The sequence below is a fragment of the Bos mutus genome, chromosome 11 (assembly GCF_027580195.1).
Source record: "Bos mutus isolate GX-2022 chromosome 11, NWIPB_WYAK_1.1, whole genome shotgun sequence".
Lineage (NCBI taxonomy): Eukaryota > Metazoa > Chordata > Mammalia > Artiodactyla > Bovidae > Bos > Bos mutus.
Genome location: NC_091627.1, coordinates 58,551,701 through 58,695,879, shown reverse-complemented (window position 1 = coordinate 58,695,879; position 144,179 = coordinate 58,551,701). Strand labels below are relative to the sequence as shown.

Genomic DNA, 144,179 nt, shown 5'->3' with positions numbered 1-144,179 from the left:
ATAAATATTAGTACTGACTTCATCCCCATTCCCTCCTCCAAAACTGCCTAGAGATCATCAGAGCATAAAAATACAAGACCCAACCATATGTTGTCTACAAGAAACCCACTTTAATTGAAAAGACTCAGATGAGTTGTAAAGGGATGGAAAAGCTTTAGCATGCTAACACTAATCGAAAGAAAGCTGCAGTCAGACACAACAGACCTCAGAACAAAGAAAATTAACAGGGTTGAAAAGGGTCATTATATATTATTAAAGGGGTCAATTCTCCAAGAAGACTTCATAATCCTTAACATGAATGTACCTAACAACAGAGCATCAAAAGATTTGAGATAAAAACTGAGAGGGCACAAGGAGGAACAGACAAATCCACAATTACAGTTGGATTTTTTTTAAATTGACCTCTCCACTTAGCATGTGGGATCCTAGATCCCAGACCAAGGATCAAACCCACATCCCCAGCTTTGGAAGCTTGGAGTCTTAACCGCTGGACCACCAGGGGAGTCCCTATAGTTGGATATTTCAATGTCCTTCTCTAAGTAACTGGTAGAGCTAGCAGGCAGAAAACCATCATGAGTTAACTTGCACAGCACTATCAAAGAACTTGATTTAATTGACATTTATAGAATATTCCATCAAACAACAGCAGAATACACATTCTTCCCAAGCTCACATGGAATACACACCAAAGCAGACCTGACTCTGGGCCATAACACATACCTTTACAAAATTAAAAGAATAGAAACCATATAAAGTATGTTCTTAGAAGACAGCGAAATTAAACTAGCATCACTAACAGAAAGATATCTGAATGATATATTCTATTTGGCGATTAAACAACATACATCTAAATATCACATGGGTCAAAGAATAAGTCTTAATAGAAATTAAGAATATTCTGCTTCTTTTTTTTTCCCCTGGCTGGGTCTTCATTTCTGTGTACCAGCTCTTCCTTGCAGCAAGCAAGCTTCTCTAGTGTTGGGGCTTGGGCTTAATTGCCCCATGACATGTGGGATCTTAGTTGCCTGACCAGGGATCGAATTCATGTCCTCTGATTGAAGGTGAATTCTTAACCACTGGACCACCAGGGAAGTCCCCAGAAATTTAAGAATATTTTGAACTAAATGAAAATGAAAACACAATTTATCAAAATGTGTGGGATGCAGCAAGGACAGTGCTTAGAGGCAAATTTATAACATTAAATGCATATATTGAAAAGGAAGGAAGATCTAAAATAAAAAGTCTAAGCTTTCACCTTAGGAAATAAGAGAAAGAAGAACAATTTAAGCCTCGTGCAAGCAGAAGAAAATAAATAAAATTAGAGCAGAAATCAATGAAATTAAAAACAAAAATAATAGAGAAAATCAAGGAAACTAAAAGCTGGTTCCTAGAAAAGATCAATAAAATTGATAAATCTCTAACCAGGCTAACCAAGAAAAAAGAAGAGCAGACACAAATTACTGATAGAGAAATGAAAGCAGGGTCATCTCTACTGAGCACATGGACATTAAAGGGATGCTGAAGGGATACTGTAAACCCATGGAACTACTTGTGTCTGACAAGCCGGGCCATTCCTCTTCTTTCTTAGTCCTGAAAAAAAAAGGACTTCAGCTCCCCACACCTTACCCCACTTCCCCAACAACACTCCCTTTATCTGAGGGCCATTAGAACAGGAATCTGTCAATTCCAGGAAAATCATGTAATCTCCTTGGATTTCACTTTTCCCTGTATTTCAGCTCAACCAATCCTAAAATCTCACTGTCCTGTGTGCATACTAAGTCGCTTCAGTACTGCCTGACTCTTTGCAATCTACTGCACTGTAGCCCACCAGGCTTCTCTGTCCATGGGATTCTCCAGGCAAGAATACTGCAGTGGGTTACCGTGCCCTCCTCCAGCGGATCTTTACCAACCCAGGGATCGAACCCAGGTCTCCTGTGGTTCCTGCATTGCAGGTGGATTCTTTACCACTGAGCCACTGGGGAAGTCCCCTCACTGTTCTTAGTATGAGTTAAAGAAGTCTCTCCCACAGTTGTATAAGCTCTGGGCCCCACAGAACCCCTACCCGCTTTGTGTGCCACCCTGAAATACTTGCTCAGGTGTGGGGGCAGCAAGGAGAGAGGCAGTCAGGGTGGATTCAGGGTATCAGGTTTGAAGGGATGGACTTTTATTTTTCAAAAAGGTGTTTTATGGCACAATAAACATAATTCCTGGGCTTCTCAGGTGGTACTAGTGGCAAAGAACCACCCACCAATGCAGGAGACACCAATGCAGTTTAGATCTCTGGGTTGGAAAAATCTCCTGGAGAAAAAATGGTAACCCACTACAGTATTCTTGCCTGGGAAATCCTATAGGCAGAGGAGCTTGGCAGGTTACAGTCCATGAAGCCTCAGAGTTGGACATGACTGAGCAACTGAACACTTACTACTACTAAACATAATTCTTAGAATGTAAGAGCTGGAAGAGACTAACCTCCACAAATGAAAAGTTAGAAAAAAGAAGCATAAAAGGGCAAGAACAGACAATCCACTCACAAAAAAAGAAAACTGAACTGATTAGACCTACAGGAAAAAAAAAAAAGGTCAACCTCGATAAAAATCAAAGCAAAATTTTTAAAGCATCTGCGATTCTTACTCTTATTTATTCATGTTCTTTTTATAAATTTTGCTGACCATGTGGCAGCCAACAGTGTGCATTTGTCAAATCCTTAAGAGGCCAATTTGGCTTTCAAGGCCATTTCCTTCTGAAAATCCAGACCAAGAAAATAACTCGAAATGTATAAAAAGATACATATACCACTACGCATATTTGTTTATCAGCTCAAGAGCCATGTGGTTTTTACATCCAGAATATTACTTTAAAATAAGGAAGGGTATAAAATAAAGGGTATAAACTTCTAGCTATAAGATGAATAAGTTCTGGGGAAATACTGTACAGCCTGGTGACTATACTTCATAATACTATCTTGGATGTTTGAAAGTGGCTAAGAGAGTAAATCTTAAATGTTCTCAACCCACACACAGAAAGAAATGTAAATATATGAAGTGATAAATGTGTTAACTAACTTTATTATGCTGATTTTGAAATATATATGTATATCAAACCATCATATTGTTTACATCTTAAACTTACACAATGTTGTATGTCAATCATATCTCAATAAAGCTGGAACAAAAAAAATTTTAATTAATTAATTAATATGTAAGGCAGAATCTGCTAGACATGTAAATAGGAAATGGTAAATTCATAAACATATTTTGAAAATTTACAGTTCTTTCAGAAATTAACAAATCAAGTAGATTAAAATCAAGAACATAGCAAATATGGATAATATATATTTACTAACCTTGATCTAATATAGTTTTGTATTCAGTCAGTCAGAACTATGCCTAAAGTTATTTTTAAAATTAACCATCAATCAAAAGTTCAATAAATTCCAAAAGCGTAAATACAAGCCACATCTTCAGATCACCAGACAATAAAATGAAAAGCAAATGGGAAAAAAATCTACAAACTTAAAAAAAACTATAACATTTTCAACAAACATTCAGGATGATTAAAATACAAAAATTTAAATTACACACTATTTGGAAACCTCTGTATCATAATGAACCCAACCTAGATGCCCTACTAACTGGGGACTGATTGGGAAAAACATGAGCAGAATATTATGCAGAGATCAGGTGAGACTCATAAAGAACATGTTAGAAGAGAACTGTGTATGGTAAAAGAATAGTGAACAGCATCCTTTTTACAATAAAATAGAAAATATGACAATGGGAATTTTTTTTTTAATGTATAAATATAGGATTCAAACGAAAGACCACAAATAAATACACCAAAATGTTAAGACAGATTGCTTCCCTGGTGGCTCAGACGGTAAAGAATCTACCTGCAATGAGGGAGGCCAGGGTTTGATCCCTAGATCGGGAAGATCTCCTGGAGAAGAGAATGGCAACCCACTCCAGTATTCTTGCCTGGAGCAGTCCATGGACAGAGAATTCTGGTGGGCTACCGTCCACGGGGCCGCAAAGAGTTCGACGGGACTGAGCGACTCAACAAACACACATAGTTCCATACTGGCACTATGAGCAATTACTTTTTCTTTTGTATTCCTCCCCCTCTGCAAAAGATGTTTTAACCTAGAAAAACAGGCAAACCTTTTGGGGTTAAATATTGATGGCATCCATCTGAGGCAGAGAGTAATTTAGGGATGTGCTAGAGTCACAAGCTCAGTACAGGGGCGGGGATGGGGAGGCACCCGCTGCACCCACACGACCCCGACCCCGACCCCTACTCCATTTCTGGAACCAGAAAAGAAGACTGACATCACCAGAAGAAACAGGCCGGGCCTAGGTACTTGCTAGTTCCTGACATCAGGACATGATTTGACCGAGGGGCTCTGGTTCCAAGCTCCGCCCAGACCAGCGCGGGGCTGGGCCTTCATGTTAACTAAAGCCAAGAGCCGAACGAAATCGTTGAACCGGGCCAAGGAACCTCAGAGAAGCCCTGGCCCCTCTAACCTCCCACCTAGCGCTCTGAGCCTTTCCCTTCTCCCGGACCAGCCGGAGCCCAGCGCTGCCTAGACCCTTCCCTGCACGGCGACTTCGGCGTCCCGCGGGCGCCAGCAACCAGGGACCGGCGCTCCACCTGTCCCCAGGACATCCCGAGCACCCTGCCCCATTGGCTTCCTGCCGTTGCCTCCCTCCTTCCTTCCCCTCGGCCCGATCCCCACCCCCACTCGGGGATACAGGTCCGGATGAGCAGTTGAGAGTACCCCATCCGCGGCCTCTCTGCTCTTTGGTCCCGCTGTCTGTGCCAGGGGTCCAGCAGACAGCAGTCGGGTCAGTCCCGGGGTGGGGGTGGGGGTGGGGGGGGGCGGGGCTCCCGGAGCTGGGCATGACCTAGGATCTCCAGTCAGGTCCCTTTTCATTTTTGACAAGTGAGGGAAGGAGAGTTGGGAGAACTTGCAGCCTAGCACAGAGAAGAAAGAGGTTCTCAATTTGAGGACTCCTTACAATACTTTGGCCACCTCATGTGAAGAGTTGACTCATTGGAAAAGATTCTGATGCTGGGAGGGATTGGGGGCAGGAGGAGAAGGGAACAACAGAGGATGAGATGGCTGGAGGGCATCACCAACTTGATGGACATGAGTTTGAATAAACTCCGGGAGTTGGTGATGGACAGGGAGGCCTAGCGTGCTGCGATTCATGGGGTCGCAAAGAGTCAGACACGACTGAGCGACTGACCTGAACTGAACTGAACTTCCATCCTTAATGGAAAACGGCATGGCAGCCCAGTCCGATGTTCTTGCCTAGAGAATCCCATGAACAGAGGAGCCTGGCGGGCTACACTCCAGAAGGTCACAAAGAGTAGGTAGGATATGACTGAAGCAACTTAGCATGCATGCATGCATTCATTCCACCCTTAAAGCATCAACATTTTATTTCTAAGGACAGGGACTTAGTGGTAGATATTGAGGGAATGGGGAGGTTAGGAGTCTACAGGAAGCATATCCTGGCCCCCCTCTATCTGGAGCCAGAAATTCCATCTTTAACCAGTCTTTTGATCCCCAGTCAAATGCAAGTCTTACCCTCCATCCCATTCCACTCCATCCCCCAGGGGAGGAAGAAAAGAGGAATCCTAGGAGCCTGTAATAGGACTCCTGGGAGTTGGGGTGGGAATCCTGAGAAAGGCGAGGTCCAAAATCACTGATGGGGGACAGCTGGGTGGGGGCATTGACGATGGCTGGTCCCCAGCTGGCTGGGAGGGAACATGAACCAGCTTCAGTTTTGCAGGTGGGCAAGCACAAACAAAATTCAAAATTCTTCTCTCCTTTGTTGTTGTTCAGTTGCTCAGTCGAGTCTAACTCTTTGTGACCTCATGGACTGCAGCATGCCAGCCTTCCCTGTTCTTCAACATCTCCCAGAGTTTGTTCAAACTCGTGTCCAATGAGTCGGTGATGCCATCCAACAATCTCATCCACTGTTGCGCCCTTCTCCTCCTGCCTTCAATCTTTCCCAGCATGAGGGTCTTTTCCAATGAGTCAGCTCTTCACATCAAGTGGCCAAAGTACTGGAGTTTCAGCTTCAGCATCAGTCCTTCCAGTGAATATTCAGGGTTGATTTCTTGTAGAATTGACTGTTTTGATCTCCTTGCAGTCCAAAGGACTCTACAGAGTCTTCTCCAACACCACAGTTCAAAAGCATCAATTCTTTGGCATTCAGCCTTCTTTATGGTCCAACTCTCACCTCCGTAAATGATGACTGGAAAAACCATAGCTTTGACTAAACGGACCTTCATAGGCAAAGTAGTGTCTCTGCTTTTTAATACGCTGTCTACAGAGGATGGGAGAAGGCAATGGCGACCCACTCCAGTACTCTTGCCTGGAAAATCCCATGGACGGAGGAGCCTGGTAGGCTGCAGTCCATGGCGTCGCTGAGTCGGACACGACTGAGCAGCTTCACTTTCACTTTTCACTTTCATGCATTGGAGAAGGAAATGGCAACCCACTCCAGTGTTCTTGCCTGGAGAATCCCAGGGACGGGGAGCCTGGTGGGCTGCCGTCTATGGGGTCGCGCAGAGTCGGACACGACTGAAACGACTCAGCAGCAGCACAGAGGATGAGATGGCTGGATGGCATCACCGACTCGATGGACGTGAGTTTGAGTGAACTCCGGAAGTTGGTGATGGACAGGGAGGCCTGGCGTGCTGCAATTCATGGGGTCGCAAAGAGTAGGACACGACTGAGCGACTGAACTGAACTGATGTTTGTCATAGCTTTTCTTCCAAGGAGTAAGCTCCCTCCTTTCCTCCTCCCCAACTCTCAACCGGGACCAAACTAGAGCAAGGCTGCCCCCTGCAGGACAGAGCAGGGCATCCTGAGTGAGCAATGCTCGGGCTTGGTAGGCAGCGTCATGGATTACTTGGTCCCAGCTCAGTAACTGCCTCCTGAATTAAATTGCTCACCCTCCCTGACCCTCCGATTTTCTTCCTCTATAACATAAAAATGTGTTGGATGGTCTCTTCTCTGAGCTCACTTCCAGGTCCAGATTCTAGATCTTTCCTTTCTCCTGCCCCCACCTCGGCCCCACCCAGGGCCCCTCAGCCCTGCTTCATCTTTCTGACCGCATGGTCCTGCCCACCCACCGCAGCGCCCCAGTTTTCACCCCAGTGCTGTGCGCTGGGCTCTGTGCCCTATGCGTGCAGCCACACAAGGTCAGGACTTGACCCCCGTTTGGGGCCACTGTTTTCCTGGAGTAAGAGCATAAATGTGCTGCCTGCCTCTGATCAGGGTTGTCTGTCTCCAGAAAAAAAAAAAAAAAAAGGAGTTCTTAGGAGAAACGGTGGAGGGGGATCACCGATTGACCTTGGATCCATCGGTGTGGCTCTTTTAGACCTCTGCCAAGTCTGGCCCAGAGAATTGTATAGAACAGAATGACCAAGAAAAGAAGGGAGTGTGAACTGGCCCCGCCTCCTCTCCAGCATCAACTATGCCTCAATAGCCCTGCGGGGTGCTGGCTTCCCCAGACACACTGAGAGGTGTTTTGGCCTCGTGCCTTGGCAACACTGCCTGCCTGCAGCTTGGCTGCCCACCCCCCCACCCCCCAATCCCATCACGCCTGCTTCTTCGCCTCCAGGAAGACTGAGTTCAGGCACAACTGGCTCTAGTCGCCCTGATCGCCCTACCCAGTCCCCACCCCACCTGGCTGGGGGCGGCAGGCGGCTGGGCTCCCAGTGCTCCTGTCCGGGGGCTGCACCCACCACATCCTGGCACCCTCATCGTGGTATCATCACATGTTCTCTTGTCTGTCCCCACACCCACGGCAAACCCCACCCACACCCCAGCTCCCTGTACTTTTCTCCACTGCACAACCGCGGAGGAGCGGGGGCGGGGGTCGCTGGCTCTGCCTTCCCAGTAAGAGCCTGACTGGAGCTCAGGGGAGATCCTAGTTCATACATTGTCCTCTGGACATAAGCAGGGACATTCCCGAAGGGCGCTTTACCCAAGTGTCTTGAGGTGTGGAGCAAGCAGCTCATCTCTCTCCTTCCTGCTAAACTGAGAAGGTGCAAACCACCCTAAGAAATCCTCTAAACCCCATCATCTGAAACCCAACAAAGGCAGGGGACTTGGAGTGGGGGAGAAGCTGGAGGACCAGTAGAGAATGGAGGGGAATGCCTTCAACTTCCCTCACCTTTTCTTTCTTTTCCCAGCTCCGCCCTTTCTTTCTGCCTTTTCCCCCCTCTTTCCAGGTCCACATCTCCTCCTCTTCTTCCCTGGGAAGGTTCTGATAAATGGGTCTCCATGCTGCAGGCGCTGAGGGCCTTTGAGAGGGCCCGCCCTCTGGTTCTGGTGGTTAGCTCTGGAAACAGTTGTCCCCCCTCCTGCAGTGTTTCCACTGCTTTGCCCTCCAGCTTCCACAGCTTACCACACAGGTGACCCAAGAACACAACTCAGATCCCCCCGGAAAGTTGCCCGGGGCGCTGACCACCCGCAAAGTCATAGTTTGTGACCATGTAAAACTTACTGGTTGAGCTGAGGTTGCTTCACGGATGCGCCAAATAAAAGAATTAACCCTCTTGTGTAAAAAGAAAAATTTCCACTGCCTTTTTAAAGTTTCTATTTTGGGTAAACTGTTTCCAGGCAACAAATCATCTCACCAAAAAAAGAAGGAGGAAGAGGAGGTGAAAAAGGAGGAAGTGGGGGGAGGAAGCGGGGGAGAGGACAGAAAGAAAGGAGCCTTTTAATAGTTTATTTTGCCCCACCAAGTTTTTTTCACAGAGCCTGAACTGTGAATACAGCAGGACTCTGGATTCTGTGAACAGACAGAAGAGCTGAAGTCTCATTTGATTGTTGAAATTAGTAGTAAACAACTGATTGAAAAGAAAACAGGTTCTTTAAGCACCAATGATATTTGCATTTTAAGTGATGTGAGTTCGGGAAAGCAGGGACAGCACCTGGTGTGAGGGAGTTACTTAAACATTGTTGACACTCAAAGACAAGGAAAGCAAACGGGCCATTTGGGAAAGAGGCTAAATGGCCAACATCTGACAAAAGGCTCAATCTCAACCATGTTTAAGGAGATACAGATTTAAACAACAATAAGATACCTACTCACACTTATCAGATTGGCTGAATTGAAAAGACTGGCAAAACCAACAATTAGAAAGCATGTGGGCAAACAGAAATTCATCCATAGTTTGGTGTGAGTATAAGCAGGTACCATTACTTTGAAAAGAACTTTGTGAATAAATAGGAAAAGGAGTACATCAAGGCTGTATATTGTCACTCTGCTTATTTAACTTATATGCAGAACACATCATGAGAAATGCTGGGCTGGAAGAAGCACAAGCTAGAATCAAGATTGCCAGGAGAAATATCAATAACCTCAGATATGCAGATGACACCACCCTTATGGCAGAAAGTGAAGAGGAACTAAAAAGCCTCTTGATGAAAGTGAAAGAGGAGAATGAAAAAGTTGGCTTAAAGCTCAACATTCAGAAAACGAAGATCTTGGCATCTGGTCCCATCACTTCATGGGAAATAGATGGGGAAACAGTGGAAACAGTGTCAGACTTTATTTTTGGGGGGCTCCAAAATCACTGCAGACGGTGATTGCAGCCATGAAATTAAAAGACACTTGCTCCTTGGAAGGAAAGTTATGTCCAACCTAGATAGCATATTCAAAAGCAGAGACATTACTTTGCCAACAAAGGTCCGTCTAGTCAAGGCTATGGTTTATCCAGTAGTCATGTATGGATGTGAGAGTTGAACTGTGAAGAAAGCTAAGTGCTGAAGAATTGATGCTTTTGAACTGTGGTGTTGGAGAAGACTCTTGAGAGTCCCTTGGACTGCAAGGAGATCCAACCAGTCCATTCTAAAGAAGATCAGTCCTCTGGGTGTTCTTTGGAAGGAATGATGCTAAAGTTGAAACTCCAATACTTTGGCCACCTCATGCGAAGAGTTGACTCATTGGAAAAGACTCTGATGCTGGGAGGGATTGGGGGCAGGAGGAGAAGGGGACGACAGAGGATGAGATGGCTGGATGGCATCACTGACTCGATGGACATGAGTTTGAATGAACTCCGGGAGTTGGTGATGGACAGGGAGGCCTGGCATGCTGCAATTCATGGGGTCGCAGAGTTGGACACGACTGAGTGACTGAACTGAACTGAACTGAACTGATGGGGGTAAGATGGAGTAGGAAATGGTGCCCTACTCCAGTATTCTTGCCTGGACAGAGGAGCTTCACAGGCTACAAGTCCATAGGACTGCAAAGAGATGGACATGACTGAGCAACTGAGCACACACACGGGGATAACAGAGGGAGATGCTTGAAGTCATCATTTTTCTCAAGGCCAGTGTCTTCCTTAAGTCATTCCTTTCCCAGGTTGATACACTAGAGAAAATTTTGTATATGGACTCCAGGGAGTATATGTAGAAGGATGTTCCCTGCAGTGTTGTTTACAATGGCAAAACCTAAAAACAACCAAAAGTCATCAACAGAGGACTAGAGAAATAAACAGTGGCATTTGTCATCAAATCTTCTCTTCAGTTCAGTTCAGTCTCTCAGTCGTGACTTTTGGACTGCATGGACTGCTGCATGCCAGCCTTCCCTGTCCATCACCAATTCCCAGAACCTACTCAAACTCATGTCCATTGAGTTGGTGATGCCATCCAACCATCTCATCCTAGTCATCCCCTTCTCCTCCTGCCTTCTATCTTTCCCAGCATCAGGATCTTTTCAAATGAGTCAGTTCTTCACATGAGGTGGCCAAACTATTCAAGTTTCAGCTTCAGCATCAGTCCTTCCAATGAATATTCAGGACTGATTTCCTTTAAGATGGACTGGTTGGATCTCCTTGCAGTCCAAGGGACTCTCAAGCGTCTTCTCCAACACCACAGTTCAAAAGCATCAATTTTTTGGTGCTTCACATCCATATATGGCCACTGAAAAACCGTAGCTTTGACTAGACAGACTTTTGTTGGCAAAGTAATGTCTCTGCTTTTTAATATACTGTCTAGGTTGGTTATAACTTTCCTTCCAAGGAGCAACTGTCTTTTAATTTCATGGTTGCAGTCACCATCTGCAGTGATTTTGGAGCCCCCAAAAAATAAAGTCTGACACTGTTTCCACTGTTTCCCCATCTATTTCCCATGAAGTGATGGGACCAGATGCCAAGATCTTCGTTTTCTGAATGTTGAGCTTTAAGCCAACTTTTTCATTCTCCTCTTTCACTTTCATCAAGAGGCTTTTTAGTTCCTCTTCACTTTCTGCCATAAGGGTGGTGTCATCTGCATATCTGAGGTTATTGATATTTCTCCTGGCAATCTTGATTCTAGCTTGTGCTTCTTCCAGCCCAGCATTTCTCATGATGTGTTCTGCATATAAGTTAAATAAGCAGGGTGACAATATACAGCCGTGACATACTCCTTTCCTGATTTGGAACCAGTCTGTTGTTCTGTGTCCAGTTCTAACTGTTGCTTCTTGACCTGCATACAGATTTCTCAGGAGGCAGGTCAGGTGGTCTGGTATTCCCATCTCTTTCAGAATTTTCCACAGTTTGTTGTGATCCACACAGTCAAAGGCTTTGGCATAGTCAATAAAGCAGAAGTAGATGTTTTTCTGGAACTCTCTTGCTTTTTCAATGATCCAGCGGATGTTGGCAATTTGATCTCTGATTCCTCTGCCTTTTCTAAATCCAGCTTGAATATCTGCAAGTTCACAGTTCACCTACTGTTGAAGCCTGGCTTGGAGAATTTTGAGCATTACTTTACTAGTGTGTGAGATGAGTGCAATTGTGCAGTAGTTTGAACATTCTTTGGCATTGCCTTTGATTAGAATTGGAATGAAAACTGACCTTTTCCAGTCCTGTGGCCACTGCTGAGTTTTTCAAATTTGCTGGCATATTGAGTGCAGCACTTTCACAGCATCATCTTTTAGGTTTGGAATAGCTCAACTGGAATTCCATCACCTCCACTAGCTTTGTTTGTAATGATGCTTCCTAAGGCCACTTGACTTCACATCCCAGAATGTCTGGCTCTATGTGAGTGATCACACCATTGTGGTTATCTGGGTCATGAAGATCTTTTTTGTATAGCTCTTCTGTGTATTCTTGCCACCTCTTAATATCTTCTGCTTCTGTTAGGTCTATACGATTTCTGTCCTTTATTGTGCCCATCTTTGCATGAAATGTTCCCTTGGTATCTCTAATTTTCTTGAAGAGATCTCTAGTCTTTCCCATTCTATTGTTTTCCTCTATTTCTTTGCACTGATCACTGAGGAAGGCTTTCTTATCTCTCCTTGCTATTCTTTGGAACTCTGCATTCAAATGGGTATATCTTTCCTTTTCTCCTTTGCCTTTCACTTCTCTTCTTTTCACAGCTATTTGTAAAGCCTCCTCAGACAACCATTTTGCCTTTTTGAATTACTTTTTCTTGGGGATGGTCTTGATCACTGCCTCCTGTACAAAGTCACAAACCTCCATCCATAGTTCTTCAGGCACTCTGTCTATCAGATCTAATCCCTTGAAACTATTTGTCACTTCCACTGTATAATTGTAAGGGATTTGATTTAGGTCACGCCTGAATGGTCTAGTGCTTTTCCCTTTCTTCAATTTAAGTCTGAAATTTGCAATAAGAAGTTCATGATCTGAGCCACAGTCAGCTCCCGGTCTTGTTTTTTCTGACTGTATAGAGCTTCTCCATCTTTGGCTGCAACAAATATAATCAATCTGATTTCAGAATTGACCATCTGGTGATGTCCATGTGTAGAGTCTTTTTCTTGGGGATATCATCACCAACTGGAGTGGCAGCTGTGTAGTGCTGGAGTGACTTTGAGGAGATACCCCATGTCTAAGGGCAGAGAAGCCCCAGAAAGGTGGTAGGAGGGGGGAAATTATGTTTAGAATCAAACCCCATACCCACTTGAGATGCTCAGAGGGCTCAAACAAACCTTGTGCACACCAGGACCCAGAGACCCCACAGAGACTGAGACAGAATGGTGTTTGAGTGTCTCCTGCAGAGGTATGGCTCAGCAGTGGATTGCTACAGGGGCAGGAACTCTGGGTGCAGTAGACCTGGGTATGGCATAAGCCTTATTAGAGGAGGTCGCCATTAACACCACCACAGAGCCACCAGAACTTACACAGGACTGGGGAAACAGACTCTTGGAGGGCACAAACAAAACCTTGTGTGCACCAGGACCCAGGAGAAAGGAGCAGTGACCCCAAAGAGACTGATCCAGACTTGCCAATGAGTGTCCAGGAGTCTCCAGTGGAGGCGTGGGTTGGCAGTGGCCTACTGTAGGGTTGGGGACCCTAAGTGCAGCAGTGCATGCATGGCACCTTTTGAACAAGATCGCCATTATCTTCTTTACCTCCAACCATAGTTTGGCCTCAGGTCAAATAACAGAGAGAACACAGCCCTGCCCATCAACAGAATTAAAGATTCTGTTAACCTTTAATTTAAAGCTTAATTTAAGATTCTAGTGGATTAAAGATTCACTGAGCATGGCCCCACCCATCAGAACAAGACCCAGTTTCCCCCTCAGTCAGTCTTTCCCACCAGGAAGCTTCCATAAGCCTGTTATCCTTCTCCATCAGAGGGCAGACAGAATGAAAACCACAATCACAGAAAACTAACCAGTCTGATCACATGGACCATAGTCTTGTCTAACTCAATGAAACCATGAGCCATGCCGTGTACTGCCAGCCAAGATGGACAGGTCATGGTGGAGAGTTCTGACAAAACGTGGCCCACTGGAGAAGGGAATGGCAAACCACTTCAGTATTCTTGCCTTGAGAACCCCATGAACAGTATGAAAAGGCAAAAGATATGACACTGAAAGATGAATGCCCCAGGTTGGTAGGGGCCCAATATGCTACTGGAGATCAGTGGAGAAATAACTACAGAAAGAATGAAGAGACAGAGCCAAAGCAAAAACAATACCCAGTTGTGGATGTGACTGGTGATGGAAGTAAAGTCCGATGCTGTAAAGAGCAATATTGCATAGGAACCTGGAATGTTAGGTCCATGAATCAAGGCAAATTGGAAGTGGTCAAACAGGAGATGCCAAGAGTGAACACTGACATTTTAGGAATCAGCAAACTAAAATGGACTGGAATGGGTGAATTTAACTCAGATAACCATTATATTTACTATTGTGAGCAAGAATCACTTAGAAGAAATGGAGTAGCCATCATAGTCAACAAAAGAATATGAAATTCAGTACTTGGATGCAATCTCAAAAACGACAGAATGATTTCTGTTCGTTTCCAAGGCAAACCATTCAATATCACAGTAATCCAAGTCTATGTCCCGACCAGTAAAGCTGAAGAAGCTGAAGTTGAACGGTTCTATGAAGACCTACAAGACCTTTTAGAACTAACACCCAAAAAAGATGTCCTTTTCATTATAGGGGACTAGAATGCAAAAGTAGGAAGTCCAGAAACACCTGGAGTAACAGGCAAATTTGGCCTTGGAATACAGAATGAAGCAGGGCAAAGTCTAATAGAGTTTTGCCAAGAGAAGGCACTGGTCGTAGCAAACACCCTCTTCCAACAACACAAGAGAAGACTCTACACATGGAGATCAGCAGATGTTCAATACCAAAATCAGATTGATTACTTCTCTTGTATCCCCTAAATATGAAAGACTGTGCTCCACTCATGAAAAAAACAAATTTTGTAGTAAAATACACAGAACATAGTATCTACCATCCTAACCATTTTTAAGTATACAGTTCAATGTGCAGTGTGAAGTACATTCTTGTGCAACCATCACCACCATCCACCTTCAGAAGTTCTCATTTTGCAAAACTGAAACTCTGTACCCTTTAAACAATAACTCCTCATTCCCCTTCCCCGCCCCCCAGCCCCCAACAACCACCATTCTACTTTCTGTCTCTGATTTTGACTACTCCAGGTACTTTGTGGTCTCCTGCACTGCTGCTGCTGCTGCTAAGTCACTTCAGTCGTGTCCAACTCTGTGCGACCCCATAGACGGCGGCCCACCAGGCTCCCCCGTCCCTGGGATTCTCCAGGCAAGAACACTGGAGTGGGTTGCCATTTCCTTCTCCAATGCATAAAAGTGAAAAGTGAAAGTGAAGTCACTCAGTCGTGTCCGATTCTTCGTGACCCCATGGACTGCAGCCCACCAGGCTGCTCCATCCATGGGATTTTTCAGGTAAGAGTACTGGAGTGGGGTGCCATCACCTTCTCCACTCCTGCACTTCAGGCAGATTCTTTGCCATCTAACCCACCAGGCTAGCCCTAAGTAAAGCATACAGTATTTGTCTTTTTGTGATGGCCTTATTTCACTTAGCATAACATCCTCAAGGTTTATCCATGCTGTAGTATATGTCAAATTTCCTTCCAGTTTAAGGTTGCATAATATCCCATTGTATGTATATGCTACATTTTGCTTATCCATCCACCCATCAGTGGACATCTAGGTCACTTGCACATTTTAGCTATTGTGAATAATATTGCTGTGAATATGGTATACTTCTTCACTCAATTTTAACTTGACATCAAACACTTTCCATCATAAATACTTGTAAAGTACATAATTTCCCATGTGTTGTAAATAATTTTTTTTTTTTTGGCCACACAGACTTTGGAATCTTAGTTCCTCAACAAGGGATTGAACTCTCACCCTTGGCAGTGAAAGCCAGGAGTCATACCCACTGAACTGCCAGGGAATTTCCCATAAATATTTTAAAATAAAACCTTACATCACCCTTTTTGTTCCTAATAGAACAAATTATATATCAACTTTATTTCAGTAATCACCCATTTTGAAAATATAAGAACAAGTTCTTTAACTTTTGGAAATTTTCCATCATTCTTTTTTCCCCTCAAACTTATGAATTCTATCCCACTTCTTCCATAGACATTTATTCTAATATGATATGTTCTTATGCTTGAAGAACTTTTATTGATCATACTTCTCTGCCCCCACAAAAGCAAACAAATTGAAGTTTTAAATTTCTAGAACGATAAATTCCTAAGTACTAAAAATTTAGATTATGCCACCATTGCAACATAGTACACAATTACTCAAAAATAACAAACTACAAATAAAATTAATTATTAATTATAAAAGTTTAAATTATTAAAGAATAATTATTAAACATAAAAGGTAATCTATGGTGATAAAGTACTATAGTTATACAAAATGTTACCAATAGGTGGAGGATACATAGGATCTGTCTATTTTATTTGTTACAATTGCAATGTCAATCTATAATCATCTCAAAATAATAAGCTTTATTTAAAAGTAAATTGGAGGGGAAATTCAGCTCTTAATGAGATGAATGGGGTCCAATTAGTTTATGAACCCATGGGATAATACGACCTATTGTTAGAATGAGACAGGACTCAGCATCAATTATTTTCTGTTTGTTTTGTTTTTTCACACAGTGTAAGCACTGAGAAATTTTGTTCCCAAAAATAAATAGTTGGTTTTGTTACAACAGGCTTCCCTGGTGGCTCAGATGGTAAAGAGTCCACCTACAATGCAGGAGACCCAGGTTTGATCCTTGGATTGGGAAGATCCCCTGGAGAAGGGAATGGCAACCCACTCCAGTATTCTTGCCTGGAGAACTCCATGGACAGAGGAGCCTGGCGGGCTATAGTCCATGGGGTTGCAGTCAGACATGACTGAGTGACTAACACTAACACTTTGTTACAGCAGAGTCATTAAGTTTTTTCACTTTTTCCAAAAAATTTTGGCCAAAGAAAACCAACAATAACCCCATAATAGTGATATATCATCAAAATGTAGTTTTAATGATCTATTAGTTGCTTCGTTAGTTTGCAACTAACAAAGTACCACAAACTAAGTAGCTTAAACAATAGAAATGTGTTATCTCGCAGCTCTGGAAGCTAGAAACGCAGGACTGAGGGGTTGGCTACATTAGTTCCTTCTGAACATTGAAAGGAAGATCTGTTCCATGACTCTTTCATAGTTTCTAGGGGGTTGCCGGCTGTCTTCGGGGTTCCTTAACTTGTAGAAGAGTCATCCCATCTATGTCTTTATTTCCACTTGATGGTCTCCCTGGCTGTGTGCCTGTATCCAAATTTCTCCCTTTTTAAGGACACCAGTTAAACTGGATTAAGACCCCTCCTAATGACCTCATATTAACTTAATTGTGTATGTGCTCAGTCACTCAGTCATTCCCAACTCTTTGCGGCCCCATGGACTATAGCCCGCCAGGCTCCTCTGCCCATGGAATTTTCCAGGTAAGAATACTGTAGCAGGTTGCCATTTCCTACTCCAGGGAATCTTCCCAACGCAGGGATCAAACCCAATCTTGTGTCTCCTGCAGTGGCAGGCAGAGTCCTTACCGCTAGTGCCTCCTGGGAAACCCATTAACTTGATTAGTGCTCATTCGCTCAGTTGTGTCTGACTCTGCGAGCCCACGGATTGTAGCCCACTTAGGCTCCTCTGTCCATGGGATTCTCCAGGCAAGAAAACTGGAGTGGGTTGCCATGCTGTCCTCCAGGGGATCTTCCCAACCCAGGTCTCCCCCATTGCAGGTGGATTCTTTACTGTCTGAGCCGCCAGGGAAGCCCATTAACTTGATTGCTGCTGCTACTGCTAAGTTGCTTCAGTCATGTCTGACTCTGTGTGACGCCATAGATGGCAGCCCACCAGGCTCCACCGTCTCTGGGATTCTCCAGGCAAGACGGGTTGCCATTTCCTTCTCCAATGCATGAAAGTGAAAAGTGAAAGTGAAGTCACTCAGTCGTGTCGGACTCTTAGTGACCCCATGGACTACAGCCTACCAGGCTCCTCCATCCATGGGATTTTCCAGGCAAGAGTTTGGAGTGGGGTGCCATTGCCTTCTCCGATTAACTTGATTACCTCTCTTAAAATCTTATCTCCAAAAAAAGTCAACTTCAGAGGTACTGGGGATTAGGACTTCACTCATATGTAAGTTTTTTGTGGGTGCCCGGAGGGGACAGGGAACATAAGTCAATCTATAACACTTACCAACTCTAGCAGGTCCTCTTTCAATTGTTTTGGAATCAAAGACTCAGGAAGCACTGACCTACATGTGAATTGGTCATATCTTTAGACTTATTCACTTCTCAGTTTCTGGAGTCACTGAAATAGGCTTTATACTATAGCCTCTCAAGTAGCTATTGACAAAGCTACTGTCCCTCTCTCACTGAAAAGCAGTTGCCTACCCTGATGAACTTAGAAACTGTTGGGGAAATATAAATATTTTTTATTACCATGAAAATTTACCAAAAAAATTTTTTATCTTATCAAAGGCTTTCCACCTTGTTTTCACCAAAACTTTGGATCTAAAGGTTTCTCTCATTTGATTCATGGAAAAAACAAAAACAAAAAACTGCCAACTATCCTCATTGGCACAGGCTTCAATGTCAAACCAACTAGCAAATCAGGCTTACCTTCTGTTAAAAAAGAAGACTGATTCCTTTTGCAATTCCAATGAACATGTTTTTAAAGTTAATTAATTAATTTATGTATTTTTGGTTGCACTGTATCTTCACTGCTGCATGGGCTTTCTCTAGTTGCGGTGAGCAGAGGCTACACTTCATTACCGTGCTCAAGCTTCTCATTGTGATGGCTTCTCTTGTTGTGGAGCACAGGCTCTAGATGCACGGGTTTTAGTAGTTGTGGCTCTCAGGCTGTATAGCGTGGGCTCAGTCGTTGTGGTCCCTGGCTTAGTTGCTCTGTGGCATGTGGAATCCTCCCAGATCAGGGATCGAACCTGTGTCCCCTGCATTGGCAGGCAGATTCTTATCCTCAGCATCACCAGGGAAGTTCTCCAATGAACATGTTAATGTGCATCCCGTAATACCTGTCTCTCTCTGAACTCCAGCTCTACAGTAGAGAGGTTGGTAGAGTGATGAGGTTCCGGAGATGGCCATAAAGGAGCTCAGCCTCCAGCATTTCTGCCCAGTGTCCTGTTTTCCAGCATCTCAGAGACTCTTCTCAAAAGAAATGCATTCTTTGTCAATTCCTAAGCAAATAGACATTAAATGAAAAATATTTGAGCGTAGGGGTGCATGTATCTCTTTTCTTTGCACCACAGTAAGATACAGGAGGTTGGGAGGTCTGCTGTTTTGTTTTAAAGCAGGAAAAAAGAGCAATCGTGAAAGGTGGAGTGGAGAAAGAGAATCTGATAAAACTAGACAAAGGCATTTGTTCTTGGGCAGATCCATCTCAGGAAAAAGGAAAATAGGCTTTGAGGATCTGGAAAACAACCCCCTTAAAATTATGTATTTACTCTGTGGGTGAAAAGGAAAACTGGTGCAGCCACTATGGAAACAGTAAGGAGGTTCTCAAAAACTAAAAAACTCAACAGAAAACAGACAGGGGGATACATATACTTACGGTTGGTTCACATTGTACAGCAGAAACCAACACAACACTGTAAAACAATTATCCTCCAATTAAAAATTAAAGACAAAATAAAACAAACCAGAAAAAACAAACAGAAAAAATTCATATGGCTCAGGAATGGCCATGTGAATATCAAACTAGACTTCAAAACAAGGTATCATCGAAGATAAAGAGGGACATTTTGTAACAATAAAAGGGTCAATCTGCCAAGAAAACAGAACAATCCTAAATGAGTGTGTCAGTTCAGTTCAGTCGCTCAGTCATGTCCGACTCTTTGCAACCCCATGAACTGCAGCACGCCAGGCCTCCCTGTCCATCACCAACTCCCGGAGTTCACTCAAACTCACATCCATCGAGTCGGTGATGCCATCCAGCCATCTCATCCTCTGTCGTCCCATTCTCCTCCTACCCCCAATCCCTCCCAGCATCAGAGTCTCTTCCAATGAGTCAATTCTTCGCATGAGGTGGCCAAAGTACTGGAGTTTCAGCTTTAGTATCATTCTTTCCAAAGAAATCCCAGGACTATCTCCTTTAGAATGGACTGGTTGGATCTCCTTGCAGTCCAAGGGACTCTCAAGCATCTTCTCCAACACCACAGTTCAAAAGCATCAATTCTTCAGTGCTCAGCTTTCTTCACAGTACAACTCTCACATCCATACATGACCACAGGAAAAACCATAGCCTTGACTAGACGGACCTTTGTTGGCAAAGTAATGTCTCTGCTTTTGAATATGCTATCTAGGTTGGTCATAACTTTCCTTCCAAGGAGTAAGCGTCTTTTAATTTTTGTACCCAGCAACAAAGCTTCAAAATATGAGAGGCAAAAAATGGACAGAGTTAAAGGGAGAAACAGACAAATCCAGGAACATGACTGGAAATGTAACATCCAAATTTTATAACTGATAGACCCCCAAATGCTGCTTCTGGACAGGAGGCAAGGTATTTGAGGATGTGCAATTTTATCTGTAATGTTCATCTGAAGCAAATGTGACAAAATGATAACACATTAGTTTTGAGGGTGCTTTCTGGGGAGCCTTTGGGTGTTTTTATATTATTTGCTCTATTTTTCTGTGTTCAAATGCTTTCTTTAAAATTAAAGGGTGAATGGAAGAAACATTTAAGTGAATGAACAATAAATGAAATCCAGACATCAACATCACCTCATCCAATATTCCTCTAGCTCCCTACCCTCTCCAGCCCCCCCCTCCTGCCCCCACCTCCCTCTTTACCTGGGAGTCTTCCTCTGACAAACATGTGGGAGTTGATGTCCTTAGTGGGCCAGGTGTTGAACACAGGCTTACAATCTCTTCCTGCCACAGGCTGCATTCAAGTCTTCCCAAGCTTCCATGTCCTCCCAAAGCTCCTTTATAGCCCAAATCCACAGCAGCCACCTCTCCATAAAGGATTGCCACCTCTCAAGCCCCATCCTGAAGTTCCTACACCACCTGAATTACTGCCAATGTTTTCTTCCCTCCTCTTAAAAATGCGCCTTCCCTAAAGGTTCAACATGCTCCTTTGCTTCTCCTTTCTGCTCTACCTGCCTTTGCAATCAGACCCACTCTCACAACTTAGATGAATACAACCTTGCACAGGCTGGGTTCCCAGCCCTGGTCCCTCTCTCAAACTCAAATCCTGCCTCTCCAGTTGCATTCAGGATGCTTCTGTTTGAATGTTCTTGACATTAAAGATTCTTAGCAAGCTGGCCCCCAACTTTACAGCAAGCGCGTGTCTGCACGAAGAGAATGACACAGCATCATTATAAGTTGTCAACCGACATGTGGGTTTTTCCCGTCACAGATCAGTTTCTTACTCTCTTCACTCCATCCAAGCTGTGACTAAGGTTCTCCCAAGGGTATTTTAAATATTATCTCAACTTCTTCTGGCCTCCTGGGCTGCCTTCCTCTCTGTGCTTCTGAAGTCTTCTGGTTCAACTTGGCATGTTCAGAGATGAGCATCTTTTTATTTATCCTGTTTGGCATTCTGGGAGCCCTTTTGATCCGAGCACTTGTGTCTTTTAATCTACACCCAAGATCTCTTCCAGTGTCCCTTCTCCACACTCTCTTTATTCTCTTCTTTCTGAAATTCTATTGAATATTTCACAGTGCTCATCCACATCTTAACAGCTTTTCAAACTGTTTCTGTATCTTCTCGCGTTGCAATGTTAGTTCCTCAGCACCAGTTTCCATTTTACTAATTATTCCTTCAACTCTGTCCAGTGTAGGGTGTATCCTAGTTTATATCTAAACTATATATAGATTTTATTTCCAGTATTCTCAGTATTTATCATATTCAGTTGTGTTTGTTTAATTTCTGTGTTTTCTATACCTTCTTTTTCTCTGTTTTAAACTCTTTTCAGATTGCTCTGTAATTTGTATCTCTTCTGAAGTGAACTCCCATCCCAATTTTAGTAAGTTATCTTTACATGTATTTTGAATTTTCAGTGTGTATATAATCTCACTTTGAATGGGAACTTTAAAAATCTCTCTTTTTGGAGAGGGAGAGAGAGAGAGGAAATGTGAGACTAAAGGATCAGTTAGGAGCCAGGCTGGGTTTCCATCTCATCTCCACCATTTACTAGCTGTGCAACCGTGGGTAAGTTATTCTCACATCTCTGAACCTCAGTTTCTTTCTCTGAAAAAAGGGAGAACGAAACCCACTTCAGAGGGCCCATGAGATTTAAAATAAGTCCTGCCGAGTTCTAAACCACTGAGGGTGCTCAGAAAATGTCAGTTTCTCCTTTTCTCAGCAGATGTAGGCAGAAATGATGACACTGGTAATAAAGTTCAGTGACACAATGAAAGTTAAAAAAAAAAGCAAAAGCTCTCTCTCTTTATACTCCATCCTCCTATTGTTTTCAGGGCAACAGTCAGAACCGGGCCTTATTCTGGTGGCTCTGGGCTCTGTTCAGTGGTGACACTGGAGATCAGGTGACTGCAGTCTCTGGCCTGCCCGGCAATCACTGTAGGGACACAGCCCCATATGAGCCATGACTATGGAGAAATGCACAGCTTTCTCCAGCCTTTCACTGAGGAATCCTGACCCAACCCCCTGTTTCAAATAGAGAGCCTGGCTTCAGCCTCTCTCCATAGATGAAGCACTCTGGGACCCTGTTAGCTGAAGAAGTCAAACCCTCAGTGCCACTGCTTCAAGATGGACCCTCAAGACATGGGCTCAAGAACAGAGTCCCTGGCTCCTGATTTCAGCCCTGCTTCCACCCCTACATTGAGGACATATTCACCGTGCTTTTGAATGAGTCCATCTTCTCCCCTTCCTCCTTCTCCTCCTTCTACCTTCAACCATACCATCACTATGTATTAAAACATGGTATTAGCACCATCTTGATTAGGAGTCAAATGCCTCATTCTTCTTTTTTAATATATATTTATCTAATTTTTGCTTGTGCTGGCTCTCCATTGCTGCATGCAGGCTTTCTCTAGTTGTGGCAAGTTGGTTGCAGTGTGTGGGCTTCTCATTGTGATGACTTCCCTTATTGCAGAGCATGGGTTCTAGACACGCGGGCTTTAGCAGTTGTAGCACATAGACTTAGTTTTTCTAAAGCATGAGGAATCTTCCCAGACCAGGGATCAAACCTGTATCCCCTGCATTGAAATGCCAGCAGATTCTTATCCCCTGTGCCACCAGGGAAATGTGTTAAATGCCTCATTAAAAATAACCTCTCTCCCTATTCTTACTTTATCTACAAGCCAGCCACTTCGTAAAGCCTTTCCTGAGCACTCTTATCTGAAATGAACTATCTCCACATCTTCTTGTCTGCTCTACTCTGCTTTTACCTGATTTAGCTTTTACCAAACAAGGTTCTTGAAGACCAAATGTGTAGCACGTCCTGTTAGGCACCATGATAACAACCATGAACAAGACGAGGTCTCTTCCTCAAGGGACCAAGGTTCTGCTCATCAAGCTGGATGAACAAATAAAGCACTGCTGTGCAGAGTAAGTGCTTCAGTCTAGGAATGCCCAAGGTCCAGCTGACACCAAGAAGCCTATGGCCTATACTTCCTAGGATCAGGGGGAAGGGGTGGGTAAGGGACTGAGCCCCAGAAGGAGGAGATGCTTGGGTTGGAACTTGAGGAAGAGGAGATTACTAAGCAGACAGCAGAGCTGAGAACAATCCAGGCTAAAAGAATAGCATGTTTAATGGCACTGAGGTGGAAAGGAGCAAGGTCTCTTTGAGAAACCAAGAGACACCAAGCTTAGGAGGTGTGAAGAAGGCAAACAGGAGAAGATGAAGATGGTGGGCAGGCCTCCAACAACATTCAGGATCACCCAGTGTTCCCCCTGGGACCATAGGAAGCCCTTATAGGATGGAGCACAGGATTAGCAGGACAAGATTTTCGCTGAAAGGGACCAGGAGCACTGGAAGAGACCAGAGTAGAAATGGGGTGCTCAGTTAGAAGACCACTGCAAAATGTCAAGATAAGAGATGGCAATTGCCGAGCTGAACTTGGGGGGTTGAGGGTAGAGAAAAGTGGGAATGGCAGAAGTGAGGTAGAGTTAACAGGTGTTTGTGATTGAGATAAAGCAAGGCCCTGATAATTCTAGAGTTCAAAGACCTTTCTAGGCCCAAGTAAGCTAACTCCCTTCCAGGAGATGATAATATCTCCTGGACCAGCAAGGGGAGACAACAGCTAACTTCCAACACCATGATTCCAGGTTGGCCCTGGGTCAGCATCTTACGAGCTGGGGCACAGGGCCCTGGCTAATTTCCTGCCACTACCCCACCCAGTTATACATTCTGAATAGGTCTTTAATTAATGTGTGTGTGTATGTGTGTGCATGCTCCATCATGTCCAACTCTTTTGCGATCCCATGGACTGTAGCTCACTAGTCTCCTCTATCCATAGGATTTCCCAGGCAAAAATACTGGAGTGCGTTGCCATTTCCTTCTCCAGGGGATCTTCCTGACCCAGGGATTGAACCTGCGTCTCCTGCTTGGCAAGCGGTTTCTTTACCACTGAGTAGTTCCGTGGTTTAAGAACATATACCTTCGGATTTCCCTGGTGGTCCATTGGGTATCATTTTGCCTTTCAGTGCAGGGAGTGTGGGTTCGATTCCTGGTCAGGGAGTTAAGATTCTACATACCCCATCGCCAAAAAAAACAAATCATAAAACAGAGGCAATATCGTAACAAATTCAATAAAGACTTTTACAATGGGCCACATTAAAAAAAATCTAAAAAAAAAAAACGTATACCTTGAGGAAAACAAAGACCTGCTTAAATTTGGCCTAGAAACTGGTGACCTGTTTAAATCAGCATAAAAAGTGGTGTTTTCTAAGGGACCATGGAAAGCCCTGGCAGGATGGAGCACAGACCAGGTTAGCAGGACAAGATCTTCACTGAAGGGACCAGAAGCACTGGAAGAATGCTAGCCTCTCTGTCATAGAAACTGGTGATTCTGTTACGCTGTCACTCCCTGAATGTGTTTAAAAATAAGGAGTTTGAGAGTGAGGCTGCTCCCATTTCTTCATCCACCCCATGTGAGTGCCGGTGTGGGATGCGGAGCTCACCTGGCAGTCCTCATCCAGCCCTCTGCACACCTGGCCCTACAGCAAACAAGCAGCGCCAGAACGTGCACAGTTGCATCTGTTCTGTCTGCGACAGGGCGGATGTCATTGTGGTTATGCCGAAAATCTACCAGCTCTCTGAAAAATAACATTGGGGTCACAGAGCCTCCTCGGTGGGTTTGACATGTTGCCTTGCCATCCCCCCATCCTCTGTCATGCTCTGCACAAGGGGGCTGCCAGCCCCCTGGTTGACACTTTTCTAAGTAGCAAGGCTAGAAGACCTCCACAGCAGTTACAGCTCACTTCCGGGAGAGTGGGACAGGACAATTCTGTTTTCAAGCTTTGTACCCCAGAATCTGGGCATTGTCATCTTCAGGAACCCGGTCCCCAAGATCCAAATATCTGCAGGTTGACTCTGGCTCCCCTCCAATGCTTCCTCCACCAGCAAGGTGCACCTTCGTGGCCGGCCATCCTCTTCACCTTCCTCCTGATGGCACCCTGGCCAAAAGGGCCATTTTTGCAGTGGGAACAGAGATGAAGTAAAATGGGAAATTATCTAAAATGAGGACTGCCTTGTCAGTGGCCTATCTGGACTTGGCTGTTTCCTTGTGACCCTCACTCATGTGAGTTAAGGCACAGCTCTGTGTCTACGCAGCCAGGGACACAAACACACACACATATTGGTATGCCAGGGGAACCACTGCTGTGTGCCACAGTCATATCCATTATTACAAAGGGTTTTCCTTCCTCAACCTCCCTAGTCTTCCATTTGAAAATGTTCCATGTACATGAGTGATTGCTCAATGATATAGATGCTCTGGATCTACTACAGCCTTACTAGTAATTGGAAAAACTGAGAAACTGCTGGGACTTTCCTGGTGGTCCAGTGGCTAAGATTCCACACTCCCAATCCAGGGAACGCGGGGTTCCATCCCTGGTCAAGGAATTAGATCCCACATGCTGCAACTAAGACCCAGTACAACCAAATAAGTAAAGAAGTGCTTTTTTAAAAATTGAGAAACTCCTTAAATGTCTGATAATAGGGAAACTAAATTATGGAACACTCATATAAAATGCTAGAGAAGAAAATGGCAACCTACTCCAGTATTCCTGCCTGGGAAATCCCATGGACAGAGGAACCTGGTGGGCTACAGTCCTTGGGGTCAAAAAAAAGAGTCAAACACGACTAAGCATATAAAATACGCTCCTTTAGAAGTATGGGTGGATCTACAGGTGCTGACGTGAAAAGCTTTCCTCTTCTACTGTTAGATAAAAAATGCAGGTTGCAAAAAAATACGTGTATAGTACAACCATGTGTCTAAAATGATGTATAAGCATCTGTTTGTGCACAGACTATATATGAGGGGCACACATAAGTGGTTTTCTCTAGAGAATGGACTACGGGAGGAGAGTTGAGACAGGGAAACTTCCCCATACTCCTTTTTTGTATTGTCTGAAGTTTTTCAAAAATATATAACTTTTGTAATTTAAAAGACACTTTTTAAAAAATCTCTAAATATAAGACGTTAAATAGTGTGTGTTAGAGTAAGTACCTCAGACGCCTTGGGTAGAGGGTGAGGGAGAGGGTTGACATCAAAGTAAAAAATAAATAAATAAATCCCATCCAAGACTCAAGCTCAGACTCCATGAAGGGAGTTTTGCAGTTTTGCAAACACAGCTCAGCCTGCTGTGATATGACATGTGACATCTGGGAGTGTGTCTGGGACATAGGCCTAGCCACCCGGCAGACCTCATGGATGGGGCAGCCACATGGAACAGATAACACCAGGTCGTTTGTCTCTAGAAACAGGCGGCAGCAGCATGAGGGGCGTGCACTGTGGCAGGGGTCCCCAACCCCTGGGATCTAACACCTGATGATCTGAAGTGGAGCTGATGTAATAATAATAATAAAGGGCACAATAAATAAAATGTGCTTGAATCATCACCAAACCATCCCCTGCCTCCAGTCGGTGGAAAACTTGTCTTCCACCAAACTGGTCCCTGATGTCAAAAAGTTTGGGGATCGCTGCACTATGGGATGTAAAGTGGGAAGACCCGGAAGAAATGAGAGAGGGGACCCATTATGGGGTGGAAGGTTTCAGGACAGCAGCAGACAAAAAAGGAAGGGGCCAAGGGTGTATCAGGTTCAGACAGGAAGAACCATCTCCACCCAGGCTGACACATGTGCCTGCCAAGCACCCAGAGCCAGAATGAGATTCAGATTCCAAGGCTTGGGAGCTGGCCAGGGGCTGAAACAGACGCGCATTTCAGTATGGGGAGCCCACAGTTCAGATCATCAGTGGCGCTAGTGAAAAAGAATCTGCCTGCCAACACAGGAGACACAAGAGACCCGGGGTTTGATCCCTGGCTTGGGAAGATTCCCCTGCAGTAGGAAATGGCAACCCGCTGGCAGTATTCTTACCTGGAAAATGCCACGGGCAGAGGAGCCTGGCAGGCTACCGTCCATGGGGTCGCAGAGTCAGACACGACTGAGAGCACCATCAGTCGTGCATTATGGGCATGTAGTGGGGGGTGAATAGGAAAGACCAGGGCAGGGGCCTGGGCAGGAGGCTGGGCAGGGGGCTGGGCAGAACCAGCACTCAGAGGCTCCAAGCCAAGGCAGGGCTGAGCTTCCACGCAGACCTGCAGGTCACCAGGAGGCTTCAAGAGTGACACCATCACATTCCCTTTTGGAGAATACTGTTCACAGCAGTGTGGTTGGGGGACTGGCCAGAACAGGGGCTAGTGTGGAGGCTGCTGCAGTGGCCTCGAAGGAATGAGGCTGTGGTGGCCAGGTTTAACTGCTGAGGAAAGAGCACGAGGAGCAGAAAATCACAAGCCCCACACACTGCTTGACCGGCTGACTGGTGGAAGTCTCCTCAATGGAAGGAAGAAGGTCTTTTCCTCTGTGGGCACCCGGATTCCCCTGTCCGAGTTCCCCAGACGTGGGCCAGTCACTAACTCCTCTTAGTCTCAGCCCTCAGGGCCCAATTCGCAGGGATCTAAAGCCCCAAATTGTCGGTGCCAGGGCCACTTTGAATGAGGTCGAAGGAAGTGGACATTTCTCTTGCCTTCCTGCTTGCTCACCCTCCCTTCTAGAAATCTCTCATTTCTATGTTCTGCCTCTGTCACACCCACAAGAGAGCCCTTCCAAGGGCCACGTCCAACCATCCTTGTCCTAGTTCTCCACCCGGCCAGATTGCCTCGACGGCCCCCATTCACGGACCCCCACACGCCCACCCCTCTCTGGGCTGGCGGGTAACAACCGCGAAAAGGAGGGCGACTCTTTTCTCCGCGGGGCTTCAAGTGACATCACATCCTCCGAATGCGAAATTGGGCTCGGCGGCCGGTCGAAGGGCGAAACTTCCCCCGGCCCGGCGGTGATCCACCGGCTCCTGCGCGCCTCGGAGTTTCTGCGGCGGGGAGAGCGCCATGGCCTCACTCTTGACTGCCCTGATCCTGCCGCTGGCCCTGCTGCTGCTCGGTGAGTTGGCGACCCCTGGGGGAAGCGGGGGCGGGGCTGGCATGGGATGGGGGGGTCGGGGGTGGTGCGGCACGGGGCTCCCGGCTCAGTCTCGCTGCCCGTGTCCCGCAGATGCCGCCAAGGTCCTCGGGTCGCTCTCGTTCCGGATGTCGCCGACGCAGAAGGAGACCAGACTGGGCGAGAAGGTGGAGCTGCAATGCGAGTTGCTGCAGTCCGGCATGGCGACAGGGTGCTCCTGGCTCCGCCACATACCCGGGGACGACCCCAGACCCACCTTCCTAATGTACCTCTCCGCCCAACGGGTCAAGCTAGCCGAGGGACTGGACCCCAGACACATTTCCGGCGCCAGGGTCTCCGGCACCAAATTCCAGCTCACCCTGAGCAGCTTCCTCCAGGAGGACCAAGGCTACTATTTTTGCTCGGTCGTGAGCAACTCGATACTGTACTTCAGTAACTTCGTGCCTGTCTTCTTGCCAGGTTCGGGCGCCCCGGGTGGGCTTTGGGTTTCACGTCTGAGTCCGTTTTTCACACGGACACCGCTACGTTCGAGTCGCTTGGGGTTCGAGCCTCTGGGGGCTACTTAGATACTGTTCCCAATTCACAGAGGAGAAAACTGAGGCTAGGGTGTGACTGGGTAGTAATTCAAGGTGACTTTTTAGGTCTGGTTGATCTGGGCTCGAGTTCCGGGCTAGTATGATCCTTGGCAAGTTATTGCACTTCAATTATCTGAGCTTCCCTCTGCTGGTCAGTAGAAGGCGGGTGTCCCACCGTCCCACCCCCGCCTCCTCCAAGCCCTCGAGGTTTCTGGTGGGGCCCTGGAGAGAGGCCGGGCGGAGGGGCACGGGCCTCTGTGTTCATGTCCAAGGCACCCAGTGCACTCAGACGACCAGGCGGTCTTTCAGCATCTCCCTGCGCTGAGCGCCGAGCTCCGCTGAGCCTCTACGGCTCCTCCAGTGGCTAATCCGAAGGGTTCGCGGCCACAGCTTCAACGCGGCCCCTAACCACTTCTCCGTTGCTCCCGTAGCGAAGCCGGCCACCACGCCGGCGATGCGGCCATCCACGCGGGCGCCCACCAGCGCGCCGCAGACTAGGTCGGTCTCTCCGCGATCAGAGGTGTGCCGGACCTCGGCGGGCAGCGCAGGTGAGGCGGGCGCGGCAAAGGCCCTCGCCGGGGCCCCACTGATCTTCCTAGCAGCCCAAGCGGTGGGGAAACGAGAGCCGGAACCGGGAAAGGGATATGCCCGCTTCAGCGGGGTGGGATAGGGTCGCGGGGCGGGGTGGGGGGGGGTAGGTTTCCCAGGGTCGGGGGGGGGATCCCGAGCCTTCTCCTAAATGTCCGCGTCTTCTGTGTCGTCAGTGGAAACGAGCCGGCTGGACTTCGCCTGCAATATCTACATCTGGGCTCCCTTGGTCGGGACCTGCGGCGTCCTTCTCCTGTCATTGGTCATCACAGGCATCTGCTACCGCCGTAAGTCCTGGGGAATCGCTCGGGAAGACAGCCCGATTTTTGCAGCGCTTTGGTCTAGGCCGCCCTTGCGGGCAGTTCAGTTGGGTTCGGATTTCTGGAACTTTGAGCTGCACCGCAGGGCCAGGCACTGCCTATGTCTTTCCTGGAGAGAGTACGCGGGGAAAACCCCTTCTCTTTCCACACCCCGGGAAGTTTTTAGGAAGGCAGAGCCCCATCCCCGGAGCGGCAGCGGCAGGGGTGGGTGTTACACCCGCAAAGCCCGCAGGTCTGGGCTTATTACAAACGCCTGGGATGGAGGCAGGGCGGGGCCCGGCTGTGGCCCGGGGACCAGTGCCCAGGAAGCCCGGGTCAAAACCACTACAGGCAGTGGTTTATCCTTGGCCCCCTTCTTGTGAGCCCCCACCCCAATTTGGATCCTACTGCAGGTGGCCGTACTAACCCACGTTCACCCACGTCTGTATTTGCAATGCTTTTTAAATTGATGTAAAGAGGGGTGGGAAAGAAGACCTCACCTCAGTTCTCAAGAGTTAAATGCTACTTACTGCATAGCACTATATTCAATATCTTGTAATTATCTATAAGGGAAAAGAACCTGAAATATTTATTTACATATATATATATACATTTACATATATATGTATATGTGTTATTCCCTCAGTCACATCCGACTCTTTGGGACCCCATGGATTGTAGCCCACCAGGCTCCTCTGCCCATGGAATTTCCCAGGCAAGAATACTACAGTGGGTTGTCATTTCCTCCTCTAGCAGATCTTCCTGACCCAGGAATCAAACCTGGATCTCCTGCATTGCAGGCAAATTCTTTATCACCTGAGCCACCAGGGAAGCCCCATATATTTACATATATATATATTTACACATATAAAAACTGAATCACTTTACTATACATCTGAATCTAACACAATATTGTAAATCAACTATACTTCAATTTTTTACTTTTAGTAATAATTATTAAAACCATAAAATGTAAATATATTATGCTTTATAGCTTGTGTTTTAGTAACTTAATCTTCTTTTCAGTGTCAATCATTATTATGCACTGTCATTTTACAAGTTTACTTTATTATGATGTATTTTTTCCAAATATTTACTTATTTGGCTGTGCTGGGTTTAGCTGCAGCACGTGGGATCTTTTATTAATAGTTTTAGCATGTAGGATCTAGTTCCCTGATCAAGGATCAAACCCTGACCCTCTGCATTGGCAGTGTGGAGTCCAATACACCTGACCACCAAACACCTATGATGTATTTTTTATAATGTTGATGTAGTTATTGTTTGCTTTGAAAAAAATAGTCATAGCCACACTAGAAAAAACTTATAATCCTAAATAAACAGGAAAAGTGAAGCAGAAATCATGTTTGGAACTGTTGGTCATGGTGAGATAATCATTTTACCCCTTCTTTTTCCTTAACCAGGGAACCGAAGACGTGTCTGCAAATGTCCCAGGTGAGTCTCTTATAATCTCTGGACCTGCTCATCCCAGGGAGCAGATGGTGGGGATCTTTTCCAGACAGATGCCATGGCAGCAGAGTCCTGAGGTCCAGGGAGTTACTATAGTGTCTGAACAGATGCAGGCAGAAAGGTGACACTGGGGAGGACATGGAGGTGAAGCTGGACTAATGGAAAGAGCAGTGTGATTTCAGGAAATGTCCATCTTATTTGACCTAACCTGAAGTATTCCCCCACTTAATCCTATATCCATGAGTGCTCAGTCATGTCTGACTCTTTGCAACCCCGTGGACACCCACCAGACTCCTCTGTCCCTGGGATTCTCCAGGCAAGAACACTGGAGTGGGTTGCCATTTCCTCCTCCAGGGCATCTTCCTGACCCAGGGCTTGAACACACTTCTCTTTCGTCTTCTGCATTGGCAGGCAGATTCTTTACTACTGCACCATCTGGGAAGCCCCCAAAGACCTGAGGTTCTTTTATCTGCATGATTCCGTCTGAATCTTGTTGTCTTCCTTTCTTTCATAAATATTGATTTCTTTCTTTTAAAGTTTTTATTTATTTGGCTGCACTGGGTCTTCATTGTGGCGCACAGGATCTTTAGCAGCGCATGTGAACTCTTAGCTGCAAGCATGTGGGATCTAGTTCCCTGACCAGGGATCAATCCTGGGCTCCCTGCATTGGGAGCACAGAGTCTTAGCCACTGGACTATTAAGGAAGTCTGAGTCTTGTTGTTTTCTTAAGAAAACTTTTTTTATTTTCCCATTGGTTTGGTCTAGCTTTTTGGGGTGGGAGGGGAGAGTCAGTTTTATCACCTGAACCAAATATCACTTGATTAAAAAAAAAATGGCCTTAGTTGCTCATTTCCCTGTGGCAACTCAGGGCCTTGATTTACTGCCAAGGACTGGAGGGGGAAGAAGGGGAAGTCAGGGATAGAGGCAAAGAACTACCTGGCAGTTCAAGTGACTCCCTCATCCAATTCCAGCCCATGATCATTCTGACATGATCAGGAAAAGACATAAGTGAAAAATGGTGTCTGAAAGAGAGGCCTCAGTCTCCTTTCTCCTTCCAGCTTAGTCTGAGGCAGCACTGCCCTAACATCTAGCAAGTGCCCTCGCTAGCCCAGCACAGTGATGGGAGTCACACCCAGGGAATTCCTTATGCTCACAGCAACCCAATAGGGGAACATCACAGTGCCATCTCACAGATTACTGGCTCAGAGATCAGGAAATCTAGTCAAGGTGGCAGAGTCATGCTTACACGTTAGCTATCAACAGTGCTGTTATTTAGTTGCTCAGTTGTGTCCAACTCTTTGCGACCACGTGGACTATAGCCCACCAGACTCCTTTGTCCATGGGATTTCCCAGGCAAGAATACTGGAGTGGGTTGCCTTTTCCTTCTCCGGAGGATCTTCCTGACCCAGAAATTGAACCCGCATCTGCTGTTTGGCTGGTGGATTCTTTACCACTGATCCACCCATCAATAATATTGGGTTGGCCAAAAAGTTCATTTAAGTTTATCCCAAAACCCAAATGAACTTTCTGGCCAACTCAATCATAACAACCTTAAAGTTTACCAGTGCTTTATATATCTGAATATATATAAAGTTTTTAAGTTTCAAGTTTCATAACAACCTTTAAAGTAGTCAGTGTGGTTACCATTTTATAGATGAGGAAACTGAGGCTTAGGACCTTTAGTGACTCGTCTGAGGCCATACTGCTAGCAAGCAGGAGAGTTGCAACTTCTGTTCAAAGCCCAGGCTCCTCTCTGTGGTTGGGGGCCAGGGCAGAGAGGGTTAACGATAACCAACTCTATTCACCAATTCCTTTCAGTAGATGAAAATGTTTCAAGTTTTATACCTGAGGTTTGCATTTCACACTCCTTGATATTTCTCTGCAGAAACCCAAGTTCAGTGTCTTATACATTGTTATTTTTTAACAATGGAAATGTAATGAATTTCCAATGCATATACTAAAGGTGATATACCAATGGATATCCTTTAAGAGCAGAGAAGGATTTTTTAGCAGTTTCAATATTGGAAAGTTTTTGGAGGAGAATCATCTGTTATCTCTATCTTTTCTGAAATTTTGAAATGAGTGAGAATAAAATTCTGTCCCAAAATACAAAACCATGCAGATTAAAACTATGAGAAATTCACACACCTGAGTTAATAAGCTCAGTGATGACCAAGGGCAGCTCAGCTTCAACCCAGATGTTTTGGAGGATGGTGTGTACAGACATGACACTCACGATGAATCAGCCCATTTAGAAGGTGCTAGCCCAGTAGTGAATTAACACATCAAATTTGGGTTATCAAAGGGAATTTTAGGTAAAGTAGCTCTACTTGACTGACAGACGGTGGTTCATTCACATCCTCCCCTATCGCTGTGATCCTCTCAAGGGCTGAGAATCAACTCAGATGATGGCTTGGTTATCAGCTTGCTTCTCACACCTCCATGGGGACCTTGACAAAGTCCCCAAGAAGCTAGACTAACTGGCTTCAGATGCTGCCTCCAACCCCTCCTAGCTACGTGACCTTGGGCACATTCTCCAGCTTCTCATCTCAAGATGGCACAAGGAAAGTTCTTGGCAGGGTTGCTGAGGTCCTTCACCTAGTCCCATGCTGGTGGCCTGAGGACAAGTCCTCAGACCGCCCTGAAGGCTGGGAAGCTGGTGGAGGTGTGTGTGGGTAGACATGAGTGGATGCTGCATCAAATTTCAGGGGCTCTTGCTGCACTGACAGTCACCCACCTCTCTTTCAGGCCTGTGGTCCGACAAGGAGGCAAGCCCAACCTTTCAGAGAAATATGTCTAACATGGCGATGGGCCCCGTGTGACAGCCACTACAAGACTTCGCACTGAGAACTCTCCTGAGATCCTTCCCTTTTGATTTCTCCCTGCTTCCTTCCTTCTCGTTATTATTATTTTTCATGGGGGTGGGGTGGGAAGAGTTACTTTTTCTTTATTATTTACTTTGATACAAAACAAGACACTCGTGTCTAAGGCATACCACAAGGGTTATCATGCTGTTGTGCTCCCATACTCGGGTAGAGGGCGGGCGGGCCAGAGCTACCGCAAGCTCTATTCTCAGAACCTGGCTGTGAGAACTGGTGGGGGCCTCGGCACCCACTCAGCCCCAACTTCTCCTCCACCCATTTTACAAAAGAGGACACTGAGGCCCAGAGATGGGGAACAGCTGGATCAGAGTCCCAGCAGGGCTCCACACAACTGAGATCTTTCTTCTGGAGGCCTCTGTCTCAGCGTGGGGAGCTGGATCTCAAGCCTCAGAGAACTAGTTATTTCTGAAGCATCTGTGATAGACCCATGACTGCACCCAGAGCCTTGATGAGGTAATGAAATAGGACAAGAAAACTTGACAGAGTTCTGTGATACTGCTGAACAGGATCAGATTATTTTTTTATAATCAAGCATGAAATGATACAGATAATAGGAATTCTTCCAATGAAGTGGAAGGAGTGAACTGAATGATGGAAAATGAGCAACCTGACCTCTGAAGAAAATCTCTGGGAAATCCCAGCCTAGAGATGGTTCTCCCAGCCCTTGTGTTGCAGAAGGACCCATGAAAGAGGAGAGGCCACCCTCTGCAAGCATGATTTGAGCGTTAGGAAAGTTGAATGGAGTTCAAGTCTCTCTAAACATTGAGATTCCGTATTCAAACATGCTCCTGGGTTATCGGTGAGTTTTTATAGTTTGTAAAGGGAGAATTGTGACCGAGCAGCTGGCACAGGCCCTGGCCACCCCAGGCTAGCAGCTGAGGGGATGTGCAGACACTGGTGAGGAGGCTACGAGCCCAGCTGCAGCCCTACAAGGCATTTCCTTTCTTACTGTGTTCTGCAAAAAATGCATGCTCACTGGGAGAAAAAATGTAGCTAAGGTAGTAAGAATCATCCGTCATTCTTTACCTCAGGGATAATCCATTGTTAATATTATGGGCTACATTCTTCCTGATTATTTTCTGTGCCTACATATAAAATATGTAATTTTTAAAAATGGGATTGCACTATGCTTTTATAAATGGCTTTAATAAACAAACGTTTATGGCTTACTTAATAGCAAAGTCGTATTTCATTTGTGGTTGTGCCATTATTTAACCATGACTTGATATTTCATTGTTTCCAATCTTCCACTACCTGTAATAACAAATACTACTAAAAAGTTGCAGACATCTTGAGGACAAACACCTGACATTCTTGGGTCACTGCCCACTTTCACCTCAGACTCCCCATTTTCACATCAATCAAAATCAATTCGTCTCTTCTTGTATCATCTTCCTTCATTTTGTTCTTCCTTGGTAACAGATGAGTTGCTACTCCTCTCGTAATAAATCACAAACTCTTCATTTTGTCCTTCAGGTGAAATAGACATACGGAAAAGTGCACAAACTGTAAGCGTACAATTCCAAGTCATTATTCAATGAACTCTCACATAGCCGGCACCACATCGGAAACAGAACTTCCCCTGCCCTCTAGAAATGGCCTTCCACAGCCTTAATTTTAAAAAGCAGTCTACTTTTAGAGAACAAAAATCTAGAGGAAAAAGTATCATCAGTGTGGGAAAGCAGAAGAGAAACTGGGAAGGTTTCTTCAAGACAAAATCTGGCTCTGACCCCTCCTCCCAAACCCATCAAGCTAACCAGAATGGGGATGGAGGGGGCGCACCCCAGGGACAGAGGCCTAGCTTGGAGAGGGTTGCAGGCTCTGGGCTGTCTCTGTGTTTCCTGAAAGAGGTGAGGAGGAGCATTCCTCAAAGGGAGGAACAGTAAAAGGGCCACATTCTTTCTGGGCTACATTCTTCTACATTTTTTTCTCCAACCTGCAGCTCAGGTGTGAGCAACTGGGAGCCATGAGGCTCCAGAAAGGATTAAATACTCCCTGATTTTTTTTTTCATATCCCCCACGAAAGGGCTGGGCTTCCCTGATGACTCAGGCAGTAAGGAATCTGTGCCTGGTGGGCTACAGTGCTTGGGATCGCAAAGGTCAGCACGACTGAGCAACTGACACATACATGAAAGGACTTCTTCACGCAACACAAATAAAATGGTAAAACAACAATTTGGAGATTAAAAATATTAACACAGGAAAAAGCAAGCCTTAGAACTGGCCCTCGAGACCAGGAAGAAAATAGAGCAGCAGTGTACAGAGCAGGAGGCCTAAGGCACGCCAGGGGTGGGCTGTGAATCTAGGCTCAGGGCTCACGGAGACCACAGACATCCAGCCTGCTCGTTCTACACATGCAGGAGGACCGACAGTTCAGAGCCGGAGGCCTCAGTCCCAACAGTCTCTTTTTTTTTTTACTTGCCGATCTGTAGCCTGAAGCACTGGTTTTTACCAATTTTCCTATGTGAAAGATGCCCACAGCACATTTTTGGACCCCGAAAAACAGGAACTTAGAGAAATCACTTATGTACTAGGCAGTAAGCTTGGTTCAGCTGGCCAGAATCCAGTTTCAACATTTAATAAGGATGCATTCTCTTATCAAGACCATAGTCTAATTGTTGAAGAAAAAGAGAAATTGGTTGTTTCTTTTTTCCAGCTTTTAAACTGCTTTAAGAGAGCCCACCCTACGGAAATCCCCTGTGACACTTCAACAAGTGGGTCACAGAGAACTTTCTCTCTCTTTTTTTTTAACCAACAAGAAGCTGCCCCTCCTTTCTGCACTGGGCCTGTGTGCAAATCTTTCCTGCACATGATTTTACAATAGCCAATTTTACGACAGCCATGATTTTACAAGCTATTCCTAAAAGCAGACTTGAACCGTTCTTCTCCACCAAAGGGAACTGCAGGAGGCCTCAATTACCAGAGATTAGGTTAAATGCAGAGGCACTGAAAGCAGTTTCTTGGCTGTGCTAGAAATTAACTGTGCATTCTCCAGCAAATGACAATGCCTCGATACCTGTTTCCTCACTTGTAAAATGGGGGTAACAATAGTCCCTATCTCAAAAGGTTGTTGGAAAGAATATATGTATCTTTTTCAGAGCCTAGAACAGCTTCTGGAATACAGTAACAAACGTGTCCTGAAAAAATGAACGTGTACTAAACTTGTCAAAATTACTGTTGTACCAGTTACACTCTGAACACAGCCACTCGTGTCTGATTCTTCTAATTTCTCTTATATCCATAAAAGGGGTACACAATAGTCATTCCTGAGTGGTCCATGTACTATGCATACACAGGGATCTCTGTCATACACATCTCACGAGAGCTCAGTCTCAGATGGACACGGCCTCGAACTGCGTGATGAGAAGCTCCCTTCAGCCTGGCATCCTGAGAGCCACACCCTTTCTGTGTGGCAAGAGTCTTATCATCCTTGAAACAGTGTAGTTTTCAAGACATTTCCCTCTGCAGTTATAAGCTGTAGTGAACATATGCTTCATTTACTTCCAAAGAAGCAGAAACAGCTGGCTTATAGCACATGCTTTGTTTCATGTGATGACCTACACTCATTTTCAGTTCAGTTCAGTCGCTCAGTCGTGTCCGACTCTTTGAGACCCCATGAATTGCAGCATGCCAGGCCTCCCTGTCCATCACCAACTCCCGGAGTTCACTCAGACTCATGTCCATGGAGTCAGTGATGCCATCCAGCCATCTCACCCTCTGTCGTCCCCTTCTCCTCCTGCCCCCAATCCCTCCCAGCATCAGAGTCTTTTCCAATGAGTCAACTCTTTGTATGAGGTGGCCAAAGTACTGGAGTTTCAGCTTTAGCATCATTCCTTCCAAAGAAATCCCAGGGCTGATTTTCAGAACGGACTGGTTGGATCTCCTTGCAATCCAAGGGACTCTCAAGAGTCTTCTCCAACACCACAGTTCAAAAGCATCAATTCTTCGGCACTCAGCCTTCTTCACAGTCCAACTCTCACATCCATACATGACCACAGGAAAAACCATAGCCTTGACTAGACTTGTTGGCAAAGTAATGTCCCTGCTTTTGAATATGTTATCTACGTTGGACATAACTTTCCTTCCAAGGAGTAAGTGTCTTTTAATTTCATGACTGCAGTCACCATCTGCAGTGATTTTGGAGCCCCCAAAAATAAAGTCTGACACTGTTTCCACTGTTTCCCCATCTATTTCCCATGAAGTGATGGGACCGGATGCCATGATCTTCGTTTTCTGAATGTTGAGCTTTAAGCCAACTTTTTCACTCTCCACTTTCACTTTCATCAAGAGGCTTTTTAGTTCCTCTTCACTTTCTGTCATAAGGGTGGTGTTCTCTGCATATCTGAGGTTATTGATATTTAGCAGTCACTTAATATTCTCCAGCAAGGCATATGTGAACTTGTACAGCAGAAACAGTATGAAAAGCTTGTGCTCAACTGCTGGTCATCTCAGCACCTACTGAAGGCCCTGTCCCTGTGGGCCTAGTTCACCTCTAAGATGCCAGCTACCAGTTCCCCTTTTCTGCTCTCTCTGAGCTATATTTGCATATGTCATGTGTCTCATGTTTTATTGGCTTAATGAAATAAAACCTACCTACCCACTCTTCAGCATTTACCATGGGCCAGGTATCTCATTTGCTGCTGCTGCTAAGTCACTTCAGTCGTGTCCGAGTCTGTGTGACCCCATAGACGGCAGCCCACCAGGCTTCCCCGTCCCTGGGATTCTCCAGGCAAGAACACTGGAGTGGGTTGCCATTTCCTTCTCCAATGCATGAAAGTGAAAAGTGAAAGTGAAGTCACTCAGTCGTGTCCGACTCAGCAACCCCATGGACTGCAGCCTACCAGGCTCCTCCATCCATGGTATTTTCCAGGCAAGAGTACTAGAGTGGGGTGCCATTGCCTTCTCCGAGGTATCTCATTTAGGCCTCATCAAAACCATGAGGTGGGGATTCCCAGGTGGTGTTAGTGGTAAAGAACCTGCCTGCCAATGCAGGAGACATAAGAGATGCAGATTCCATCCCCAGACTGGGAAGATCCCCTGGAGAAGCGAGGGCATGGCAACCTACTCCAGGATTCTGGCCTGGAAAATCCCATGGACAGGGGAGCCTGGCAGGTTATAGTCCATAGGGTCACAAAGAGTAGGACACGACTGAAGCAACTTAGCACGCATGCAAAACCATGAGGTAGAAACTATTATTCTACTTTACAGATGCGTCAACTAAGGCATAGATAGGAAGTTTCTTTCTTATTTTTTTTAAAGGCATAGACTTTATTTATTTATGGCTGTGCTGGGTCTTCACTGCTGTGCAGGCTTTTCTTTAATGGTAGTAGTGAGTGGACCCTAGAGTGTGGGCTCAGTAGCAGTGGCTCATGGGCTTAGTTGCCTCACGCCATGTGGAGTTTTTCTGGACCAGGGATCGGAGGCAGATTCTTAACCATTGGACCACGAGGGAAGTTGGATGGAAGTTTCTATCACTTGCCCAAGATCACACAACCGGAATTTGGTGGAATCAGGATTTGAACTCAGATCTAATCCCATATGCCAAATTCTTAAATGCCCTGCTATATTGATTATTTTATAGTCTGTCTTTAATTTTAAAATTAGGCAAATACAGGAATACTTGAGATATTGTAGATCTGGTTCCAGATCACTGCAATAAAGTGAATATCACAATAAAGTGAATCACAAGAATTTTCTGATTTCCCAGTGCATATAAAAGTAATGTTTATACTATACCATAGTCAATTAAATGTATACTATATGTCTAAAAAAGACACATACCTTAATTTTTAAAACTTTGTGGCTAAAAAATGTTAACCATCATCTGAACCTTCAGCAAGTCACAGCAGTAACATCCAAGATTACTGACCACAGATCACATAACATAATAATGAAAAAGTTTAAAATATTGCTAGAATTACCAAAATGTGACAGAGACACAAGGTGAGCAAATGCTCTTGGAAAAATGGTACCTGTAAATTTGCTAGATGCAGGGTTGCCACAAACCTTCAATTTGTTAAAAAAAAAAAAAAAAAAGCACTGGATCTGTGAAGCACAATAAAGCAAAATACGATAAAATAGGGTCTTCCAGTAGAGCATTTAAAAATGCTTTAAAGCTTTATAAGCATCTCAAAACCAAGATGCACACTTTTTACCTACGCAGATACCAAGATAGAAAACAAAGGTCATCATTGGCTCTGAAATTTGATACATGGCAAGAAGAATGTTCTAGAACAAGGGTAGAATAGGGCTTTTGTCTGTAGTTAGGGTGAGGTTCCTGCTTCTACCATGAATACCACCAGAGGCCAAGAAATGTATGTCAAGGAGATATTCCAGTAATAGCAAACTTGTTTGTCTCACATCTCAGGACAGGTAAGAAGTTGCATTGACTACTGGTATTGATGACTTAATTCCATTCTGTGAACGAAATTTCACCTGTTACCTGGCTGAGATGCACAGTTAAGTGCGTCTTGTGGCAGAGACCACAAGTTACTCTTGTCAACAACCATTCACCCCTTCTTCCTTCCTAACAGAACCTTCCTTTTATTATAGGCAGCAATGTGCCTGGCTCAAAGACTACATTACCCAGACTTTCCTGCAGCCAAGTGTGGCTAGTAAGTCCCTGGGTAGAGCTTCCAGGAAAGACTTCAGAAGGGCTAACCTAGGTGGAAGCTTGTTCTTTCCCCACTTGCTTCCTCCTTGCTGCCTGGAACACAGACACGATCAGAGGTGAAACAGGCCACACGGCAAGACCGTGGGTCCCTTGATGGCATGAAGCCACCACACAGACCTGATGGCCTACTGCATGTGTGCTGCTGATGCTCACCAGCACAGACACAGGCCCTCAGCCCAGATTTCCAGACCACCTCTCAAAGCTTTCATGACAACGTAATAATTTTCTGTGAAGTTCCTCTACAGGGCTGATGCGCTCACTGATCTAAATTAACTAAAAGCAACACAGTCTTGTGCTACGACAGGAAACCTGAAATACATTTTTTTTAAATTGGGCTTTGTTTAGTCACTAAGTCATGTCTGACTCTTTGACTCCATGGACTGCAACACGCCAGGCTTCCCTGACCTTCACAATTTCCCAGAGTGATCTCCCCTCCCTCTTGAGCCTTCCACCTCCACCCCCATCACAGAGCACTGAGTTGAGCTTCCTGTGTTATATAGCAGCTTCCCACTAGCTACCTATTTTACACATGGTGATATACATACGTCATTTCTAATCTGTTCAGAAGGGAAAGCTCCCTAAACAGTCTTGAACGCTAACAAATAACACACTTCTTTTTAAGGCACGTCTTTGCTTCCAACAGGAAATGACATCAAAGTCCTTCATTTGAAAAGCAGCACTTGCTTGGTGGCTGAATGCGGTCTCCAAATGGAGTGAAAAGGTGAATCCCTACAGGAGGCTGGCAGAACATCACTAAGCTCACGGAAGCCAATGAAGTAAGGAGAGTGTGGAGAAGTTAGAAACTCACCCAAAAAGTGAAGACAATAGGAAGAAATGGGAATGATTTTTAGAACAATCAGAGCAAGGAGTTCCAACACTTGAGAGACAAGAACACTTTAATGTTTCACTATATTGAAAGAGACTTCTGAGCATTGTATGTGACAAAAACATCATCTTGCTGTATTTTCATTTAATTTCTCTCAGATTACCCTCATTGAGAGGAGAGACCAAGATTGTCTTATTCACCATGCTGCCCACCAGGACCTACTGTGCTCAACAAAAACTCACACTCACCTTCATTACCTACCAAACAGGCTCTCCCAGGGTCTAACCTCATCCTCTCCCCAACCACCTTTCAGCCCACTGTGGCCAGAGTGGACCTTAAAAACACATAAATAGCTAATGGGAACCTGATATACAGCACGGGAGCTCAGCTCGGTGCTCTCTGACAACCTAGAGGGGTGGGATGGGGGTGGGGGTGAGAGGGAGGCTCAAGAGGCAGCTCAACCTACAGCTGATTCACATTGTTGTACAGCAGCAATGAACACAACATTGTAAAGCAATTATTCTTCCATTAAAGTAAGTTAAAAAGCACAAATCAGGAAATTTCCAGGCGGTCCAGTGGTTAGGACTTCAAGCTCCCACTGCTGAGGTCACCAATTCAATCCCTGGTTGGGGAACTGAAGATTGTGCACTTGCTCCCACCTGCCACCCCGCCTCGCATCGTTACATCTCACCTTTCTCTTCCCTCCCATCATCCTGCAGTAGTTAGGTCACTGGTGGGCATTAACCACACTACGGGACCTTGGTTCTCTTCTACTTTTCTGCACCTACTGGCAGTCCATAAGCTCCTGGAGGCCCAGGACTCTGCTTCTTCCTAATGCCTGGCACTCAAGGAAAAAAAAAAATTCTATGTTGAATGACTGAAGCTGTCATACTATGTTACTTTCTGCATTTCACAGGCACACATCTGCCTAAGTTACTAATGGATTCGGTTGCACAAGCCGATATTTAGCCTGAAGCACTTTGCGCTTTTCTGAGCTTGAGGAAAACATAGCTAAGGAAACAAGAAATTCCCTGACACACAAGCGCCCTTTCTTAAGACAGTGCTTCTAATGTTTACCTATTTTGGAAGACCGGAGAAGGCAATGGCACCCCACTCCAGTACTCTTGCCTGGAAAATCCCATGGAGGGAGGAGCCTGGTAGGCTGCAGTCCATGGGGTCGCTAGGAGTCAGACACGACTGAGCCACTTCACTTTCACTTTTCACTTTCATGCATTGGAGAAGGAAATGGCAACCCACTCCAGTGTTCTTGCCTGGAGAATCCCAGGGACGGGGGAGCCTGGTGGGCTGCCGTCTATGGGGTTGCACAGAGTTGGACACGACTGAAGCGACTTAGCAGCAGCAGTATGGAAGACTCACAGAAGCAGCACATCCCACTGCAAGGAAAAGGTTTTTGGAAAAAGAGAAAAAAATATTATCATACATATTAACAGTGATTTCAATGAAGCTTTGTGAATGGATCATTCCATTATCACCCCTTAGTGCAAGGCTTCCTATTTTGGCTGTGCCTCATAACTTGTGGCCTTTGGCAGTGAAAATGCAGACCGCCAAGGAATTCCCAACGCAAGGCTTTTTGAAATAGTGGATTCTGACCCGTTAGAGTCATGAAATCAATTGTCTTGATAAGCATAAACCAAATAATAAGCACTAGGTAGTTTTTTGCAAAACTTTTGAGAATTATAAATTTTACATGTATACAGGGTTATACTAATTTCTTACTGGTTGTCAGAAAAAAGTAGGAAAGAGTGTCCTCTGGGAAGTGACATTTGCTTACTGGGATACTGTTCATCTTCAAGCTTCTCTGGGGGTAGCGGGGGAGGTGAGGGGCATCAAGCTGTTCATTAGAGGGTGCATTTTTCAGTCTTTATTTTGCCATGACAAAAACCCAGTATTTTACATCTTTGGTGCTCATGCTTCCCTGTTTTGGTGGAAAGGAGTGGAAAATGCATTTTGCCATGCTGCAAATTTCCAATAGTTATGTACAGATGTGAGAGTTGAACCATAAAGAAGGCTGAGTGCCAAAGAATTGATGCTTTGGAACTGTGGTGCTGGAGAAAACTTTTGAAGAGTCTGTTGGACAGCAATGAGATTAAACCAGTCAATCCTAAAGGAAATCAACCCTGAATATACATTGGAAGGATTGATGCTGAAGCTGAAGCTCCATTACTTTGGCCACCTGATGTGAAGAGTCAACTCACTGGAAAAGACCCTGATGTTGGGAAAGATTGAAGGCAGGAGGAGAAGGGGGTGGCAGAAGATAAAATGTTTAGATAGCATCACTGACTCAACGGACATGAGTTTAAGTAAGCTCCAGGAGATAGTGAAGGACAGGGAAGCCTGTTGTGCTGCAGTGTATGGGGTTGCAAAGAGTCAACACAACTTAGTGACTGAACAACAAATACAACAAATAGTCTCTCAGTTACCTGGATGCCTAAAGAAATACACTGATTTTTAAGATAACTGTACTAAGAGTTCTAAGCACACTAAATTTAACTTTTCTCGATGACTCATAACTTAGTCATCAAGGCTAAATTTTGTTCAGTACACGTGACCCTTATCTGCCACGTTTAAGAGGGAGGATACTTAATAATGTCTTTCCTAGTGGCTCAGATGGTAAAGAATCTGCCTGCAACACAGGAGACCCAGGTTTGATCCCTGGGTCGGGAAGATGCCCTGAAGAAGGGAACGGGTACCCATGCCAGTATTCTTGCCTGAAAAACCCCATGGACGAAGGAGCCTGGAGGGCCCCAATCTATGGAGTCGGAAGACTGAGCGACTAACAATCAATCAGTACTTTATAACGGGCTTCCCAGGTGGCACTAGTGGTAAAGACCCCGCCTGTCAATGCAGGAGATGTAAGAGACGCAGTTTTGATCCGAGTTTGGAAGATCCCCTGGTTGAGGGTATAGCAACCCACACAAGTAATCTTGCCTGGAGAATCCCATGGACAGAGAAGCCTGGTGGGTTACAGTCCCTGGGGTCAAAAAGAGCTGGGCATGACTGAAGCAACTTAGCATGCATGCACATACAACAGATTAGTGACCAGAGACATAGTAATACGTCTTTGGTTATTGTTGTTCTGTTGCTAAGTCATGTCCAACTGTTTGTGACCCCATGAACTGCAGCACACCAGGCTTCTGTGTCCATCATTATCTCCCCAAGTTTGCTTTTGTTATCCAAACGTTATTCACTGGAGACATTTCAATATTCACTTACATAGCAAATTGCCGGCCAGTTTGTTAGTTTCTGCAAAAACTCCCAGGTCAATGAGACAAAATAAGGGAGCATCCAGGGAACTCATCGTGAAGAAAGTTTTCTCAGGAGCACACAGATGCGGATTCAGTAGGTCTGGGCTGAGGTCTGAAATTCTGCATTTCTAAAAGCTCTCAGGTGATGCTGCTGCTCTTATTTACTTGCTAAATTGTGTCCGACTCTTTGCCACCCCATGGACTGTAGCCCGCCAGGCTCCGTCCATGGGATTTTGCAAGCAAGAAAACTGGGAGTGGTTGCCATTTCCTCCTGCAGGGGAACTTCCGGATTCAGGGATTGAACTCATGTCTCCTGCACTGGCTCCTTCTTTACCGCTGAGCCAGCAGGGAAAGCTGCACTTTGAATCTAGAGAAACCCCAAATGCTGCAGGGATAGGTGGCAATGCCAGGCTTCATCTGTACCTCCTGGACCTCCTAGCTCCAGATGCCACTGGGTGTGGGATTCATCAGAAAATATCTGATGAGAATGAGTCTTTCTCTCTCAGAAAATACAGAAGCAGCACAAAAGATTCTGGGTCTCTACCACCTCAGGGTGTCATGGAGGAAGACAGACAATGCGTCCTCTGTTCCTCCTTGGCAAAGCTGGGTGTAGACACCCTCCCCCACCAGCAGCTGTTTCTGGATGCATCTTCCCACTGTCTGCTTGGTCAGGGGGTCCCAGGCACCCACAGGATGAGCATGAGGGGCAGGAACCTATAATTATCAACCCAATCCCCCTTCTCTAGAAGTTGGGGATGGTGCCCAGCCAACACCTCCTCTCACACTGCTGGTAGCAACAGGAAAAGGATGAGATGGTGACAAAGATATTTTCTTAAACTGTTTACATGCAGACCCTCAGCAGAGGCAGACAGCAATGCTCTCTCACCTCCATGCTCCCTCCCTCCCTCCTGCCTCTGGCACCTGTCACATTTATACAGACTGGTTCCACAAAACACTTTTCAAATGTGCATTTCTTTAATTTTGAAAAATATACACAGGAGAAGCCATGTGTTTTACATAGGAATACACACATTAACAAAGCATTTCTTATAGTTTCCCAAAACTCTATTATATGTCTGAAATTTATAAATTAAATATATCAGAACCTTTTAAGTTAAAATGAGATCCCTGAAACTACCAGATACGCTCGACTTTTTCTCAAAATCAAATGAACAGAGAATGTGAATATGGTTCGTGTTAAATAAGGTTTATTGTTAGCTTTATTGCCTATAGTCTATAAGATGCAACTTTATTGTGCCTTTGCAAACGGAATACATTTCTTAAAAAAAAAATGATCAAAATTTTCCATACATATAGCTCTATATGATAGATTACAGTGCAACACTATTGTTACATAATTATAGAAATACTATAGAACCCAAGAGCACAGGGTAAGCAAAAGAAATGCAATCCTGAGCCATCTGAAAAAGATGATCTGATGAATCTTTTTAAGTGTAGGTTTAGAAAACATGGAGGAGGGGAAAAAAATACATGCACACTGCAGTCAGGAGCAAAATACATTAAATACCTGTTCAGCGAGACACAGGTGGGGGCAAATGGTGAACTTCAGACACATGCACACTCACTCATTCTCCCGTTTCTTCTCCTGCTACCCTCCCATCCCCGACACATTCACTCCCACCCCTTCCCAAAAGAAAAACATCAGGCACTAAGTCCTAGTGAACCCCACATCTGCCTTGCTGGAGAACATTAAGTGACTGCTAAAATAAGAGTGTAGGTCATCACCCATAACATCAAACAAAGCATGTGCTATAAGCCAATTCCAGCTGTTTCTGCCTCTTTGGAAGTAAATGAAGCATATGCTCACTACAGTTTAAAACTGTAGAGGGAAATGTCTTGAAAACGACACAGTTTTCTCTCCGTATGTCTTGAAGTAAAATCAACAGCAGAAAAACCTGCCCTAAAACTAATTGCCTCATCTGCAATTAAAATACATTTGTCATTCTATTTTTGGTATCTATTCCATTCTCCTTCAATAAGCACAGTTTGTGAAGTTTGTACCTGTTTATGGTAAACACCACTGTGCCGCAAAACGCCTGCCCTCACTGGACGGCCTTACAAAGCACCAAATCTTCTGCGTGTTCTTTGCTAATAACATTCCCTCAAGACCACAGCATTCTAGTGTTCCCAAAGATGATGCAAGTAGAGATAAGTAATGAAAGGTATTTGGTTTGTGTCTTCACCTTACACAGCCTAGCGATGAAGTTAACCAAACATGCCTCCATGCCTTCCCTGAAATTAACCTGAGTCAGCTGACTAAGCAGACTGGCCAGCCTGTCAATCCACTTAATCAGAGATTGAGCTGGAAAACCGGAGGGTTAATGTCTACCAGCAGCTTGCCTTGTGCAGATAAACCAAGAGTTCTTGGTTTTTGCAAAATCTACTGTCCCAGAGGGTGAAATCACTGAGGTGGAAAATAACTCACAGCATACAATATACTGAACTTAAACTGCATAACCCGTGGGACTACTTGGAGAGAAAAAAAAGGATCTTCATTCCCCACATAATGAGATGTGGGTTTTAGTGTGTCCGTATACATCAGCTGCTACAGAAAAATCAGTAAGATTTGCTTCATCACCTTCTTAGGTTCAATCAAATGCTCATACACTCACAAGATACTCATACACCCTATGAATATGAGGTGGCTCTTCTCTTCAAAATTTTAAAAATCAAGAGGCACCAATACCCGTTCATTTATGTATTAGAAGTATCATAAAATCACCACTAAAATGACAGAAATGGCATCAGTGATGACTGCACAAAGGAGAAAAAAGATCAAAAGACAACTTTTGCCACCGCACTTGAGTGTGTACTTGAAAGCACAGTGGCTCTAAATCAGAATGTAAGGATCTGATAAGGTTTTATTGGTTTAGCATAGTTCCATGGCCTCTGTCGGAGCCTGGGAAATGGAAACAGTTTCCAAGAGATTTAAGAAATCACTCAGATTCTGTTTTAAATGCACACTGTTATCATTAATCTGACTGTAAAAACCTTGGCTCTATCACAACCTTTTTCAAGAGAAAGCAGAGTGCAATGACTGCACTGACAGTCTCAGTGACGACCTGGTCCTGACACCATTGGGGAAGGTGTTTCTAGAGTTGAAAGGGCAGCATGCTGCATTTCCGTATCTTTGGTTAAGCTCTGGTCTCTTCAAATCCACCTCTTTCCTTCACATTTAGTCACCAGTGAATTTTAAGTCCGTATGTTTAATTATAGAAGGACACAAGACATCATTTGCATGTTAAATTATCAGATCAACAGTTTCAAATTTTTGGCCCTAACCCTGCCCAGTGGGAACCACAAGGACCCTGCATGGGCAAATGCAAAATCAGATGCTTCCATTAAAGCATATTCTAAAGTTTCACGAGCTGCACAGCAAACTGTCAATGGGGCTGCCAACACTGCGAGAGGGACAAAGCAGAGCTTTTTCTGGCTTCTCTTCTTGAAAGGGGCCTAAGCCAGCTGCTGTGGGGTCTGGCTGTCAAAAACACAAACCACTGGCCTCCAGAGCAATGTCAGTAATGTAGGAACCTTACACAAAGCCTCAATATTGTGTGGGTGTTCGAGGTGGAAAGGTGAGAATAAGTTGTAACTAAAACTAAATCTGGCCTAGTGAGCAAAAGGTAAAAAAATAAAAAAAATAAAAAAGACACTCTGGGTTTAACTGAAAGAAAAAAGATAAATCACTTTTACATCCTCGGCCCAAGTGTTGCCTGGAGTTCTCTACCTTCTCCGGGAGTCCGAGGAGCTACTCTCCGCTCTCTTCCTTCACTGCTTTACCAGACAGAGGGTTCCAACAGGAGAGCTGTGGAGTTGAGCCGGAAGTTGGCCAAAGCAGGAAGTCGGGCAAAGCGAGCACTGAGCAGGCCAATCAAGTCCTGGCTCAGCCCCGCAGCATACAGTAACAACCCTCACCGTCAGCCTGACCACACACAGCAACCAAGCAGTCCCCTTCATTTACAAACAGATCCCAGCTCTCCCTGGTAAACATTTCAGGATGAACCATCCAGGCTGGTATATATGACAGCAAATGCTGCCAGTTTCCAATAACTGAGCACCAAATCCGGTATCACCCTCCTCCCCGCCCACGCAAACGAAGTCAGTCTGCAGTTTAAAATGTGAAGCGTCACGTTTCTCTTTGCTTCCGTGTCGTCTCCTTTCTTCATTTTCTCGTGGAAGTTTTCCTATATTGATAGTCAGTTCTGAGTCAGATGATATAGAGTTGCAAAGTATTTGGTGATTTCCATATGACATTCTCAAAATGAAGTAACTTCATGAGTTTAAGTCAGAATTGCGTCCACAGACGTCTTTTCCTTGTAGTTCATCATACAGAGAAAGATTCTCACGCATGGCTATTTCCGGACAGTGCATTAAATGAAGATACCTCACAAGAGAAACGATCATTATCTGTATCCATCAGAATAATATACAGATTCACAGTCAATGAGATGATACGTTTTGCAGAAGAGAGGCATTGAACAGGATGCTATTCAAATACAAAAAAAACAGCAATAAACATTCTGTGCTACAGAAAATTTGCTAACTTCTAACTTTAAGGACTGAAAGTGATGAGTCTGATAACTGCATCTGAGGACTGGAACATGCTTCTTCCCTTCCAGATACACAATGTTTGATGCTGGTGCACATGTATATATATATGTACACACACATGCACAACACTGTGTCTGCAATGATATACAAATGCAATATACACAGCCAAGTCCTGAAGGCAGATTTCGGAGAAGAGGGCTACCAAGACCAAGAGAGCAAATGTCAACTTAACACTTCTAACATTAAAATTCTGTTTTATTGAACACACTCTTAAAACAAGCATCTCTTGGCAATAAAAGCAAAGAAACAATAGTACTGCTTCCACTGTGTTCTAGTGGAAGACTGGTCACGCCGACCTGCTAATAAATTCATTATGGAATTTTGCAACAGGCAGCCTGCTGGGGCCACCAGCAGAGCTCAGGTGCAGGTCTGCTGACTTCTCAGTGAGAGCTGGAGCAGAGGAAAATATCAGAAAGCAAATTCGCAATTTATCACAGCTTTCTTCCTTAAGCAAAACAAAAACAAAACCCTGCAGATGAGTTTCATAACCACAATTCAGTTTACCAAACTTTTTTTCTGAAGGATTTTCATTGAATTATGTTACATAACAGGAAATAAAACTTCTTCACAAACATTCTCAAGGCTTACAGTTATCAGGAGAATGACAAAAGTAAAAGCAGGAGAACTATTAAACACATGGCAGGAAGGTAAATTTCTGTTTCTGCTCTTAAAAAGTAAAAAAATCACCATATAATTAAGTACAAAAACCTGCATTGAATGACAACTGCTGGTGTATTTACTTGATCAGAAATGAAGACCAAGAATATAATAAAGCCCTATGATAATATCCAACTGGAGCACTCCCCACTGTGTGTACACACTAAGATGTTGGCAAAGTTTCTGGAGCGTTAGCTTATAGAAACATGGGAGTCCTTGGTTAGCTGCATTAAATGGAACGTTCTCTTCTGAAATGCACCCTCGATTCAGTTTCACTTACAAATTGCAAACTAACGTTATTTCTTCAGAAAAATATTTGTTTGGCATCTCCTGGACTTTGTTCCATTGGACAATATGGACATTTTAATCTAAAGACAAGAAAGAAAACATTGAATCAAGAAACAGGATCAGCACTGAGCATTCAATTTTTATCTAGTTACAGAGTATCTTGTAACAATCACACTCACAGATATGCTTGTTTGTGCACATAACTGTGCTCTCCCTGAATAGAACAGCCATGCTTTGAAGAGTTAAAAATAAACACCATCCAAACCAGACCCTAAATTGCAAGGCTCTTCTTCAGTGGCAATCAGTGAAACGTATTTTGAAAACAAAGACAACTGTTGTGAAAATTGCTTTTGGGGTTTCAGAAGCAAATTCAATTTTTTTTTTCCTCCAAGGTTTAGCTTGCACCTATCTCAGAATGACTTTCAGATGTACTGGTGTCACAATCCACACTCGTGCAGCAAAACTGATGCCAGCTGCTAGGCCTACACGGCACGCAGCCAACCCAGAGTGGCCTACATGCACGTGGTGGCACACGACATGCTGTGGTGGCATCAGAAACCAGCATGGTCTGAACCAAGTTGCCATCCACCTGCACTCGGCTGCTGAGAAGAACACAAACAGCTTCAGGGCCTTTTCTTCAAAGAAAAGGCTTCACTGTAAAGGGTCTGAAATGAACTCCAATGAGAAATTCTTTAGCTGCCTATGCTAGAAATAGAGTTTCGAAACTGTTTTTTTAAATCTAATTAATAAATTCTTGAACAAATTTTTCAGTCTTTAGATTGAGAAAAGATCACATACCACGCACTAAATAAGTAAATCTATATATTTCTAAACTCTAGCTATGTTTACTTATCCTTATTATTTATTGTCCCAACAAGTTCCACATATATATATTACTAACATTTAAAAAGTCAAGACACTTACTTGCTACCATTAAACATTTTATTCAGGGCATCTCTTGATATAATATGACCACAGACCAATTTCATGGGTGGATTGTTATCTGTTGTTTGCTGACGAAGAATAGGACAGGCAAATATTGAGTGATACCAGCACTTTTTACCAAGGTCCACTTCAATCTGTTTTTAAAAAGGTAAAGGACTCAAGTTATATTTCAGGAAACCATCCACATGCCAGTATGCACTCTGCGGCAAAGAACATTCATCAAACCTGCTCATACGAAGGTAACTTTTTACAGCACCCTTCTAAACTAACTCAAAGATGGACAGTCTTAGGGACTCAAAGTATTACCTCATCATTCTAAATCAACCTTCAAAATTATTTATAACACGATATAGCAAACCAAATTCTAATGCCTGAAAGCAAAGGTCAAAGGCAAGGCAATACTCTGGAAGTCAAACACTCTTAACACTCTGAAACGTTTCCTTGGAAAGCCCCTTCCAGACCTGGATCACCCTGGAGAGCCAGGGCAGAAAGTACACACTTCTCAGATTTACAAGTGCTGGCAGTCAACTTTCTGCTGAGTCCAGTCAACTCTCTGCTGAGTCCCTCTTCAAGACTGCCCTCACCTGAAGGACTCATCAAGATGTACGAAAGAGACACCAAGGGACTTCCCTGGCATTCCAGTGTTTAGAGCTCATGCCTCCACTGCCAGGGCAGGGGTTTGATCCTTGGTCAGTGAACTAAGATCCCACACGCTGCATGGCATGGCCAAATAAATAAACTCACCAGAAATGCTGATGGTTTTCACAACACACTGATACAATTCAGTGTGCTAATTCTTAAAAGGCAGACTAAATATTGCTTATTGCTGTGTGGGCTTTAGATCTGGGTTTCCCATGTTTTGTATGCAACTTCCAGAGAAACCACCTGAAACAAGGGCTTCAAACTAAATTTCAGCCGGAGAGTTCACACCCCATCCATCTGCGCCCACAGCACTCTACCGGCTCGCTCTCTCTGCAGTGAGCAGAACAAAAGCTATGAGATCACCGTAGCATAGTGGTTAGCATGGGACAGAGGCTTCATAAACAGCAGTTCTTTCTGTTTTCTCTTCTTCTAAATCTCAAATGGCTATCAACAGAAAAGTCTATATTGCCCAGATTCTTCCAAGAAAGTTAGCAGAGTGTAACAATGATCCCGAGATAAAATAACCAGATCATTCTCCCCAACCCCCAACTGCTTTATTTTGACACACAGGCGCCGGGTGAATTCAGATTTCGGTGCGCTCTGTTCTAGGGTGCAAGCGCCAGACACTGACAATACAACTGGGAAAGTGCCAGGTTCTCGGAGGCACCTGCCTCAGCAAAGCGAGGGGAGGCTCGAGTTCTTCTCACTCGTTTCAACGAGCAGCTGCCACGCGGGGCACTGCTTGTGTCCTGACCACACTCAGGACTGGGCGTGCACCTGTGCCTTTCATCAGAACTGGTCTCTGAGAAGTGGGGCAACCAACTGACAGTTATCAGCTGGAATTACAAGGGAACTGCAGATAAACCTGCACACAGAGGTGGTAGGAGAAAAGCGAAAAGCTAAATACATATTTTTGGCCTTTGGGATCCGTGACCAGGTCAGGCAGGAATGAGAATTCCTGTCAAAGATCCAGTGCCTACTGTCAGAGGCCTGGTGGAAAAACACAAACACACAAACACACACACACACACACACACACACACACACGATGACCTATGTTATGCTTCCATGTCATAACTCCTATGGCAACAAAACCTAACTACCTACTGTGTGTTCCATATTATTCTAAGCATTCCTCTGTTATCTCTATCTAGCCTTTAACAGCCCCATAAAGAGAAGGATGGTCCCATTTTAGAGATGGACAAACTACCACTCTGAGGAGAGAGAGAGCTGGCAAGTGACTAGAGTAGATGCTGACCTTCCAGACACCCTGAAAGGTAGTACAGGGTGGAGCACAGGAGTGAGGCACTCTGTGCTCCAGGAAAACTGGTGCAACACGTCTTCAGATAGTCAAGTATTTTCAGAAACTGATATTCTGAGCCCAATCCTTGCATCTCCTCATATCTATCTAAGGTGCTGTCTCCTAGGCTGTGGTCCTCATTCTGTCTCCAATAAAACTTAACTCACAACTCTCATACATTTTTTTTGAAGTCGACAGCACTTAGAACACCACTCATGCCTCAGTATATCCACCCTTCCCCCTTCTGACCTATTCCTTCACTAGCTGTCGCTGCTGCTATAAATCAAAATGGTAAGAAAACTCCAATGCCTCCAAAATGTACCTATGGCTCAGATAGTAAAGAATCTGCCTGCAATACAGGAGACTAGGATTCGAACTCTGGGTGGGGAAGATCCCCCAGAGAAGGGAATGGCAACCCTCTCCAGTATTCTTGCCTGGAGAATTCCATAGACAGAGGAGCTTGGCAGGCTACAGTCCACGGAGTCACAAAGAGTCAGACACGACTGAGTGGCTAACACTACTACCTACCCTGCTTTTACTGTTTAATCATGTCTCCGTACAGATAAAAGAATCCCTGTCAAATGGCTACAATAAAATTTCCTGATTAAAAGGCAAAATAAGCATTTAAAATCCATCGCATCCACGTTCTCTTGATGGGAGAGGTAATAACCAATAGGAAATGGCACTCACAGGTAATTCATCTTTCTGGTTCCAAACGCCAGTACACTGCCTCTGTTCGATCACAGCTTTGATGTTAATTAAAGCTGGCAGCGCCACACAACCTGCTGAGAAACTGGAGGGCAGAAAAGGAAATGTTAAAGCCAGACCAGGTGGCAGAAAGCTTGGTCCCAGGCAACACCAATTCCTCCAGCCTGCATGCTGTGTGCAGAGGGTCCCATTGGATTCTAGGTATGATAAAGCCATCTGTTTTGCTGAAGTAGTGTGTGCGCACATACATGTGTGCACATGTCCACACATGCACATTCTTTTTTTTCTTTCAAGCGTAGGAGAAGGAGAGTGGATTTCTTTGCCAGGCAAAGGGGAAACAGCAGGCTAGTGCCTCAGGAACTGTGGCCCCCCACACAGAATTCTTAGCATTAATGACACTCTGAAACGTTTCCTTGCACAGCCCCTTCCAGACCTGGATCACCCTGGAGAGCCAGGGCAGAAAGTACACACTTCTCAGATTTACAAGTGCTGGCGGTCAACTTTCTGCTGAGTCCAGTCAACTCTCTGCTGAGTCCCTCTTCAAGACTGCCCTCACCTGAAGGAAGCGACCTGACCAGGGTCACATTCTAAGACAGCTCCGCCTGATCACACAGAAGTTGTCCCAACTGGGATGACCCTACCAGCCACTGCAGCTCCAGAGTGCCGCAGGGGTGGGCTGAGGCCTCTGGTGACAGAGTTCAGAGTTCAGCCTGATCCTGCTGCTCTCGCTCCCTGCAGCCGGTGATCCCAGTAAACCTCCTGCACGTCTGTCTCCCCCCACTTCAAGTCTGTCCCAGGGAACCCGACCCTGCAGCCCCACAGCATGTTAAAGTGAACTGCACTGTCTCCTACGTAGGACTCTGACCCCTGTGAACACAGGCTGCCCCGATTCATCTCTGTGTCCCACACAATGCCTGGACAGAGCAGGGATTCAAAACACTAGAGGAATCAAACGAATTGAAGAGCTGCAAGAGTCAGTTCTTGAAACAGGTTCTTAAACCTTTTGATCTCAGGAATGCTTTACAGGCTGAAACATTAAGGATCTCAAAGGGTGTTTGGTTTTGTGGGTTCCATCATTATTTATTGTATTACAAAGTAAAATTGGGAAATGTTTAAAATTTAAATGTTGAAAATAATAAATATATTACATGTGATAGATAACACTCTCACAAAAAATAACTATATTTTCCAAGCCAAAAATAACCTTGTGAGAAGAGCAGCACTGTTCTCTGTTTTTGCATATCTTTCTAACCTCCAGTTTAACAGAAGACAACTGGATTCTTATACCCTCCTCTGCATTGTCTGTTGCAATGTATTCTTCCCGTTGAAATGGAAAAAAAATCCAGTCTCACACAGATATGTAGCACTTTAATTGCCTTTTCATATAATTGTGGATCTTCTTCTTTAATGTCTCACTGAAACACCACAAAGTAGCAGTCTGTTAAAAAGGTGAGCTGCAAAGTGGAATCTGAATCCTTGCTGTTACGTCGAGTATTTTTTGTACTCTGCTCTACTAAAACCCAGTGGTCTGGAACTCTGAATGAATCCTTGACTCATGCGTGATTTTGTAAGATCATACTGCTCTTCTAAGAGCTAGCACGTTTTATTATACATCGAAAAATTAAAATTATTATCACCACCAATTTCATCAGAAATGTCTTTAAGCACTGGGAAGCTGTCAAGCTCACAGTGCTGGGTTCAAGTTTCCCCAAATTTCTATTTTAGCTTAAAAATTCCATCACTGTGGCAAAAGACACCACCAGTTGCTTTCCCTGACATGAGAGGCCTACTTCATTCATCTGAATAGATGTCTGCCAAAAGGCTGAGTGTGAGTAACTGTAGTGTTTCAGTGGATTTTCAAGTAAAAACTGTGTTCCAGGAAAAAGCAACTAGTCCTTTAGCTCATAATTCAAACATGGAGTTTACTGAACCCACCATGTGAACAAAGTGGGAAAGGCTCTCAGAGACCCCCAAAGGATCACAGACTCAAAGGATCACACTCTGCTAACTGCTCCTCTAAAACTGTCGCCAAGTGTGATGATCTCCTGAAATACCATCTATACTCTTCTTGAGAAAGACAAACGTTCTCTCAGCTTTAAACATCAAGAACCAGACCACAAATTAAGCAGAACTGATCAATGTGATGAACGTTTCAAAAAGAGACAGGACACGTATATACAATAGAATAGTACTCAGCTATTAAAAAGCACAAAATTGTGCTATCTGCAGAGACACGGATGGACCTAAAGACTGTCACACAGAGTGAATTAAGTAAGTCAGAAAAACAAATATTGTATATATAATGTATGATATATATAATGTATATTATTTATATGTATTATATATAATTTATAACATATATTATATATGTAATTATATATAATATATACTATGTATATAACGTACACATGTGGAATCTAGAAAAATGGTAGAGATGAGCTTATCTGCAAAGTATTTCCAAATAAGAGTCACAGGTGTAGAGACCAAACTTATGGATAAGGGGGATAAGGGGGGAAGGGGGGGATGGGATGGACTGGGATCAACATATACATGCTACTACGTAAAAATAGTTAACAAACGAGAACCAACTATAGCGCACAGTGAACCCTCAAAAATAAACAAAAACTAGACCGGACAGTGTGCATACCTGACACTGAGTGGGGACTCCACGGAGAGCCCCAGGAGGGCACAGGCATCCCGGGTGAAGATGTCACAGATGTCAGCCCACTGGTTTGCGTCAAGCAGGTGAACATACGGTGAGTTCTCAATCCCTTGTCTCAGGTACACGAGGCTCCCCATCAAGACCTGAATGTCTAAACAGAAGCAGCAGCAATTTGGAGGTGTGGATGCTCACACTTGAAACAAGGGTTTGCAAGTTATACACTGAAAAAGGCAAGAATTTCCCCAGTGGACACAGCATAAAAATAACTTATTAACAATGTCTTTTAAAATTCTGGTCCTTAAGCTTGCTGTCTTTTAAAGAAGCAGCGCAGAGGAAAACAAGAAAAGGAAAGCACTAAATATTGAATGTATAATTATTTTATTCTTACAGCACAGTGTGATTACCATTATCTGGAGGAGTAACCACTGTGTCGTAAGTGGGGCCATTACCATCTTTGGCTGTGAAACCAGCCAGCCCCACACTGATCCCTGGGGCTCAGTGCTGCCACCCTGGTGCGCCTTCAGACGTCTGGCTGTGTGACAACAGCAGCACAGGAGGTGGCGGGGCGAGTGGTGGAACAAGAACACACCTTATTTCCTCTTAGTTTAACAGCATCCTCCAAAATGTAAGGTTTCTTTCTGGCTTTTCAATTAAGAGACTTTCTGTTTTTAAGCCTTGCCGCATGGCTTGTAGAATCTTAGTTTCCCAACTAGGATTGAACCTGGGGCCCTTGGCAGTGAGAGCACAGAGTCCTAACCACTGGACTTTCGGGGAATTCCCTCAATCAAGAGGCTTTAGTATTTCACTTCTGTTCTAGAGCCAGTCAAGAGCTTTTTAATTAAGTGATTATCATCTACAATTGTTTCAGTTTCTTAGCAAATACATGTTACATCTACTTAAGACAAACAAATTCCAGTGGCAGCTTTAGCCCTGTTTCAACCATTAAAACCCTCAGACTCTAGACTCACCTTTTTGATGATTTAGAGCAAATGGCTGAAAATTTTTAGCATACTGCAATGCCTCTCGCTGATTTGTAGTTCCACCCATTAACAAGCTAATAAAATACAGTCTGTGTAGCTTAAATTCCAAGGAGCTGTTTTGGGCTATGAGCATTTCTCGGTTTGATACTGCCCATCTGAAGAAAAAGCAAAAAATGATTCAACAGTAATAAAAAGCACAGGCATGTATGTTAAAAGTGGTTTGAAACCTAACAACAGAAGTGTGTTTAGTCTGCCATCTTGTGGAAGTTGGTGGTAACATCAACCCTTAGGACCAGAGGCTTTGTAAAGAAAATAAACTATACCAAAAGATGCTCTGCAGCCAGTGAAAGAAAGAAAAACATTAAATTAGATGACAATTACTATTTAATAAGGTTTTACATCAAGACAAGATCGATTCTGACATATTTGGAACTGTACAAGGCCACACGTTGAAGCCGACGTCACTCATGAGATTCACTACCGGCTGCCTAGATCCACTACTCGTCCTGTTAAAACTGTTATGTTTATAAATGTATCAGAAGATTCTGAAGGAGAATCATCTATGTTTAAATTTTCAATGAAAAGGAAACCCAAAAAAGAGGGGATATGTGTATACATATAGTTGGTTCACTTTGCTGAACAGCAGAAACTAACACGACACTGCACTGCTGCAAGATTCTGTGCTACTTGCTTTTAGATTAAAAATAGTAAACATAGGTATTTACCCTCAAGATGCTTTTGATCTAATCAGGCAGATAAAGCTATAAAAATACCATGTAGTGTGTTCAGTGCCAGAAAGGTCTGTACCAACACTGCTAATAAGAGAAGGAACGATATAGCAGTTCCGAATGATCCCAAGTTCAGTGACATCAGCCTCTGTAGTACAAAAAGTTGGAATCACTATCTTGAGCCGGGACTACCAGTTAAAGGTGAGCGCTAAAGCAGAAAAGTCTATCAGCCAGCTGTTAAAATCAAATTTGCAAGCAAGTGGTAAGAAACACTGCTTTATTTCTCTAAACATATTGACATGTAGAAGATGTCAAGTATCACATTCTTCTCTAATCTGATCTTCAGTTAGACATTCCCCATTTAACCCAATTCACCAAGGACCCTCAGAATCTAAACTGAGCTACTCTACTATTGAGTTGGCCAATATGTTTGTTCGGGTGTTTCCATTAAGATGCTACGGAAATCTCAAATGAACTTATGGGTCAACCCAATACGAAAGTAAAGTGTTTCAAGTTACTTGTAATGAATCAGTTGACTGGCATTAGACTTCACAGACAGCACTTTCACTGGATCCTGTATGTGTGCTTGTTGCTCAGTCACGTCCGACTCTCTTCGACCTACTGGACTATAGCCCTCCAGACTCCTCTGTCCATGGGATTTCCCAGGTAAGAATACTGGAGTGAGTAGCCATCCCTTTCTCCAGAGCATCTTCCCCACCCAGGGATGGAACCCAGGTCTCCTGCATTGCAGGAAGATTCTTTACGTCTGAGCCACCAGAGAAGCCCTCACTGAATCCTATCCTTCCCCAAAGGACTGCAAATCCATATATCAATACTCTAATCAATCTGCTGATGCAGCCGCATCTTAGAGTCTAATCATGAAGCTCCTCTGACCTCAAAATCAAAGTAATTTTTAAAAATAGTAATCACTTGGATCTTGGAAATATTTACTTAAATTTAAGTAAGCCTTGGATCCTTAACTGGCACTAAGGTTAATGCAGTCCAATTGTAACACCAAGGCAGATTCTTAACCACTAGACCACCAGGGAAGTCCCCAGAATGGCAAGGTTTTATGGGTTTTTGTTTGTTTGTTTTTACAGTCTTCAATCCAAAGTAGAAGTAAATGCTCCATCATTTAAACCACAAGCAGCTTTCTGTTCCTAGTGCAACTTACATTAAAAGGTGTTGAAGCAACTTCAACTTGGTTTTTACATTCATAGGACTTTAATATTTATTTATTTGGCTGTACCGGATCTTAGTTGTGGCATGCAGGATCTTTAGTTGCTGGATGTGGGATCAAGTGCCCTGACCAGGGATTGAACCCAGGTCCCTTGCACTGGAAGCATGGAATATTAGCCACTGCACCACCAGGGAAGTCCCCATAGGACTTTTCAATATGCCTCATACCACAGCTTCCTGTAAGTCTAGCTCTCATCCCAGCTTTCCCTTGCTGTCATCATTTTCAAATCATCCTCAATGCATTCAATTTCACCTCTAGTAATTCATCTTTGTTGTCCAAGCCTGTCTTTCAATGATCCCTTTCTGTAATATGTCACGTGGGCTTATTACCAGGAGGTGAGGAGGCAATAGAGCCACACACTTGCTGTCTGAGGGTGAACTGAGTAACAGATATGCTGTGACCAAGCACCAAGAGACTAAAGAGCAGTGACGTGACTGGCCGTGACCATGCTGCACATCTGTTATTTATGTTGTGATCCACGACTGAAAAGCTGGCAGAGAAGTTTGTATTTTATGTACCTACTCGCAATATACCATGGTGACTGAAATCTGAACTGTGTTGCTGAGGAACTGGTGTTATCTCACTAAACTGTGAAATTTGGGCATACTGGGAATTGTGCAGTGAGAATTGCCCATAGGTTCGGTAGAGAAAAGAAACAGGAGAGGAAAAAAAATAAGGATTTCGGAGGCAAGAGGTTACTTTATAAAGACAAAGATGGCCCGGAGTGGTACAAAGAACAAAGAAGTTTGAGGAACCGGGTCTACCACCACTGAGGTCTCTGCCCCATCCATTCTTCTTTCTGGGAGGAGGGGAGGCTGAAAACCCAGAGGGCAGGTTATGCAACATAGGGAAGGAGAAAACACAGTGGCGGGCCAATAGGGTGAGCTGGAGGCATTTGTGATGTGGTGTGAAGAATCAAAGGAGGAAATTAAGAGGGCTGCTGAGAACAGAATGGAGGTGGAGAGAAGTGCACGCCAAGAAAAACATGCAAACATATTCAGACAACCTGATGCAGCAACCTGCATCACCATCAGCAGCACCGTGTTTAGGTGGAGCAGAGCTGGTCTGGCAAGAACGCTTGTTCCTTCCATGAAATGAGGAGCCACGGTCCCTTCTCCCAGTGTAGGGAGCAGTTGTATTTTTACAAAAGTACAATGGAACAAACTGAGTAGCTGAGAACAGAACTGAAAAATTCAAGGCCCAGGCTCAATTACTACATTTTCTGTAAGTTTCCTAATAATCTCTTCATCCACTGAACTCTAGATGTTTTTTATTCGAACCTCTCACAATCCACTTAGGAGGATGGTCTCTTAAGGCGGGAGTTCTGCCTTGCTCAGCTTGGCACCCCCCTACTTTGAAGGGGCACAAGATAGAGCAGGTCAGTAGAGCCATATGTCGTTGTTAGTTGCTAAGTCATGTCCGGCTCTTTGCGACCCATGGACTATAGCCTGCCAGGCTCCTCTGTCCATGGGATTTCCCAGGCAAGACTACTGGAGTGGGTTGCCATTTCCTTCTCCAAACATGCATGGATTTAAATGCTGGCTCCGTGGTGTGAATCGTGGTGATCTGTTACTTAATGCACTCACATCCGTTTCCTTACTATAAAATGGGGGCAACTCATAGTGTTATGAGCATTAAATGACAGGGCAGGTTAAAGCAGTGAGCCCAGAGACTGGCACAAATCGACAATCATCAGCTACTTAATATGTGTTTACTGAATAGATAAGCATAATATTCTCTAAAATCATTAATTAAAAAGTGACAATCTAAAAGTTACTTGGGCACTTCTATATAATACTCAGTGTTACTTTGATTTTTCTAAAAACAACTCTCTGGGAATCAGCATGTATCAGCTAACTCCCTTCAAAAATTTTTGAAGTTTTCTCCACTAGAAGTTCACACTGAATATGTGGGTGTTTGATTCACTGAGCAGGAGTAAGGGGTAGAAGGGAGTCACCACCTTAATTAACCTGAAAATCATCAAATCCAAAAACAATGAAGCACATGAAACTACAAGAGCACAAAACTACAATTGGCACCAAAAACTACTTGTCCACACAGCTCCGGAGACACACGACGAAAGACAAAAAAACAGTTAATAAAGGAATGGGGTGCTGTATTCTGGTTCATGGCACTTCTGGCAGAAGATTTCTGATCTTTCATTTTTTAAAACACTAACACCCACTACACTATAACCAGTTCCCTGGTGGCTCAGATGGTAAAGAATCTGCCTGCAACGCAGGAGACTGGGGTTTGATCCCTGGGTCAGGAAGACCCCCGGGAAAAGGGAATGGCTACCCACTCCGGTATTCTTTCCAGGAGAATTCTATGGACAGAGGAGCGCAAAGAGTCGGACACGACTGAGCGACTAACGTTAACACACAAATACACACACGCACACACACTATGAGCAGCAAGGTAAATGTCAACATTCAGGTAAATTATTAGCTTTACTGTAGTTTCTTAAAAAAAAATCTGCTTCCAAATCTCCCAGTGTTCACCACAAGAGCACCGCCCGCTGTGGAACCATTCCGGGTTTAGAGAAACACTGCAAACCAAACAAAATGACACCCAGTAAGGTCACCTATGTCACAGTTCTGGTTCACTGTAGCGCTAATAAGACCTTCTGGGCCTCGTTCATAAAAAGACCCCAAAACAACACCACTTACTTAGGTGATGAAGTCAGAGGCAACCCACGTCCACACAATTATCATACAGAAATGGGAAGTGTTTGTTATCTTCACTGTCAGGCCTCCAAAGGGACTTGGCCCATTATTCGTTCCATGTTTAGCATTTCCTTATTATTCCAAAAATAATTAAAACAAGATTCCACCTTCAGGCTAGCTGTTCTTTTCCAGGACTAACTGACAGCACTGGTCTGCTTCCCTCTCTCCTCCCACCATCCTGCCGGCCTGGGTTGGTTTCTGTTTCTGGTTGGTGTTGTTCAGCTGCTAAGTTGTTTCTGACTCTTTCCAACTCCATGGGCTGCAGCATGCCAGGCTTCCTTGTCCCTCACCATCTCCCCGAGTTTGCTCACACTCATGTCCACTGAGCCAGTGATGCCATCCAACCATCTCATCCTCCTGCCCTCAATCTTTCCCAGCATCAGAGTCTTTTCCAATGAAAAATGCCTCTTGCCAGTTCCTACGGCACATTCCACTACGATCTTTCACAGCATTTTTTTTTTCCTTTTGAGCTTTTTATTTTGTACTGGGGTAGAGCTGATTAACAATGCTGTGATAGTTTCAGATGAACAGTGAAAGGAATCAGCCATACATACACATGTATCCATTCTCCCCCAAATCTCCTCCCATCCAGGCTGCCACATAACATTGAGCAGAGTTCCATGTGCTGTACAAGAGGTCGTTGTTGGTTATCCATTTTAAATATAGCAGTGCGTACACGTCCATCCCAAACTCGCTAACTATCCCTCCCCTTCAGCAACCGTAAGTTCATTCTCTAAGTCTCACAGCATTTTTTAAAAGGTTCAAAAATATCTTCTTTTTCTATCTATGTTGGGGCTATCTTCCTGGGGGTAAAAGCAGAAGGTCAGGGAAATGAGTGGCAGGCATTACTCCACAGGGGTAGACTTGGCTGAATGTTACTGGTGACCAAAATCAAGGGCTTAAAAAATTCAGAGATTGGAAAAAACCAAAGTTCAGCCCAAAACAGTGAGGAACCCTATCATTTTGCTTTAGGATAGCTAAACATTTCATTTCTGAGGTTACCGGCAAATGGTGACTCCTCAGATATGAGTTGAATCCATCGCTGGAACTACTAACATTTCACTCATCTCAGAGCTGGTGTGAATCTCTGTCCTTCTTATATGCTATTTAAGAAACCACACAAAGGGCAGTGATTCACATTTGAACCTCTTTAAACCACCACATTCACACTTAACTTTTACATGAGGGTCTTAGTCACGCAGAGTGTGGTGGGCATGCCTAACAGATGTCATGTGTGGCCAGCATGTTGGACAGTACAGTTCTACAGACGGGTGATTTTTTTAATAAAGTACATATTTAAGTATGTACTTTATTTATTTAAGTATTTATTTATGACATTGCCTTATTTAATGCTAATTTCCCACCACAAAACCAAGTGTTTGATAAGCCTAAATTAATAACACATCAGCATTGTATAAGAACAAATTCCAGAGTCTCCCTTAGCTCCCCTCCTGGCCTAGTTCAGCTCCTTATCCTTTTTAAACACTTCCTCTCAGGGATATTTTATTTCAATTTTCCCTTCTTTTGAAAAGAAAATTCTCAGTTTCTCTGTAGTCATGGTTTGCCCACTTGTTTCCAATAATCCTCAAGTCTTTGGTGACGATGCATCCAGATAAGAGATGGCCATGTCTCTTCTTCCTCCTGAGAAGCACTGACTGTCCTTGCAACTTCATGCAAACTTTGGCCAGACAACAGAAAATGATGTCCTCACACCAGATGTTTTTTTTTTCCCCTTTTGGCCTTTACATTCCATTGACCTTTCTTCTGTCCTATCTTCTTTCCACTGGGCACCTCTTTCCATTTTCAATTATCTTCTTTTTAACAGAGTTGCTCTTTTTCCACTGGATTCAATGCATGGACACAGTGAGTTAAAACTGTATCCCATTCCTCAACTTACCTCTTTGGCCCATTCAGAATTAAAAAGAGCCAGCACTCAGACGATAAAGAATCCACCTGCAACGAAGGGACCCGGGTTCCATCTCTGGATTGGGAAGATCCCCTGGAGAAGGGAATGGCTACCTACTCTAGGATTCCTGCCTGAGAACTCCCATGGACAGAGCAGTCTGGCAGGCTGCAGTCCATGAGGGTGGAAAGAGTCGGAGGTGACTGAGCAACTAAGCATGCACACACCACTCAACAAAACCAAAAACGAAGAAAACAAAACCAAAAACACTCAAACTGAGGGGAGACAAACCCAACTTGTTGAAACCTTGATCCCTTTTCTCCAATGGTACAGGCGACACCTATGAGAGCCTTTATTCTGTGGGTCTATGTGGCTATTAAAAGTACCCGAGTCAGCAAGACTGCCACCTGCAGGAAGACGAAACTAATAACAAAACAGACACCAGAAACAGCTTAATCACGGTCACTCTCTTTTCTAGTAGTAATCAAGGCTCCGTGACCAGACATCCTTGCTGGCTTTTCTAAAACTTTTCTAAAACCTCCATTTTCTAAAACTTTTCTCTGCTTATAAACAGTGTTTTAGTCACTGATACCACAATTTCTCTAACTCCAGCAAGTAATTTCTTCACTTCAAAACCACTGTTCACACACACCTCCAAGAAACCACAATGGCAAGCTTACCTCATACCCGCTGTGGCTTTTACTTCCAGCCTCACCTAATTACTAAGCTTAGAGATGGAGTCCTCTCATATTTCAGAGCTTGCCTGTACTGTTCATGACCTGTTCAATCTAAAACTCTGCAGTGGTCTAGACTAATGAAATACTCTTTCTTCTGTGAAAAAATTCTAGAACATCCCTCTGTATTATAATCATTCAATTAGTTTTTGTTTCCTTATGGCATTCCCCTGAAGCTTAGCAAACAGAACTTCAAATTCCTCTAAACAAGTGCTATGAGGCCCCTGGGCCTGCTTTGGGTGTTCGAGGAAAAAGAAAATGAGTTTCCAAGTATGCAAGGTTGAAAGTCAAATTCTAGACCGTGGCAAATCCACCAAGGCAATATTTAGGAAGGCAACCATCTGGCTTCCTCTCAAGATAGCACTTTCAAAATGTCAGCAACTGGTACATGTCTACAAGGACAGTTTCTATTTTTCTAATTTTCTCCATCTCGTCATATTAAGTTACTGTTATTCTCCCATTGACTCTAGTTATTTTTGACTTTGCTTCTATCTGCCACATGAAGGAGGAGGTCATGTTTGTTCAAAGTTCTTCTTCAAATTATTCCATCATTTATTGAATGCCTACAATGAAATAAGCACTCTGCGAGGTGCCAAGAGGAACTCAAAAAATAGGGTGATCTGAGTGAGGAGAAAAATCTGCACACAAACTCAGAAATACAGGGGCAGGAACAAAAGAGTATGCAGGATCCTGACTGTATGTATAATTAGTTGTTCTTCTGTCGCTTCTCTCTGCCATATCATCCTTCTTTACCACCTTCTTTCCACTGTCTTTTACTGGTTGCAATTAATAGCTGACAACACTCACCAGACTTCCTTCTCATCTAGTCCTCCCATCTAGTCAACTCCAGCCATATTAACCTTTCTTGCTGGCCTCTGTCTCAACTGCCAGGCTGCCTGAAGGAACTGTTGCAGTCTCTCACCCTCTTCTTCCTCTCCTGGGTGCTTCCACGATGCTTCCGGGTACAAAGAGAAGATGCCACACGTGAAATATGAAAGATTCTCTCCAGTGTTTCTGAACCAGAATCTTGGAAATTCATGTCCCACATTTTTAAATTTTTGATTCAAGCTGAGTACGTGGGTCCTTGCCCACGTGGGAGCTATGTGCTTAGTGGCTCAGTTGTGTCTGACTCTTTGCAGTCCTATGGACTATAACCCACCAGGCTCCTCTGTCCATGGGATTTTCCAGGCAAGAATACCGGAGTGGGTTGCCATTTCCTCCTCCAGGGATCTTCTTGGCCCATGGATCGAACCTGTGTCTCATGCGTCTCCTGCCCTGGCAGGCTGATTCTTTACCACTGAGCCACCTGGGCAGTCCCAACCTTGCCCATAAAAGATGTTGAGTAAATACCTGCTTTGCATCCACCAATAACTGGCAAGAACTGGAAAAGTTTGAGTTTCTGTAACGGATATTTGTATTAAACTAACACTTTCCAAACTTATCGGTCTCCCACATTTGGAGGCTGATTCTTTACCATCTGAGCCACCAAGGAAACCCCTATAATTCCACAGATCTCCAATTTTGTGAGTTTTATTTAGTAGGTGTTATTGGGGGTGAAAGGAGAGAAGGATTCTTTGGTTAATTATGCACGGGAAACACGGATTTCACAGAGTTAAATGAGTTTCTTTATCGTAGAACTGCAGATGGCCTATCTAGTATGCGAAAGTAAATCTTTTAGAGGAGAGTACTAGAGACTACCACATGAAGCTTTCCTCAATTAACCTTCTGACTCCATATCCTTTTTTTCCCATGGAGCACCTTCCAGGCTTAATTCCTCCTCGGTAAACTGAGTACTTACTTCATAGGGTTATTATGAGGACTGATAAGTTAATACATACAAACCGCTTAGAACAACGTGAGGCATATATTAATAGTAAGCACTCCAAGAGAGATAACTGTAATTATCACTACATCCCACATGCAGATACTTAACGTGGCACTATTCCCAGAAAAATGTAACAAGAACATTTTTATTGTATAGTTGGCCCTCAGCACCAAGGTTGCAGAACCTCAAATACAAAGGGCCAAAAGTAACAAGCCATTTTACATAAAGGACTTGAGTATCTGTGAGTTTTGGTATCCACAGAGGTTTCTGGAACCAATGTCCCATGGATACTAAGAGACAACTGCAGAGAAATTTCCACTGTTACTGCCAGGCAGATGGAATGAGTCCTTCCTTTGCCTGAGAGGCACTGCTTAAGGCTACAAATAACAAAAGACATTTACAGAAATAACTGATATATATAATATCGTTATCAGTAAGAAACTTGAGATCTTACAGGAAAAATACACAGTTAAAAGAGTCTTATGAATTTTCTTCAGTTTAAAAGGAAAAAACCTTGAGTAGTTTGAGGGCTAAGGCAGTCCAAATACTTAGTATAGTCTCTGATACATAGTAATAAGCACTCAATAAAAGTCTGATGAAAAATCTGAGAAATTAATAGATAAATGAATATTACCTCAATTAACAACTTACATATCATTTCTAAATCACTATAGAACAACTGAGAAACCCATCACACTTTTATATTTAGGCTCCCTCACTCTCCTTTAGAGTTTAATCATTTAGGTGGAATATGAAAGTAGAGACAAGAGTGACTGCCATATTTAAGAGGGTGTTTGAGGCATTTGATTAAATTTCATCTTATAAGGGTGTGTCACAATGAAACCTGCTAAAAAATCCATTATAAAAATAAACTAAAAAGTGATATGCATAGTACACAGTGGTGCTGGGTGACATTTATATCTTTAAAGAATGAAAATAAATGAGCTACCTGATATTTATAAATTATACAGAAATTTGTAATTTATAAATTTACATAGGGCTCTATCTCTGTCAGGGCTTCCCTAATAGCTCAGGGAAAGTTGATAAAGAATCCATCTGCAACGCAGGAGACCTCAGTTCGATTCCTAGGTCGGGAAGATCTGCTGGAGAAGGGATCCACTACCCACTCCAGTATTCTTGGGCTTTCCTTGTGGCTCAGCTGGTAAAGAATCTGCCTGCAATGAGGGAGACCTGGGTTCGATCCCTGGGTTGGGAAGATCCCCTGGAGAAGGGAAAGGCTACCCACTCCAGTATTTTGGCCTGGAGAATTTCATGAACAGTATAGTCCATGGGTTCGCAAAGAGTTGGACACGACTGAGTGACTTTTACTATCTCTGCCTGTTCATCTAGGCTGGTTTTAGAACTTTCAGAATTTGCTAAGAACTGAGAAATGATGAGAAACAGAAAAAACTAAGCTATGAAGATTTAAATGGGTTAATAGAAGGGAAAAAGGTGTAATTTATAAAACTCATCAAGGATCTTCCCAACTATATTTCCGCCCAGAAACAATGAGCTCGGAGAAGGCAATGGCAACCCACTCCAGTACTCTTGCCTGGAAAATCCCATGGAGGGAGGAGCCTGGTAGGCTGCAGTCCATGGGGTCGCTACGAGTAGGGCACAACTGAGCGACTTCACTTTCACTTTTCACTTTCATGCATTGGAGGAGGAAATGGCAACCCACTCCAGTGTTCTTGCCTGGAGGATCCCAGGGACGGGGGTAACCCTAGTGGGCTGCCATCTATGGGGTCACACAGAGTCAGACACGACTGAAGTGACTTAGCAGCAACAATGCACTCATGTATTTCCGGTTTTAAAATCCTACGATTCTAAGGCTGTGCCCTCACAACAATATCACTGCTTCTATTACCCAGATTCTTTCTGTTACTTTGTAGCTTTCCTTTCTTCCTTTTTAAGACAAATAATGTGATTATTATCACATTAAAAAATTCTAGGACAGGGGTCAGCAAACCATGGCCACGGGCCAAACAGGACTTGCTGTCTATTTCATATGCCACATGGCCAAGGTGGGTTTTGTTGTTTGTTTTTTTTTTTACCTTTTTAAAAGGTTATAAAATGAAATAAAGAAAAACATGCAACAGAGACCATACATGGCTTGCAAAGCCTAAAATACTTATCTGGCTCTTTATGAAAAACTTTCCTTGACCCTGTTCTAGTATAATACTTAACACAGCTAACCCAGTAATTTCATAGAATTCACATCAATGACAAGTTCACAATGAACTATTTTATGATGGTAATTAGAGTAAAACTCCACAACATTTGTTCTCTTCATGTATACCAAACCCCACACATTCTGCAAGTTCAAATATCAAATTCAGATGCCCTGAACAACAGTACTTCAGTTATAAAGCTAGTCTGGCTACAAGAAACCCTCTTCTCTCATGGGAATTCAGACCAACTGATAAGTGAAATGAGTGTTAACCATTTTCTCAAATTGCATATCCCCCAAATGCACTCGACTAAAAGAAATAAAATAATTCTCCCTTGATTACTCTGAAGTCTACCCCACATGAGATTAAGAGAGAGAGATCTCAAAATCTTCAACGTGTTTTCTAATTCCGTTTTCTTACAGAGTTCTCACAAAGTATTCAAAGGAAAACAAACTCAGTAACTCACTCCAGAGCAGGTCTCAAAACTCGGACTTTCAATGCTTCTAATATTCGATTTAACTCCACAAATGGTTCTTTCTGGCTTGGGTCTACAGAAAGACCAGATTCCTGAAAAAAAATCAGAAGAACTTTTGTTAGCAAAAGTCAGAGTAAAGAGATACGGTAAAAGCATATTCTACATTATAAAATGTGAGGTAAATAATTAAAGATAGTTTCTTTTTAACATATACTTCTCTGGCAGAGACTGAGGACTAAGCCCCAGTATCCCTCTTCCTCCTCCTATGATAGTAGTAAACCCCATATTTTAGCTGGGCACGTAAGCATATGGAATAAAGCTGGGCTTTGCAAAATGTAAGTTCTGGCCAATGAAACACAAACATATGTCTTTGTCCCTTCCTGGAATACAAAAAGGTCAAGCTGGGGTTCTGGCTTCCCTGGACCATGAGGACAGGGGTCACCTTAGAAACAGCAGAGCTAAACGGAGCTGAGATCCCTAAGAGTTTCATGGTATGTGGCTACCACATAAGTCATGGATGGCTTACTATTTCCTATTCTTGTGTAAGAGAAATAAACTTCATTTTTGTTTAAGCCATTGGTATTTTGGGTCTCTGATACTTGTAAACAAACAATCTTAAATGACACAATTTATTTTAGGAAATTTATATGGACACAGAATCCTGTAATGTATAGAGAAAGACTTGAGTTACTACTTATCTAAATTGTTTAAAATAGCAAAGTCTTAGATCAGAGGTCTGGTTTACAGACTACCTTTAGATTATTTAAACCTTATGGTCCTTCACTCTTCTAAATGAAAAATACAACAGCACAAAATCTAAGCCACAGAAGAGAGTTTGAAGACACATGAAATGGAACTGAATCCAAGATCCTCCACTAAGAACCTGTACGGTGGCGGGAGCCAGCGTGAGGAACTCCGCCCATGGCAAAGGTCATGAGGAAGGAGGCTCGACACTCGCAAAGGCGGGATCGAGCCTCAGGAGTCCCCCTGGAAATTCTCGAGCATCTACCCCCAAAACCAGAGTTTGCCTACTTTACTGCTTTGTGCTGTCACCTACACCTCTGACTTTATGGGGGGCTGTCCCCCACCACCACCATCTCTCTCTCTCTGAAAAAAGAGTTAACTTATAGCTCCAGTTAATAAAGTTCCTGGGCGTGACAAGAGTGTTTTAGTTCACAAACCCCTCAGATGGCTCTCTAACTTGCCTGACAGGTTTACCTGGACTCCTATAGCTATGCATACAATTGTTTACAGTCTCCCAACTGGAAGAGGCAGGGGAAGCTTAAGATATTCAAATAGTATAGAGCCTCTCGGAGAGTTAGAAATTGTCAGAATAGAACTAGTAGAAGATTTCATTGTTGAGCCAACGCTTGCTGCCAAGTTTCCACATCCCCTGTATTGTATCCTTGGAAGTGTATTAATTAATATAGTTGGTATGTAGAAAAAATAAGTAGTGGCCTTGGTGTTAACAAGTTTAGACCCTTAAGGTAATAAATTCTTTTCTTTGTTGTAAACCCACTGCACCTTTGCCCTATAGGAATGCAACTTTGTCTAACACCTTCGGAGGATGGTGCCAAACTTTAAAATAATTACTCCTAGAGAAAGTAAGTCTTATGGCTGACAAACCTTTATCAGAGTCATAAAATGTTAACAGGCCTTCTGGCCAGAAGATGATGTAAATCACCTAAACCATTTGTATACGATAAATTTGCAGAAAAGAAAGCCTGGTCTCAATAAGGATCAAAAACTGCTGACTTTGCATGATTTCACACCCCCTATTATCCTCTATGTGCAACTTAGGGTATAAAAGCCCCTGTTGAAAATAAAGCTACAGGCCTTGCTCACCAAAGCTTGGTCTCCCCATGTTGTTCTTTCTCTCACCTTCTGGCTGAATTCCCATCTGGAGCGTGGAGGCTCATCAAGCCTACTAATTTTGCCTGGGCTTCTAAAATCTGACCGGGGAGGCCTTAGTGTCTTCTCTCCTTGGGGAGAACGGGAGGACGCCTGCAGCCTACGTAGGTGATGCAAACTCCTTGTCTTGGAGTTTTATTGGTTTTCCACATAAACCAAGTTATTCGGCCTCTTTTCTCTACTGAATTTTCTCACTGAGCTATCCCTATTTAACCACTCTTTATATCTCTAATACCTAGTTAAGCTATCGCTATTCTAATCGCCGATGCCGTCATCCTGAGGGAATCCCTGGATCCCACTGGGGCTGGACCCCGGCAGTACGGTCTTGGGCAGGTTATTTCTCTAGACCTCAGATTCCTCATCTGTAGAATGGGGGAAATAATTTCTTCTTCACAGGGTTACAGTAAGGAATAAACTCAGGGCTTGGCTGGCAGTAAATACTTAATTAATATTGCTGGTATTATGACTATGTGGTATTGGTAAACTGTTCTAAGTTCATGTCTATTTTAGCTTGAAATTCGTTTGATAAAGTTCTTTAAGCTGGGCCAGATTAGAAGAGCAAATATAATCCTCTTTGTCCTCTTCTCTGCTATACTAACCTTCCCGTCAAAGAGATGTTTTATGGCACTAGTGGTAAAAAACCCACTGACCAATGCAGGAGACGTAAGAGAAAAGGATTCAATCCCCTGGGTCGGGAAGATCCTCTGGAGGAAGAAATGGTAACCCACTCCAGTATTCTTGGAGAATCCCCATGGACAGAGGAGCCTGGTGGGCTACAGTCCACAGGGTCAGAAAGAGTCAGACATGACTAAATGACTGAGCATACACAGTACTATATGTAAGAGGTAACAAGTTAAGAACCTACTGTATACCACAAGGAACTCTATTTGGTGCTCTGTAATGACCTATATGGAAATGGAGTCCAGAAAAGAGTGGAGAGATATATATATATATGGCTGATTTACTTTGCTGTACAGCTGAAGCTAACACAACACTGTAAATCAACTGTAAAATAATAATAATAAAAAACTGTTTTAAAAATTAAGTAAAATGCACTGGCTCCCTCCCAAAAAACAAAAGAGGAGATGTTTGGAAAAGTAGCACCACTTCTGACCCTTGACCAACATTCTGGGGCAAGAATAAGGAAATAATTTGAATAGCAAGTTCTAGGACTATAATTTTTAACCAAGTTTAAAAAAAAAAAAAAAGGAGAGAGACTTTCTAGTAAACTGAGGTCAGCACTGGTGATTAAAACGTAACAATCTACTTACAGCTAGAAGACTTAAAAACCCCAAGGATCTCCCTTGTTTTCATTTCATCCTCACCTGGCAGAGCTCCTCAGCAACATCTAGCATTCCTTGTCTGAAGAAGTGCTCCACCATCACCTCATTGAGAAGCCTCTGGCTGTCTGCCTGCCAGCAGCCGTCTATCCCCACACTGCTGATGTCGGAATCGAAATTCTGAAAGGCAAGATACCAAGTCATGAATTGACCAGGAGGCATCACTTGATACGTTTTCACCCCACCTACCTTGACAGAAACCACCACCTTTGTTTAACTCTGTGACACCTCCAATAAGTCCCCAATTCCAATTTGTCTGCAGCCTATGACAGGAAGCAGTCTTTTCCACTGTTCTTTTCTGAAACCCCCACTCTCATTCATTATTGCTGCAAGGGTAAATGTTTTCATTTTTAAGGGTATTTTGGAAAAATAAACTTTATAATGATTCTGTAAATAAATTGATTTCTAGGCATTATATGACAGCAATATTTTCACAGGTGTGCAGTGACAATTGCAAAAGCATGTTCAATGCAGCGTTGTCTAATAGGAAAAAAAAGGAAGAGCCATTATATCGAACATAGGATTATTCAATAATCCTTGGCCTATCCCAAGAATTGCAGTGCCAAGGTGGGGGTTGGGGAAAAAGAGCCTGGACAGATGGCTCAGACAGCAGGCTCTGGAGCCAATCCACCAGGGTCTGGACCCTGGTTCCATCTAACTAGCTGTGTGGTGGTGGTGGTGGTTTAGTCACTAAGTCATGTCCGACTCTTTGCGACCCCATGGACTATAGCCTGCCAGGCTCCTCTGTCCATGGGATTCTCCAGGCAAGAATACTGGCTGGAGTAGGTTGCCATTCTTGGCCAAATCACTCAAGATATTTGAGCCTCAGCTTAAGTAGAGAAAATACTTTTATGGACTTAACTGTATCCTCTCCCAGCGCCTTATAAAGTTAAAAGGAGACCATTTTGAGCCCTAATCCAATACAAATGATGTCTCAGGTGGCACTAGCGGGTAAAGAACCCACCTGCCAATGCAGGAGACTTAAGAGACACAGGTTTGATCCCTGGATAGGGAAGATCCCCTGGAAAAGGAAATGGCAAACTCGCTCCAGTATCTTTGCCTGGAGAATCCCGCGGACAGGCGGGCTACAGTTTACAAGAGTTGCAAAGAGTCAAATATGACTGAAGCGACTGAGCATGCACGCACGCAGGACACATACAGGTGCAGAAGGAAGACCACCTGTTATACACCAGATGTCTGTGTCCCTCCCAAATTCCTACATCAAAGCCCTAGAAACCAGTGTGACTGGCTTTGGAGACAGAGTCTGGGAGAAGGTAATAAAGGTTAAATGAAGTCATAAGGGTGGGGCCCTCATCCAGTAGGGCCGGTGTTTATGAGACAAGGAACAAACACCAGGGCTCATTTGTTCTCTCTCCACCACATGAGGACCCAGGGAGAAGGTGCTCATCTGCCAGCCAGGAAGAAGGCTGCCTGCCCTCAACAGGCAGTGAATTGCCCAGCACCTTGATTTTGGATTTCCCAGTCTCTACAACCAGAAGAAAATAAACTTTTGTTGTTTAAATGGAATTTTGGAATTTTGTCATGGCAGCCCAAGCAGATAAAAACACTGCGTGATGACATGAAGAAAAGATGCCTGTCTACACATCAGGGAGAAAGGCCCCAGAAGAAACCAACCCTGCCTGCCACACCTTGATCAGGAACTTACAGTTTCCAAAACAGTGGGGAAAAGAATGTCTGTGTAAGCCACCCAGTCTGTGGTACTTTGTCATAGCAGCTCTTGGAAATTAAATGCTCCCTTATTGGTGCAATGAAATGGTAGTTACTACTCTGTTAATCTTACTATTCACAATTAAAAAGTAAGGTTCATTGCTCTATATCTACTAACATGGAAAAATGTTCTTACCCTTAAATGAAAAAAAAAAGCAACTTCTACAGAAATTATGATGCCATTTCTTTTTTTAATGACACCATTTCTGTTTTTAAAAAAGCTTACACAAATGCTCACAGAACAAATGTGAAAAGAATATATAAAGTACTAGCAGAGATTATCACTGGAGATAACCACTCTTACACAAAGAGCAAACATTCCTTTTATAGCAAGCTAAAGGATTTCGTCAAAATCTATTACAAAAAAAAAAAAATCTATTACAAAAAGAGAGGGTGTTGAAGGTTCTGGTTCTGGGTAAGATCAAGCAAGTACACCTCACCCTGACTCTCTGAATGCATTTCCAAAACCAGGACTGAAGGGAGTGGCTACTCGAGGCAACTCTGAAGAGCAGTAACTGGATCGGGGAGGAAGGCAAAGAACTGAAGGTGAGCTTACTACTTTCCTCCCTCCAACATCTATCTCTCAGTCTGGAGGTAGTACAACCAAAACCCACAACAGGACAGGCACCTCCAGGAGAAGCCCTCCAGGGCTGGCATGAGGAACAGGAGTGGGTTTTCCTATCATGTAGAAGGGGGTGGAAATAAATCACATGCTTTTTTCCTTCCATTTTCTTGCACCCCTAGCTCAAGGCAGTCTGAAGTTAAGCTTCTGTTGTGAATAAGAAGCATTTGTAAGCTTTTTTTTTTTTTTCCCCAAACAGAAACGGTGTCATTAAAAAAAGAAAGAAATGGTGTCGTAATTTTCACAGCAGTACCTAGATTATGTTTGATTGAATAAGCAGGAAACAAGACTCGGCAGATCTTCAGAACTCTGCACGTGTTAAGTCAGTCATGTCCGACTCTTTGCAATCCCATGGACAGTAGCCCACCAGGCTTTTCTGTCCATGGGGATTCTCCAGGTAAGAATACTGGAGTTGCCACGCCCTCCTCCAGCGGATCTTCCCAATCCAGGGATCGAACACACTTCTCTTATGTCTTCTGCACCTGCAGGCAGATTCTTTACCACTAGCACCACCTAGGAAATCCACCACAGTAGGCAAGTTAAAACTCTGAGGGAAGGGATCTTTTCTCTCCAATCAGAGGAGTGATGGTCCCAAGAAGGAGGGGCCAAAACTCCTCTTGCATCTTTTCTCTCTGTCCTTCTACCTGGTAGCCCCAGATACAGGCAGAATTATGATAAAATACAGGGGATCGGGGTACATCACCTGATGCAAAGAACTGACTCATTGGAAAAGACCCTGATGCTGGGAAAGATTGAAGGCAGAAGAAGGGGACAACAGAGGATGAGATGGTTGGATGGCATCACCAACTCGACGGACATGAGTTTGAGTTAAGATCCAGGAGTTGGTGATGGACAGGGAAGCCTGGTGTGCTGCAGTCCATGGGGTCGCAAAAAGTCGGACACGACTGAGCAACTGAACTGAACTGATCAGGGTATATAAAGCCCAGTTCTCTGGCTGGATGACTAAACAGGAAGCTCCAGAGAACTCTAAAGTAGCAGGGAGATCAGAGAGAGGAAGAAACTCAGAAAAGTAACACTCTCATCCAGAGTTGTTTATGAACCCCTGGGCTTGCCCTCAAGTGGCAAAGGCATGGGTCTGACCCTCAGCGGCACAGCACAGACTTTGAAAGAGGAACTAGGGGTCAGACCTAGCTTCCAGGTCCTAGAATGGCCACTAACAAGACATATCTGAACAGCTCTGTAACGGCTTTGGAAATAAGCTGACATTGAAACTACAACTCAGAGAAGACTGGTCAGAACTTGTAGTCTGAGTCCAACAAGGTAGTGACCACTAAAACAAAACTTGGAACTAAGGTCTCCCATGCTGCAACTAAGACACAACACAGCCAAATAAATAAACATTTAAAAAAAAAAAACCTCACAGGATGTAATTAACAGCAGAATAGAGGTGAATAGCACAAGTCAGTGGAGATCCATAGAAATGATCTAATCTGAACAACCAAATAAAAATTGAAAAAAAAAAAACAATGAATAGCATCTCAGGGACCTGTAAGACAATAACAAAAGATCTAACATTATGTCAATGGATTGCTAGAGGGAGAAGAGTGTAGTGTAGGAAAAAAATTTTTTTAACATTTCCCAATTTTGTCAAAAGACATAAACCTACAGATTCAAGAAGCTCAGCAAACTCCTAAAAGGATAAGTTCAAAGAAATCCAAACTCAAGACATCACAGAATCCAACTGGTAAAAATTAAAGACCAAGAAAAATTTTGAAAGTAGCTAGGGAAAAGTGATACACTGCTTATAGGGAAACTATAATTCAAATGACTACAGATTTCTCAACTAAAAATCCTAATTTATATACTTTAAAAATAATTGTAATATATAGTGGAACCATATGCAACTTTGTTCTGTATTTTCCAAGTCTCCTGTAAATGTGTTATCATACATTCATATTTTAAAAAAGAAAAAAGGACTACAGATTTCTCAACAGAAACCATGCAGAGACCAGAAAGAAGTGACACATTTTTCAAGTACTAAAAGAAAAGAACTGAATCCCAGAATTTTATATCAAGTGAAAATATCCTTCAGGAATGAAGATGAAATAAAGACATTCTCAGATGAAGGGAAGCTGAATTTGCTGAAAGAAGACCTGCTCTAAAAGAACTGCTAAAGTTCTTCTGACAAAGGGGAAATTACCCCAGTAGAAGGCAACTCGAAACATCAAGAGTCAAGAAACTGGCCAATCTACCTCTGAAAGCTTTCTGTGTTCAATTTTACTTCCACTCCCTTATCTTTCATAGGTGTTAACCTATGTTAACCTGATAAGCCTCTTGAATTGTTTTTTAAGCACATAAATGTAATTAGTTTCTGTTTAGATTAAACTGAAATTATTAATTCAATCCTTAGTTAATCATTGCTTAAGCATGGTACAGCGCACAAAAGAACAGGTGGTAAGTAATCCACAATAGAACTGCAAACCACATACTATTTACAATCACCATAACACAGCACAGCTCTCCTCTTCAAAATTCAGCCCACTTTTCTTTAAAGATCTATCTATTCTTAGATGTCAAGTCAGTAGCCTAAAACTAAATATACAAATTTAACATTTGGAATTACTCAACACAAAAACAAAAAAGCAAAATTACTCTCAGAATCTTAAATTTTTATTCCTTTTCTTTTTATAGACCTCTTTCTTGGCCTGGTACTTAATCTAAAGAATGAGATAATACAAAGTACCTAGATGCTAAGGCAATAGCATCCATGCCCATACTGAAGAGACTGTATTTAGCACTGAAAAAATCAGAATTGCTTGGTGTGGCTCTCTACTTTCCTCATCCAATCTGCTTACCAGATTCTGCCTGTTGAGAGATGACTTTATAGCAGTCTATCAGTACCTTTAAGCTAATCATCACATCTTTATGCTGTCTATGACAATCAGAACACTGGAAGTAAAGATGCCGCTACCTTGTTCCTCCTCTGGCCTGGGTGGGATACAGGCCTTACGAGGGTGACTGATGGTGAAAAGGAGCAGGGCCCAAGGGCCTCACTCCCCATGTCCTCAGCCTGCCTTTTGCCTGTGGAAAAACTTTAGCCAAAGAATTAAGTTTAATCAGAGAAGCAAGAAAATGCAGAAACAAAGGAAAACAGTCAAAGGAGACCAAATAATAATAGTTTAGTCATTAAGCATAGTCAGGGACCCTTAGTTTCTTTTCAAAGGCTATACATAATATTCTGAGCCATATCCTGTGAGCTGCCCTTGTAGATCCTGAAACCACCAGCAGGTAGAGAAGTTAACTACATGACGACCAGACTGTAACCACGACACAGCTGCACAATTCCAAGAACTGGCCTCAAGGAAACGGGAACCAACCAATCCTGGAATGGAAGACTAACTGTTCTTAAAACAATGAAGATGACGCCGATTAGACCACTGATGACCAAGATGACTGTCAGAGCTGATTGCGCTGTTTCTGCATGGAGCCCCTCCCTCTGTCTATAAAAGCTCTTGCCCCTGATTGGGGGTGCGGAGTCAGCCTTTGGACAAGCATTCTCCACCTCCCACTGCCAGCATCCAAAATAAAGCAAACTTTCCTTCTCACCAACCTCTTTATTGGGACACAGTCAGACCTGGGTTCAGTAACAATATCACAGATTTCTCCCGTATTTTATTCCCCCAGATAAAAGGCTAATCAAATGAATAAAGGAATGGTATCAGAGGATGACAGAATTTATTACCAACTCTTGCCTGGAAAATCCCATGGACAGAGGAGCCTGGAAGGCTGCAGTCCACGGGGTCGCTGAGGGTCAGACATGACTGAGCGACTTCACTTTCACTTTTCATTTTCATGCATTGGAGAAGGAAATGGCAACCCACTCCAGTGTTCTTGCCTGGAGAATCCCAGGGACGGGGAGCCTGGTGGGCTGCTGTCTATGGGGTCGCACAGAGTCGGACACAACTGAAGTGACTTAGCAGCAGCAGCAGGAATCTGTCTATAACTCTCTAAATGTCTGCATGCACTCCATAGGCAAGAATCATTGAGACTAAGATTTCTCACTGATCTATCAACCTCATTCAATCCAAACACAACCTTCAGATTTCTACTGATTCATTTACTGATTATTCCCCAATCGCATTAACCCCCAACAAATCAAGTGTCTATTATTCAGCAGGAAAGAAAGAGATAACTTTGGAAGACCCAATGGTCAACTCCAAAGCACAGACCATATGAAAATAGTTTTTTCCAGCAGTATACGTTTACATTTAGTCATAATTCTAATAGCTACCACCAGGCAGGAACTGCTCAAACAAAACAATTCCTCCAAATCTTTCCTTCATGTACTTAAACCAAAAGTAAATTTTGATCATCTAGAAAAATTTAAAACAGTCTAACATTTAAACAGATGTAAACACTTCTTTTACAAGGATGCTCTTCATGTAATTTTATTTCACTACTATACTGGTGGTAAGAAAAATCGAAAACCCTTACACTCAAGACATCTGTACGACATTTAAGTTCTAGAACTTATCTGCTAGTCTTGGAAAACACAACTAAGCATGACTAAGCAAAGCATTAGATGAAAATTTCTGAGCTCCCTTCTATCATTTAGATCTTGCAGTTTAAACCACTAAAGTGGATGAGTAAATTTTTTTCATAGCTTATTTCCTGCTCACATGTAGTAAAAATTAAAGCTAAAACTGTAAAAAGAGGTCAAGGAAATGCAATATAGTATGAGAACTCCTTTTGTTATAAGTGCATGTTCTTACTATTGCATCAGAGCAAGGATCAGTTCCAGGCCCTGTTGCTAGGTGGCCAAAGTCATCTGCATGGCTGCCCAGGAAATCAGCAGCATCGCAAACCAGCCAAGAAGTAGATAGTGAAGAGAAACACCTGTCTATTAGCACTTCTGTTTTACTCCATTTTTTCTTTTATAAAGGAAAAGAAAAGAAAAAGCATGGAAGGATGTTCTTAAATGTGAAGGCACATTTTCAAAAGATAAAAAGCACATATTCAAGGGTGTGTCTGTCTAGAGAAGATATTACAGCTTAGAGAAATTCAGGACACACAAATCTGTATACCATCTCATGTACTTTTAGTATCATTCACGTTTTTAATGGATTAAAGGTTTTAAAGTCTGGAGGCTAGACAGAGGAGAAGTAAATAACTTAGACGATCCTTACAAGACTATGAAATCTAAACAAACCACCCTACCTGTTTGCTTAAACATGCTTATGAACTGATTAGACTTAAGGACTGGTTTTCACTGCTCATCATCCAAAACCAATCCCTTTCTGAAATACATTTTATGAAATTATAATTATTGAGTAAGCAGTGACAAAAGAAGTACATGATAAAACTCAGTATTTGATTTAACGCCTAAGTGCCAATTCTTTTCTGTTTTAATATTTATTTATCTGGCTACATCAGGTCTTAGTTGCAGCATGAGAACTATTAAGTTGTGGCATGTGGGATCCAGTTCCCTGACCAGGGATGGAACCCGGCCCCCCTGCATTAGGAGCAAGAAGTCTTACCCACTAGACCATCAGGGAAGTCCCTGCCAATTCTTTAATACTGCTAATTTTTAAAAAACTTCTCCATCGACTTTGGTAGAAAAACTGGGATGTGACCCTAACAACGTGCTCTTGTTGCACCTATGAGGAATCAATTTCCCTTCCAAGCACCTAGTTAAACATCTGGTTTACTTAGCAGCAGTAGCAGCAGTGAAAGGGGTACTGCAGAGAACATTTAACTGAGAAGAAGACCTGGACTCTGGCTCCATGCAGCTTGGGAAAAGTTATCTACTACTTAACACACAACAGAAAAAAAAGATACTATGCAAACACTGGACAGCAACAAGTAAAAGAATGAAATTAGAACACTCTCTAACATCATACACAAAAATAAACTCAAAACGCATTAAAGACCTGAATGCAACAAGGCCAGATACTATAAAACTTAAGAGGAAAACACAGGCAAAACACTCTTGACATAAATCACAGAAAGATGTTTTTCAATCTACTGCCTAAAGTAATGAAAATGAAAACAAATGGGACCTAATTAAGCTCAAAAGCTTTTGCAGAGCAAAGGAAACCAAAAACAAAGGGACAACAGAATGGGAGAAAATATGAGATTTTTACTAAATGTCTTACTAGTAGTGTGGTTAGTCTGATGTTTTATTTTATTTTTAGGGAATTTGTTCCTAGCTTCTAATCACTGTGATCTTTTTACAGCTTTGTTAGCCATTTCTTTTCAGTAATTCTGAAAATTCTACCCAATACATGTATCAAATTATCTGCCTATATTTCAGAACTCAGTTCTTTTTCGCCTTGCTCAGAGTAAGTTTTCTAGCCTTTTTCATTTCCCTCCTTGATGAACAGTACCATCTCTCTACTACATAAGGATTTATCCGTTATACAATAATAGTACTTCAGAGCTAGCTGACCTCACCCATTCTAATTATTGTTTAAGGCTAAATGCAAAACATTTTCTCCTGCCATTACTTTTTTCTCCTCTTACACCCCAGGAAGACCTATATAAAAGGCTCACTCAGAACTATTTTACAATGTTCTCTATTTCATTTTGTATAGCCTTACGCCATTTTTTTTTTTAACAGTCATCATTTTGCCTCACCAATGCATATGCTCCATCTAGTGGCAGAAGATCAGTTTAGGAAAAGTGGTGTACAAAAAGGGTTTTTTTTTAAAACCATTATTTGCCCCCTTTATAAAACATTACCAGCCCTGCAATGGCCTGATTTCCTAGTACAGCACAGTGTTTAAGAACAAATGCTTGAGTGAAACCTTTTCCCAAACCTTCATCTACCACTTGCATACCTTGGGGTACGTTACTTAATATTTCTGAATCTTAGTTTCCTCACATGTGAAAAGGGAATAATGTGCTTGTATCATGGGCTATTGGAGGAGGAAATGGCAACCCACTCCAGTATTCTTACCTGGAGAATTCCATGGACAGAGGAGCCTGGCAAACTAGTCCATGCGGCTGGAAAGAGTCGGACACAACTGAGCGACTGACACACATCATGGGCTATGCGTGTATGTGCGTGCTAAGTCGCTTCAGTCATGTCCGACTCCTTGCGACCCTGTGGCCTACAGCCCATCAGGCTCCTCTGTCCATTGGATTTCCCAGGCAAGAATACTGAAGTGGGTTGCCATGCCTTCCTCCAGGGGATCTTACCAATCCAGGGATCGAACTGGAGTTTCTTACGTCTTCTGCATTAGCAGGTGGATTCTTTTAACACTCCAGTGTTCTTGCCTGGAGAATCCCAGGGACAGGGGAGCCTGGTGGGCTGCCGTCTATGGGGTTGCACAGAGTTGGACACAACTGAAGCGACTTAGCAGCAGCAGCGTCACCAGGGAAGCCGTCTAAATGTATGTAATGCTCTCAGCTCAGCATGTGGAACATGGTCAATTCTCCGTAAGTGAGAGCCATATTTTCTGCCTTCTCCTTAGTCTATTTTCATCCTTAAATTTTAAGGAGGGTAGGCAAATCCTCAAATGTTTTTATCATTCCCTCCCTTTTTCCCCTAATTTCCTTGGATCAAATCTTTAGGCCTTCCATCACTGCCTTTTCCCCAGCCTGACCTTGCCTGACAGGGGCAGCCACTCTCGTCAAGTCAGTTCCTGAGAGTCTTTAACAGGAGTCAAGCATTTTCTCAGCTGTTCAGTTCCTTGCCTGGCCCCACAGAAGACCACACCTCACTGCTCTCCTGTGCTAAATCTTACCCACTCTCACAAGTCAAATGTAAAAATATCAACTCCAGGGACTTCCCCAGTGGTCCAGTGGTTAAGACCCTGCCTTCCAATGCAGGGGGGCGAAGGTTCAATCCCTGATAAGGGAACTAAGATCCCATATGCCTTGTGGAGTGGCCAAAAAAATAAACAATTTAAAAAAATTAAAAACAACTAAAAGGAACTTCCCTGGTGGCACAGTGGATAGGAATCTGCCTGCCAATGCAGGGGACACAGGTTCAATCCCTGGTCTGGGAAAATTCCACATACCTCAGAGCAACTAAGCCCATGTGCCACAACCACCGAGCCTGCATGCTGCAACTACCGAAGCCCGTGTGCCTAGAGTCCATGCTTTGAAACCAGAGAAACCACCACAGCGAGAAGTCCTCACACCACAACGAAGAGCAGCCCCCGCTTGCTGCGACTGGAGAAAGCCACTCACAGCAACGAAGACCCAAGGCAGCCAAAAATAAATGAATGAATAAATAAAATAAAATATCAACTCCACAACCTTAATCAAGAACTCAATGATCATCTCTTTTCTTTTTATTAGTAAGCAGAGTCTGTCCTAAGCAAACTTACTTTATGTTGCCTCAGAATCTTTCTAGTTCTTTGACATGTACAAAAAGCACCCTTACACGAATACACTACACCACAATTTTCTAAAGAACAGGTACTGTTTTTCACTGTCAACTGTCCCACAGCAAATGTTAGATACTTGAATCTTAGCATGATTTCATCCACCCACACACAGAAGTCTAAAGCAGTAATTATGTTTACTGACTTTTCTTACTTAGGAATTAAACTTAAAAAAAGTCAAAAGACTAATAAGTAAAGCACTAAATAAAATATCCTAAACAGGAAAGAGTTCTAGATTTTCTTAAAAATAGAGAAGGAAATAAAAAACACATTCGTTTTTACTTAAAAACAAAAACAAAAACACACACACATTTTTTTGGCTACAAAACCCAGCGGTTGATATTTATTTTAAATTGTGATTATACTGCTGCTGCTTCTGCTAAATCACATCAGTCATGTCTGACTCTGTGTGACCCCATAGACAGCAGCCCACCAGGCTCCCGTCCCTGGGATTCTCCAGGCAAACATACTGAAGTGGGTTGCCATACAGGCATCTAAAAACTCTCAACACATTAAAGCAGAAATCTTCAATAATTTTTTATGTTGGCAATGATTAAAAGCCAGAAAGTGTCTTGCCTAACATCATGAACTTTTTTGCATAAGTTTTCAAGGAAGTGATGACTAAAAAAGTTTAAAGGACGCATTAAAACATTAAAGGAAAAAATAAATTTTTTTAAGCATGTCAAAATTTACTCAAGTTCCTCACTCAACCACCAGCCTGCTCATATATGAGTCACCAGCTTCCTTACTGTCCTCCTCTCGGCAGGGTGGGAACATGTGCCCATAACATGGTGCTCACATGCTGCCGGACAACATTCCAGTTTATTACTCAAGGCTGTTTACTGTGATACGTAAAGGCTTAAGCCACAGTGGCTTCAGCTTCATCCTGTTTGTTCGCCAACCCACGAGTCCACCCAGCCTTTATGACAGGTGGCTCCAGAAGCTTGCACAAATTTACGAGGTGCAAGCTAGAAGGGCAGGAAGACTTTACAAACCAATGGAATCTTGGACAACATCAGTCAACACAGAATTCCTCAGGTGCGCGAGAAGCTCGTGTACAAGGTCTAGGCAGTTCTAGTGGGGTCACAGCCTCCTTTACAGCTAATGCTAAGTAGATGCCGCCCCTTAACCCCCCCAAAAGGGAAGAGAATACACTGAAAAATATTAGAGAACTTCACTAAGACATCCAAGCTTTCGGCTGTGCCTCAGGACTATAATTCAACAAATTACCCCAGGATCAACTTAATGGTGTCATTTCATGATAGATCAGAAGAATCTAGAAGCCAGGTCACCTAGAACCTAAACTACTTTCACAGGAACATATAAAACTACCCCCTCCCCTCCAAAAGAACCTGTAAAAGCCCTTATAACTTCCAAGTACATGAAAAATATACCCAAAAGATAAATGAATAAATTAAAATATTTAATCAGCAATATTCACCTCAAATATCTCCCCACTAAAAAGGTCAGAATGTAGGTTACTCCCTATGTGGATCTCTTGTTGTCCACTTTCAAAAAGATACTTCCATTTCTAGCACCAAATACATTTAAATGCTTTGTCTCAAAAATTAGCCAAAACATGACAACCCTTATGAATATGTATAAAGACTTGCCAAATCCCAAAGAAGACATGTTTAGCAAGTCGCCAGTAGCTGGGGGACAAGAGTAAAAGAGGGCTCTGATGATAACTGGCTTCCCTGGGGGCTCAGACAGTAAAGAATCCACCTCCAATGCAGGAGACCTGGGTTCAATCTCTGGGTCAGGAAGATCCCCTGGAGAAGGGAATGGAAACTCACACCAGTATTCTTGCCTGGCGAATTCCATGGACAGAGGAGCCCGGCGGGCTACAGTCCATGGGGTTGCAAAGAGTCGGACAAGATGGAGGGACTAACACTGATGGTAATTAGGATTAGACAAGACATAAGCTAGGAAATGAAGGCACAATGGCCCCCTTAGCAGCGGCACCAGGCAAAGCCCTGAATCCCAGATCTTGGTAGCCAGGAGACCACACACGAGGTATGACTGTGAGGCCATCCCCACCTATTCCGGAACCTGGGATCTTTTCTCTGACTGGCTGCTTCGGAGGCTTCAGCTACTCTCACTGTCCTGACATCTTCTGGTCCTGCCTGTCCCCATACCATCATAACTGCGGGTAGCCCAGTGGTCACTGCCAGGAACCTCTTGGGGTCTGAACCATCACTAGAATGCCTTGGTCACTGGCAGCTGCCAATATCTGAAGCTTCCTAAACATCACCAGTAGTTACTTCACCCTAAGGAACCCTAAAGAGAGTTCCTCATTCACAGTGATTTAAGATCATCCCTAAAGCACCCCCAACCCCACTCTTCCAGAAGGTCCTTGAATCAGTATACACCAATAATCACTTCAGGCATCAACTGAAGACATACGACGCCACAGTCTCCAAAAAGTCTGAAGCCAAAGCCACTTCCAAAGCCCTGTTTACATCCTCAGTTAACAGACAGGCCCCACAACCTCAGAGCTATTTCAGAGAACACTCACTACCTTCCAGCCTCTGCTGGCAACCGCCATCACAGATCCAAAAATGGGACCGCTGCAGCCAACACCACTTCTCTGGCCTCTTTCACTGAGTCAAAACCCTCAGCACACTGGGAGTGGTGAGACCTCTCCCAAAGGTCATTAACACTTCTGAAGGCCCAGCTACCCAAACGATCTGCAGAGCCCCAGCCATTCAGTCCTGTCATACCGAACCTACAAGTTAGCAATACTTCCTTAAAAGCATCCGTGTTAGATGTATAGATCAGTCTTTTGGACTCTGTGGGAGAGGGAGAGGGTGGGATGATTTGGGAGAATGGCACTGAAACATGTATAATATTACATAAGAAACGAATCGCCAGTCCAGGTTCGATGCAGGATACAGGATGCTTGGAGCTGGTGCACTGGGATGACCCAGAGGGATGGTACAGGGAGGGAGGTGGGAGGGGGATTCAGGATGGGGAACACGTGTACACCTGTGGCGGATTCATGTTAAAGTACGGCAAAACCAATACAATATTGTAAAGTAAAAAAAAAAAAAAAAAAAAAGCATCTGTGTTATAGTTCTCACTTGGGCTGCCTTGACTTTAGCCAGCCAATACTACCACTTTGTCAGATTATTTCTAACAGTTAGGCTTGCACATGAGTTAAGAGCCATTCTCTGGATTCCACAAGTTTCCATGTTACAGCTACTGTCCTCATGCATACAGATGGAGCAGCTCATAAGACATGTTTTGCTACAAAAAGTTCTCTCCAAAATTTTTTTCTACTCTCCCAGAAGTTTACAACATGTGAACAAAAATGTCTACAACCAGTCACACACTCCCCAATAGCTGAAACACTCCAAGGTATCACACAGTAACCTTAAGCCACTTCTCTTGGGCTCTACTAAGACTAAGAATTCCAAGGGCAAAACTGGCCCAGTGCTAAAAATGGTAACTGCTTATAAGCAAACCTCCAAGTCAAAGATTTAAGAGATGTCACAAGAAAATCACTCAACTCAAGTGACCGGCTCTGCTGGCTAGCAACCAACCCACTCACACAGCAAACAACACTGGAGCAAAGTGACCAGTAAGCTCACAGGAAGACAAGGAGACTAGGATGATGCAGGGCAGACAGATGCAAGCTTTGTTACCCCAATCATCCTGTAACAGAGGCCGAGTCACACCCCAGGAGTCACTCAGGAAGTAGGAAAAGTTATTTCTATAAACAAACTCCCTCAGAGTAAGTTAAAAATTTGGAAACTGACTCACCTTGACACTAGGAGTGGTCATCATACAAGAAAATGGGTTTTTAAAAAAAAGGCTATAAAAAGAGGTTTCTGGTTTGCTTTTATTCGTATTTTTTGAAATAACAGCAACACGGAACTTTAAGAGTACCACAGTAAAACCACATAACTAAAAGCAAGGATGGAAGAAATAGTACAAACAGTGAGAAAGCTAATGTGATGAAAGCAGCCATGGGAAATGGTGGATGATGCTAGAACACACCAAACACTCCAGACAACTCCATACCTTATCAATGGCTTTTCCAACCCGAGAAACGCTGCTGTGGATGTCTTTGTGGTCAGAGGCCAACTTCTGAACAGTATCCTTTATTCTCTTACAGCACTGTGTCAAGACAAGTGAAAGTGTCCCTGATAACTCAGCATCTTGACCTATAAAAAAAGAAAGAAAGAAGACTGGCTATTCACAAAAGCAAACCCAAAGATGGCAAGTTATCACACTGGCCCTCTAGAAGATGAAAAGGTAGATGTGAAGAAAAATCAGTAACAGCCAGAGGGGATATTTTTCAAATGAACAGTAAGAAAGCTAGCTTAATTTTTGCATCATTTGGAATACATTTTAAAATTTTACTATGACATAAATCACTTATGTAATAACTAAATTGAATAATACTGCCAAGGTATTTTTAAGAAAATACGTCTAAGTGAATAAACTCACTTATTCAATTCACTTAAAGTGTCCAAATCATTCTCACAACATTCTATTACTAAATTTCATAAGGAGAGAAGTCTAATTGCTTTATGTTCTACATAAAGAAGAAAAACAAACTTTTTTGGATAATATGAAGAAACGGTGAACATGGCAGAAAACAGTTTACATATCCCCACCTGTAAGCCTCAGTGAGCCATCCCTACCAGTCAGGGTGGGAGGAACTCTCTGGAACTTCGAGTTCCCAGATGCCAGCCAAGGGCCCACCCTGCAAGCAGGTCTTTCTAAGCATTAGCAGCCTCAGGCTGGCTTGCAAGGTTGGTCTCTGGTGGGCATCTGGGAATCTGGACTTCAAGAGGGTTCCTACCACTCTAACTGGTTAAGAATGGCTTGCTGTGCCTAAACTGTAAAATGTGGTTTGTGCTGAACTGCTTTTCTTCTGGGAGTCTGGATTTTGGTATCTGCTAGACAGAGGGTGCCTACATGACCGTACCCAGTAAACACCAGAAGACTATGTCTCCAAACGAGCTTCCCTCGGAGATAAACACTTCACGCTGTTGTTGTTTAGTCACTGTATCCGACTCTTTGCGACCCCATGGGCTGTATCTGGCCAGGCTCCTCTGTCCACAGGATTTCCCAGGCAAGAATACTGGAGTGAGTTGCCACTTCCTTCTCCAGGGGATCTTCCTGACCCTGAGACTGAACTTGTGTCTTCTGTATTGGCATGTGGATTCTCTACCACTGAGTCGGGGAATACCATAACACTTCATACTTGTTAGTGTTTGATGCCAGAGGAATTAAGTATGCCCTGTGTGACTCCACTGGGAGAGAACTCTCTGCAGCTTTCTCTTGGTTTCCTCTAGACAATGCCCCGTGTGCTTTTCTCCCTGGCTGTTTGTCTTGTACCTTTTTGCTGTAACAAATGTTAGCCACGAGTATGAGCGTGACTCCCTGTTGAGTCCAGTGCCTCCTCCTGTATTACTGGAATCTACAGTAGTCTTGGACTGCAAGGAGATCAAACCAGTCCATCCTAAAGGAAATCAACCCTGAATATTCATTGGAAGGACTGATACTGAAGCTGAAGCTGAAGCTCCAATACTTCAGCCACCTGATGCAAAGAGCCAACTCACTGGAAAAGACCCTGATACTGAGAAAGACTGAGGCCAGGAGAAGGGGGCATGACATGGTCAGAGGATGACATGGTCGGATGGCATCACTGACTCAATGGACATGAGTTTAAGCAAGCTCTAGGAGATGGTGAAGGACAGAGAAGTGGGGTGTGCAGGAGTCCATGGGGGTCACAAAGAGTCGGACTTAGGGACTGAACAACAACAAAGTAGTCTTGGGGACACTTTTTCCTTGATAAATCAACAGAAAGTTACTACAGCTGATATCCTCTTCCCTTGGGCTACCTCCTCAGAAAAAGGCAGCAGGAGGAAGAGAAAGAGAAGTCCGAAAAGAGATTGTTCTCTTTATTTGTATTCTCTTTGTCTCTCTGAATTTGTATTCAGTAATACTTGTCAGTTACCTCAAGTATAGATCTACACATCCACACCTGTAAGCAACAGACCTAGCTCCTGAAATCTTACTGAGTGGTTCTTAAAAGTATAATTTACATCAGAGTGATCTGGAGGTCTAGTTAAGACAAAGTAGATGGATCTACATCCCCAGAGTTTCTGATTTAAGAGGTCTGGGATAGGACCCAAGAATTTGAAAGACAGTAGCCCAAAAGTAAAAGCAGTCTTAGGATCTTCATTCATCGAACAGCTATTTGTTGAGCATTCAATTACGTGACAGGTACAGCTGTGTCCAGGCAAAAAATCCCAGCAAACCATAACTTCTGGTGAGCAAGATAAATACGACGTCAGTCAATTACACAATATTGCAAAAGAGGATACGTGCTCCTGGCAGGGGTGGGGGACCAGAGTAAAACAAATGGAGAGTGAGCCATTATAGGGTTGAGCCACTGTAATCTTAAACAGGTGGACGTGGTAAGCCTCACTGAGGAAGTGACATCTGGGCAAAACCTTGAAAGAAGAGGGGGAAGGGTAGCAGAATATGCCACCCCAAAATAGCCTTTTGGTGTAAGGATGATCTTGAGCTGATTATTTCTGAGAAACAACAAACACAGGAGAAGCTCTGAAAACAGAGTAGAAGTTACCCTTTTATAAGGGAAATTTAAATGTATAAAATTAACCTCCATTTTTAAGGGTATCTCTGTATGAGGAAGAGAAGAATGACTGCTGCTGCTAAGTCACTTCAGTCACGTCAGACTCTGGGCGACCCCACAGACGGCAGCCCACCAGGCTCCTCTGGGAGCCTGAGATTCTCCAGGCAAGAATACTGGAGTGGGTTGCCATTACCTTCTCCTAAATCACAAGAACTTTTTATGAAAGCTCAGACTTAGATTTACATAAAAAACCTAACCCGTTTACTGTGCTTTTCCTGCTAACCTCCCCATTACTGGCCCACCCACACCTACCTTTCTTGTGTCTTTAGCCGAAGCTGGTCTGTAAGCCTGAGTTCTAAGCCACCTCTGTGAGTTACTCACGACTCCCTGGAATACTGAGTGCACCTCCCACATGCACATGAGGTATACGTGTAAACAGACTGCTTTTCTCTAATTAGTCTGTTTTTTATTATAGGAGTTGTCTCAGCCAAGAACTTGCAAGGGTAGATGTAAAATTACTTTTTCCTTCCCTACAGAGGAATGCATTCCAGCATTTATGACAACCACTGAGAGAAGTAAAAAAATAAGTAAACAGAAGATGTATCCATAAGGTACCCAATTCAATACGGGGTGGCCAAAACAGAAATTGCCCTTATTTCTAAACACAACTGCACAAAGTATGTATCAGGTGCTTCCAATTTCTAGTGACGCAGTTTAGGCTAAGGGAAGACCTGGTAATCCAGGAAAAAAATTTAGATCTGTCTAAAACATGTCCTATACATACTTTGGGCCAAAAGAACCTAATTGCTTCAGTAAGCTCTGTCCTGGCCATTTCTGCTCTTTCTGTATCTAACCTTTATCTAACCTCAATGACTTTATCTTCTCTTTGAACTTCTTTGCCCACAGACTTACTCAGTCTTCTCAATTCCTAATGAATTCTGTTTTCTCCACCACTCCCCTGGCACAGAATCAAACACCATTTAACAATTTCAGATATATACACCATCATTAGTCTCAACTAGATGTAAGAACCAAAGGGAAGACAAATTCTTAAACTGTATACTCCACAGTCTTACGTACCCTACACATTTGCAGGTGCTATTAATGTAAGTATACAGATTGATGGTAAATAAAGTAAGGGGGAGAAAACAGTTAAAAAGAAAGTGATACTCAACAAATGGTGCTGGAATAACTAGCTACTCATTTGCAAAAAAAATCATATTACAGACAGAAATTAACTCAAAATGGAATGAAGACAGAAATTAAAAGCTGAAACTATCAAACACTTGTAAGAAAATGGTTTTATTCTTGATCTTGGATTGGGTGATGGTTTCTTAGATATGACACCAAAAGCAACCAGACAAAAAGATAATTAAATTGGACTTCATTAAAACAAGGGCTTCCTTTGTGGCTCAGCTGGTAAAGCATCTGCCTGCAATGTGGGAGACCTGGGTTCGATCCCTGGGTTGGGAAAATCCCCTGGAGAAGGGAAAGGCTACCCACTCTGGTATTCTTGCCTGGAGAATTCCATGAACTATACAGTCCATGGGGTCACAAAGAGTTGGACACAACTGAGAGATTTTCACTTCATCAAATCTTAAAAACTCTTGTGCTTCAAACACTACCAAGAAAATGAAAAGAGAACCCACAGAATGGAAGAAAAATACTTGCAAATCATGCATCAGATAAGGGTCTAGTATCTAGTATACAAGAATTCTTACAAGTCATCAATATCAGAATGTTCTGTCAGTCGCTCAGTTGTTTCCAACTCTTTGCGACCCCATCAACGGCAGCATGCCAGGCCTCCCTGTCCATCACAAACTCCCAGAGTCCACCCACACCCATGTCCATCGAGTTGATGATGCCATCCAACCATCTCATCCTCTGTCGTCCCCTTCTCCTCCTGCCCTCAATCTTTCCCAGCATCAGGGTCTTTTCCAATGAGTCAGCTCTTCGCATCCGGTGGCCAAAGTATTGGAGTTTCAGCCTCAACATCAGTCCTTCCAATGAACACCCAGGACTGATCTCCTTTAGGATGGACTGGTTGGATCTCCTTGTAGTCCAAGGGACTCTCAAGAGTCTTCTCCAACACCACAGTTCAAAAGCATCAATTCTTCAGCGCTCAGCTTTCTTTATAGTCCAATTCTCACATCCACACATGACCACTGGAAAAACCACAGCCTTGACTAGACGGACCTTTGTGGGCAAAGTAATGCCTCTGCTTTTTAATATGCTATCTAGGTTGGTCATAACTTTCCTTCCAAGGAGCAAGTGTCTTTTAATTTCATTGCTGCAATCGCCATCTGCGGTGATTTTGGAGCCCAGAAAAATAAAGTCAGTCACTGTTTCCACTGTTTCCCCATCTATCTGCCATGAAGTGATGGGACCGGATGCCATGATCTTAGTTTTCTGAATGTTGAGCTTTAAGCCAACTTCTTCACTCTCCTCTTTCACTTTTATCATGAGGCTCTTTAGTTCTTCTTTCTTTTCTGCCGTAAGGGTGGTGTCATCTGCATATCTGAGGTTATTGATTCTTCTCCCAGCAATCTTGATTTCAGCTTGTGCTTCCTCCAGCCCAGCGTTTCTCATGATGTACTCTGCATAGAAGTTAAATAAGCAGGGTGACAATATACAGCCTTGATGTACTCCTTTTCCTATTTGGAACCAGTCTGTTGTTCCATGATGAACAATCCAGTTAAAAATAGGCAAAGAATTTGAAGAGATTTTTTTTCCCAAATAAGATATAGTGGGAACTCCTTGGTGGTCCAATGGTTAGGTCTTGGTGCTTTCACTGCCATGGCCAGGTTCAATTCCTGATCATGGAACTAAGATTCCACAAGTCGTGTGGCATGGCCAAAACAAAAGATATACAAATAACCAATAAGCACAGGAAAAGGTACTCAGCATCATTAATCAATAGGGAAATGCAAACCAAAACTACAGTCAGAAACTACTTCACACCCACTGGGATAGCTACAATGAAAAAAGGTAGACGACAATAATAAGTGTTGGCAAGAATGTGGACCCACATATATTGCTGAGGGATGGTGCAAAAGCTGTAGAAAACATTCCTCAGAAAGTTAAACAAAGTTACCGTATGAGCCAAGAATTCCACATGTAGGTACATCAGTTCAGTTGCTCAGTCGTGTCCGACTCTTTGCAACCCCATGAATCGCAGCAAGCCAGGCCCAAGAGAAATGAAAACATACATCCATACACAAACTTGTACATGTTCACAGCAGCATTTAATAGCCCCAAAATAGAAACAATTCAAATACGCAAATGATGAATGGATAAACAAAATGTGGCAAGTCCATACAACAGAGTATTATTCAGCTATAAAAAGGAAGGAAGCACTAATATATGCTACAACATGGATGAACCTTGAAAATAGTAAGCTGAAATACGCCACGCAAAAGGCCACAGATTGCTTGATTCTACTTATGTGAAATGTCCAGAACAGGCGAGGAGATTCATAGTTGCCAGAGCTGGAGAAGTGTGGAATGGAGAATGACTGTGAATGAGAGGAGGTTTCTTCCTGGAGTGAAGAAAATGTTCTCAAATTAGATAACGGTTATGACTACACAAGTCTGAATGTACTAAAAGTTAGTGAATTTCACACTTTCAAAGGGTGATTTTGTGATATGTGAACTTTAACTTAATTTTTTAAAAAGCCTAAAAATGCAAACCATAACATCTGGATATGTTTATTTCTACAATTAGGAGACAACAAACAAAAGGTTAAGGAACACAAAAGCAAAGCTCAAGCTGGAGAGAAGTCATTTGGGGTTTGCCAGTTGAACTTCTATGCCCCAACCTCAAAATCCATTGATATTTTCAAATTTTAGTGACTCAGTTTGCTATGTTTATAAATCATAGATGTGAGGAATAATATAAGGTCAATTAACTAACACTGAGTTTTCAGTATGCCCCAAGGAGAATAATTTCTACAAAGTATTTGGAAGCACAAGAAAAGTGTAATGGCATAATCTGAAAGAGAACCCCAGGAAAGCCCTGTTCAGAGAGAAGGATTCCACTAATGCATTTTCAAATGGATTCGGTGGAAAGCAGCCAAAGGTAAAAACAGGTTTGGAAATCACTGTAATCACCAAACCGACTGAGACCAATCTTCTAAGTCCTAAAGGGAGAGGCCTAATGTTCTTTCCATTTACTTGTCTGAAAACAAAACCTGCTTCTAAGAGAAACAGAAACCTGCTTCTCTATGAAAGAAAACTAACTGGATTCAGTTCCTAGAAGTTAAACTGGGCAGTTCCTGTGACAGCCATCTTTACCATAACAACCAGAGCTGAAGGTGAACGCTGGGATCCATGTTGGCCACTAGGAGAGTGGTCACTTTTTACCCAGGATAAAGTCCTGTGCAAGTGTGTCTGGCAATGCGATAAACCTCCCTGGACTCAGGACCCATACACAAGTATGAAAAGAAATCACTCACCTTTTACTGTCACCACAAATACTTTTTTTTCAAAGACTATTTTTCAAGATCAGTTTTATACTTACAACAAAATTGAGAGGGAGGCAGTGAGACTTCCCAGTATACCCTGCCTCCACACATGTACAGCCTGAAAGTTCTTTTCTTTTTATTTAGCCCACTGTCTGTGTATAACCACACTTTAGCCATTCATCTACTGAAGGACATCTTGGCTGTCTTCAAGCTTTGGCAATTATGAATAAACCTGCCATAAACATCCAGGTACAGGTTTTTGTGTGAAGTTAAGTTTCAACTCCTTTAGGTAAATACCAAGGAACACTGATTGTTGCCTTTTATTGCAAGAATAATGTTTAGTTTTGTAAGAAAACACCAAACCATCTTCCAAAGTGGCTGTAACACAGAAGTACTATTTTTAAGGTCACTTTTATTATTTGACTTGATTCAACAAGCAAAACAATTAGTATGGCAATAATCAATCCTAAATCCAAGCAAAGAATCCACATACACAGTTGGTCTAAGTTAAAGATACTTTTCCTTTTAGTGCAATAGAACAGTACCTTTTATAAACAAAATTTAAGCATGATATTCTCTAAAATTAGAATAGACATGGTCTCCTCCAAAATCAGACATCTGCCAAACTAAATTACACATATGTGAGTTAACTCCTAAATTGATTTTACCTTGCTTCCCAGGCGGTACAGTGGTAAAGAATCTGCCTACAATGCAGAAGACACAAGAGACATGGGTTTGATCCCTGGGTCAGGAAGATTACTTGGAGAAGGAAATAACAACCCACTCCAGTATTCTTGCCTGGACAACCCCATGGACAGAGGAATCTGACAGGCTACAGTCCATGGGGTCACAAAGAGTCAGACACGACTGAGCAACTAAGCACACAACATTAAGTTGTTTTTATAGAACCCAGTTAAGGCTTCAAGTTCTGCCCTTAGCTTCACTGCCTATCCATTTCAGGATTTATGTCCATTAGTTACCTGGAAACAGTAAATTAGAAAAATATTTGCTTGCATAGCTTCTTGTACTTCTCTACCAGGGTTCCACACTACACTGTAAATATTTATTTATCACTCCCATGAAATTACTTGAAGGTAGAAAACGTAAGTATTTAATTTCCCATGTTCAGCATGGAAATCAGCACATATTAGGCATTCAATAACTATTTACTGAATGAATAGAAACATAATAGATTGTGTACTACACCGTCTCAATTTCAAGGATAAGACTGATTCTAAAGGTCACTGACAACATGTAAAATAGGTAGCTAACTGGAAGCTTCTGTGTAACACAGGGAGCTCAGCCTGGTACTCTGGCTCCATCATGACCCAGAGGAGTAGGATGGAGGGCAGGGTTGGAAGGTAGGTTCAAGAGGGATGGGATATATGTATACTTATGGCTGGTTTGTGTTGCTGTACGGCTGAAACCAACACAACACTGTAAAGCAATTATCCTCCAATTAAAAATTTTTTTAAAAAGTCATTGACAAGTAAACATGGATATGCTTGCAAGATATTAAAACAGAAAAACTTGAAACTCTAAAAAGGTTGGTATTAAAAATTATAATAAAGGGCTATTTCATACTGTATGTAGCAAACCATAGTTAGCGTCAGTCACTCAGCTGTGTCTGACTCTGCAACCTCAAGGACTGTTGCCCAACAGGCTCCTCTGTCCATGGAATTCTCCAGGCAAGAATACTGAAGTAGGTAGCCATTCCCTTCTCCAGGGGATCTTCCCAACCCAGCGATGGAATCCGGGTCTCCTGCATTGCAGGCAGATCCTTTATTGTCTGAGCCACCAGGGAAGCCCGAGTAGCAAGCCAAACTGTGGCCTGCTGAGGTTTTGGGCTTCTCATGAGCTACCCTGGCACTCAGGACACAGTAACCACTCAACAGAGACATACTCAGAGGAAGCAGGAAAAGGCACAAATAGAAAACACTTTTTTTTTTTTCCTAGAGGCAGTACACCCTGAAAACAAAATAAACTTTTTGGTATATTAACAGCTGGCAAATGTACATAGTAAAGGAAAGTATAGCATTTGTTCGTCTACCCCAAAGGTAGATTCACAGATGGGTATTCGGATCCGCTGTACCAAATCACAGCCGAGGCGGGTGCCAAGTCCAAACACAAGAGAAAACAAATCACCTCAGTTTATCTCTAAGATCTAAGTGACGTGGCACAGACTGACAGTCCTCCTGGAGCAGAGAGCCAGACCAATGAGATGGGCACCGGGAAGAAAGCAGGGCTCTACCGGAGTCTGTGAGGCAAGAACTGGCCAGAGAAGAAGAGAAGGAAGATGTAGGAACAAGTTTTTAGATGTCTGTTAGATATTTTTAGGGGCTTCCCAGGTGGCTCAGTGGTAAAGAACCTGCCTTCCAATGCAGGAGACTTGGGTTCGATCCCTGGGTCGGAAAGATCCCCTGGAGAAAAAAATGGCAACCACTCCAGTATTCCTGCCTGGACAATCCCATGGACAGAGGAGCCTGGCGGACTACAGTCCATGGGATTGCAAGAGTCAGACACGACTTAGTGACTAAACAACAAGATATTTTGAGAGCCTGCTCACTTCCTTCAAATTCAAAATACAGAGAACTAATCAAGACATCTATTTATCTCTGAAATGAATGAGTGAACCAGATAGGGCTTCTTATAGCATTTGAATATGGGTTTCTTATTTAAAAATCAAACCCAAATTTCTACCTTCCCCTCTCCTGAACTTCCCATTTCCCTCCTGGTTCTATAATTGTCTCTCTTTCATGCTCAGAACCCTAGATGAACCTTTGATTTTTCCAGCCCTTCTCTCCTATTCTGCCCCATGTCCAGGTAATTTCTTCCCTCAGGAGACTCCACACCTGGGTCTCTACATCTCTACCACTACCCCAGAATAAGTCCCTATTTCATCAGGCGCACGCTGACAAGGAACCTTAACTAGTCTTCTGCCTCTAGTCAAACTTCACTCCCATTCCAATCACCCAAAATGCTAACTGGTCTCAGATCATGTCTCTGTCCTTCCCTTTTCACCGGCTCCAACCCAAGTCTCTCAGTATCTTCTCAGTTTACCACCTGCCCTGACAGCCCTGACTCTATAAAACCTGAGTCCAGCTTAATTTTCATTCTTCTGTTTCCTACCTCCCCACTCTGATCCTTCATTGTTCCCAGGATGCCTCTTGTACCCTCACTCCTCTGCATCTTTGTTCCTGCCAACCTCCTCTCCCAGCACCCCATCCTATCTTCCTCCTCTCCTCATTCAGTCTCTGTTACTGAAACTGCCCACAGGTTAGAGGAGCCTGTCCCTGTCTCAAATCCCACCCTGTTGGTATCCTTCAATCAGCATTTACTGTATACACATGGCCTCGCACTGTAAAAACATACTGGGCTTACCTCCCCAACTACTCAGAACATGCTTGGAGCATGAGGATGACTGCTTGTCCTCTGTAACTCCCACAAGATTTAGCCCAGTTTCACATATAGCTGGGGATTAGTAGCTACTAACCACGTGCTCTACAGTGCAATTGAAACAGCCCACCTCTAAGCAGTTCATTCTAAGGGCTCCTTCTCTTCCTATTTTTCTAAACTGATAGTATTTACACCAACCAGAAGCACTATCATCTAATAATATTAAGCGTGCTGTGTGCTTAGTCATTCAGTCATGTCCGACTCTTTTCGACCCCAGGCTCCTGTCCGTGAGGATTCTCCACGCAAGAATACTGGAGTGGGTTGCCATACCCTCTTCCAAGGGATCTTCCCAACTCAGGGATCAAACCCAGGTCTCCTGCATTGCAGGCAGATTACTATTCCACAGCCATGGTTTTTCCCCTCTCAATTGTAAAACTCTGGCCTCATTATCCAAATAAAGTTCCTTGAAGACAGTTGTTAATACTTTTTGAATATTCCTAAGAGTGTTAAGCAGACCACTGGACACAATGGCAGTTAACACACACCAGTAATAAAGATATCTAAACTCAGTGTCTCAATTAAGACACTGCTTAAAGGTACGGACCTTAAAAATAACAAGTAAACCTTGTTTTACAGAGTTCAAAGCCAGTTCGTACTATCTAATTTCCACAACCCATGATATAAGCTATCAGTCTACTGAGGAGGAAAGAAGTTAAGTGAAATTGTAGAAGCAGTGAGGGCTTCCCAAGTGGTACTGGTGGTAAAGAATCCACTTGCCAACGCAGGAGACACAAGAGATGTGGGTTCCATCCCTGGGTCGGCAAGATCCCTGGAGGAAGAAATAACAACTCACTCCAGTACTCTTGGCTAGAGAATCCCATGGACAGAGGAGCCTGATGGGCTGCAGTCCATGGGGTGGCAAAGAGGTGGACACAACTGCGCACAGATGTGTGCATGCACACACGCGCGCGCGCGCGCACACACACACACACACACACACACACACACACGGAGAGGCAGTGAAGTGATAGAACAAGGACTCAAATCCAGATCTCCTGAGCTCAAGGACAAAACTTTATGTTCTTCTCCACAAGCACAAACACATCTTGTCTCCTCAACTAGCCTCTACCTTCCTGGTGGACTGAGGCCATGCATACCATGCTTCTTTTTTAAAGTCTCTCTTTATCTCCTCCCAAACATCTTCACAGACCAATAAGAAGATATTAAATCTATATGGATTGCACACATACAGCACATCCTGTGCCCCAGGCCTCTTAGGTGGAGAAAGACTTGGCAAAAGAAGACATATGGATTTCCCAAACAATGTTCCGAAGACATATGGATTTCCCAAACAATGTTCCCAAAGAACCACTTTGAGCTCAGCCATACGATCACTAAACCAAAACAGAGTGGAAGCTTATTTCTAAAAGCCTCAAGTGCTGCCAGAGATTCTAGTTTCTTGTTCTCTGAGCTGTTAGACTAGCACATAATCTAAGAAAGCCAGAAGAAACGCTCTGTTGAGAGTTATCACCTCCCCAGTGTTACTTTGAGGAGTAACATGAAGTACCACAGGCCTCCAAGTACATAGCTTATGGCCAGGACTCCCCAGGTCTCCCCACAACTACCTCTTGGGGTCATTTTCAAAGATTTTACAGATGAAGAAGCAGGGCCCCAAATAAAAACAAGTTTCAATATCCCAAGTGAAGAGCAGTCTGCCTAAAACACCACTTCACTATGCTAACTACTAAGTGACTGCAACATGAAAACACAGAAATTTCTCTATTAACTCTAGTAAGATAGTATCACAGAAGTGTTGGCAAGTTTCCCCCTTACCGAGGTTATTATCCAGAATTAGAAACTACTCAGGAGATAAGATAACCTTAGGGAAATGATTTTATTATACCAAGCATTAAAGTCATTTCAAGTAAGTTCCCAAAGGTAACATGAATCAAGCTGTAGTCTCAGAGTCTACACATGAAGTCATACCAGCAACTCAGGGCTTGAATTATCTGAACACTACAGTTACAAGTCAAGGAGAAAGCTGAGACGTAAAGATTGGGCTAATCAAGAAACCATCTCAAATAATACTGTTATCGATGTAACTGGCAGCTGGCTCAACTACAGCGGGCATCTATCACTTCAAGTCTTCCTTTCTAGAACTCTCTCCTTTATTTGAGCAACAACACGTCACATGGTCATGAATCATCTGACACTTGGGAAACACAGCCCAAGGCGGCTCATGGACTTCACCCAGAAGCCCCTCTTACTGATCTGAACTAGGACAATAAAAATATTCCCTAGTAATTTTGTTGGAAATACAGAAAATAGGCATGTCCCCATCTCTGGGATTGCAAGCAGTACAAGAATGACACGAGTCCACGGGCCATCTTTGCTTCCATGTGGAAAAAGCTCTGCTGAGGATGAAGCCAACCATGGAGGAAAGCGCAGCCGAGAGAGGAAGAGAACAAAACCAGTCCTCATGACACCCTCTGTGCCCCGGGAGCCGCTGGCCTATCCTCAGCCTTTTTAGTTATGAGTCAACAAATTCCATTTTAATTAAAACCATTCTGCCACCTGCAACCAAAAGGATCCTGAGTGATACAGCAGTCCGAATGAGTAAGGTGCCAGATGACAGAGTTACCTCCCAAATGAGCCTGGAAAGGAATGGCTGACAAATCTGCTTCTAAACCCAACTGGAAACACCAACGCTAGCCTATTATTATTATGATTCTCACCATCTATAAAACAGCCCAAGTAGATCGGTGACCGGTCTATTCTCTTCTTTGAGTTTCTGAATACTGGCTAATTCACACAAACTTTTTTGACCTACTTATCTTGCTACTTTCCAGATTAGATGCTAAATGGAGATACCAAATTTTATTCAAAACTTGAACGGCATTAATTCTTTCAAGAGTGTCTTGTACTTAGCAAAAAGTTTAGTTAACAAATGGGGGACCAAGCTATGCAGCCTACTTAAAGTACACCAAATAAGGATAACTAAGTAAGACATACCACTAGTCCACCAAACCCTGATCCTTTTACAGTTAGTTCAACACAGACACTCAACACTGGTAGACGCTGAAAAGCAGGGAATCTGCATATATAAATAAACATACTTTTAAATATATATATGTAATATATACAATTCAAATTCCAGAATGTAAAGTTAGTTATACCTAACATGTAACCCCAGACCTCTGGTTTTTTTGTCTACTGACCCAATACTATATCACATAAATTAGTTTAAAATGTGACCATCTAATTTGCTTTTTCTTTCATGTTTAATTGCTTACTTCTCATTTATCACTCTCAAATTAAAAAAACAAAAAAAGAAGCAATTCTGTAATTAGTAATTAAATTCTCTTTGATTCACCAAAGAGATAAAGGTAGAAGATCATACTCTAAGTATCAGACCACACAGAAACACACGGAGTTTTAGCTGATAATATACATTGACTGCACCCACAAATGAAACAATCTCTACCAACTTGCAAATTGTGATAATACTAAGCCTAAATCACCGTATGCAGAACTACACATCCAATGCCTTAGAGAAAAAATAAACACTGATATCATTTCCCTGAACCTTAAAATTTTTTCCAGAAACAGCCAAATCTTTGGCTATAAAATGGACAATTAGGTGGTCCGAGAATAAGAATGACTGAAAGGGAGATTTTTTTTTTTACTAGATAGCCTTTTTATCACTTGAATTTATACCATTTAAATGTATTATCTACTCAAAAGAAATACAATTTTAAATTTAGAAAATTCCTTGACAATCACTTTCAGAAACCATATTCGAACTCCTTTTAATAAGAGCTCAAAAATAACAATTTCATTAAATACTGTACATCCTTTACACTTATAAACACTGTAATTTTTTTTCAAGTATACTATATACATGTAATAAAACAGTTACCCAGTTGTTCCAGCCTAATTTTCCATCACCAAACATGAATTTCGAATATTAACAATAAATCATTTATGATTCTTTTATGTTTTCCTTTCCACTACAGAAGTGCTATTGATTAACAAAATACAAATACACTTGCCGTCCCCCAAAAGTTAACAATACATACCCACAAGGCAAATCACCAAAATGTATCTAATACCACTTATCTATTAATCAAGGGCTGTCCAAAGTGTGGTTCCCCTACCAATGATGTGAATGGTGACTTTAGCTGTATGTGAAGTATTTTAACATATTTAATATAAGGTTGATCATACCTAACATACCAAATCTAGGACTTTACAATTATTGCCCAGAATGAGGATAAATCTACCGAAGTGAAACTGTGAATCTACCTGAAAAATAGGAGTGTGCATGTGTGAGAGAAGTTTGAGAAGAACCAGGGCATCATCCAAATGAGATCAAGGGCAGAGTGAGAATAATCACCAACAGCATCGACTGTATTAAATCTTACAGCAAACTTCATGCTCACAGGGAAACTCTCACTGAAAGGAGGATACACTAAATGATGCACTAAATGCTCTCCTCTTCCCCCAGAGTTAGGGAAATGCCATGTGGGGCAATTTAGAGCAGATGAGAGGATCTTAGGGGAGAACAGGCAAGCCCCTTCTGGGCAGAGTTCACGTCACGATCTGGAACAAGGGTGGTGCGAGTGGACCACGGTTGTCAATGGGTTTTCTTTGATGGTTCATCAGTTTCTACCACAAGCCATCCTAACCATCCTCACATGGTATAGCTGTCTGCTCACAACTTTAGGAAAGAGAAATTTAAACATAAGAAAATGTAATTCAACCTCAAAAACTGACCTGACCCCCTGGCCCTCACTAAAGAACACTACTGAATCAGGCAGTTACTCACCAACAGTATGATGCAATGTTGGGGGATCTGTAGAGTCCCCATGATTCTACTTTATTCATATCACATTCTTACAAGAATATCATCACAAATGAACCCAAAGAATGAGCTTATTATAATAAGCCTAATTATAGAGGCTGCCAACTGGAGCCTCTCCATCAGGTCATGAGAAACCACCAGATCACTCTCCCAGATAGGCATATTCAGAGCTTTGAAAACTTCCTTTAAACTTGAAAATGGAGTTCCAAAATCAGATTTCAGTCCATATAGCTTTAAGAAGGGTATACTTAAGACTCAATGTAATACCCACATTGTCTGCAGAGAACTTTAGAAATCATCTGCTTTGAAAAATACTATTTTCCAGACACCAAGACATGGTATCTGTTGTCTTCATACAATAGAACATCATAAGAAAGAAGATTTTATTTTGAAAACTAGACCTAGTACTTGTGGTATTTATTTTTCTTTCATGTTTTATTGGTGCCTTTAGTCTCTTAGGGGCTTTCTTGGTGGCTCAGACAGTAAAGAATCTGCCTGCAATGTGGGAGACCAGGGTTCAATCCCTGGGTTGAGAAGATCCTCTGGAGAAGGGCATGGCAATGCACTCCAGTATTCTTGCCTGGAGAATTCCTTAGTCTCTTAATCCTATTCTTAAAGAATTAAAGAAAATCAAAGAGATTATCAATATAAAACTGCAATCTGTTAGATAAGAAGGTAAAAAATAGGCAGGAACACCACAATTCACATCAGACCGTTTGAACAACACGGCAAACTCTGTGGCTAATACCCCTCTGACCATAAGTTCCTCGAAAAGTCCCAAAGAGGTCTAAAACACATTCCTGCTTTAGCAAGTTCTCAAAATTATTTTATCCATCTGTGATTGGCCCCAAATCCCCTAAAATGAAGTTCAAATCACATTTGCCTTCAATTAATATGCTCTCTCTCTCATGAAAAAAGGGATTTTGTAATAGTTTCTATCTTCTCTCTCTCTCAAGCTCTGCAAGCCCTCAATATTCAACCTGTTCCTTAAAAATGGAATCATTCCTTCCACCTCTCCACGTCTACACCCTTCACCTACTCCTACCTTTTTCAGTCTTTGCATGTGAAGCATGTCCAACCCTTGGGACTCTATGGACTGTAGCCCACCAAGCTCCTTGGATTCTCCAGTCAAGAATACTGGAGTAGGTTGCCATACCCTCCTCCAGGGGATCTTCCTGGCAAGGGGATCTAACTTGCAGCTCTTCTGTCTTCTGCATTGGCAGGCAGAAGCCACTTGCACCACCTGGGAAGTCCCTTTTCAGTCTTTAACGATATAAAAAGATTGCCTCTCCAGATGAGGGGCAGATGGGGCACACCTTCAGCCCCCTTACTTAAGCAGCCCCTCTCACCTCAATCTGTATTATTTTTCTTAACTCCTAGTCATCTAGTTTAACAATTCTATGAAACTGCTTGCAAAGAGGGTCACTATTGGTCCCAATAGCCAAACACCAGCTGACCAACCTCTCTAAGCCTGCCCTTTCTGTTTCTGCTGGCACCTGCAGGACCTTCGCTCTTCAAAGGGAGTTCAAGGCTGTGGTTAGACCCTACTGTCTTTCCTCTGTGCAACCTAATGATCTCCTTCACTCTCCTTTGTGAAGGACACCAGGACACCATCTTAAACCTTACTTTGCTCCCAAACTCCATCTATGCATCTTCAGCCAATAGGAAACATGATGCCCTTGATTATCTTCATCAGTCCTTCAGTTTCTCACTTGTCCCAAACCAAGTTCACCAGAGCCTTCCCAGGAGACCCATCCTACCCCACATCTGCTTCCCCCTTGCAGGCAGCCATCTAGGTCTGCTCATTTTTCCATGTTCCTATTTCAAGTCCTAACCCCACTATGGTCACTGGGTTTGCTTCTTTCTTGGAGTTCCCAAGTGACTGCCGTGTCCAGGATGAGATGCTGTTATAAGACTCCCTCACCATGGATGGGGCTTCCCAGGTGGCTCAGTGGTAAAGAATCCACTTTCTAGTGCAGAAGATGCAAGTTCGATCCTTACGTCGGAAAGATCCCCTAGAGGAGGAAATGGCAACCAACTCCATTACTCTTGCCTGGAAAATTGCATGGACAAAGACGACTGGTGGTCTACAGTCCATGGAGGCGCAGAGTCAAACACGACTGACCCACGCACACAGGCACCATGGATGAGCACTAACTCTCAACTGAAAGCAGTCTGGGAAAGGAAAATGTACAGGAAGGAAGGAGAGGCGGAAAGAAGTCAGCCAGCGCCACTGTCCTCAACCACACTTGCTCCAGTGTCCACACGTGACCCCAGCTACCAAACCTTCCTTATCAAAGATTTCTGTTCAACCTCTGAGTTGAGCAGGGCCCCCAAACTCAACAAATGCATTCCATGAAGTCCATTACTTCTTGCTCAGAAGGAATCATCACTACAGACATTTTAACCTAAAGAATACCAGACTTTTCATGTTATTTAAAGAACTCAAACCCAAAGAATCCCACCCAGCTTCCACAAGTTAACTGCAGCTAAGTATCTTCCCCCAGGGCCTAGGGCTATAATAATAGAGAAGAAACACCTTCCATTGAAAACCTGCTTTCTGAAAGGAAAACAAGTAAAAACTTGACCAGGTAACACATGTAACTAACAACTTGCTCCACAATGTGTTTCTGGGGAGGCTACCTCCAGTCTCATCGCAGAATGCAACTGGGAGAGCTTAACAGTTTGATTTAGCTAGTTTCTTAGGCATCACATCAGTGCCGCTGCGGAGTTGAAAGAAAGGCTTCTTCTACAGAGAGTCAAATTATGGAGTTGAAGCAGCGGCTGTTTGTTAACCCACAGCTAAGAATAACATGCGAGTTTCTAATTTTAAAAAAATGAAGAAAAACGAGGAAAGTCAGTCCCTGGCTAAATGTTTGGGGCGAGGAGGAGGAGGGACGGGGCTCTCTGCACTGACCCTCTCTTCGCCCGGATCCTCGGGCCCAAGGCAATTAACTAGGGGCGCCCACCCCGGGAGGGAGGCAGTTTGCAGGTGCGACGAGCCGGCCCCGCGCCCGGGTTTAAACCTGGATGGAACCCGTGGCTCCAGAATTAGTTTCCGGATGGGTTCCCGCTCACTTTTAATTAACAACGAGATCGGGGTAGGTTCGAGACAGTTCGGGGGGAGAGGAGGAGGAAAAGTCACAGGGGCCTGGGGATCTCGGCGCCCCGGAGAAGGCCGGGTCTGGCCGCCTGCAGACACCCTCCTGGCCCGCCTGGGCCCGAGGGGCTCGGGGTGGGTGGGCCCAGTCCCGCGCGACCACCCGGGCCGCCTTACCGTGGCTCTGCAGGATCTCGTGCTTGAGGCCACCCGTGTAGTCGATGAGCTCCTCCAGGCCGCGCTCGCACAGTTGCCCATAGCCCGAGAACTTGTGCAGCACCTTCTCCAGCTCGCGCTCCACCGTCACGCACTGATCCATCCCGGAGGCGGCGGTGGCGGTGTTCTGCTCCTCGGCTCGCGAGTGTCCGCAGCCGTTCGGCCCGGGCCCGGCCGAGGCCGCGTCCTGCTCCTCGTCCCCCAGGCGGGCGGCGCGAGAGGCCGAAGCGGCGGAGGAGCTAGCCCTGGCGCCAGGGGAGCCTCGCGAAGCCCGCGCCCGCCTGCCCCATGGCGCCCCGGCCCCGACCCCGGCGCGTAGCCGCTGCTCTCGCTCGCTGGTCAGACCCGGCCCCGCGCCCCTGCTTCCCCGCTCGCCGCGTTCGGCTGCCCGCCGCGGCGCCGCCGATTGTTTTTGTTTTCACGGGAACCGACCGATGACCTGGTTCTCCCGGGCGGCACCAAGCGCCGCCGACCCGAGGGGGGCAACCACCCCAGCTAGAGGAGGCGGCGCGGGCTGTACCAAGCGCACCGTCGAGGGGGGTCAGCCAGGCGAGCGCGGGCGGAGGAACACAGCCGCTCGCGCCGCCGCTCTAAAGATATGGGCCGTACCACGCGGGAAGCGTGCGAGGGAGCGGGAGAGGGTGGAGCCAGCGCCCAATTGGTCCAAAGAGCTAAATTGAGAACTTTAGAGACAGCCCCAGAGCTCCGAGAGCGCTACAACTACGCGCTCCGTAAACAAGTGGGTGGAAACCTGCCCTAGCAACTCCACCCAGAAACGGGGAAAACGAACCAATGGGCGCCGGGAATACGTAAGGACCCAACGTCCTCCAGTCCCGGGCCGAGGCGTAACCCTTCAGCCAATCCGGGACTAAGGGCAAAACCAATAGACTCGTTGTTGGAGGGGGTGACTTGGAGAGCATCCCGGGAAGCTAGGCGTTTTGGGTGAAGCCATGAGGGAAAACAAGGCAGAAATAAAGAGGTCTGTTTCCTGTAGGACTTCGCCCTAGCCTTGTATTATTTCATCTCTCCATCACTCAAGGGGGTACGGTCGTTCCGAAGTTTTGGAAGACGGATTCGCCGCCCCGAGGGGGGAAATCCAGCTGGGCCGGACGGGGTGGGAGGTGCTACGGGCGAGGGTCTCAATAGAGAATGAAAGGCGGGGGTGGTTGTGGGGCAGAAGGGGGTGCTTAGTGGCCCGGCGCAGCCTGCGGTGCTCCCTCGACTCTTGCGACACTAGAGGTCACACGCCTCACCCCTCTACCCACCTCCGCAGGCCTCGGCCCTTTGGCCCCTGGGCCTGGAGCCTCTCCTGACCGGTTGCTTCACCCTGCGTGTAAGACGGGCAGCTTCGCGGACAGGAAACTCGAGTCGGAGATTGGGGCAGTCTGGCCCCTGCCTCTTCGTCGCCTTATTCCATTGAATAGTTTGGAGTTAACCCCTTTGCGTAAATCCTTCCCTGACTTGGCGATGGTGCCTCCAACCTTGGTCTATACCTAATCGCTCACTGAGCTGCAGCTGAGGAGGAGCCAAGCTGCTGCTTGCCTCGTACTTGTATTTTCTTTGGCCTGGAAAACTCTTCTACTTTCTCATCGTAAAATTAGCTCCCTTGTCCCACTGATGGTCCTCCCCAGACCACACTCCCTCCTCCATTGCTATGTCATTTATTATAATATCAATTGTATCATCAGTTTTATTCTTTGCGCACCATTATTAAAATCTGAAATGATTTGATTCAATTTTTTTTTTACATAGGTGAGCCTTTATTCGTATTCAATGGCTTATTCTTTTTCATTTTTATTTAGGATATTATCATTTTAACAACTTAAAATGTTATTCCGAAGATTAGGTGACAATGATTTCTTTAATCTGAAAATTAAACTCTGAGAGTTGGAAACTTAACTCAGACAAGCAACTAATAAATACTGGATTTCCGGAATTGTTCCAGTTGTAGAAGGGAAAACATGCTCACGGCGTGCTTTTATTTTTAGTACTGATGTTGGGGAATAATTTATATCCCATCGATTCTCAAGTAAAGAATGCGTAATGAAATAAAAAAGACCTTTTCCTAGTTTTATTCGTTTACTTTTCTGTCTGTAGCTCTTCAATAGATTTCCAATAAGGCAGCCCCCTTGCCTGTGTTTTCTGTGCAGTAAGTGCCTGGAGACATGGTATGCTATCTTCTTCTTTTTTTAATTTAGTTAAAATCTCATTGAGCCTCAATTCCTTTTTTTACAATTCGTAAGTAATTAGGATTAATAATACTCAACTCCATTGTTAGGAAAGTTAAGTGAGATAACTTATGAAAACACCCAGAAAGCAGCACATGATAACCACATGATGAATGGTGGTGGTGTTTGTTACTATTGATGTCAGTTCCCAGGAATAAATCTGAGATGGCAGTTTAGTCAGGGAATCATGTTGATCTTGCACCCAGTCCTTTATTTCTTGGTGATTCTCAAGGGCAGCCCCAACTGTGGCTGTTACATACCTCCTTTCTCTTCCCTCCCTTGCCCATTCTCCTTTCTTTCTTGGCAGGTGACCCTGAGTCCTGCTTCCCTGAGAATCCTCTCCTCAAAATGTGTCTATTGATACCATCCATTTGGTGAACTGTTGTCAAGTACCAGAAGGAAGAAGAGGCCCTTTTCCCTTCCTAAGCTGTCCCTGACCTGGTCATGTAGGGGGAACCTTCATTTAACCCTTCTCAATCGGTTTGCCTTATCCTCAGTTCTTTGAAGGCCAAACTGCCCAAACAAATCCTCTACATGTGTTCCTCCTGTTTCTCCAAGGATCACCTTGATAAGCTCAGTCACCCTTTCTCACTCTTGTTTCCCTTGATCTCACTGCAACACATGAAAATTACGAATCACCATCACTTTTAAATTCCTTCCTTGGCCTCCAGGGCATTGCCATGGTATGGTTCAGTCACCCCTTCTCTCTTACTGGCTCTTCTTTCTCATTCAGTCACCTATATGGATGGGCGTTTGCCCCAGGTTCTATTCTCAGCCTTGTTTTCTCTCTACCTGCTGTCCTGTGAGAGCACATTAAAATTAAAATTGTCCTGATCTGTTCTCATAAACTAGCTTCACATTCCCCCCAACTAGCAAGACATCATCATCCAGAGAACTCGTTACCTCCAATGAACATGTCAAAAAGAGAATCCGTATTTCCCTTCCAAAACTGACTCTCCTCCTCTTGACAGCATTACCTTAACTTTCGCATGTTTCTATGCCACCTTACCATCTTCATCTTTAACTTACCTCTGTGTGTGTGTATGTGAGTGTGTGTGCCCAATTGTCCAGTCGTGTCCAACTCCTTGCAGCCCCATGGACTACAACCCACTACAACCCACTTCTGTCCATGGGGATTTCCCAGGCAAGAATACTAAAGTAGGTTGCCATTACCTCCCCCAGGATCTTCCTGACCAAAGATTGAGTCCATGTCTCTTGCATCTCCTGCATTGGCAGGCAGATACTTTACACTGCACCACCTGGGAAGCCCTTAATTACCTCTAGGGTTCTTGAAAACCTTTCCTCCATCAGATTCCTTGGCTCCATTGACCTGTTTCCATTGCCACCTATATCCTTCTCAAGATTCCTTCACTAAGTAACCTGCCTTCAGTCACCCTAGAATTATTGGTGCTTTCCACATGTCCTCATCAGTTTGCCTAGGGATACAGATTGTCTCACTCCCTTTTCCATTCACCCTCCACATTTTCTCTGCATGTTCTGTATTGAGTCTAACTTCCTAATGTCTTAAATGAGGCTTTTCAGTTTCTGCTTCCTTCACCTTCATTGTGCTTGGTCGCTCAATCATGTCTGACTCTTTGTGACTCCATGGACTATAGCACATGAGGCTCCTCTGTCCATGGAGATTCTTTAGGCAAGAATACTGGAGTGGGTTGCCATGCCCTCCTCCAGGGGATCTTCCCAACCGAGGGATCAAACGCAGGTCTCCTGCATTGCGGGCAGATTCTTTACTGTCTGAGTCACCAGGGAACCTCAGGAAAACCTGAGTGGGTGGCCATTCCCTTCTTCAGGAGATCTTCCTGACCCAAAGATTGAACCCAGGTCTCCTGCATTGCAGGCAGATTCTTAACCATCTGAGCCTCACCTTCATTAGTACTTTTTTTTTTTTTTTTTTTTTGCTGTGCTGGGTCTTTGTTGCTACAGGCAGACTTTATAGTTGTGGTGCATGGGCTTCTCATTGAGGTTGCATCTCTTGTTGTGGAAATCAGACTCTAGGGTGTGTGGACTTCAGTAGCTGTGGCTCATGAGCTTCGTAGCCCCATGGCAGGTGGGATGTTAGTTCATGGACCAGGGATCGAACCCATGTCCCTTGAATTGGCAGGCAGATTCTTAACCACAGGACCACCAGTGAAGTCCCTTCATAAGTACTTTTGTCATCCTTCCAAGATTATAATTGCTTCTCTTACTTCTACAGTGCCATCAAATGAATCTTCAAAAAAATAATAATAATCTTCATTCTCCTGAAAAAGTTGTTATAAGAATTAAATCAGACAATCCATGTAAGGCACTCAATATAATTCTGGGTATATGGTAAGAGCTATTATTATCCACTAATGAGAAATAATCAAGACTTCCCATTACCTGCAGCTTCAAATCCTGATTCTTAGCTGTGTGGTCTGCCCAGCATAGCAGAGTATCACAATCCCCCATCCAACCACTGGGCACTTTCATACTTTGAGGGTGAATTAAGCACAGCTTTGTCATGCTTTTTCTTCTCCTAGAATGCTTTTCTTTATCCTCAGCCACTCAAATCCTTCTCTTTCTTCAAGTAATAAGACAAATCCTATTACTATTACTATCTTTCGCTACTGATACCTTCTAGATCTTGGTCTGCCACTCCTTAATATGGTAATCATCAGCCATAGGTAGCTATATTTTTACATATTTATTTATGTATTTGTCTGTACCCGGTCTTAGTTGTGGCATGCCAGATCTTCAGTCTTCATTGTGGCGTGCAGAATCTAGGTCCCTGACCAGGGGTCGAACCCGGGCTCCCTGAATTGGGAATGCAGAGTCTTAGCCCTGGATCACCAGGAAGTCCCCCTATGTAGCTATTTAAATTAAATTTTTAAAATTCATTTTTTCAGTTGTACCAGCCACATTTCAGCTGCACAGTAACTACAGAGGCTAGTGGCTACTGTGTTAATCAGCACAGAACATTTTTTTTTACTGTAGAAAGTTCAGTTGACCAGTTCTGATCTAGACCATGACCCTAAGGGTTACCAGCCGCTCCTTTAACTGCTGGAGGACTTCTCTGTTAAGCCATTTAATGCTTAAGTGCATACTGCTCCCATATTTTTAGTTAACTTTTCCAAAATGTACCTTGTTTTCTAAATAGATTGTTAGCTCCTAGGTCATAGATGAGTTTTCTTTTCTCTCCCATAATTTGATCAGCACAGAAAAAGTGCCCTAGGTACTTCTTAAAGGAAAGAAGATAAACAAGAGGAGTGTGTGCGTGCTAAGTTGCTTCAGTCCTCTCTGACCTGTGACCCTATGTAGCCCACCAGGCTTCTCTGTTCATGGGATTCTCCAGGCAAGAATACTGGAGTGGGTTGCCTTGCTCTCCTCCTCCAGGGCATCTTCCTGACCCAGGGATCAAACTCCTGCATTAGCAGGTAGGTTCTTTACCACTAGTGCCACCTGGGAAGCCCAACAAGAGAAGAGACTGCAAATTTAACCAAGGAAAGAAAAATAGTACTTGTAAGGGCAGAGATCTTTGTTACCTTTTTCCTTTGTATTGGTCCTTCCTACCTAGTGCATAATTCCTTTCAGCCTAAACCTTGATTTCTCAGAGAAAAGTCTCTAGAAGTAACAGCAGAAAAATTCCATTTTCAGAACAACTGCAAATTATTTTTCTATGACTACATTTTTACCACACAGCAAAAAATAATTCACTCACACACAAACACCAACCAACAAACAAAAACCCCATCCAGCATCAACTGAGCTCCTGCCCCCATAATTTGTTCAAGCTAGAGACTGTTTCATTTGCAATCATTCTAGACTTTGCATTGATCCTCCCCTCCACCCCAAATTCCACTCTCTGTAACATTTAAGAAAACAATCCAAAGAAAGGAAAAAAAAAATCCTTTTGTTTTATGACCAAAATACATCTTCTTTGTTAGAAAATTAGAAAATACAAATAGGTTAACAGAAATAATCATCCAGTGAAATCCCAAAACCCAGAAAAAAAAAAAATTAGATTTAACACTTGGGATGAATTTCCAGACTTTTTCTTGCATATACAGATAGGCCCATAGGTGAAGGATGTTTCTCATTATTTAGAATTATTTTGTAGACTGTTTTTATTGTCTTCAACATTTCTCTGGGGCTTCCCTGGTGGCTCAGACAGTAAAGACTCCGTCTGCAATGCAGGAGACCTGGGTTCAATCCCTGGGTCGGGAAGATCCCCTGGAGAAAGGAATGGCTATCCACTCCAGTATTCTTGCCTGGAGATCCCACAGACAGAGGAACCTGGCGGGCTACAGTCCAAGGAGTCACAAAGATTCGGACACGACTGAGTGACTAAGCACACATATTTCTCTAACAAAAAGTTTTCAGAACTGCTTGTGACATCTTTTCAAAATGTTTAGTAACTGTTATACATAACTATAGCTTAGCATTCACCCTTATTCAGTATACCTCATACATATTTTTTTTCATCTTAACTTGCTCTTAGATGCTTGAAAGTAGACAGACACAAGACAGAAAAAGTAAAAATTTCATCTTTCAAATTTGAGAATCTATAAAGAAAACTTTTAAAATACGCTTTTTATGCAAAATGCACTTTCAGATATGAGTAAGAAAGACTATGTTTATAATTGTAAAAAAAAAAAAAAAAACAACTTTGTGAAAGAGACCTTGCTAATTTCCTGACTGTTCTAGCTGACAGCCAATACAAAAAAGTAAGGTTAAATTGAAAAAATGTGTTATTATGAAATATCAAATTTTGAAAATAACACTCCTTTTCATCATTTATTTAAAAATCAATTTTCATCATTCCCAAGCCATAAAAAAAAAAAAAGAAATCTCCACATGAGACATTTCTGGAAATTGCTGCTAAGACTAATTTAAGAAATGGGTAAAAGCATAACTACCAGCAAAAGTATTGATCAGAATGTTTTTCAGTTCTTTTATATCTCCTGTGTGGTTTGGGGCATATTGCCCCTTACATGCCTGTTTGCTGGCTGGCTGGATTATACCTTGCCTGCCATTATGACCTACTGATAGGCAGTGTTAACAATAATGCCTCTTCTTCTGTATGCACTACCACCCTCTTTCAGCACCACTAAAGATTGTTTAAGACAGCCTCTCAACAGCAAAGCCATCCCCAATGTGGTCTTCACCCCTTCTGGAGGCCGGGGCACTTCTCCATTGGCTGCCTTCTGGTTTTGTTGTTGTTTAGTCTCAGAGTCGTGTCTGACTCCTTTGTGACCTCATGGACTGTAACCCGACAGGCTCCTCTATCCATAGGATTTCCCAGGCAAGAATACTGGAGTGGGTTGCCATTTCCTTCTGGGAATCTGCCCAACCCAGGAATCGAACCTGAGTCTCCTACATTGGCAGGTAGATTCTTTACCACTGAACTGCCAGGGAAGCCCACCTTCTAGTTTAGACATCCCTTAAAGATCTCTGTGAGGATGATACGCAGGCACTGCCCTCATATATTACGCCCTGTAGGGGTCTTTATACCTTTTGGACCTGGTCCCACAGGTTTTATTGATCTGATCATTTTCTTTCTGGAATCTGGGTGTCTTTCTATACTTTGTTTGCTGCTCAGTCTTTTGTGTGGTTTACAGGTATAGCAGGAAGGGTGATAGCACTGTAATTCTGAAGTAATTCACTCAACCCCGCCCGGCCTCAGTTTCCTTGTTTATAAAATAAGAAGCTTGAAATAGATGACCTTTAAGTCCCTTCCAGTTCTAAAGTTACAGAGACGCCAGTGTTTATTAGACAACATGTGAGGCACTACCCAACCAAGCAGGAAATACATAGATACACCTTCCTTGCTCTTTTTCTGGGGTGGGGGGCACACCCTGTGGCTTGTGGGGTCTTCCTTCCCAGACCAGGTATCAATCCCGTGCACCCTGCAGTGGAAGCTGGGGTCCTAACCCCTGGACCACCAGGGAATTCCCCCTCCCTGCTTTTGAAAATTTTGATGCTGAATCACTACTTCCTCATTGCAAAAGTGTAATGGGTATTTTTCCCCCCTTTGGCTTTGTTTATTTACTCCAGTAATAATAATACCTACCATTTATCGAGTGCTTACAGTATGCCAGGCACTTTGCTTTAAATATGTGATTATCAGAAGCAACTTTGGAAGTAAATATTATTTTATCTGTATTTTACAGAGGAATAAACTGAAGCAGAGAGGGATTTCTGCAAGATCAGACAGCTAATACACAGTGGAGCTGGAATTTGAATTTAAATCTGACTCCAAAACCCATTAGCCCTCTACCTCCGAAAAGCAAAATTATGCTCCATAATTACTTGTTAGGCATGTGGTTCCTAATAACACAAAGGATCATTTACTCTAAGTAATGTGGTTAGGTAATAGGAGTCTAGGGCTAAAATTCACAGAAATTGTAACACTGCTACTTGCCAGCTTTTACACCGTTGGCAACAATCTTAACCCAACAGTCTTATTTTTTTTAAATAACAATTTCTACTCCACCCACCTTGCAACATCACTGAGTTATATATATTTATTTCTAAAGTAATTTAAATGTGTTTTGTATGGTAAATGTATACATGTAATTAGCAAATGTATAAGAATACATATGAATAGATTCACAGAAAGTTCTTCATAAACCATGAAGCCCTATAAAAATCCAGGGTGCTGTTATTTCCTCTTACGTATGTATTTGATGCATCTGTTTATGTATCTTGTGTGCATGCATGCTCAGCAATGTCCGACTCTTTGCCACTCCATGGACTGTAGCCCACCAGGCTCCTCTCTGCATGGAATTTTCCAGGCAAGAATACTGGAGTGGGTTGCCTTTTCCTACCGCATCTATTCAGGGCAGAGTCTAGGTTGTAAATTGCTGACGTATAAGATTCATGACTTTTGACAACCTGGGGGAAACTCCAGACAGTAAACTAAGCAAGAGCTTAAGACATGGCCTTTTGAGACTTCCAGTTCCACAAACACAAACTAATCCCATTCCTCCAGGTTGTTTCTAAAAAAAAAAAAAAAAACAACCCTGGATGTAGCACAGAAGAAAAACAGGAATATTTTGAAAGGTAGAAAGAAGTTGGGCAGTATAGGGATCTTAGGACTTGAAAGATGACCTGGTGGTTAATTCACAGGTTTTCTCCAATATCTCAGTTGTTGTCATTGTTGTTTAGTTGCCAAGTCGTGTCTGACTCTTCTGCAACCCCATGGACTGTAGCCTGTCAGGCTCCTCTGTCCATGGGATTTTTCCATGCAAGAATACTGGAGTAGGTTGCCATTCGCTTCTCCAGGGGATCTTCCTCACCCAGGAATCAAACCTGCATCTCTTCCATAGGCAGGTGAGTTCTTACCACTGAGCCATCAGGGAAGCCCCCCATATCTCAGATGGGGTACTGCAAAAGACTCCCACTCAGCACCACAAACAGGCACACACAATAAAGGCTCCAAGAAAGCCTATTTTTCCTAACCAAAGCATGGGAAAAGGGATGGCCTAACACTGAAAACTTTGTTGGCAATATCCATCCTATTCCAGCCAAACACAAAAAACTGCATCCTCTCCCCCTAGCATGGTATCAGCAGAACTGAGCAGGGACATGATTTTCCACTCAACCCCCCTTAATCCATGGACCTGGAGGCAGCGCTCCAGTTCCTCTGCAGGATGGTTTTGGCAAGGCAGAGTAGGGAGCTGACCTTCCATCTCCTGCCTGGCAAAAGCAGGTGGTGCTCCAGTTCCCCCAGCAGGTGGTACCAACAGATTGAGCAGGGAGCTGAGTTTATACCCCTGGTTAAGAGGCAACACGACACTGGGAGTTGTTACCCCCCACCCTTCCACTGGGAGCAAGGGGAGTGCTGAACTTCCACCCCACCTCTTTGCAACAAGGCAGTATGAGTCCGGGCTCCACTTTTGCCAAAGTGTGTTGGCAGGGCTTGGAAGCTAAACATACATACCCAGCAGCCCATGTGTTAAATCTCAATAGGGGACTGCCTGCTCTAAAGGAAAAAGAAGATTAAATGTAACCCAGAGCATTGTAAATATACTATCCAGAATGTCCATGATGTGATTTTTTTTTAATTACTCATCCAACAACTAGAAAAATCACAATATGAATGAGAAAAGACAATCAATAGATGCCAACGAAATGAATCAAATGTTGGAATTATCTGATAATTACATTAGCGCTGAGTTGCTTCTGTCATGTCCGACTCTTTGCAATCCTGTCCTGCCAGGTTCCTCTGTCCATAGGAGTCTCCAGTCAAGAATACTGGAGTGGCTTGCCATTTCCTTCTCCAAAGGGTCTTCCCAACCCAGATATCAAACCTGCATGTGTTACATCTCCTGTATTGGCAGGCAGGTTCTCTATCACTAGCGCCACCTGTATAAGCCCATGATAATTACATTCAGTTCAGTTCGGTCGCTCAGTCGTGTCGACTCTTTGCAACCCCATGAATTGCAGCACCCCGGGCCTCCCTGTCCATCACCAACTCCCGGAGTTCACTCAGACTCCCGTCCATCGAGTCAGTAATGCCATCCACCCATCTCATCCTCTGTCGTCCCGTTTTCCCCCTGCCCCCAATCCCTCCCAGCATCAGAGTCTTTCCCAATGAGGCTTCCCTGGTGGCTCAGACGGTAAAGCGTCTGCGTACAACACAGGAGACCCAGGTTCGATCCCTGGGTCAGGAAAAGTAAATGGCAACCCACTCCAGTACTCTCGCTTGGAAAATCCTATGGACGGAGGAGCCTGGTAGGCTACAGTCTATGGGGTCGCAAAGAGTCGGACACGACTGAGCGACTTCACTTCCACTTCACTTCAACTCTTCGCACGAGGTGGCCAAAGTACTGGAGTTTCAGCTTTAGCATCATTCCTTCCAAAGAACACCAGGATTGATCTCCTTTAGAATGGACCGGTTGGATCTCCTTGCAGTCCAAGAAACTCTCAAGAGTCTTCTCCAACACCACAGCTCAAAAGCATCAATTCTTTGGCACTCAGCTTTCTTCACAGTCCAACTCTCACATCCATACATGACCACTGGAAAAACCATAGCCTTGACTAGATGGACCTTTGTTGGCAAAGTAATGTCTCTGCTTCTCAATATGCTATCTAGGTTGGTCATAACTTTTCTTCCAAGGAGTAAGTGTCTTTTAATTTCATGGCTGCAGTCACCATCTGCAGTGATTTTGGAGCCCAAAAAATAAAGTCTGACACTGTTTCCCCATCTATTTCCCATGAAGTGATGGGACCAGATGCCATGATCTTAGTTTTCTGAATGTTGAGCTTTAAGCCAACATTTTCACTCTCCTCTTTCACTTTCATCAAGAGGCTTTTTAGTATTTCTTCACTTTCTGCCATAAGGGTGGTGTCATCTGCATATCTGAGGTTATTGATATATTAAAGCTATCATAAAAATACTTCAGCAATCACTGACAAAGTTTCTTGAAACAAAAACAATTCAGCAAAGATATAGAGACTATTAAAAGAATGAAACAAATTATAGAACGAAAAATACGTAAGTAAAATTAAAAACTTGCTGTTTGGGCTCAAAAATAGTGAAGATAACAGAGGTTAGAATCAGTGAACTTGAGGAACAGACCAATAGAACTTATTGAATCTAAACAACAGAAAATAGTCTGGAATAAAAATGAACAGAGCCTCAGGGACTGTGGGATATTATTTTTTAAGTAACAATCATATCATTGTAATCACAGAAGGAAAGAAGAATGAGAGCAAGACTGAAAATATATTCAAAGAAATAATAGCTGAAAACTTCCCTAATTTGGCAAAGATATAAACCTATAATTTCAAGATGTTGAACAAATACCAAAGCCTGTATGATAAACCCAAAGAATTCCACTTCAAGACATATGATAATTAAACTTCTGAAAAATAAAGAAAATATCTTGAAAACAGCCAAAGAGAAATGACACCATTTTGTAGAGAGAAAAACCAATACAAATTGCAGCAGATTTCTCATCTGAACCATGAAGGTCAGAAGGAAGTGGCACATTTTTCAAGTACTAAAAGGACAGGGTTGTCAACCCAGCATTCTATGTCCATTGAAAATCACCCACAGACATACCAAAAATGATATTGGAACGTAAGGAAGAAAGAACAAATACGCAAAAATGTTGGTATGTGCAATAGACTTCCCTTCTCTTGAGTTTTCTAAATTTCTAAATTGGCACTGAAAGCAAAAATTATAACACTGTTTGATGTGGTTCTAAATGTCGGTAGAGTAAATATTTAAGACAATCATGTTAACAGGGAGGACAAAGACATAAAGGGAGATAAGGTTTCTATGCTTAAGTTGAATTGATAAAGTGATGCAAGTAAACTGTGATATGGAGAAGGAAATGGCAATTCAATCTAGTATTCTTGCCTGGAAAATCTCATGGACAGAGGAGCCTAGTGGACTGCCATCCATGGGGTCACAAAAAGAGTTGGACACATGTTAGAACTAAACCACAAATAAGAATTTAATAGGTATGTATAATGTAATACCTAGAGTGATGACTAAAAAATATATACAAAGAGTAAAATCAAAAATACTATTGATAAGGGGAAAAGGAAGAGTTATTGTTTAAGGGGTACAGAGTTTCTGTTTGAAATGACGAAAAAGTTCTCAAATGGATAGAGATGATGGCTATATAACATGGTAAATGTATTGAATTGCATACTTAAAATGATTAAATATGGTAAGCTTTATGTTAGTGTATATTTTGCCAAAATCTTAAACACAAATAATTAAAATAATTAATTTTAAAAACATAGCAGTGGTAATAATTTTGCAATATATAAATGTATCAAATCAGTATGTTGTATCTCTTAAATTGCACAATGTTATATATGTCAGTTATATTTCAATAAAGCTGGGGGAAAACACCATAGATAAGTCAAAATGGAATTCTTTAAAAGTGTTCAAGTAATCCACAGTATGGCTGGAAAAAAAAACTAGAGAAATAGAAAACAAAGACACAGAAAGCAAAACATAAAATGGCAAACTTAAGCTCTGACATATCATTCAGTTCAGTTCAGTCACTCAGTCGTGTCCAACTCTTTGCAACCCCATGAATTCCAGCACCCCAGGCCTCCCTGTCCATCACCAACTCCCAGAGTTCACTCAAACTCACATCCATCGAGTCGGTGATGCCATCCAGCCATCTCATCCTCTGTCGTCCCCTTCTCCTCTTGCCCCCAATCCCTCCCAGCATCAGAGTCTTTTCCAATGAGTCAACTCTTCGCATGAGGTGGCCAAAGTACTGGAGTTTCAGCTTTAGCATCATTCCTTCCAAAGAAATCCCAGGGCTGATCTCCTTCAGAATGGACTGGTTGGATCTCCTTGCAGTCCAAGGGACTCTCGAGAGTCTTCTCCAACACTAATGATATGTCTTCTCTGTTGGAGAAGACATATCATTAGTTACATTAAATATAAATGGTCTAAATATACCAGTTAAAAGACAAGATTGGCAAAGTGGATTAAAAACCAGGACCTAACTTATATGATATCTACAATAAGCTCATTTCAAATATAATCGTATAGACAGGCTGAATATAAAAGTATTTTAAAAGACATATCATACAAATATTAATTGAAAGAAAGTAGGAGTAGCTATATTAATATTATATAAAGATGACTTCAGAGCAAAGAAAACTGCTGGAGGTAGAGATGGGCATTATATCATAATAACAAGATCAATCCGCCAAGAAGACACAGCAGTCCAAAATAAGTGTGCACCAGACAACAGTTACAAATTATGTGAAACAAAAACTGATAGAACTAGAAGAAATAGACAAATTCACATCAATAGCTAGAGACTTCAGCAACCTTCTTTCAATAGTTAGTAAAACAACTAGATAGAAAGTAAGCAAAGATATGAAAGAGCTTAACACCACTGACAACTAGCAGAATCTGATCAACATTTACAGATACCCAACCTGCTGCAATTCATGGGGTCGCAAAGAGTCGGACACAACTGAGTGACTGAACTAAACTGAACTGAACCCAATAATAGCAAAATATGCATTCTTATGAAATGTCCATGAAATATCAAGATAGATCATATCCTGGACCATAAAATAATTCTCAATAAATTTAAAAGAATTGAAATCATACCTAGTATGCTATCCAAACACAGTGGAATTAAACTAAAAATGAATAACAGTAAGATAACAGGAAATCTCCAAAGACTCAGAAACTAAACAACACACTTCTAAATGATACAGGGTTAAAAAAAGGTCTCACCTCAAGAAACCAGGAAAAGGAGTGCAAGATAAACTGAAAACAAGCAGGAAGAAGAAAATAATAAATACAAAAGCAGGTATGAATAAAATTGAAAATAGGAAAACAATAGAGAAAATCATAGAGGAACATTAACAAACCTCCAATAAGATTGACAAGGAATAAAAGAAGACACTAATTACAATATCAGGAACGAAACTGGATATCACTAAAGACTCTGCAGACATTAAAAGATAATAAGAGGACTTCCCCGGTGGTCCAGAAGTTAAGACTCTGAGCTTCTGCTGCAGGTGACATGGGTTCAATCCCTGGTCAGGGAACTAAGATTCCAAATGCTATGCTGTGCGGCCCCCTCAAAAAAGATAATAAGGAAATGCTACACCTCTATTTTCTATACACATAAATTTAACAACTTAGATGAAACAAACCTCAAAAAACACAGACTAGCACAACTTGTGCAGTGTGAAATAGATAATTTTGTTTTATGTTTCTCAACAGTGGAAACAGTGTCAGACTTTATTTTTGGGGCTCCAAAATCACTACAGATGGTGACTGCAGCCATGAAATTAAAAGACACTTACTCCTTGGAAGGAAAGTTATGACCACAGCATATTAAAAAGCAGAGCCATTACTTTGCCAACAAAGGTTCGTCTAGTCAAGGCTATGGTTTTTCCTGTGGTCATGTATGGATGTGAGAGTTGGACTGTGAAGAAGGCTGAGCGCTGAAGAGTTGATGCTTTTGAACTGTAGTGTTGGAGAAGACTCTTGAGAGTCCCTGGGATTGCAAGGAGATCCAACGAGTCCATTCTGAAGGAGATCAGCCCTGGGATTTCTTTGGAAGGAATGATGCTAAAGCTGAAACTCCAGTACTTTGGCCACCTCATGTGAAGAGTTGACTCATTGGAAAAGACTCTGATGCTGGGAGGGATTGGAGGCAGGAGGAGAAGGGGACGACAGAGGATGAGATGGCTGGATGGCATCACTGACTCGATGGACGTGAGTCTGAGTGAACCCCGGGAGTTGGTGATGGACAGGGAGGCCTGGCGTGCTTCAATTCCTGGGGTCGCAAAGAGTCGGACACCACTGAGCAACTGATCTGATCTGATCTGATCTGTCTCTCTTTTTTGTTTTTGTGTTCCTGGCATGTGGAATCCTGGTTCCCCAATCAGGGACTGAACCCACACTCAGCTGTGAAAGCACAGAGTCCTAACAACTGAACAGCAAGGGAATTTCCTAAACAGATCATTTGAATAGCCCTATAGTGAAGAGGAACTAAAAAGCCTCTTGATGAAAGTGAAAGTGGAGAGTGAAAAAGTTGGCTTAAAGCTCAACATTCAGAAAACGAAGATCATGGCATCTGGTCCCATCACTTCATGGCAAATAGATGGGGAAACAGTGGAAACAGTGTCAGACTTTATTTTTTGGGGCTCCAAAATCACTACAGATGGTGACTGCAGCCATGAAATTAAAAGACACTTACTCCTTGGAGGGAAAGTTATGACCACAGCATATTAAAAAGCAGAGCCATTACTTTGCCAACAAAGGTTCGTCTAGTCAAGGCTATGGTTTTTCCTGTGGTCATGTATGGATGTGAGAGTTGGACTGTGAAGAAGGCTGAGCGCTGAAGAGTTGATGCTTTTGAACTGTAGTGTTGGAGAAGACTCTTGAGAGTCCCTTGGACTGCAAGGAGATCCAACCAGTCCATTCTGAAGGAGATCAGCCCTGGGATTTCTTTGGAATGAATGATGCTAAAGCTGCAACTCCAGTACTTTGGCCACCTCATGCGAAGAGTTGACTCATTGGGAAAGACTCTGATGCTGGGAGGGATTGGGGGCAAGAGGAGAAGGGGACGACAGAGGATGAGATGGTTGGATGGCATCACCGACTGGATGCACATGAGTTTGGGTGAACTCCAGGAGATGGTGATGGACAGGGAGGCCTGGTGTGCTGCGATTCATGGTGTCACAAAGAGTTGGACACGACTGAGTGACTGAACTGAACTGAATGGCTACCTAAACAAATGGATAAATATACTGTGTTTGTATATTTGTATGTATTTTTACTGTGTATGATGATAAATACACTGTGTTTGTGTAATGTATGATTACTCAGTAAAGATATGAATACTTTCCAAATTGATTAGATTTAGTGTGCTTCTGATCAAAATCTCAACACGGTATAACATAGACAAGCTTGCTATGAAATTTATATGTAAAAGTGCTGCACCTAGAATAGTTAAAATAATTTTGAAAACAAAGAAAGAACTAGGATAAGTCATTCTATTCAATGCTAAGTCTAAATATATAGCTACAGTAACCAAGCCTGTATGGTACTGGCACAGGGATAGACTGATAGTTCAGGGAAATACAAATAGAGAACAGAAATAGACTCACAAATACGCCCAAGTGATTTTTAGCAAAGATTTAGAAAAAATTCAAAAGAGGAAGAATAGCCTTTTCAGCAAATATAGCTGGAGTTATTGGGCATTCATAGGCCAAACACAAGTGAATCTCAATGTAAGTCAAATATTTTTTACAAAAATTGCCTCAAAATGGATCTTGGACTTAAATGTTAAACAGGTCATATAAAACTTAAAAAGAAAAGAAAAACTTGGCAAAAAATCTTTGGGACACAGGGATAAGCAAAGAATGTTTATTTGACACCAAAAGTATAATCCATAAAGTGAAAAAATCATTCATTGAACCTCATCAAAATTAAAAAGTTTTGCTCTTGGAAAGATCTTGCAAAGAGAATAAAAAGACAAACTATAGACTGAGAGTATAATTGCAAACCTTGTATCTGACAAAGGACTTGTTTCTGGAATACATAAAGAACTCTCAGAACTCACCAGTTTAAAAAAGGAAAAACAGTCCAATCAGAAAAAAGGCAAAGGAGGTCCAGTGGTCCAGTGGCTAGAACTCCTTGCTCCCAATGCAGGGAGGCTAGGTTCAATTCCTGGTCAGGGAACTGGATCCTGCACGCTGCAACTAAGATCTCTCATGCCCATGCCACAGAGAAGACCCAACGCAGCCAAATAAATAAAGTAAATATTAAAGAGAAGAAAAGGACATGGATATACATGCCACTGGAAAGGATTTACAGATGGCAAATAAACAAATAAAAAGCTGTTCAAAAATAATTAGCAATTATACATATACATGTATCTATTCTTTTTCAAATTCTTTTCCTATGTAGGTTATCACAGAGAATTGAGCACTTTACTTTGCTGTACTCTTGAAACTCACACAACGTTGTTAATCCTATATAAAATAAAATTTTTTAAAAAACAAGAAAAAGGAAAAACTAGCAATTAGCAAAATACAAATTTAAACCACAATGAGGTATCATTTTATGCCTATCAGGATGGCTAAAACAAAATGTAGCAATATGCCAGATGTGAGTGAGGTTGAAGATAAACTGGATCACCCACACACTGAAGATGGGAAAAAGGTACAGTCATTCTGGACCAGACTATGGCAGTTTCTTGTAAACTGAACTTGCTTATCATGTAACCCAGCAGTTGTACCTTGGGGCATTTATTCCAGATCCATACAAAAAAATAACTTGTATGCAAATGTTCGTAAAAACTTTACTTTTGTGATAGCCCCAAACAGGAAATAACCCAAATGCCCTTTAACAAGTGACGGATTAAACAAACTCTGGTACATCCATACCAAGAAATATTACTCTGCAGTTAAGAGGACTGAACTGTTGCTACACAGGACATCATGGATACATCTTAGTGAATTACGCTGAGTGAAAAAAAAAAGCCAGTCTCAAAAATTGTTGTTTGCTGTTCAGTCAGTAAGTTGTGTCCGACTCTTTGTGACCCCGTGAACTGCAGCACACCAGGCTTCCCTGTCCTTTACTATCTCCCTGAGTTTGCTCAAACTCAGTTTGTCTTAAAAGTTATTTGTATATATCATTCTTGAATGACAAAATTATAGAGATTGAGAACAGACGAGATGGCAGGGACTGGAGACAGTGGGAGGGGCAAGGGTGCCTGTGGCTATGAAAGAGGAACTTGAGGGACCTTTGTGATAGAACTGTTCTAGATGTTGCTTCTGGTAGCCACACAACTCTACTTATGTGATAAATTAGCATATAAGTAGGATTCATCATTGGAGAAGGTGATGGCACCCCACTCCAGTACTCTTGCCTGGAAAATCCCATGGATGGAGGAGCCTGGTGGGCTGCAGTCCATGGGGTCGCTAAGAGTCAGACACGACTGAGCGACTTCACTTTCACTTTTCACTTTCATGCATTGGAGAAGGAAATGGCAACCCACTCCAGTGTTCTTGCCTGGAGAATCCCAGGGACAGGGGAGCCTGGTGGGCTGCCGTCTATGGGGTCACACAGAATTGGACACGACTGAAGCAACTTAGCAGCAGGATTCATCATACACATGTACACATTCACGTACACACATGCATGTTAAAACTAAGTAAATTTGATGCACTGTACCAGTGTTAGTATCCTGGTTGTGATATTGCACTGTGTAGGATCTCTCTGCCTTATTTCTTATAACTGCATAGGAATCCATAATTATCTCAAAAAAATTTTAACTGGCCTTTTGAAAATAATAATGTCCAGTATTCTTGCCTGAGAAATTCCATGGACAGAGGAGCCTGGCAGGCTACAGTCCAAAGAGTTGCAAAGAGCCAGACAACACTGAGTTACTGAGCACATATGCACACATGGTAATAAAGCAGAAAGGCAACTACTATTTATGTCTCTAATTATTGTATCTAGAGCCTCTTCTCCTTGGTTTTAGGTTTACCTGGCTCCTTTTTCCAGTGATTAAGTACAGTTTCCCTTTCTCCATACCCTCATCAACATTTGTTTTCTGTTTTAATAATTTTATTTATTTATTTATTTTTGACTATACTGAATCTTCGTTGCTTTGTCCAGGCTTTCTCTAGTTGTAGTGAGCAGGGGCTACTCTCTAGCTACTGTATGTGGACTTCTCATTGCAGTGGCTTCTCTTGTTTTGAAGCACAGGTTCTAGGCAAGTGGGCTTCAGTGGTTGTGGTACACAGACTTAGTTGCTCTGTGGCATGTGGAATCTTCCCGGACCAGGGATCACACCCATGTCCCCTGCATTGGCAGGCGGATTCTAATCCACTGAGCCACCAGGGAAGTCTTAGTGATTAATTCTAAATTATGTTTAATCCCCCTTCTTCTGTCTTCTCCATTTTGCCTATCAAATTATCAATAGGTTATTTGGGCCTGATGCAAGGTTATTTAAAGTTACATTTAAATATAGAAACTCTGATTGCAGTTCTTAAACTTATGATTGATTTTCCTTGTTGTCCCAAGGGCAGGGAGAGCATCATACTCCCTAATGGACAGCACGTGGGAAGTATGTAAACAGTGAGTTTCTGTTGCTGCCAAAGACTTGGTTACTAATCCCCTAAATCATCTTGTTTGTTGAAACAACTCAACTTATTCTGAGCTCCTGCCTTTACCTTTGGTTGAGAATCAGGCATTACTCTTTTCGGAAAAGAGTAACACTTTAAAACTCCAAGAGAGTAATGTTTACCAGTAGAAATAAGGTCAGAATGTAAGGAAGTACATATACTGATTTGAAACATTTGAATGGAGTGTGTCCTGGGGGCAAGTCTTTTGCCCCCATACCTCAGCATATGCTATTCCACCTGAATGGAATGCCTTACTTCCATATTTCAAACACTGCCCAGGTGTCTGAATCCTTCTGACCCCTTTCTTGATCTTACAGATATAATCATTTCCTATGCTGATGGCTCAAGTGGTAAAGAATCCACCTGCAAACCAAAACATGCAGGAGACCTGGGTTCTGTTCCTGCTTTGGGAAGATCCCCTGCAGGAGGAAATGGCAACCCACTCCAGTATTCTCGCCAGGGAAATTGCACAGACAGAAGAGCGTGGGGGACTACAGTCCATGGGACTGCAAAGAATCGGACAAGGTTGAGCATGTGTTCATGATGATGACATGCTACTCCTGTAGAACCAACATACCTCTGTTGTCGCACATAAAGTGGAACAGAAACAGTACAATACAGTGATCAAGAACTTGAACTCTGGCACCAATCTGAGTTTGAATCTCAGTTCCACTAGCTGCGTGACCATGACCAAGTTATTTAACCTCTTGTTGCCTCAATTTCCTCTTTTATAAAATGGTGATAGTAATAATATTTACCTCATAGAGTTGTTGTAAGAATGAAATTAAACAATATATGTAAAATGCTTTAAAAAGTATCTGGCAAGTAATAAGCATGATGTGTTAACTATTTTCTGTTTTAAAATTTTTGGCCACACCATATGACATGTGGAACCTTAGTTCCCGACCAGGGATTGAATCTGAGCCTCCTGCATTGGAAGGTGGAATCTTAACTACTGGACCACTGATGAAGTCCCTATTTTCTTTATATGTTTATTTTATTTATATGTTTGTATGCTTAATTGGCTCATAAACTACTTGAGAGCAGTGAAGGTTATCTATTGCTATATTCAAATTACTCCAAAACTTAACGATTAAAACAACAAACATGATTTTATGGCTTTGTGAGTTAGGAATCTGGAAACACTTAGGTAGCTCCCCTGGTTCAAGGTTTCTTATCAGGCTGAAGTCAAGGTGTTGGCTTGGCTGGCAGAGGGCCCACTAGGGGAGGATCTTGTGGTTGTTGGCAGAATTAATTCTTCATGGATGTTGGACCCAGGTCTCATTCCTCACTACCTGTTGGCCGCCTTCAGTTCCTTTCCCCTGGGCAGCTCACCACACGGTGGCTGGCTTCCACTGAATGCACCGGCGAGACAGGCTGAGTAAGAGGATTCACCCTGATTTTCTAACCTAATCTCAGAAGTGACATCCTTCACCTTTCCTGCCTTCTGTTTGTTGGACGCACAACACTAGGTCCAGCCCACACTCTAGGTGAGGGAGTTACACAAAAGCAAGAATAAAAGGAGGCAGCGCTCCCTGGAGCCCATTTTAGAGGCCGCCTGCTCAGTGATTCACGTTCTTCCCATGTACAAATTGTACTCATTATTTCCCTAAGTCTCATCTCATTATAGGCAGGGACTGTAACTACTGCCACCTTTTCTTACAGATTCAAACAAACGGAAAACGGTCACTGTCTTCTGTGTTGTGAAGCAAAAGTATAGAATCTTTTGTCACTACAACTTAAAGCTAGAACAAAATTCTATAAATAAAAATGTAATAAAGAACAAGATTTTTCTGAGTCTTTATTGTAAGTGCCCTGAAACCTTCTGGAGAATTTAGTAATTACACAAATTTTAAACATCCATCATTTTAATTTTTTTCCCATATTTGGTTTGAGTGTGAAGCTATTCCAAGAGATCAGGAGGTAAAACTTAATTTTACATCTTAAATTTCAATAAGCTCATCCACATAATTTTTATCTTGTCTATTTATGGTTGGATTCATGATGCCAAGAAATGTGGATAATTTAAACTCTCTTTTCCAAAACAGCTCCTCATTATGGTTGTCCAAGAAGGTACAATCAAATAAAACACAGCATTGCATTCAAATAGAACTCTTCTTGGGCTTCCCAGGTGGCTCAGTTGTGCAAATCTGCCTGCCAATGCAGGGGACACAGCTTCGATCCCTGATCCGGAAGATCCTACAGGCCTCGGAGCAATTAACCCCATGCACCACAACTATTGAGCCTGTGCTCCCGAGCCAGGGAGCCGAAACTACTGAGCCCATGTGCCTCAACTACTGAGGCCCTCATGCCCTAGAGCCCGTGCTCCGAAACAAGAGAAGCCAAGAGAAGTTTCTGCACGGCCAAAAATAAATAAATAAATAAAATGATAAAAACAAATGGAACTCTTCTCATTCAGTCATCTCTAGGGCATTTCTCCCATCTCTAGCTATAAGTGCATTCATTCACCTGCAGTATGAAACAAAGTAGGTATCTGACACACCTTGCTCTCTGTCCTTGAGATGTGTTTTCCCAACACATAAGCAAAAGCCATCTGCTTTGCCATGGAGCCTCTGGTTGGATCTGTAATAGCAGTTGGAAGAGGGCACTTGGAGAAAGGGGAGACAGAAGGGGATTGCTCCTTATGAAGACTTGAGTTCAGTGCCGTGAGAAAAACCAGAGAAATTTACATTGAAGCTGTCAGGTCTCCTCAAGGAGTGTGTATTGATGGCACAATAATTAAAATCTATTTCTCTTGTTCCCAGTCCAATGGGCCAGAAAATCTTTTTCCTGTTTTAAAACGTTGGGATTTTAAGACAAATTTTAGTTTTTAGATTTAAATGATCAATATAAAGGGAGATTTTTTAGCTACTTCATCTATCAGAACCAAAGATCCTGGTACTCAATTTCATTTATTCATATCTTGTACTTTACAAAATCAGAATTCTCAATGAATGTTACAAAGGGAGGTCAGATAGTTTAGCTTTGATACAAGAAACCATTTTAAAATTCTAATTAGATGAAAAGGAATATGGTTTTTTAAATTAAATTCTACAGTCACTTCAGTTTAAAATTTCCCTTCTGTTAAATAATAATAATAAAAACTAAAAAAGAGAAAAAGATCCTGTTCTTATTTGTGTTGTGTGTGCTTAGTAGCTCAGTTGTGTCTGACGCTTTGCAGCTCCATAGACTGGGCCTGCCAGGCTCCTTTACCCATGGAATTTCCCAGGTGGGAATACTAGAGTGGGTTGTCATTTCCTACTCCAAGAGAGCTTCCCAACCCAGGGATCAAACGCAAGTCTCTTGAGTCTCCAGCATTAGCAGGCAGATTCCTCACCATAGTGCCACCTGGGAAGCCCCTGTCCATATTTACTCCTTCCCAAACACAGGAATAAAAACCTATAGAGATCTTCAGGATAGTAGTTTTATTTTTCCTGAGAAGCAATGAAGACTATAATTTATAAAAAATCAAATAATATATTATAAATAATAACTAGTTCTGTCTGTGACTGCCAGTCTCCTGAAATAACACTTCTAGGGATTTCTGAGCATTGCCCACTTACTAAATCTGATAACCTTCCTGTCCTGCTCACTACTGACCCTTATATTCTCAAAATTCCTTCCCAGAATGAACCTTCAGTTCTGATCTAAATGGGTGTCCTCACTTTCTCTGCTCACATTGTCCTTGCTTCCTCCCACACCTCTCTGCTAATCTAATGCCCTTTTCAATCCCCTGAAGTCTGAGCCTACCCTTCAGAGAATAGCTTATATGATGATTTTTCCTTGAAGCCTCCCCACACCATGGGGACCCTCTTGGATCTCTGTCTCCTATGGATTACTCTTTTTTTTTTTTTAATTACTTTTCACTGGAGTAAAGTTGCTTTACAATGTTGTGTTAGTTTCAAATGTACAGCAAAGTGAATCAGCTATTTGTTGTTGTTCAGCTGCTAAGTCATGTCCAACTCTTTGTGACCCTATGGACTGCAGAATGCCAGGCTCCTCTGTTCTCCACTATCTCCCAGAGTTTACTCAAACTCATGTCCATCGAGTTAGTGATGTTATCTAACCATCTCATCCTCTGCTGCCCTCTTCTCCTTTTGCCTTCAATCTTTCCCAGCATCAGGGTCTTTTCCAATAGGTCAGCTCTTTGCATCAGGTGGCCAAAGGACTGGAGTTTCAGCTTCAGCATCAGTCCTTCCAATGAATATTCAGGATTGATTTCCTTTAGGATTGACTGGTTTCATCTCCTTTGTGTCCAAGGGACTCTCAAGAGTCTTCTCCAGCACCACAGTTCAAAAGCATCAATTTGGCGCTCAGCTTTCTTTATGGTCCAACTCTCATATCCATACATGGCTACCGGAAAAACCATAGCTTTGACTGTACAGACCCTTGTCGACAAAATGATGTTTCTGCTTTTTAATATACCATCTAGGTTTATCATACCTTTCCTTCCCAGGAGCAAGCATCTTTTAAGTTCATGGCTGCAGTCACCATCTGCAGTGATTTTGGAGCCCAAGAAAGGAAAATCTGTCACTACATACATCCCCTCTTCTTAAGATTTCCTCCCCATTTAGGTCACCACAGAGCGTTAAGTAGAGTTCCCTGTGCTCCACCGTAGGTCACCTGTGGATTACTCTTGCAGATAAAATTTGTCACTGCTTATTTTGGTTCATAAACAAATGTTCTTTTTAAAGTTATCATCTAACATTTTCTATGTGTCCATCATAAAGCCATCTTGTCGTGATATTTGCTCTCAATTTTCAAAGACCCGTGGAGATGAACAGGTTGTAAGTGGGAGTTTGTTCTGCAGATGCTGGACAGTGCTACCGGGTGGTGATAAAGAATGCTGCATATTCTTGAAGTCGAAGGCGGCAGGAGCAGAAGAAGGTGTCTTTCCTGAATTAAAAGGTAGGTTTCTGCCTGAAATATTAAAATTAGATATCCAAATCACAATGCAGAAATAAACTAAAACAACCTCAAATTCAAGTCGCCTAAAGTTGATATTTCTATAGCATATCTTACTAAAAAATATTATCTATAGTATATGTGCCTATGCACACATTTGCGTATCTGTATTCCATGATACATGAGGATTCCTTGCCTTGTGGTTTCTTATTTGTGAAACTCTGCAATTTTCAAATTTCCCTGGATTTTTACTTAAACTAAGTCCTTTTGTGAGCAGCTTGTCAAGTTTACTAGTGTTTTCTGGCAAGGGTTCTATGTGACTACTCCTGGGCTCAGAAGTAAAACATCTACAAACTTCTGAAGTAAACTGTAATGGTGACAGGTTTTATTCATCTTTCTTGGGAAACTTCTTCCGAATTTTTCAACCTCTCTCTTACTTTGCTCTCCAGTCATTTCTCTGTATAATATAAGTAGGACACTTTTATAATCAACAGCCATAACTTCTTATATATTTCCCACCAAACAGAAGGTGATATTCAGCCAGTTAGAAAACTTCATCTTAATTTTACCCTTTCCCATGGCCATCTCAGGCAAGGAGTCTGTTTGGCAATTTTTATTTACTGACCTAAGTTACCAGTTTAACAACTTTTTTCCTTGGCGAGTTATAGCACTTGAGCTTGTGTGTGTGTGTGATTTTAGTGGTTTGCATCATACTACATTTAAAGCGACAGTATCCCTTTTGGGAAACAGGTTTCTTTTAAATTTTCTCTTTCCTTCACTTCTCCCAAATTAGCACAATGTTTAAGTAGTATAGTGCTGTGCTGTGCTTAGTCGCTCAGTCATGTCTGATTCTTTGCAACCCCATGAACTGTAGCCCATCAGGCTCCTCTGTCCATGGAATTCTCTCCAGGCAAGAATACTGGAGTGGGTTGCCATTCCCTTCTACAGGGGATCTTCCCAACCCAGGGATCGAACCCATGTAGCCCACATTTCAGGCAGATTCTTTACCAGCCGCGCCACAACTCCAAGTCAGGGCATTAGTGTTACACCTGGCATCTGCCTTCCTTAGGAGGCTTCCCTGGTGGCTCTGACAGTAAAGAATCTGCCTTCAATGTGGGAGACCCAGGTTTGATCCCTGGGTTGGGAAGAGCCTCTGAAGAAGGGCATGGCAACCCACTCTAGTATTCTTGCCTGTAGAATTCCATCTACAGAGGAGCCTGGTGGGCTATGGTCCATGGGGCCACAAAGAGTCAGACATGACTAAACAACTAACACTTTCACACTAACAGTAAAATTTAAGACTCAACACACTGTTAGAGAAGAAGTGATAAAGCCTTGATCCAACAACTCCCAAGAATGAAAACTGTGGAACAATTTCCTGAGCTGGTCTTCTCCTGTTACTCAGACATCTGGACCCAGAAGGGGTTAGGAGGAAATGTCATGATAGAGTTGCTATATTAGTTATCTACTGCTATATAACAAATTATCTCCAAACTTAAGAGTTTAAAACAACAAACATTAATTGTTCCACTTAATTTCTGTGGTTAAATAATCCAGGAGTGGCTTAACTGGATGATTCTGGCTTAGGGTCTTAAAAATAAGTTTTATATATATACACACACACATATATATATACACATATTATTTATATATATATATGTATATACATATACATATATGTAGTTTTTCCAGCAGTCATGTAAGGATATGAAAGTTGGACCATAAAGAAGGCTGAGTGCCAAAGAATTAATGTTTTCTAATTGTGGTGCTGGAGAAGATTCTTGAGAGTCACTTGGACAGCAAGGATATTAAACCAGTCAGTCCTAAAGGAAATCAACCCTGAATATTCATTGGAAGGACTGACAGTGAAGCTGAAGCTCTGGTACTTTGGCTACCTGATGCAAAGAGCTGACTCATTAGAAAAGACCCTGGGAAAGATTGAGGGCAAGAGGAGAAGACAGCGGCAGAAGATGAGACAGACAGCATCTCTGACTCAGTGGACATGCGTTTGAGCAAACTCCGGGAGATAGTGAAGGACAGGGAAGCCTGGTGTGCTGCAGTCCGTGGGGGTGGCAAAGAATTGGAATCTTTGCCACCCCCATGGACTATAGCCTACTGGAGTGGGTTGCCATTTCCTTATCCAGGGGATCATCCTGACCCAGAGATCCAACCCAAGGCTCCTGAAGTACCAGCCAGTACTTCCCCAGTGGCTTAGCCAGTAAGAATTTGCCTGCATTACAGGAGCCTTGGGTTGGATTCCTGGGTCAGGAAGATTCCCTGGAGAAGGAAATGGCAACCCAGACCAATATTCTTGCCTGGGAAATCCCATGGAGAGAGGGGCCTAACAGGCTAAGGTCCATGGGATCCCCAAAGAGTTGGACACCATTTAATGACTAAACAGCAACAACAAAGTAGATATGTATATATTATATACATAATTTTATATATAAAATTTATATATTGCAAGAAAGTGAACACGTTTTATTTTACATGAACATTACATTAATCAGAATGTATCATGTGTTTTGCCATCATTTCAATTGTTTTCTAACTTTTAAAACTATCTTCTGGAATGTGATTCTGGGAAAGTAATTCTAGGACAGCACTCCACTCTGTGTCACCAAGAAAGCAGCATTTAATTTAACTATAATATACATGTAACTATCCTTTATGGTTTAGTTTAAAGTTCAACATTAGTTAATTAATCAGTAATGCTAGTTAATGGATAATCCTGATGATGATATCTTATTTGTCCAGTATTTTTTTAAGTTAAAAAAATTATTTTCCAGTGGTGTCTTTTTTACTTCAGGGCTGACGTGGATCTAAAAAATTATTTTCAAGCTCCCCTGCAGAGCCTCTCCTGTAAAAAAAAAAAAAAAACAACAAAAAAAAATTTTTTAGTTTCTTTTTTTGTTGTCATATCGGTTTTGTTTCCTGTACCTGGCAAAAAGCTTTCATCCTTTTAGGGAGACAACTAAAACTCAGTGAGATGGTTCACTAACTGGAATTAGACCAGAATCACCATTGCAATTTCTACTCATGATTTACTTCACATGATAGTTTGTAATTTGTAAGCAGGAGGGTTCTATAAAGAAAATGGAATGAATATGAATGTTTCGAAAAAAAATCCACTAATATAACAGTAGGAATATGGAAAACAAGCAAAATGCACTTAAACAAGACATGAATTTACAAAGCAAAATAGGGTTGAGGGAAAGAATTTTTATCCTCAAGGGCCCAAAGAAAAGGAAAAAAATGAAAAAAGATCATAAGAACCACAATGATACTGAAGCAACTCAATCCATAGGAAGAAAACAAAAGCAAAACAAGACCTGAGAACTATAAATTAGGATAGGGTGGTCTTATCAAAAGAGGTCATTTTAATAAGTAATGTTCAGGATGGGAGGAAAGGCTATTAAAAATTTCTTCAGACCACATGGGTCTGCTCCTCCCAGAGAAATGCAGCAACATAGCAAATAATAAAAGAAAAAAAAAAAAAAACCTAATGAAAGGATCAGTGTCGAATCATGGGAGAGATTAAGCAGAGAGCCTTTTAAAAGAAATCGAGAGTCCATAGTTGAAAGTGGAAGAAGATGAAGAAGTACAAAGGGCATAGAACATGAGTCAAAAGTTTGGGGTTCCAGCCCAGTTCCCCACTCGTTGAGCCTTTGTTGTTGCTGTTCAGTCGCTCAGTCACGTCCAGCTCTTTGCGTTCCCCTGGACTGCAGCACGCCAGGCTTCCCTGTCCTTCACTATCTCCCAGAGTTTGCTCAAACTCATGTCCGTTGAGTCAGTGATACCATCCAACCATCTCATCCTCTGTCACCGTGTCTTCCTGCCCTCAATTGTTCACAGCATCAGGGTCTTTTCCAATGAGCTGGCCCTTCACATTAGGTGAGACATTTACTTCTCTGTGACTTTGTTTCCTCAGCTATAAACTAAGATTAGAAAGTCATGGTACAGGAGAGCTCTCTCTTTTTATTTATTTATTTACTTTTGGTTGCATGATTTTTCTCTAGTTGCAGTGAGCAGGGGCTTCTCTTCATTGTGGTGCTTGGGCTTCTTGGGCTCTAGGGCACTCAGGCTCAGTGGTTAAAGCTCAGTAGTGTGGTGCAACGACTCAGTCGCTCTGCAGCATGTGGGATCTTCCCAGACCAGGGATGGAACCTGTGTCTTCTTCAGCACTGAAGTGAAGTGAGGTGAGGTGAAGTGAAGTTGCTCAGTCGTATCCGACTCTTTGCGACCCTGTGGACTGTAGCCCACCAGGCTCCTCCGTCCATGGGATTCTCCAGGTAAGAATACTGAAGTGGGTTGCCATTTCCTTCTCCAGGGGATCTCCCCACCCAGGGATAGAACCCAGGTCTCCTGCATTGCAGGCAGACGCTTTAACCTCTTTCTTTACCACTAGCCACAAGGGAAGCTCCTCTTTTGGTATTTTAAACATGCTGCTCTCTGCCATCTAACTTGTATTGTTTCCAAAAAGAAACCTGGTGTTTCTTTCTACATAACTTGTATCTTTTCTCAGGTTGTTTTTAATCACTTTTTTTTTTTTTGTAAAATGATAATGATGTACCTAGGACTTCCCTGGTGGCTCAGACAGTAAAGCGTCTGTCTACAATGTGGGAGACCTGGGTTCGATCCCTGAGTTGGGAAGATCCCCTGGAGAAGGAAATGGCAATCCACTCCAGTACTATTGCCTGGAAAATCCCACGGACAGAGCAGCCTGGTAGGCTACAGTCTATGGGGTCGCAAAGAGTCGGACACGACTGAGCGACTTCACTTCATTGTGATGTACCTTGGTGTAGTTATTGTTGTATTTCTTGTGCTTGGGGTTTGTCAAGCTACTTGAACCTTTGAATTTATATTCTTCATGAATGCGAAAAAAAAACTTTGACCAATGCTTCTTCAAGTATTTTGTAGATACCCAATCCTATCTGTTGAGGACTCAAGTTACTTTTATATTAGGCTACTAGAAGATGTCCTAAAGATCACTGATTTTCTGTTCCTTTTTTATTAAATTTTTATTAAATCTATGCTTCAGTTTAGATAGGTTCTATTGCTATGCTTTGATGTTTACTAAGCTTTTTATGTTAATTTATAATCTGCCATTAATGATATCCAGTTCAGACACTATAGTATTTATCTCTACAAATTCAATTAGTTTGTTTTTAAAAAATTTATTTTATGTTTCAACTTAAGTTTTTGAACATATGGAACACAGTTATAATAATTCTTTAATGTCATTGACTGCTAATCTAACAACTGTGTAAATTCTGGTTTGGTTTTGATTTATTGATTCAATCCTCATCATCATTGGTCATATTTTCCTGCTTCTTTGTATGTGTAGTAATTCTTGATTGGATGCCAGACATTATGAGTTTTGCATTGTTAGGAGGTGGCTATTTTTATCTTTGTGTATGTATATCTCTGAACTTTGTTTTGGAATGCAGTTAAGATAATTGGAAACACTTTGATCCTTTCAATTTACAATTGTTGGGTGAGACCAGGGCCATGCTTAGTCAAAGGTTAATTATTTTTTACTACTGAGGTGAGATCCTTCTAAGTACCCTACCCCGTGTGCCATAAATTATGAGGCTATCCAATTTGGCTAATAGAAACAGGCCTAGTTCCTGGCCCTGTGTGAGTTCCTCTAATCCTTTCAGATGGTTAATTCCCAAATCTTGAGTAATTTCGACACACTTATGCAGTGATTTGATCTCTGGTTCCTCTGCCTTTTCTAAATCCAGCTTGTACATCCAGAGATCAAATTGCCAACATCCACTGAATCATAGAAAAAGCAAGAGAATTCCAGAAAAAACATCTGTTTCTGCTTCACTGACTATACCAAAGCCTTTGATTGTGTGGATCACAACAAACTGGAAAATTTTTAAAATGATGAGAACACCAGATGACTTTACCTGCCTCCTGAGAAACCAGGACAAGAAGCGACAGTTAGAACCAGACATGGAACAACAGACTGGTTCAAAATTGGGAAAGGAGTACGTCAAGGCTATATATTGTCCCTCTGCTTATTTAACTTATATGCAGAGTATATTATGCGAAATGCCAGGCTGGATGAAACTCAGCTGGAATCAAGATTGCCGGGAGAAATATCAACAACCTCAGATATGCAGATGACACCACCCCAATGGCAAAAAGCAAAGAGGAACTAAAGAGCCTCTTGATGAAGGTGAAAGAAGAGAGTGAAGAAGCTGGCTTAAAACTCAACATTCAGAAAACTAAGATCATGTCATCCGGTCCCATCACTTCATGACAAATAGATGGGGAAACAGTGACAGACTTTATTTTTTTGGGCTCCAAAATCACTGTGGATGGTGACTGCAGTCATGAAATTAAAAGATGCTTACTCCTTGGAAGAAAAGCTATGGCAAACTTAGACAATGTATTAAAAAGCAGAGCCATCACTTTGCTGACAAAGGTCTATCAAAGCTATGGTTTTTCCAGTCGTCATGTATGGATGTGAGAACTGGACCGTAAAGAAGGCTGAACACCAAAGAATTGATGCTTTCGAAGTGTGGTGTTGGAGAAGACTCTTGAGAGTCCCTTGGATGGCAAGGAGATCAATCCAGTCAATCCTAAAGAAAGTCAACCCTGAATATTCATTGGAAGGACTGATGCTGAAGCTGAAACTCCAATACTTCAGTCACCTGATGTGAAGAACCGACTCACTGGAAAAGACCCTGATGCTGGGAAAGATTGAAGGCAGGAGGAGAAGTGGGTAATAGAAGATGATGGTGGTTAGATAGCATCACTGACTTGATGGACATGAATTTGAGCAAACTCTGGTAGATAGTGGATGATAGAGGAACCTGGCTTGCTATAGTCCACGGGGTCGCAAAGAGTTAGACATAAGTCAGTGACTGAACAATAAACAATTGTTTAAGCTATCATTACTTTCTGTGCCTGTCTGATTTTTCTTTCTATCTGCATTCCTTCACTTTCTTATTAATAACTGTTGAATCTGCGCTTTCAAACTTAATGAAGGGCCTGGAAACTAAAGCCTCTTTCTACAAACAAGAAACAGGGGAAACAGAGGGACTTGTACCCGGAGGGTCCTGCAGGGTCCTGCTCAATTTTGATACAATTTACAAATATTTTTCTCCCATTCTGTGGATTTTTCACTCTCTTTATAATGCCCTTTGAAGTACAAAAGGTTTTTTTTAATTTTGATGAAGTCTGACTTGTGTATTTTTTTTCTTTTGTTGCTTGTGATTTTGGAGTCATATCTAAGAATCCACTGCCAAACTGAAGTCATCAAAATTTACCCCTATGTTTTCCTCTAAGAGTTCTATAGGTTTATCTCTTATATTTAGACCTTTAAAGCATTTTGAATTAATTCTTGTATTTTGTGTGAGTTATGGGTTCAATTTCCTTCTTTTGCTCGTGGCCATCCAGTTTTCCAGTATCATTTATTGACAAGACTATTCTTTCACTATTGAATGGACTTGGCACCTTTGTTGAAAATCAACTGACATTAGATATATGGGTGTGACTAGGAATTCTGTGATTAAGACAGTAGTTTCCAAAGTGAGTGTGTACGCCCTTGATCTGCTAGAATACAGAAAGAAGTTATTAAAATGATCTGTTAAGATACAGAAATAAATTATTAAAATTATATACAGTTTTAATTTAATATATAATTTACACATATGGGCTTCCCAGGTGGCACTATGGTGAAGAATCAACCTGCCAGTGCAGGAGACATGGGTTTGGAAGATTGCCTGGAGGAGGAAATGGCAACCCACTCCAGTATTACACAATATATAAATTAAAATTATCTATCCTTAACAAATTAATCTTTTTAGTATTTGTTGTTGTTGTTGTTCAGTCACTCAGTCATGTAAAACTTTTTTGCCACCCTATGAACTGTAGCCCTCCAGGCTTCCCTGTCCGTGGGATTTCCCAGGCAAGAATACTGGAGTGGATAGCCATTCCCTTCTCCAGGGGATCTTCCCAACCCAGGGATCGAACCCATGTCTCTTGCATTGGCAGGTGGATTCTTTACAACTGAGCTACCAGGTGAGCCTAAAACAAACTCCACTGAGTAAATCTGAAGATCTAGTTGGCTTTATTCAATGATTCATCAGCAGCACCCCATCTAATGAAGAGAAAGACACTCTCTGGAGTTGTACAGAATGGGAGGTTTTTGTAACTAGAAGAATGGGACAAGAAAGGATTAGCAAAAGAAAACAAAGGATTATTTTAGGCCAAGCCATCTTCTTTTGTGGAGAAGGGAACAAAACAGCTTTTATTATGCATTCTTCCCCTGGGGGTGGGGTGTGGGTAGGGAGAGGGCCCACCAGATTACCTCATTGGTGTTGATCAGAAAACCCCAGACTGGCCCATTAAGATGACATTCCTGGGGAAAGCTGAAGCTAAAATTGGGTCAGGTATTAAATCTAGGTTTGGTATCCTGGGCTTTAGTAAAAGTTACACCACTTTGGGCCCTGGTTTTCTTTTTGACGACTTTGTCAACTGACCCTGTGATAGACCTTTTATTTTACTTTCTGTATGTTGTGACATATCACAATATATTTACTACAGGATGCCATGAACATGATTCATCTTTTCTTTTTTAAAGAATTTTCAGTGATAGGCCCTATAGAATATTTGTACTGAGAAGGAAAAGCACAGAGCAATTTTCAGATACCATGCAGAGGTTCACATAATCTTTCTCAATCTTTTCCCTCCGGAGGAACTCTTGAAATAATTTTCAGAGAATGTCTATATAATTTTTTTTTTTCCCTTACAGCTCCTAGGTGGCTCAGTGGTAAAGAATTCACCTGCCAGTGCTGGAGATGCAGGAGAAGTGGGTTTGATCCCAAGGTTGGGAAGATTCCCTGGAGTAGGAAATGGCAACCCACTCCAGTATTCTTGTCTGGAAAATTCCATGGACAGAGGAACCTGGCGGGCTTTAGTCCATAGAGTCACAAAGAGTTGGACATGACTGAGCCACTGAGCACGCACACATAGTACATTAGCATTGAAACAGGAAGGAAGTGGGCAGGGCACAAACTTAATTTAAAAGAATAGCATAGCCCAGGGACATAATATAAACTGATTAGAACCAAATGGGTCCAAGATGGCGATGAGTCAACTTCCATGCAACCCTGAGCCTCAGTATTTGCTTATTGTAGCACATCAGCTCAATGACACATCCACAGGTGCCATCCATGACAGTTCCAAGGCTGACCATCAAAGCCCAAAAAGTGAGTGGTGGCCCAACCCCTGGAAATCTCCATCCCTTCCCCAAAATCGTTTGAATAACCCTCCCAGTCATTGTGTGTGTGCTTAGTCGCTCAGTCATGTCCGACTCTGCAACCCCATGGACTGTAGCCTGCCAGGGGGCTGTCCATGGGGATTCTCCAGGCAAGAATACTGGAGTGGGTTGCCATGACCTCTTCCAAGGGATCTTCCCAACCTAGGGATCGAACCCAGGTCTCCGGAATTGCAGGTGGATTCTTTACCATCTGAGCCCCCAGGGAAACCCAGTTATTAGCCTATGAAATTACCCACCCCATAAAAGCTAACCATACCATATTTCAAGGCCACTCTCTCCTTCTGAAATTATCCACGCTCTGTATCTCTAAATAAATCCACTTCTTACCTATCACTTTGTCTCTCACTCAATTCTTTCCATGATAAAACATCAGGAATCTGAGCTTCATTAAGTGCTGAAACCAAGTGTGTGATCTCAGTTGGAAGATCATGAATTTTGACAGCCTTTGAGTCCCAAATTGGATTTTGGCCAGGTTCAAGTCCTGGCCAACTAGGTTCAAGTCCCAGTATGAGTTACACAGTTTCAGCATGATCAGTAAATTGTAGATACATCAATCCAGTAATAACTTCCAATGATTTTTTTGAGTAGAGGATAAATACTTTCTTGAGGATCCGTTTATTTTAACTAACTGGTTAGCCTACTATTTTGTGTGGTTCTCCTACTGACCAAAGATGTTAACTCATAATACCTACTTGATTTTTTATCTTAACCAACTATTCTGAAATTCTTATCAGAAATTCCTACTAAATGATATTCTAATGAGGTTAGTATGTCATATATGATATGTGCAAGAGTGTTTGTTTCCCTCACTTAAAGTTCTTTTAACCATGTCTTTGCAAAAGAATCAAATAGCTAAAATTAGCTTACTTTTCCTGAAATTTATCTCCTTATTGCCTTGTCATAAATATTTAAAACTCATGAGGCAAATATAATATATTTTTGTCAAATAACTAGCTTAATACAAAATGAAATTTAATTTTTTAAAGGGGGGAGTAGATTTAACTTATGTAAAGATCATATATTGTTTTAATTAATATTATTTACAACATGAAATTTATTGACAATGCTGAAAAGTTACAAAAATTATAAACCAAGCAATATGAATAAAAATATGACCTAAGAGGGAATTACCTGGTGATCCAATGGTTAGGACTCTATGATTTTACTACCAAGGGCCTGGTTTCAATCCCTGGTCGGGGAACTAAGATCCCACAAGCCATGTAGCACAGCCAAAAAAAAAAATCTTGACCTAAGACAGCTTGATTCAGCACTATATGAAAGGATTTCCTTACTTAGTGACATGATCACTTGATCCCATACAGGCCTAGCAACTGCAAAATTACAACATATATACTAATTGCATGATCTCTTTTATCAGACTATATAAAAGCATTAAAACTATTCTTTATGAAACTAAAACTAAAGAATGAAATTTACCTTTTAATTGAAACGTGCCTTTTTTTTTTTTTTTTTTTTTTTTTTTTTTTTGCTGGTCCAACACTGAGATTTCATTTTCAACTAAAATGAGACAATTTCTGACACTGGTTAAATACACAAAGCTTATCTACACATTTAAGAGAAGTTAAACACTTCAGCAAAATGATCATTGTTTTCCCATGAATGAAAAGTGAAAGTGAAAGTCACTCAGTCATGTCTGACTCTTTGTGACCCTATGGACTATACAGTCCATGGAATTCTCCAGGCCATGGAGTGGGTCCTTCTCCAGGGGATCTTCCCGACCCAGGAATCGAACCCGGGTCTCCTGAATTGAAAGCAGGTTCTTTATCAACTGAGCTATCAGGAAAGCCCCCTTCCCATGAATAGTGGGGTCCTATTTTTTTCAAAGGAATCCAGAACTTGTAAACCTCATTTAAATATACAGACTGTAGTTCAAAAAGTCCTCTTTTTTTTTTTTTTTTTTAAATCTATTAAAGTGGACTTTATTATTTATTTATATTTTTTTATTTGACTGCATCAGGTCTTAGTTGCAGCATTCGGGATCTTTCCATGAGCGGGCTCAGTAGTTGCCAAGTGCAGGCTTAGTTGCATATGGGAGCTTAGTTCCTCTACCAGGGGTGGGAATCCCTGCCATAGAGGGCAGATTCTTAACACTGGTTAAGGGATTAAGTGGTTTAAGAGAAGAGAAGGGAGACCAGGGAAGTCTTCCTTCTCTTCCCTTAAAGGTACAGTTCTCAGGCTGAGCAAAAGATTCAAAGAGTATGAGTTGCTCAAGTCATACCTTGGGCATACAAGGACTGTCTGTGGTACATACTCATATTCATTCATGTCTGAGTCTCTTCGACCCCATGGACTGTATAGCCCATCAGGTTCCTTTGTTCATGGGACTTTTTAGGCGAGAATACTGGAGTGAGTGGCCATTTCCTTCTCCAGGAGATCTTCCCAACCTTGAACCAGCTTCTCCGATGTCTCCTTCATTGCAGGTGGATTCTTTACTGGCTGAGCCATCAGGGAAGCCCCAACACAGGGACTGTGATTCAGTGAGATTCTGTGGTTTTGCCAAGTGGTTTTCAATAAGATGTGAGGCTTGCAGAGACCCTTCCTCATCTTCAAACCTAATCAACAGTGGAAACACGTCAATATTTCCCTTTGGAACATAATTTCTCAAATTTTCATTTCTTTTCAATCTAAGAACCTATCTCTCGAAATCGAAATGTTTTCTCTGGGATTTTATGATTCATCTTTTAACCTAAACTCCCGCTGAGAATTCTTTTTCTGCTAAGCCACTAAATTCCTGTTGGTAGCAGATTTATGTGCTCTTTATCCAGATGTTCACACAGTTTAAAAAATATTCTTGAGTGAATTGTTCTCTTTTTAATAAAGTTGGTGGTTTTTGTCACATTGTCTAGACTTTTAAAATTTCTTGTTTAACAGGCTTTGACATCAGCACTTCTCTATGAAGAAAAACAGTATGTTGTGAACAAAGTCGGAATTTTCTTTGCTCATTAGAAACAAAGCCTTTCCTGGAGACAACCACGGATGGGCTCGGTCATTACAAATGTTCACACAGTTCTTCAGGTACAAAGACAAAACATTACAAGTATGTTGACCTTGACTAGTTTAGGGAGCTCTTTGTAGCAGCAGCAAAAAAAAAAAAAGCTCTCAATTTTCATCTTTATTTATAAATCTTACAAATGTTGTGCTAAGACATTTATTGGTAAAATCTACTGACTCATCAACCTGGCTAGACAAGCAATTGTTGTTCAGTTTATCACACAAAACTTTGTTGGCATAATGTTACATGTCACTAATATGTTGACTGATTATACTGTTGGGTGATTTTTCCTTTTCTGGACAATAAATAAAGGCTAATAAATAATGTATTTCCTGAGCATTTTTACCAATTGTGACATTTTTCTTTCTTATCTTTATTGAAGTATAGTTAATTTATCGGAGAAGGCAATGGCACCCCACTCCAGTACTCTTGCCTGGAAAATCCCATGGATGGAGGAGCCTGGTGGGCTGCAGTCCATGAGGTCGCTAAGAGTTGGACACAACTGAGCGACTTCACTTTGACTTTTCACTTTCATGCATTGGAGAAGAAAATGGCAACCCACTCCAGTGTTCTTGCCTGGAGAATCCCAGGGACAGAGGAGCCTGGTAGGAGGCCGTCTATGGGGTCACACAGAGTTGGACATGACTGAAGCGACTTAGCAGCAACAGCAGCAGTTAATTTATAATGTTGTGTTAGTTTTCAAGTGTACAGCAAAGTAATTCAGATATACATATATGTATATGTGTGTGTGTGTGTGTGTGTGTATAAATCTTTTCCATTATAGGTTATTACAAGATATTGAGTATGGTTCCCTGTACTGTACAGTTGGTTCTTGTTGTTTATATATATTATACATAGTAGTGGGTATATGTTAATCCCGACTTCAGTACCCAAGCT

The 144,179-nt window shown here is 42.7% G+C and overlaps 2 protein-coding genes across 2 annotated transcripts; one reads left to right on the top strand and one right to left on the bottom strand.

Moving 5' to 3' along the window:
- Positions 1–28,001: 28,001 nt before the first annotated feature.
- CD8A (CD8 subunit alpha) lies at positions 28,002–35,386 on the top strand. The gene is made up of 6 exons (XM_070379456.1): positions 28,002–28,388; positions 28,500–28,865; positions 29,413–29,529; positions 29,746–29,856; positions 31,290–31,320; positions 34,084–35,386. The coding sequence occupies exons 1-6, from the start codon at positions 28,337–28,339 to the stop codon at positions 34,133–34,135; spliced, it is 729 nt and encodes a 242-aa protein (XP_070235557.1). The 5' UTR covers positions 28,002–28,336; the 3' UTR covers positions 34,136–35,386.
- Positions 35,387–45,935: 10,549 nt separating this feature from the next.
- On the bottom strand, positions 45,936–106,683 carry RMND5A (required for meiotic nuclear division 5 homolog A). Its single transcript, XM_070379455.1, has 10 exons — positions 106,169–106,683; positions 87,580–87,722; positions 72,835–72,969; positions 69,590–69,690; positions 57,785–57,951; positions 56,802–56,967; positions 54,137–54,239; positions 51,484–51,638; positions 50,552–50,639; positions 45,936–49,489 (listed from the first exon to the last, which is right to left on the bottom strand). Exons 1-9 carry the CDS (start codon positions 106,308–106,310, stop codon positions 50,576–50,578), a joined length of 1,176 nt encoding a protein of 391 aa, XP_070235556.1. The 5' UTR covers positions 106,311–106,683; the 3' UTR covers positions 45,936–49,489; positions 50,552–50,575.
- Positions 106,684–144,179: the final 37,496 nt, after the last annotated feature.

What these genes read in the sequence shown, in the direction of transcription:
- CD8A (XM_070379456.1), top strand. Translation starts at nt 28,337, where the DNA reads ATGGCCTCACTCTTGACTGCCCTGATCCTGCCGCTGGCCCTGCTGCTG. An exon ending in CACAGGCATCTGCTACCGCC is followed by an intron (nt 29,857 to 31,289) that starts GTAAGTCCTGGG and finishes TTCCTTAACCAG; the next exon opens with GGAACCGAAGACGTGTCTGC. An exon ending in CGTGTCTGCAAATGTCCCAG is followed by an intron (nt 31,321 to 34,083) that starts GTGAGTCTCTTA and finishes CCTCTCTTTCAG; the next exon opens with GCCTGTGGTCCGACAAGGAG.
- RMND5A (XM_070379455.1), bottom strand. Translation starts at nt 106,310, where the DNA reads ATGGATCAGTGCGTGACGGTGGAGCGCGAGCTGGAGAAGGTGCTGCAC. An exon ending in GTTTTGAGACCTGCTCTGGA is followed by an intron (nt 57,952 to 69,589) that starts GTGAGTTACTGA and finishes CTTTTTCTTCAG; the next exon opens with ATGGGCAGTATCAAACCGAG. An exon ending in AAAATGTTTAATGGTAGCAA is followed by an intron (nt 50,640 to 51,483) that starts GTAAGTGTCTTG and finishes TCTTGTCTTTAG; the next exon opens with ATTAAAATGTCCATATTGTC.